The sequence below is a fragment of the Gymnodraco acuticeps genome, unplaced genomic scaffold, assembly GCF_902827175.1.
Source record: "Gymnodraco acuticeps unplaced genomic scaffold, fGymAcu1.1, whole genome shotgun sequence".
Lineage (NCBI taxonomy): Eukaryota > Metazoa > Chordata > Actinopteri > Perciformes > Bathydraconidae > Gymnodraco > Gymnodraco acuticeps.
Genome location: NW_022989982.1, coordinates 889071 through 1010966, shown reverse-complemented (window position 1 = coordinate 1010966; position 121896 = coordinate 889071). Strand labels below are relative to the sequence as shown.

The 121896-nt window shown below is 41.8% G+C and overlaps 1 protein-coding gene and 1 long non-coding RNA gene across 2 annotated transcripts; one reads left to right on the top strand and one right to left on the bottom strand.

Annotated features, from left to right (window-relative positions):
- Window positions 1-12812: 12812 nt before the first annotated feature.
- Window positions 12813-21415, bottom strand: slc35b3 (solute carrier family 35 member B3). Its single transcript, XM_034211930.1, has 10 exons — window positions 21156-21415; window positions 20159-20395; window positions 19826-19947; window positions 18075-18229; window positions 16656-16763; window positions 16401-16498; window positions 15893-15985; window positions 14377-14488; window positions 14126-14195; window positions 12813-13650 (listed from the first exon to the last, which is right to left on the bottom strand). The coding sequence occupies exons 2-10, from the start codon at window positions 20372-20374 to the stop codon at window positions 13500-13502; spliced, it is 1125 nt and encodes a 374-aa protein (XP_034067821.1). The 5' UTR covers window positions 20375-20395; window positions 21156-21415; the 3' UTR covers window positions 12813-13499.
- On the top strand, window positions 21246-87981 carry LOC117543580. Its single transcript, XR_004568579.1, has 4 exons — window positions 21246-21645; window positions 21775-21859; window positions 31187-31292; window positions 87846-87981. It is a non-coding gene; the product is annotated as an uncharacterized LOC117543580 (long non-coding RNA).
- Window positions 87982-121896: the final 33915 nt, after the last annotated feature.

Below are 121896 nucleotides of genomic sequence, written 5' to 3'. Positions count from 1 at the left end.
TGATTGAACCTATACTGTAGCATAAAAAAACATAATAAAAAATAACTTGAAAATGAAATTCTTCATTGTGTGGACTACAAGCATCAGGGCCTACAATTGTCCTTGCTGCGCCAGAATGCTTTGTCTGCTGAATGTGCCCTCTAGCAGTCACACACACACAGACACACACAGACACACACACCCACACACACTTGCTCTCCATCTCCATTCTGTTCTTCCTTCTATTCATCTCTGCCTCCCTCTCTCTCCCCCTCTTCCTCTCGCTGCCATCTTTCACTTTTTGCTGCTCAGCACAGCAATTATCGCTCCACCTCGCATTGCGGTGACCTCTGAGATGATTAAGTGAGATTACCTGTACAGTACTTGTGGCAAGAAGCATGCTGTGAGACATTTTGTCTATGTTTGTGTGTGTGTGTGTGTGTGTGTGTGTGTGTGTGTGTGTGTGTGTGTGTCTGTGTGTGTGTGTGTGTGTGTGTGTGTGTGTGTGTGTGTGTGTGTGTGTGTGTGTGTGTGTGTGTGTGTGTGTGTGTGTGTGTGTGTGTGTGTGTGTGTGTGTGTGTGTGTGTGTGTGTGCAGGATACAGTAGCTACAGTCGTCTTTAGCCACAGGGCAGGTGAGCCCCTACAGTGTCTGTATGGCTGGCTGCTTACTGTACGTTCGAGGGATGTGTAGCCTAGCATACAAATGCAGTTTATCATCTGAGGCCTCAATGAATATGGTGCAGTAAAAGAGAAAACAAAAAGTAGAATTCTCACTTAGTTCAAAAAGCACATTACATAACATGATATGGATGCACCAATGAGGCCCAAATGTGTTCAATGTATTAAGAACTGAGGACATTTTGTATGTGCTTCTAAAAAACATTACAGATAATCTACCCTACGGAACAAGAAATCTATACATTGGGCAAGATGTATTAAAAGTCTTTCCTCACACCCCAATTTCAGAGCCCATGCCTGTGTTGGGGCCGTTATTTCATTACAATATGCGTCTCATTAGGTGTTCGTTGCTCAGCACCACCTCCGGGTGGAACTTACACTAATGAGGACACTACATCTAACGAACATCCTCCTCCCTCTGTCCTTAATTACAGCGCTGTGCCTCTCCCCGAGCCAACGCGGCACCCAGAGTTGCAGCAAAAAATCTGAAACACAAGAACCACGCACAGACCTCCTCACCCCCGAGAGCCGAAACAGAAGACACATGTCCGCGTTGTCGCTGCACCCTGTGTAGCACGAGGTTGTGTGTGTCTTTGTGTAGGCAAGAGGGTGTTTGTTCTTTACACGGTGAGCTGTGCTATTATTTGATATTAGTGGAAACAAGCTGTAGGCTCCTGGGTAGATTGGTGATTAAACATGCAGTTACAAGTCCATGCGTGTCGCGCAGTGCGTCAGTGGATAATAACTTAACAAGGAATATAATGACTGATACACTTGCTATTTACATACTGATGCAACCACCGCAGCAGGGCCTGTTTTAATTGTACTGTAAACAAAGTTTTATTTATTTTTTAAGGGAAGAGACATTGTTTTCCCCACAGTTGGCCTTAAGAAAGTACAAAACATGGAGCTGTATGACATAAAGAAACATGTTTTTCTATGATGTTAACATGATGACAATAAATCACGTGATGTTTATCTGCTTGAAGCCTTTTGTTGCAGAATGGTATGACTTTAGATAGGACCTCATCATCCAGAGCTTCTTGTTTCAGTTGAGGATAAAAACTCTGTGATACAAATGCACACTGAGTCTTATATGACAGTTAAGGAGGTAGACTAAAAACAATATATCACATTGCTTAAAAATACTTCAGTAGATGCATGACGACTCTGTCAGTTTTCCATTTTAACTTGATTTCCAGGCTCAAGTTTTGTTTTATTAAAATCACAGTAGAAAAGATGCCTGGTGACCTAAATATGTGTTATACTTTTTCTATCTATCTACAATTCCTGACAAATTGATGCACTAATTATAATTCCTTGTGATTCAATAAATCATTTAACTGTGTGTAGCTGCTAAGCCCTTTAAAGGATGAGTGCAGCTAATCCTCAGTAATAGGCATGAATTATGAACAGAAGCTGTTGACCGATTCTCGGCCACAATAACACAGCTCTAATTGGTCATTTTCAGCTTCTGAAGACCTCTACCACGCGGACATGCTTCCGGGCCTACATTTCCCATGAGCACCCGGGGTTATTATGTGCAGATTCATAACAATTTCTCAAAGATTGACCCATGGTCGAGGCCGCTGGCTTCTCCTCCCTCTCAGGCTTGGCGAGGATGTGAGGCCACTAATTAGGGCAAAGGGGAGATATTGTAGTATGCCTAAAACTTTTGTTCATTTTCATTTTTCTTTCTCTCTCTTCTTCCTCCCCGGGGATGTTCTCTAATAGCTGAATTAAGCTGGGCCTAGTTAAGCTGATGTACAGTACAGTTAAGGGGAGACTAACCCTAACCCTAGGTGGATAGGGATGAAAATATTAACAAATAGTTCCCAACATGACATATTATGTTTTCGGGAATGTTAAGATAGACAAATAAGGCATTATCTAGTTGTACATTTAGTAGAAATCTACAGAGGCATATCAAAATAAAAGTGTAATAAAAGATAAATGTCTTAAACTGAATTGGAGATGGTTTTATTTTTGGTAATCAAAAAGAGAACAAGATGATATCAAAATCTTAAATTTGACTAGTTAACATATTTTGGTCTTGGATCTCACTTTGAATCCAGCCATGTCTTTGAATGCACCACTGTATATTTATGTGGGTTGTGTACAAAGACCCTCCTAGGTTAAAGCGTCCTCTTATTCCTCCTTCCCTCCTCCACTCTCCTCTCCCTGCTCTCTCAGCCTTTATTTCCTCTTCCTTGCTGCGTCTCTGCTACCAAGGGCGCCCACAGCTCGTAATAAAAGGCGTAGGATTTTAAATTAGAAATTAATTTGGATAATTTTTCTCCAACGAGCACTCTCCTCCTGCCGTTCCTGCCAGAAATACTGTATGTTAATATATCATATTAAGTAATTTCTGGGCCCAGATACACATGGACTGAGAGAAAGTGAGTGTGTGTTTTTTATGTGTGTGTGTGTGTGTGTGTGTGTGTGTGTGTGTGTGTGTGTGTGTGTGTGTGTGTGTGTGTGTGTGTGTGTGTGTGTGTGTGTGTGTGTGTGTGTGTGACAGACTCATCAAGGTTGGATCTTTAATTAGCAAGGTTGGCTCTTTGGGCATGCTCAGTGCAGTAGCACCTTAGCACTGCCGTCACTTAGAGCACCTTGGAACCAGAGATGACAAGCTTAATATAGAAGAGGGGGGTCGGGGTGGGGGGTCGGTGAAGTAAGAGGCGAGCACCTTTGAGAGATGGAGGATGGGTAGAAAGGAGAGACCAAGAACTAGAAAAGAAAACGGATCAGGATTAGGGAGTGTATCTTCCTATATGTTCCAACTGTTTTCGCTACTTTGTGGTAATGGAAATAAACATAACACTGATATTTGATCACCTTTTATGCTGATATAGCAACTTGCTATAGTTTTTTTTACCCATCCAACATATAGCCATACATGTGATATAAGGCCATCATTCACTCCTTTGGCTCTATTTCTGGAGGAAACACTCTTTAGCTGTTTAATGCTCTACCAGCTGTAGTCGTCCTGTTGTATTACCAAATATACCTATGCTGTTCAAGCTTGTGTGCGTTTCATCCAATGGTGTACGAGCGTATTTCCCTGCTCTGATGAACTGAATCATTCCCCCACTATGCAGAGAGAAAGATGGACATAATACGCTTTGCTACTGCTGCACACGCTGGGAATTGAATGGGGAGAGAAATGTCATGGCAGCACTGGGGGTGGAGTGAGCTGAGTGGAACCGGTGTGTGCGCGAGTGTGTGTGTGCACGTGTAAGCGACTACAACCTGAGATCAACTTCACATTAAGAAGTGCCCCGTGGGTAGTTTAACAACGAGAGGCTGGGAAGAAATATGCATGGCAATGAGACAGAGAGCGGCGAGGTGATGGACGCACATATCACGCTGTGTGTTTTGACCAAACACTGTTTAATCTGTTATGGATTTTTCTCACCTTCTCTATGATCCTCTCTATCTCCCGCCCCGCATGCTTGACACTTTTTATGTGGCTCTCCTCAGGTCTAGCGACTTTCCATGCCTCGTGGCCGGTGATTAAACAGTGTGTCATGATTCAAAGTCAAATCTGCTCCGCCGTGCAGCGGGGAGCTGTCATCTTGCATGTTTTAGGAATCAAATTAGTTTTCAGAGTCTCCTGAATAGTGCCCCCCCCCCTTCCGTCCCGACTGGCCACCAAATCTTCACAGTTTATCAAATGTTTTCAAGAGGCACCCAGAGGACTCTAGTTGAAGGGAGAGAAACAGAGCATTCCCAATTACAAAATGCCCTTTGAATCCTCAATTGTGGAAAGACAAACTGCAGTTAAAAGGGACTCCAAAGCATCTTTTGCATTATTAACAACCATGATGTAACAACAAAACAACTTTTAGGAGAGGGGGGACAAGCTTACAATGTGCCAACTGCGCCTCTTCATTGAAAAAACACGTACAAAATCAGTGGCGATAATGCATTTCACAAATGTTTAATTAGCCTGTATTAATCAAAGGCTTTCCTCTCCCCTTTCTCTTCTATCTCTTCCTCTCCCCCTTTCTTTCTCTCTTCCTTTCCCTTTTTCTTTTTGTGATAGATCTGCAGCATGACCCCCAGTTAATTGAAACCCAGGAGACTCTTCTTGCATAAAATCAGATTTATCTATCCATAAAAGGATTTCGTTAAAAATAGTCCAAATCCAGTGGCTCACAACTAAAAGCCTGCAGCTACCGAGGCGAGTCTGGCTCCAACCCCTTTCGCCCTCTCTCAGTCGCCACGGTGAAACAAGTGCTGCCTACTGCTAACTAGCTAGGGACCCATTAATTAATTGCAGGAAAACACAGACATTATGTCTGTGGGGCACATTTTTTTTTCTCCCCAAAAAGAAAGAAACGACTGTGTGTGTGTGTGTGTGTGTGTGTGTGTGTGTGTGTGTGTGTGTGTGTGTGTGTGTGTGTGTGTGTGTGTGTGTGTGTTGTCCCTCATCCACAGCTCTTCTGAACTGTCTCGAATGTCCCCCAGACTATAATAAGAGGAAACTAATGATGGGCCGTAGTGATAATGAAAAACCATGCATCAAACAAAACACTGATTGTACGAGACAGGTCAAATGAATAGCTGGCAGAGTGGCAGTGAGACTGTCCACTGTTGCTGTTTTCTACCAAGAAGCAGGAAGTGGTCCATTACTGGTAAACAGAAATGAGTTGTACGCAAATATTTAAAAGTTGAGTCAAAGATCATTCACTCTGCCGCTGCACCTAAAGTTAATCTTGCAGGATGGGAACACACATTGAAATTGAAGACACTCAAGAAGAACTTCAGATATGAAGTAATTGGCCCTGCATGTTTATCACCACAGTAGTCGTTTGGGACTGATAGTGGCTCGTGTCCAAATACCTCTGGATTTATAGCACCCCTTTTACTCCCCCATGGTGAAAAAGAGGTGTTTGGATCAGCTCCAGCGATATTGGTGCTGCCACGCCTTCTTTAGTTATTTGGGAAGCAGGGGAGGGTTCAGGAGCTGGGCATACTAATGAAAGCGGACTGGGAGAGAATGCATAGGAAGAGCAGGGAAGTCCAGCCTGGGGGGGGGGGGGGGGGGGGGCTATTATGGATGCAACACCCTGAGGACAAAGTCACATATGGGCCTCTCTATCTGTAGGCTCCCCTTTTTAATTCACTATCATTAAGTATAACCTCGCTGCCATGCAACCACTGACATTGTGGGAAACAACAGCACGATTACACTGTGACGTGCATGTGCCTGCTTGTGTGGATTCATGTGGGTGCGTGTGCATATTTCTGCATTTATTTGCGTGTGTGCGCCTTGTTTGGCTCTGAAGTGATACATGATGCGGCTGTGTTGTCTCTCCAATCAGTGCTCCCAGCCTCCCCCCTTCTTTGCTTCTGCAGGAAATTAATAGGCGGTTGCCACTGATGCGTTAAATTGCTTTGCGTTGGGCACCGCAGACAACTGGATTATTTATTCTTTGTATTCTCCATTTTGGAACAACTGCCTTCTGCTTTGCTATTGTTTTTAAATGAGATCTTGTTTCCCAGTGTAGCGGTAAGAGATACTGTATGTAATTGTTCCAAAGCGTCACATGCTTGGAGGTTTGCTATTCTGTCTTCTGATGTTTGATCAAAGATTTATTTAGCCTTTTTATGAATACCTTAGAAAATGATGCCCAAAATATTAATTAAAAAACAAAAAGAGCCACATTTGCTACCAGTTAAACATCTACATGCTGCATTGTCAAAGGTTTATGGTTTCATAAAAGGATAGAAAGGATCATATCTAATAACTATTAAACTTACTGCTTGGATTTAATAGCTTTATATTTATGTTGGCATTATTAAAATAAATCTATTCTCAATGCCATTCAGTAGGCCAACTGTCTGGAGTACCAACCGGTCAAAGTCCGTCTGCACTAAGACAACTTGTAGACTGAAAAATAAGAATTCTATAAAGGGCATCACGATTCTTCTCCAAATGGACAACAACGATGATTTAGGATTTTTTTGAAGACTTATGTCATGGAAAATCCACCGTTTTATACTGCCCTTAAATCACACATGTTCAAGCACACTGACTGCCCTCTCACACTTATTGAGAGACTAATTATGAGAAATTCCCAATAGAAACCCTACAGCTATCTGCAAAAGGTGTACTTTTATTGTCAATCAACTTTAATAATAATGAATTCATTTAAGTAGTTTTCAAACAGGGGCAACATTGCAATTGATTTGATGCAAATACTAATACTACTGCTAATTCAAACTATTGCCAAAAAATAATAACAAGGCTGATATTTTATTTCCTATCACGGAGAAAAATGATAATTCTTGTTTACCTCGCAGCATGCCGGCTCCTTACACACCAGCTGACATAAGCAGTCATTTATTTTGTGTTTTATTTTTTATTTTCAGTGGCTCTGCTTCTGTATGTACCATAGTGAAAGAAAGACTGCTGTTTGCCTCTGCATGGAGGTCTGCTCTCCCCCCACCGGACCACTGTCACCGGGAATCTCCTTCAAGCCCCTGCTGCTGCCTGGCCTGGCATCGCCTCACGCTGCCTCCGCACATATGCATGTCATGTGGTGTCAGCGCCAAGGTGTACTCTGACGTTATGGGGCCTGATGGTAGCATATTCCCTGCTGATAGCGATGATTGCCAGGTATATCGCTGAGTGTGTGTGTGTGTGCCCTCTGAGCCCCCCCTTCACATTATGGGTCTTTGCCCGAGCTGACTGCTTTGCCCCCTGCTCCTACGTGAGTCCGCAGTGAGGATTCAACATGGCAGCTGCAGGTTTATGAGGCCGCCGACTCTACACCCGTGTCCTCTATGCTCTATTTCACCTGGCTCTCCATCCTCTTGCCCCCGTTTCTTGCCCTTCTTCCACTAATCCTCCCATTTTTCCATGTGGCTGAGCTTGGAGTATAAGGGGGTGACTCAAACACTGTGGCTACTAGTGTACAGACTAGGATCATGGCTCTGCGGGTATTTCGCAACCCCCAGTTCAATTTAAAGAGAGTGCAAAATGGGATCCAATAGGGCTGCAAGATTAGGAAAAAAATACTCTAGAACTGCCACGAGTCACGATATTGGAGGGATTAATGAATGCCTCATTATTCTCATCATCATTGAAAGATATATTTCAAATGATCATGGTGCCATTTTTTAAAGAGGATCTGCAGCAAACAAAGATATGTTATTAAGACCGTAGAATAAGATTTGCAGGCGGGAACATCTATACAACAACAAAATCCTTCATTCAGAATGAACCATACTATGTAGATACATGGCATCCACGAAAGTTATTCAGATAAGGCCTTGGATGAGTTTTTTCCACTTGTATTAAAACAGCACAGAGTAATATTCAACTTAGCTGTGATTTAATATGACATTTAGTAGATTTTCCTGTCGCCCACAGCGCAGGCCAGGCAGCACCCATGGGAATCTCCTCTCCTGGTACACAGTTAACATTCTGCATTTGTCCGGCACTCTGTAATTTATTGGATCTCATCTGTCCAGGCTTTGATTTATATATTGATTTGAAAAATAAATAAAAGTGATAGGAACCTGCATTGGGGTGTAATGATGGACTGTGTCGACATGCAGGAGTAGGGATATGAAACATTGGGAGGAAATTAGATATTATGCCCCCAAGACAACTGCAGCCAGCAGCACATTCATTATTGGCTGGATATTTATTATTAAGAATTTCTCTTCATGAGTGACTGCAGTGGAATATTTCGGCCCTGCTCGAGCTACCCAAAACGGTGTGTGTGTGTGTGTGAAGGTGTGTGTGTCTGTACAGTATCTGTATGCGTTTGCATGCACGTGCACAAATGTTTTCTGCCATGTTGTCAGAGGATGCTGACAAGCTGAATCCAAGAAGATATGGGTTGTCATGTGTTACTCTTTACATGACACACACACACCCACACACATACGCTGCTGTACAAGCTCCTCAGGTAAAACAAAAAAAGACATGCAGTAGCACATGTTTAAAACGCCTTGATCTTGGTTAAACATCAAAAATACGTATACGATCAAATCAAATCCTCCATATTTCCACCTGACAGGACCACATTCATGGAAACAGTGTGGTAGAAAACACTAGACAGCTGTTAAAAACCAAAGCTCCTTGCCAGGACTTCCTCCAGTTTTAATCACAGCACAGTGAATTTTAAACAGCAGTATAGAAGGGCCGCTGTCCAAGCCCCCAGAAATGTTATTTCATTTTTTCCCTCCCACCTCTCCGCTCTAATCCACTTCAATTATGTTTCCTCCCATTTCTCCTGATCACTTTACAGCTCAGCAGCACCTGTGCTAATTGTGGCGGCGATGATCGCTGATATGTTTTGCATCCTTAAAGGAGTTTGAGAGGGGGACGACAGATAAACATCTCGCCCCCGGGCTTTTGGAAAGCGTGGCTCAGTCTAGCAGATGGCCATCATATTATATGAGGAGAGCTTCTCGCTGAGGCTGGGGTACGGGTGGGTGGGGTGTAATGAGTCCGAGGTAGCAGGAGGAGGAGGAAGAGGTGGGGAGGGGGCTGATGTGGACAGGGAAGGATTAAAGGAAAGGAGGAGGGATGGGATGAAGGAGGGAAACTAAGGAAATAATAGAATGGATGTTATAGAGAAATACAGAAGAAATAAAGGATGAAAACATGAGGATAAGGAAGAAAAGGAAGGTGTAATATGTTTTGTAACCTACATGTAGCAATATATATATATATATATATCTTTTATTTTTGCATATTTCCTCCCTTGTTGAAAATAAGATAAGAATATTAAAACCACACACAGTACATTTGAAGCTACCATAGTATTCGGTTAGGTTAGCTTCGTTTAGCATAGCACAAAGACTGAAAACAGTAACATAGCTAGCCTGGCTCAGTCCAAAACAAAGAAAATCCACCTACCAGCATTTCTAAAGCTTACTTGTTAATGTGTTTTCACTTAAAACCTCAAACTGTTAAAATACCGTTAAACTACACATGCTTGCCTAGGGACCTCAAAGACTATAGGAAGTTACTGCGCCTAGCAAATTAACGGTAGCAACTTCACATAAAACCAAAACAAACTGTCTAAAGGTTTCTTAAAAACATGACAAGTTCACACATTAAAGAAAATGTGTTAGTATTGAGTCTCAACTCAATGCACTGCCCTTAACCAAACAACTGACTGTATATGTAGCCTACAGTCTTACTATTTGTTTATGTGTAGCTCCTATTTAGCAACTAGGACGACAGGGATTGTGTGTGAATGTGTTAGTGTGTGTGAAAGAGAGAGCAGATCTGTGTGTGTGTGTGTGTGTGTGTGTGTGTGTACCTGGTGTGTACATGTCTTTGTGAGAGCGGCCGCGTATCCCTCACCTAGCCACCTCGCTGCCCCCACTGAACCGATTGCCCCCGTAATGAATGTGCTGCCAACCCTCCCTGCTGTGGCTATCCGAGGCCGGGCCACATATTATATAGCAGGCCATCTGAAGTGGACCACATATTATATAGCAGGCCATTTGCTGGGATGATGAGCTCCGGACACCTCCCATTATTTATTAGGAAGGGCCACAGCAGAGGTTGGATGGCCTAGGTTAGCAGGTGTGTGTGTGTGTGTGTGTGTGTGTGTGTGTGTGTGTGTGTGTGTGTGTGTGTGTGTGGTTGGTTGGTTGGTTGGGAGTGGGGGGGTTGCACAATGAGTTGGCAGTTGGAGAATGAAATATAGAAAAGGTAAAGACAAAATAGTTCAGATGCTGGCCTATCTATATTTTTAACATTATTTTGTTTCATTTTTCTGAATCATACACACAGTCATCGCCTTCTAAACACTTAAAGTCATTTCTGCTTAAAAAATAAAACATTTTTGTTTAAAACAATATAAAACAGCTGACTTCAGTGAGAGGCAAATTCCTATGTGGCTTTGAAAAATGGCTGAAATCCTCAGCGTTCTAACAGGGGTCAGCCTGCTTTGTTACGTGTGTTCTCCTGGTGCTAAAAGACAAATGATGTACTTTGCCTTGGGTCAACTGGGCTTTCCCATCCCATAATGACCTTTCAGGGAGCTGGAAGAGAACAGCAGTTCCCATGGCGATGAAGCAGGACTGTACGGCACATGTCAAACCTATATATAATGGCAAACTAATGTTGTAACACTGCGACCTCTCGACCTATAATGGACTGCTTTACTGTTCATCAATCATATAAAAACATATGCTTAACACGGAGTCATAAATAAAGCCTTTTGAAAACTAAAATGTTTTCCCCAATAAGAATCTGCAGCCAAACAAGAAAGTCATTTCCTGTTTTCAATCGAGTTACACGCTCCCCATATGTTCGACACAGGAAAACTTCTGTGTGTTTGTGTGTGTGTGTGTGTGTGTGTGTGTATGTGTGTGTATACTGCTTCACTGCCAAAGGTTCCCTGGAGGAGCGAGGATCTCTGTCAGTTTGTCATCAGACACAAGCTGCCAAATCCTATGAAATACCAAATTACTAATTGGCTCAGCGTTGGGTTTCCCGCCTGGAAGTGAGACTGTAATATCAGGGCCTCTATTAAGATCACAGGGAGAGCCACACTCAGCGGGCCCCTGCTGAGCTGGCAAGTCTTTTTCATTTCACACCATGATATGGCAGCGACACTCACACACATAAAGAGAGCATCAAGGACAAAAGACTCCTCACATGAATTCCTCAAATATCTCCTTGATTGGGCGGTTTAGGTTTGCAACCATTTCAACAAAGTGAGATTTTCAGTTTATTGTAATATAGCATTTCATTGACCTCTCTCAGGACATTCTCTTCTCACCTGTGTGTCCATCCAGAGGTCAGAATAAATGGTCAGCTAACAGAACTGCTGCAGGGCATCTGACAGGGACGACTCTGGGTCCAAGGGTGAAGGACGGTGTCTCTAATCACTCTGCAGCCCTGCAGCTTACAACTCATTAATCTGGGGACAAGATTCTAGTCATATTTTGTGGATTTTTACTCATAGCAAAACCGTATCACAATGGATTTTACAATTTCAATGAGGTGTCTCCTGTGCAGAAACTGGAAAAAGTCATTGTTTTTTTGTGCAGCTTCAGCATGTTGCTGTAAGACTTAACTCTGGGTGATCGATCTCATCAGATGGGGAGGTTGTGGCTCAGTAAGCTGATCTTCGTTTCAGGGGAGCGCTGGTTCAATCCCCACTGCAGTCAGCATGTCGTTGTGTCCTTGGGCAAGGCATTTTACCGGAAGTTGCTCCTGTGGGGATTGTCCACAGTATTGAGTATATGTAAGTCGCTTTGGATAAAAGTGTCTAACAAGTGCATGACATGTAATGTAAAAATGCATTGAAAATAAAAAATATGAAGCACATTCCTTTAAATGTCACTATTTATTTTTATTTGACCTGGTTACGAAACAGACTTTTAAAAACACTTTTGAAATGTCAAGTTCCTTTTCTTGATTATTGGTTCCTTTAATATTATTTCTCTTTTTCTTCTTCTTGCTGGTGTCTGCCTTGGCCAGGTCTCCCTTTTTCATCATTAAGGTCAAGCTACTGGTTATTAAAAGGGACATCAATCTATATATATTGGATAAGTATTTTATACGTAGATTGCAACACGATAAACAGTTAGGCAATCGCAGGTCCCAATTATTATCTGGATTAAATGTTGTCCATTAAAACACAATGCACAGTAATATCTATAGTAATGCAGGGATTCAGTGCAGGTGAGCTCTGCAGGAAATACAGTAACCCCCCCCCCCAAAAAAAAGAATCAGATGCAATCCCCTACTATTACACATTAATGTAGATTTGTGATTGGTAGAATATCTCCAAAAAAGTCTCAACTAAATATCCTCACAAGCGCCAAAAGGGAACTGAAGTGTACTGTGGTAGAAGCAGGTGTGAGCTTCACTACATAATCATTTAAAGTGAATGGAGTGTATGAATGACACACACACAGGATGGATCCACATGAATTGGACAGCCTCGGCACAGTAAAGAAGTCTGCCGTTTGTTTTCTGTCGAGCATTGCTATCTTTTTTTCAGGACTCCTAATCAAACATGCCTAGGGCCACTGGATGGATAAACACACACACAGTTTGGCAACATTTCAACTCTTCTCTCAAGCGGTGCAAAGGGGAGAGAATAAGGGTGGGCTGACGAGAAACACACACACATACACAAACACACACAGAAAACGCCGGACTTGAAGAGAAACGTCTCAGTTTGTTTTAATGTAAAAAGAGTGGGACCCTTTCAGCCGAACACATGGTTAAGAAATTATGGCAGTTGACATGTTTGATGAATTGATGTAAATGGGAGCAAATGTCTCCGTATCCTGCCAAATGTCACCACATTTTTCATGAATCAGCACAGTCTGATATAAATTACAAATAAGCTATGAAAAAAGCCACTTTAATCGAGACAATGATCATGTAAAACTAAGTCCTTTCTGGCACATGCGGAGGCAAACATGCCTTTTTATGTTGTGGGGGACAAACATTAATTTCTGACATGATAGATAAGTCACCCTGTTTTCTTCCTTCCTATATTACACTTTTTCCAACCATTATACTTGTAAAAGTCATTTCCAGTGCAAAACTGTGCGATTTGGTTAGCGAAGGCGCTGGCTTCCCTTTAGAGAGTCCTCAGTGTCGTCCTCCGTGATGGGAATGTTTCCGTAGGTCTTCAAATGACCCTCTTAGCATTGATCCCCTTGTAAAAAACTGTTAGAGTTCCTTCAGGTTGCTGCAGTTTGAGGCAGTTCTACGCCAGTGGTGTACTGGTAGATAGAGAGGGGATACAGCAGCTCTATCACCCGTCATAGTTTCATTGTGTCATGTAGCTGGTGGGCCAACTCTACAACAGACTGCCAACCCTTGGGTTCCTCCTATACGTTTTGTGAAAGAAATCTGACTTTCTTTCCCGTCAGCACCCAGCTCTTAAGGTCCTTGATGGAGGGAAGCTTCATTTTATCGCTGTTTTTACTGTAAACATTCAAGAAGATGCCGAAGAGCACCAAAAGGCCAGCCCAGATGTACCTGACAAAGAAGAGACAGGATATTTTATTATGGCAGAAATGATATGCAAATAAACAAGGTGCTAATGTAATAACTGGTATAAAGAAGGGCAGGGTTCAACTTGATGGTCATGGAAACACTGTGCATATGCTGATAAGGAAATATTTGAGTTTGAAAAGTGGAAGCAGCAGCCATGACACACCAGCTGGAGGGTAGAGGAAGTTGGCAAAAGACACACAAAGTTTTGAGTATCTTGTGAGTATGCATGTAAAAAGTAAAGACGGAGCAGGAGAGATAGAGCAGATAACGACCCTTTGACAGCAGAAGGAGGGAGAGTGAGAGTGAAGGACAATGTGAAAGAGCAGGGTCTGAAAATAGACTGAGGACATGAAAACTCAGGGCAGTGGGAGCCAGATCAAGTTTTATTATTCAAAGGAGAGGCCAGAGTAGACTCATTTTAAACTAGGAGGAAAGTGACCAAAGTCCATGTACTTACTGAAAAGTGAAAGGTTTCGCAAAGAACATGAATGAAAGTACGACAGTCATGGCCTTTCTCCCTGTGGTCACTGCAAAGGATGAGAAACATTTGTGGTTTTAGGTCCTCATTAAAAAGAAATAAAAAGCTCAAGATATGATATGTTACTCTAACATGTTTATACAGACATTACTAGTATTGTAACTCTTTTTATTATAAGTTAAGACACAAGTCTAAATCAGTCTAAACTATAATCTCAATTAATTACTGACCTGTCACAGCAACCAGGGCACCGAAGAGCTTGATCAAGGCGAGAACGAAGGAGATGCCAAAGTAACCCGTAAGAGAGAACAGGAACGCGTAACCGTACGTCTTCACAGGGTGCTGCAGGGAGGAGAGGGTGAAAAATAATTGGACAGAGAAACATTCCTTTAAACTATTGCCCGCTAGATGCTGCAACAACATCAGCACACACTAAGGGTGCATTCACACCTAATAGTCCGCTCTCTGGTGCGCACCAGACCACAGTTTGTTACATCGTTTCATTTTTCAGAAGGTTCGGTTTGCGTTCACACGGGCAAAACTCAAACGGACTATAAACTTTAAACACAAGTCATGTGCACGGAAATGCTGTTCAACCATTGGTCAGACATTAAGGGGGTAAAAACGCAAATCCCGGCAATTTCTACTGGAGGCTCCGCCATGGAGCATCGGCACTTTCGGCAGGTTATTCTCATGCTGCTGTTAATCTGGAGATCAACAGACACTAGCGGCCCGCGCATATGATTATATAATCAGACAACGTCCGTTAAAAAACATTATAGCACATACACAACGAGAGACGTTCTGCAGTAAGGAGGGGCGTTTCACCGACGACAGGTGTTCTTACTGACACATGCATTTCCAAACATTTGGACTACCTATGTTGCAAATGTATTATCTTTTCAATTTACACACGGCATCTATTGCACGTCTGTCCGTCCTGGGAGAGGGATCCCTCCTCTGTTGCTCTCCCTGAGGTTTCTCCCATGTTCCCTTTAAACTGTGGGTTTTCTCCGGAAGTGTTTCCTTGTACGATGTGAGGGTCTAAGGACAGAGGGTGTCGTATTGTCATACTGATATTCTGTACAAACTGTGAAGTCCACTGAGACAAGTGTAACATTTGTGATATTGGGCTATATAAATAAACATTCATTCATTACTTTTATGTAGGCCTAGTTGACGGAGAATTTTTACTTAACTAAACAACCGCGGATGTCTTGAAAGAGTCTTTCGCTAAAGATTTTGAAGATATCCGCGTTCTTGTGACACGTAAATACTACGCTTCCTATGTTTTGGTGCGGATTGCGTTCACACCAGCAATGAACCGCTCCAGAGTTCACTAGCAAGCGCTCCGAGACCACCTATTTTAGCGGACCAGAGTCCGGTTGTTTAGTTCACTTAAGAGGTCTCGGATTGTGTTCACACCGACCCAAATGAACCGCACCAAGCGGCTAAACGCACCAGGGTTCGATTCAACCGGACTATACAAGGCAGGTGTGAACGCACCCTAAAAGTAGGCAAATAAAGGGCATCTTATGAGAATATAAAATCTAAATTATTTCAGGACTTTATAAATAAGGTTGAGTTGAGGTTACACAGGAGACACAGGGTTTGATACAATTAATCTGCACATCTTAAGGGAAGAATTGACTTGTAACATGTCTGCAAATGCTGACCTTATCAGATAACAGCTGTATGTAGCAGCAAATCGTGCATCATGTGAATGCAGCATTATGGGACACTCACCTCTGAGCAGAAAGCCACTGCTGGCCCCAGACCCCCCATACAGAGCAGGCCTGTCAGTATGTAGACAAAACCGATGGAGTATGAGTACAGCACCTGTCAACACAACCACAGTGGATCAGTCAGTAGTCACACACAGAAAATGACAAAAATCACAATTCATTTGATGCAAGCAGATGTACATATTCTGCAGCGGCGCCATCAGTGTGAACAAATCTACTTTAGACAAACTTGGGAAGACCTATTCCACATGTACATGGGTATTTTTGAGTTTTCCCTCCTTTGAAATGTGGGTGGTTGGGTCTGTGTCGTGGAATTGTATCAGTGAGTGACCTTCCTAGTGCATTCTGACGCCCCTGTTGGGCTGGTATAGTAGAACAGTACCTCTATGTGTAAACATGTGGACGTCATGTTTGCAATGTTAAAAACATCAGTATTTGTGTGTACCTAACCTGCGTACATTTGGACTAGGCCTTGTATCATGTACTAATGTATACTTGTGACAGTGTACCATTTCAGAGTTGGAGCCGTTGTGGAGCTTCATGGCCTTCTCCTGCACGTTTCCGATGGCGGCGTCGGCACACAGTGCCAGGGAGATGAGGAGAACACCTGTAAGTAAAACACACACACACACACTCAAACTAAGACCACAGATATCTGAATAGAAAGTATGTGTTTTAGCTGAAGCTGTACAGAGATATGTTGGTGAGTTTGCACAGAGCACAATATGTTTGCCATACTTATTTTGTAAGGATAAATAAAATACCTGTGACGTTGAAGTTGGGGGCCACTTTGCTGTCAGCTAGAGTAAACCAGATGAGACCCAGACTCATGCAGAGAGCAGCCGACACATCAGCCACATTATAGCGTTTACCTGGGACACAAAGAAACAGCATTAAAAAGATGAAACTAACTAATCAGAAATTAAAACGTCTAAAATCTCCTTATCCCATTTTGAATAACTTTGGCAAAACAGGATTTCTTTCAGGAATTAACTTATACAACTTTTGATAAAGCCACCATCAACAAAGACAGAGCAAAGGCAGAGTATTTTTCATCACATAGAGAAATCTTCAAAAAGATAACCCTACTCTTTTTAACTCAAATTAATTGACATTGCACTCAGGTAAACCATTGAACTAAAAGTGTCTCTCACTCTTGGCTTCTGAAGGTTGTGCATGTAACAAAGCACCAAAACAGCTTTGTGAAGAGGCAAAAGTTGGGAACAACAGAGTGAAGGAGTCTTCCAGAAGCAGTCTGACGGACAGATGCCTAGAGGTTGACAGGGGGACGCAGCATCAGGTCGACCGTGGCCGGCTTTGATTCCCTGACTGGCCTTTGAAGGGCCTCACATCAGATGCAGCCCCCCCCTGCATCCAGCCCCCTCTCCCCACTTTCTTTGCATTCTAAGTGAATAAAATCTGTTTTCTACTCGACCCCTTCAGGGACCCTGGTGCTCACATCTATCCATCCAGAGTGAGATGCAAAACATTACACACAACCTGTCTGACGCCCAGGACAGAGAACTTTGAGTGGGCCGTGAGGATGAAAGGAGAGACAGAACCAGAACAACGGACTCAGATAAAAAGGAGGTACCTGAGGATGAAAAGTGGTCAATGCTTTAGAGGAATTGTGAGATGACTGGAATAAGTTTTAAAAAAGTGAAACTCTCTTGCCTGATGACTTCGGTTAAATTATTTTAAGTTCAAAGAAAACATATTAACCTTTAGGTAATGATGCAAACAGAATTCCGGTTTCCTCTGAATTAACACGTCAAGGCCTAACCTTAGTATACAATTAGATGATACAAAATCCATATCTATTATTTTTTCTTAAAGGATGAAAAGTTCGGATTTTTTGTCAACTGATCACAATTACGGCTCTGGGGGTTTTCAAGAAAGCAGGTTATTTGAAATTCATGATTTCAGTTTATCCTAACCGTTGAATTATGTTAAAGCTTTTCCACGAAGCCAACCCAGAGATCACACTCCACCTCGTTCAAACAACACATATAATGGATCACATTAAACTTCAGTGGTGAGGTGTCAAGTGCAGATCAAATAATGTGGATTGAAGAGACAGCTGCCATATTTAACCCAACAGAACAGCACATACTGAATGACATAGCATGAAGGTTCAAATGATTGTCAAACAGCATTAGTTGTTTATTGTAAATTCAGCTCACCTTGTATGAACACTCCTCCGATCATGACTGGGATGAGTTTACAGCACTTGAAGATGACCTGTGTGGGGTAGTTTAGGTATCCCAGGGAGGTGTTGGACAGGCCCATAGTACCCACTGTTAGAACGGCTATCATCATATAGGTCTTCCCTGGTATCCTGGAACACAGGAACATATACAAGAAATTAGAACACATTTTGTTTTTGTACTTTATTTGCATATTTAGAAAACAATTCCCTCTTTCATGTGATTTACTGTATTGTAAGTGTATAGCAGGCCTATTCAACTAGCGGCCCACGGGCCGAATCAGGCCCTTCAGAACTTTTTTCTGGCCCACAAGGTTGCCTGCAAATCGAAATGGCATATGTGTAATAGCATAAATAAAACTAATGTCTGATCACCCTAAATCCGACAAAAACGCTGGTTTTTCCATTCATTTGAATCCATTATTTTGCCTGCCGCGCCCTGCTCATTAAAAAAAAAAAAAGCACTGTGTCCGCACTTGTCATTGGCTCAGTCAAACTCACGTTACATACTAGGTTCGCGGGTCACAGAGAAAGTACTTTAGTTAACAACAGCTTCAAGATGTCTCTCTCCAAGCCCAAGAAACTTAAAGTTGATTCGGAAAATCGATAATTCCAGAATGAATGGACGGACAAATATGTATTTACTTTGCCAGCCGCAACAAGTAATAAACCGGTGTGTTTATTGTGCAACGAAAGTATATCCGTGATGAAAGAATACAACGTAAAGCGACACTACAACTCAAATCACGGCTTGTTTCTGCCAGTTTTCCCGTGGGCTCAGAGGAACGGAGAAGGAAAGTACAGGGACTGCTAGCATCATTTGAACGGAGTCAAGTGGCCAACAATGAGGAAGGTGGCCTTGCTTATACTGACAATGTTTGGATCTACCTATACTTGTGAGTCTAGCTTTTCTCATATGAATGCCATCAAAACAAGGGCACGTTGCTCCATGACCATCAGAAGTTGCATGAGTGTCTCAGGATTGCTCTTACCACTTCAGCCAAACTATGCTGAAATAGCTAAATCAAGGCAGTGTAATTTCTCTCACTGACTCAAACAGGCTAAACATGACAGAAGTCTGATTCATGGTATGTATGCAGATCTGTTTTTATGGTCATTCATTTTATGGTCATTCAAACACGCCTACTTACTGTTTCGAAAATTGTAAAAATGTTTCCAAGATATGAATGTTATTGTGAGTCTGATGGCTATTGTTTTACTATGTTCTATTTGCATTTAGTATTACATTTTATGGACTTGTGTTGTCTTCAAAGCACCTTATGTATGCTTGGAAGTGTTGAGGATATTATACACAGGGCTACTTACTGTTAAATGTGATGAATACTGTTTTATTATATTCATCTTGTTTTGTACATTAGTGGACATGGAACTGTTGGGGGAAAAAACCTCATGTCTCCTTAGTTTTAAAGATGCAACATTTTGCACTTTTGTGTCAAGCCTTGTAACCGAAGCTTTCCTACTTTTTTATGGACTGGTTGCTTTCTGTAATTAAAGTTAAAAAAAAGGGATGCACTTGACTAGTTCATTTAATGTATTAGTAGGCTATCTATTAACACTACTGTAAGCAAGAGTTATTTGTAGTGATTCCTTGACAAAGTATTGTGTGGCCCACAAACCCCCAGTGATTTTCCTATTTGGCCCACTTGCTAATGAAGTTGAATAGCCCTGGTGTATAGTGTGTCATCCAGGAGCAGGATAATAATGTACCTTCTGCGTTTGTCCTGCGTTAGCTGAAGCTCCACCAGACCAAACGTGGAGTAGAATCCAAACTGGATCAGAGTGAGGTACCATCCGAAAGGCTTGAATCCTTCCACGGAAAATATCAACTCCTGGATGGAGGGAAAAGGAAATCATCAGAAACAAGCAGGTAAGGACACCTTGTGAAATAAAAGCTTTGTTTACATGTTAATCTTTAACAGCATTACTACTGCAACTAGATCAGAACAGCACATGCAAACTAACTTTGGAGGGACTACATTTGCATGTATCTGCATATCCACAAACAAAGCCTTAACAACACAGTCTTTCTTTGTGTGTTACCTGCAGGTATCCATAGATGAGGTAAAAGAGGAAGACTCCGGCCACGCAGATCATGAACTGTGTGGGCGAGCTGTAGATGCTCAGGTTGATCCCCAGGACCCTCAGCTCCTCCACAGACTTGATGTGGGGCGACATCACCTCCGTGGACGACGGGATGGAGATGGAAATGTGCTTCCGTGAACTGTTGTAGCTCACCAGGCCATATTTGGCACTCATTGTGTCTTCGGCTGCTGGGAGCTGTAGGGAAATAACAATGTATTAAAGCAACAATTACATAGGACATTCCTGATGAAGTGTCCTCTTGATTAGGAGAGGCATTGCAGCAGTATGTTGATAGATAGAGTTTAAATGGAGTATTTAGGTAAAGTAAGGTTTTGAACTGGTTGCATCAAGGGAATTACGTCAACAAAAGATGATCGGATAATGCCACTCCCTGAATTATTTTAATGGCTATTGTTTGAGTATGTTATGCAAATAAGTGACATTTACTATGCAATACGTCTCTACAATACAACATTTGAAGCACACACACTTGCATGTTTTCTCAGACTGCTATTGCATCACTAGTCTACAGTTATTGCATAATGTCATATATTCCTCTTTTTGAAGCATTCATAATCAGCTTTGTTGTCATGCAAAAATGTGACTGTTTTGATGTTTTCTGTAATCACTTACCTCGTTTCAATGATCTGTCACTACTGCAAACCGCAGCATCATCATAAACTAAACTTCAACCTTATAATAGATGTATAGTTCCTGATATTAAATGTGCTACATGTAGCATGTGTTTAAAGTAAGTATGACGTTAGCTCGGCTACATGGAGCAGCCGGTTGCTAACGATGTAAACTAAAGCTGTCATTGGATTAGCTGGCATAGGTTAAGCATTTAAACACGAGTGATAATCCTAACAATCAAGGTTATTTTATGAGCAGAGTGTCATTTTAATCCCTGCCTTTGATTTGTCAGCAAAACAACCAAGCTACAGCAGCTCTTTACCTCCAACAGCACTTCCGGGATTCTTTACGTCAGTTTATTCTCTTCTTCATAGGCGAAAATCATTTCCGTGGACGTGTCGGTGTCTTCTGTCGCACATTACGACCGTTTTTATATTTCTCTTTAACAATGACAAACAGCTAACACACACAAGCCTGTTAGCTTGCTAAATGCTACCTGCACTTTCAGCAGGAGCAGCCAACAACTTCCGGTCCACCGCGGACCGCGACCTCTGAACTGCGATGCTATTGGTCAACGCAGCCACGAGTCACTGCTCATTATTAGCTAAGGTAATAGCATACATATGCGTCTAAAATATGTACATACAATGACATTTGTCAGCCCCATGAGTTGTGGAATAGGACGTTTAGAAAATGAGTGAAAGCTGTTAGTTAGAGTAAACCAAGGCTGCTTTTCTTACCTGTTTTGAAGTATCCATCTTACAGATGAGTTTGCTGTCTCCACCGGCCATGCACTTGACCCACAAACTCAGGTGATGCTAGTTTTTACAGTTTAGCCAGTTACTTCCCTCCTGTGATAGGCTTCTTCACACATGTCTTATCAGTACAAACCTGATTGGAGAATATTAATGTTACATTCATAACCTCTCTGTTTGTATTAGGGAACAGCCAATGGACCGTCAGCCAACAATGTGACCTGCCAGAGCCTTTACAGAAGCCTGAGGACAGTCTACTCAGTGAGCAAAAGTAAGTAAGTACACTGATTCAAACACCATAAGCCTATTTTTAAAACTACAACGAAGCATTCATTTAATTTACTTAAGTATTTTTACTTTATGTCACCCTAACTAATATGGTATACAATTAAAAAAGTATTTAAAGTGGCAATAGACAAGTCTTTGTGATTTTACCTTTATATATACAGTCTATGGATTTTACTTATCATTATGAAGTAAATCTTGATTGCACAATGTAGTTGTGTTGAAGTAATTTGCAAATGGAAATGTTTTCATAGTAAAACAATACTTGAGGTGCCTTAACATGCATCAATCCCCATCGGTAACACTGACCATCAATCACACATATTTAAGTACAGTAAATAAGTACATTCTGCTGCTAATTTATGTGTACTTTTACTACTTTTTGAAAGCAATGTTGAAGGCATGACTTGATGGACTTGTTTTATATTGTGGCAATACAACTCAATCAACACTTACAACAACTTAACATGTCTTCACGTGAAGCCACTTCCATATTCACCTGTTGATGATATGACATGGTGCGTATCATGTTCATATATCATCCTAATATTGTGGTTAGGTATACACTGGAGAGCAGCTTAGTAGCACATAATGCTTTTATATTGTCCAAATTGAATCTCTCCCTATAACTTCTCCCACCTCTCCTATCTCCTCCTCCAATTATTTCCCTCTGTCTTTCCCATCCTCTCTCCTCCTTTGAAGTGATGTCCATATAGGCTGCCCCCCCCTACATTTCTTTCCCTCTAAATCCATTATTCCCAACTCAACCCTTCCTCTATTCTGACCATCTCATATCCCTGTCTCTCCCTCTTTGGCTCCCCCTGCATAAGGCAAACAACTCTCTCCCCCCCCCCCCCCTCATTCCTCTCCTCCCTCTTCCAGCTTTCCTTTCTCCCTGCTGTCCAATCTCAAATCCCTCCCTGTGCCTGCCTTGTTTCTCTTCCCTCTTTCTCCCCCTGTCCTCTTTCCCCAGCCAGAGGTTAATACACTCCAGGATGGCATTATTTCCTCCCCGGCCCTCTGACAATATAAAAATTCAGAATGGACAGCTCAATCCCTCTTCCATCTCAGATTTGATTGTAATGGTATTGCCTCCTGTCCCTGGGAGGCCCCTGCCGCCTCGCCAACCTGGGCTTTATGACACTAAATGGCCAGGCTACAATTTTTCCATCTATTCAAAAAAATTCTGTTAATAACTCATTTGGAATGAGACGTCTACGGCCAGGTCTCTCACCCCTCTGCTCATAGGGGTCACAATATACACAGGGAAAAGATGCAGGGCGTGAATTGCAAATGTAAAAGGTTAATTAATCTCTGTGAATTTACAATCCCCTTCCCCCGGTTCCCCTTGCACTTCCATTGACAGTCCCAAAGAGACAAAAATGTCATATTTACAACCAAGTGCTCAGCCAGGCAGTGCAGGACGTCCAAAACACTCTCCCCTTCTCCCCCGTCCAACTTTACAAGTGTACCCATTCATCAAGCGTGATGGATTTATGTAATGAAACCCATTTCCTTTCCCCCCATACGATCCTATTAAATAATAAAATAATTATTTATTGATTATTCAAAAAGGTACATATGCGCGGGTAATGGCTTTGTACCACACCACTGGACCTGCAATAAATAAAGCAGGCAGAGAGAGACAGAGAGAAATAAAGCAGAGTGGGAAGGAGAGAGAGAAAGAGGGGGAGAAATGAAATGACTTTTGAACCAGTGAAATCTGGATCCAATATGGCCTCTCGCAGCGCGGATCAGGAAGGACATTATTCAATCTTCAGGAGGCTCATATGGGAGCGCGACCTATGAATGGTTTTGATATACTATATGGACCAAAGAAATGAAAATAGACAACCGGGTGAGTGTCCTGCACAGAGTTTAGCATTTGTTGAATACTCATCCTTAAACCACAATATGTAGGATGTATTTTATGTTTTCTCACAGACAGGGTTAAATACCGATCAATAAATCACATAATAAAAATATGAGCAATCCCTCTTCATTAAAGCCCATTTCAATTCCAGTTATTGTAGAGATGAGACTCAGAAGATTCTACCTTTTTTTTTTAATCATCAACAGGCATCAAAGTGTTTGTTTTGGAGCTGTTAGTTACAGAACAGGCCTTCTCTGGGTTTAGTTAAGTCCCCGCTGATAAAATAACAGTGTTTTTCTTCTTCAATATAAACATCCACTCCCTTATAATGATCCTTCATACTATTTATTCAATATTAGTATCATCAAAAATCCCCCTAACCCTGGCAGAGGATCATTTAGAAAAAGGAGACACTTTAATGTCAGCCAGATATTACATTGAGGGCTTCTTAATAACCCATTTGTGTTTGGTCTTATCCGCGGCTAAAGTGCACCCGCTCTGCGTTGTCTTCTTCCTGGGCTCGTCTCAAGCCTCCTGCATGCTACGGAAAACAGATGCTATCTCGCCTATATTACTTCTCAAAGCACTCATATCCTCTCCCATGTTATTTTCTTTGATCTGCTAGGCTTGCTGCTCCTTACATTTTTCTTTCCCCCCTCGTCTCACGCCCTCCACTCCTCCACCACCCCCCTCCCTCCATCCCCTATCCTCCCTGCCTGCAGTGACCAGCGAGCAGACACAGACCGGCTCACGGTGGCTGTGGATGTTTGAAATTCAGATCATCTGTTCCCTGTCATCAGAGGGCAAGAGGTGCACGCTGGGTCGGACCTCTTTAGATTCAGCCATTTAATATGCCTTCCCCATCAGAGGGGGGCTTCATATCAGCGTGAGGGTCAATTTACATTCAGTAAACAGGCTGCTAAATTCAAAACAGGAACTCAAACCGCAGTTGTACTAATACTAGCAGCCCTATAGGATTATTATAACGCTTTTTTATTTTAAGAAATCCTTTTTTAATGTATTTGCTGACTTGATAGTGAATAAATCCAATCTTGGTTCCTATGTTTTTTTTACAACAGCTGAAAAGTGGAGTAATCGATTACAATTGACAATGTGGCAACAATTTAAATAATGGAATAATTATTAAAACCCATGTTTAAAAACAAAATATTAATATTTAGCACCTCAAAATGTTGGGCTTTTTAATTAAAATGTATAGGCCAAAAGCTCATGTAATTAATGCAAATTTGTCGGATTAAAACAATTCCTTTCAGGCTTTTTAGCATTTTCCCACCAATATGTTATTCTATAAGTAAGAAGAAGTAATAACAAAAACATTTTTAGTTCATGAGAATCAGTTTGACTGAAACCTATTCTTTCAACCAACTTCTTGCTTTAAGTGAGTACTTAAAAACACTTTTAAAAGAAAAGCAACACAAATAACAGGTCATACATTAACTGCACTTAAGCAACTGCATCTTCCTTAACAACTATTATAATATACTTTATTATTTCTGTATTAGATATTTGCCATCAGCTGACAGCTTGTGTTGGCACAAGGGGAAGGAAGCAGTGCAGCTCATGTCATGAATTTCCACTTTTTTCTATTTTAGCAGCATAGAGCTTTAGCCCTATTAATGACACCTTTTTTCAAATGTATACGAATACATTCGTTTAGTGTATATTAATGCAGGAGTCAACCAAGGATTCACAGAAGTGTTGGTTCACACACAAAGTGACTGCACTGCTAATGTGGTTGCTTGCATTCACACACAGATACACACCTGTGTGAAACGAGTGTGTCCACACACAGGAGTGCAGAGGTGGCACCGAGGGCAGGAAGGAGACCGGGGACTCTTTGGCTTTCTTATGAGCAGCCAGGAGGGGGAAGCATCTCTCTTTGCAAGTGTGCCCACAAGAAAAGGAAAATAAAAAGTAATTAAACAAACAATTTAACAGGAATTGTACGTCTGCTTATCCAATCTACCATACTCGCTTTTGCACTAATACTTATAGACAGAAAATGGGGGGGGTTGTTGTCTCCTCAGAGTGACGGTAAATGACACACATGTTTCATTGCCCATTCATTTAACCTGCGCTCTGCTTATGAAGAGAAAGGGATTGAGAAACAAATTATTAGTCTCATTTAATTACGAGTTTTGCTGTGAGCAATAATCCTGTTTTTCCCTCATAACCTTTAACTACTTAATGGATTTGAGAAGCTATTACCTTTCAAGATTTGTGTTTTTAATTATTTGGAGTATTGTCACAGATATGAAATGTCAATCACACACCAGGATTAGTGCTGTGTTTACGTCTGAATATTATTTACTCATGGATTGACGCTGGGGGAGGTCTCTTTGTTGACAGGTTTTTGCAAAAACACTGAAATTGTGCAAATATGCAAAAATGTGCTCTGTGGCCCAGTTAGCTTTTCACATCCTTTTGCGATTACTATAGGCTCATCTTAAATCCATGAGGCAGTTATTTACATAGATATTAACATTATATTTATGATAATGGCAAGCAATGGTAAATCTCAGAGTGATATTAGAAATGCGCTTATGTGAATCTTGGATCAGATTTATAATAATGACTCAGTTTTAATATGTACAAACTCAATTTTTACTCTTCCTCCTTTGGCGTTTATACTGTAGGTGTGGAAATAATACCTAGGAAGTGTGTGTGTGCCACAGCAGAGGACTTACCTCTTACCCTGATCACGTTTAGACCACACTTCGACCGAGTTTGTTTACTTCCCCTGGAGGACATCGCAGTCCTCTGCCAACAGACCCTCGTGCTGTGACATCAGGCCTGCATATGCCTACATGAATATAGCCTTAAAAACACGAGCCATGTGAGGTATGCTTGATTTATTTTGCCACACACTCACAGGACCGTGTCGGCTTGTGTCCTGATCTCAATTCAGTGCTCGTACTGTATGGCGGCGTTCTGCATAAGTGGGGAGTAAGTGGCTCAAAAATATATATTAAAAGTTGATTACTCGAAGAGTCTAGGGAGGATAAATGACGCACACCTGGAGCACTTCAAATATTCAAAACCTTATTCAAATAGAGGTTTTCACCCAGGTTTGACACGGCTCTCAGGCTGGCTCCTTTAGACCCCCCATGGCACGGGGGGCATGTAATCATCCTGAGAGTCTCTCTGGGTGTCTGCGCTCTCATAAAGCAGGAAAATGGATCGTGTGGCCCAGGAAGGGGAAAATGAAAGAAAAGGAGAATGAAATTACAGACCTGGCTGACTGCACAAATCATGCATATCATGTTTTATGGCTTGCCAGAAGAATTCAACACCTGTGGATCACCGTAGCTATAATTGTACATGAACGCACCGGGCTGGGGGTGCGGGGGGGAGCGCTGCGGTTTGTGTGTCACTGAGTGAGAGTAAGTGCCCCCTCGTAGGTGTCTGTGTGTACGCTAGTGTGTTTTTCTTGGCATGTCCGCGCCTCAGAAACAGGGGGAAGATGATAAAAGAAAGTTACAGGAACGCCTGGTGTTCACTTCTTTAGTACATCCTGGGTGAGCCGCCCACAGCCCACAGGGCTCGCTCACACAGGCTTCATTTACCATTGTAATTACCCTGTTTATTTACCCTACCTGCTTTTGGTGGTAAAACGGGGTCCAATTCATCAGATCAGGACAATTTGGCCTCGCTCCGGCTTTGCCATTTACTTTAATTAAATGAGGCAATCAGTGAATCATAAATCACTTTTCCCTGGGACCACTGGCTCCGTTTGAACCTCTTCTTTTAAAGTGACACGCCTTGTGCCAAGACTTACAGTAGACACACCCAGTTAGCCAGCATTAACTTTGCATGTGGGATTTTCTTTCTCCATCTCATGCAAATGCCTTATTTATACAAGTTGTTTGACACTTCAAAAGTAAAGCTGTTTGAATCAAGGCTTAAACATAAATAAGAGGACAAGATAGCAGATCGAAGAGCCTCCCCCAGTCTCCTCCCTCCCTCCCCCCTCCTGGATGCTGATGCTTGAGTCAAATTGATTACACCACTCCATCTGCATCATGACCGGCCTCCTCCTGTGTTTGCCGCCTCTGCCTACAGCACAGAGTTAGTGTACAATTACATATAGTTTAATATATCTGCCTGAGCACCTTTAAATAAGCATCACAAGTCCACAAGGTGATTTGTCTTCCAGCCCCATTACTCCATTGTACATCTTGATAGCCAGGGATCGCTCCTAGCTATGTTTAAGCATTAAATAGTGTATTATTATTTCACATAAATCAAGCTGAGATGTGAGGGGGGTATTCATACATTTTGCATTTCTCACAGACAGTATTTTAAAGCCTCTCTCCGCCGCTCTCTGAATTCTGAGACTAAAGCAATTCTGCTGCCTGCACTTGATAGTAGATTAAAGACGGGCATATCAGCGAGGTATATTCAAAACAACATGTAATGCAGTTTAGATTAAGTTTGAGTTGCTCTAACACATTCATCACGGCACCGTTTCCATAATAAGTACCCTCGCCTTTGCCAGTGATGCATCCACACATGCGCCATTACCATCGGAGGACAGTGTATTGTTATTGTCATGAATAATGGGGGAAAATACTAATAAAAGTCAATTTATCATAATATCTTCCCAGTTAACCGTGGCTACTGAGTGGCTTATCTGCGCGGGGTGGAATTACATTTAAAGGTGAATGTTTGCCGTCAGCCCGTTCCTTCAAGTGCCCCTGAACCCCCCCCCCCCCCCCCTTTTTGGATATTAGTCCTGTGTTTGTGCAAAACGTCTACTGAGGAAATGACTTCACTCAGGAAACTGGATGTCAGCCTCACACACGGGGCAGGAGAGCTGCCAGTGTTTCAGGCAGGCCGACAACACGTTCTTTTCTCAGCTCTCCAGTTGAGTGTAAAGCTATGAAAAGTGACAAAGGAGGAAATTGGACTCACGTTTGTTTTGGTTACTCCAAGGACACTTCGCACGTTCGTTTCTATTTCCCGTCTTTGGCCTTGTTTTCCGATCGGCGTTGATGTAGAAGTCAGGGAGTATAAGGTGTGAGGAGAGCTTTGTCAGGGGCTAATGGAACGGAGGTTATCTTCACGTGTCAGGGACGCGTTCAAAATGTGTTTCTGTATGCAAGTTGGAGCCTTGTTTGTTTTTATTAGACCAAAATACCTGACTTAAGAAATCAAAGCAGAGCATGTGCTTCTCATTGTCTGACACATGTCAAAATCTAATAAATATACATAATGCTCAAAAAAAGTAAGTGAGGAAAAAAAAAAGTAAGTGAGAAAATCCACAATATAAACTTTAATTATCCAATAATATTTAAAACAAAATCGTAAACTTACTATACAGTACTTGTTTAAATAATGCAAAAGTCTCATAAGTTTGTCATTTGTGATTTACATTTGAACCCTACACCGCAATTAAACCTAATTTTCACTTTTAAAACATGCTTTTCATTTCCTGCACATATCAGTTATATGACCCTCTGGCCCGGGGGGGCTTCAGTGCTGCTACAAAGTCAGTAAAAGAACAAATCTTGTAAAAAAAAGTCATCGCAAATTGGAAATTGTCTAGATGCCAGGACAGTAAGTTGAGGGTTGGGGGGGGGAAGTGAGGAAAAAATGCCTTTGAACTAGTTTTTGCTTGCAGGAAATATCGCTCCTGGGTTGATATTCTTTCTGAAGTGCTTCATGGCGATGAGAATTAAGAAATAAAGCGCAGCGCCAAGTGATTCAGTGAGAACATGGTGCACACCCACAGGTATTCTGTTCACATGACATCACCCTGTGTATAATTGACAACTTGTGTTTTTTTTAGGTAGGTTCGCTAAGTTTATAAAAACGTCTTTTTGAAGGAGAGAGCATGGCTGAAAAGCAATTGGATGGAATCAACCGGCAAAAGCAGTCATAATGCAAGAAATGAAGGTTATACTATATAAAATGCTTTGATTGATCGACGTTTGGTGAGTCATTCTCTTCGAATCAGAGCCACATCAAGGCCCGTGAGAACGAGATCATATCTGTTCTTCATTCCTTGGAAGAGCGTGTGTTCTGACCTTGACATGTTTCCCACTCTTCAGCTCAAGAACTGGAAACTTTTCTCCTGTCATCTCTCCGTCATGATCACTCTCCTTCCCTAGCTCACACGCACGCACGCACACACACACACACACACACACACACACACACACACACACACACACACACACACAAACACACACAAATACCTGGGAGGATAAATGCCCAGTTAAATAAAACAAACAGCATCCAGACGTACTCCATTCCAGCTCCGTCCGTCCGTCGTGATCGCTGATTCCATCGGTGGAGAAGGAGCACAAACAACAAGCAGAGATTAGACGTCAGCTGAGAGGCCAGCGTAAGATAAAGGATTATTCACAGCTCTGGTGATGAAGAGGATTTTAATCATACATCAGATAAAAACACCTTCATTGCTGCCTTTGTTATCTTTGATGAGCGACTCTCACGTGTTCCCTCCTTTTTCTTTACACAGTCTCGGTTGTTTGCTTGTTTCAGAGGGGGGTTCGTTTATGCAATTATTCAAAAGCTTTATTGTCATATGCAAAAAAGTAGTTAAGGCATTACAAAATATATATGTATAAAAACGACCCAAGCTTCCCAAAAAGTGCAACATACCATATACTTAAGTCATACAAAGAATAGAAATAAAATAGGGCAGGATGTAAGATAACATACCGTAGAGTGGAACAAAATACTGCATATTATATAAATAAGTATGTAAACCAAACAGATGTATGTGTACTATACATAAGTAAGTTTTCACATGGTCACAGTTTAGGAATGCTGTGTTTTAAACAATCTTATACTGTACTGTTTGAGTCAAATCCCCCCCCCCCCCCGTTCTTCTCGGTGCTGCCTTCTCTCCGATGTCCTCTCATGTTAAAACAAAGCATCTGCCCGTCGATCATCTCACCCTGGGCTCTGGGTGGGGCCGGGCTTCCAGTCTTTGAAGTGAACTTGGCGTAGGAAATCTGCATCAACGCGGCTCAGCACAACCACAGGATGATTGTTTGTGGTGCACCACTTCAAACACACTGCATTATGGGATGAACTTTTGTGCATGGGGCCCCTCGTCACCTGTAAACACACCTGCACATGCACACACAATACATGTTCTTGTAAGGTTAAACTCAGATGCGTCATCAAATACTTGAGAAGTATCATGTATTTACTTAAAGAGATGCAGTTGCACACAGATGTACGAAATGACGGTTTAAATGTGTATTGACAAGTAACACCCCCTCTGAAAACACACACACTCACACAACTCCAAACAGACTGCAGTAACACAACATTAAGCGCTTTTCTCTTCTCTGTTATCTCCAGCTTCCTTTTTGCCCTTTGGTTAAACATTCTCTTGGCATGCATGATCTCATTTAACTTTGATTTCCTCTTTTTCTTTTCCAGGACGGCATCCTCGGTGGTTCCAATTTCCAGCCCATTCCCCAATTTTCAACCCCAATGACAGACAACACACGCTTGAATGGCTGTTTAGCTAAAGAAGGGGGAATTGGTAAGTGACGATTTTAAATGCAGTTTAAGATAAAAAGAAGAGTTTGCAGCTGATAAGGATTTGCCCGGACAGCGAGCAGGAAGCGCGGGGAGATATTGGTTCACTTTGCTGCTGCAGAAGCTGCATACCACGTGTGTGTGTGTGTGTGATTTATGTTATTGCGCTTTAGGAAACACTGCTGCAGATTAGCTAGTTTGTCAGAAATGACAAACTGTTTTTACGTCAGCTCATTATATTAACACAATTATTTAGTTTGATCTTAATGTTTTTAATAAATGATTTATGTTGGTAATCCAGCCCAAAAAAACAACCGATTTTTAAAAATATTTACTGCTTAAAAAAAACTTTATCAAAAACTAAAAAATGTTTTACAAGATTGTGAATTAAAAACAATATTGCTATTTAATGATCATGGTTTGTAAACTTTGTAAAATATAATTTTAGTATAGTAAATTGTTGAAGTTTGAAAGAACAGTTTAGGCTAAATCTCATTCAAACTGACATTAAAGTTATAGGGCTGTCAAAAAATACAGAAATGACTAAAGTTGACTTAAGTCACTTAGCAACGTTTCCGTAAATATATAAAGGTTTTGCACGTTACAATTTTAACTGCCTCACATTGCCCGGATTTTGTATTTTTCGATGTATTTATTATAGTCTAATTCTCTAAATCACTATTGAACCTACTCCTCTGTGCAATTAAACAAATACAGAAATATTTTTTCAAGAAAGTTTCCTCCTGCTTTAATTCTAAAAAATCAAATGTCATTCTATATAATACGTGTATCGATGGTGGACGGCACAATCACAATATTTGCTTGATTTGTTCCTGATTGACCTCTGGGGTGTGGAGAATGTGTCCAGCATGAAGCACTTCTTGCAGCTTGAAAAGAGAAGCTCATTGTGGAGCTCTAAGTAGTTTGTGTAATCCCCTATAACCAATACCATGAAGCCAGAGCGTTCTGAAAATCTGTTTTCAGCACATTTTGAGTAGGAGCGAACCTGGGAATGCTCTCCCTCTCTCCCCCTCTCCCCAACTCTGTCATGAAACACAGCACCCCATTTCCATATCAATCGGATTAGTTCCAAGACCAGGGAAGTAGGAGTAATGTAAGTAACCGTACAAATTTAAATATAGGACATCAAAAACATTGTTAGGCATTCATTTATTTTTGAAGCAGCCCTGGCTCTCCACGTCTCTCTGTGAAGATGAGATGAAAATGCATCGGTATGATTTTATTTTTCATTTTATTTTGAAAGGTGCTGAACGCCGCAGTATTTCAGCGTTGCATGTGCACAGTGGCGTCCTGCTGCGCTTGTGTGCTTAACCTCATTTGTTGAAATGAATATGTCAGATCAAGCGAGTACACTTGTTCGAAATGCAACATCAAAACAATTTCAGGTGGGCAGCGTTCACACCAGATTGTTTTTGAACGTTTTCTGCACACCGTACAAATGGTCCACTCCTGGTCTCCTGTGGTGTTGATGCCAGCTGGCAACACACAGATATGGTTTTACATACAATTCACAATGTATTGGCACATATATTTTTTCACATTTACATGCTTCTGGAGGAGAATAAAATATGCCAAGTTTAACATTGAAATTACTGGTCTCCTTGTTCTTCATTGTTTGACTTCTTAGAATAGCATCTTTTAAGCTAATAAATAAATACAGATAAAAAGAAAATATTCAATAACATTTCTAAAGTGGAGGATTTTGAGCACGAATGTACCTTTTTAGAGTCAACTCTGAATGTTAACACTCCTACTGATGTTTGTACTTTTCTTACATAACAAATCATGCCTTTTGGAAAATGTCTTCATTTTGAAGACACTATTATTATATAAATATACAAATATTGTTTGTTTTATACTTAAACGTTGGTGAATCTTAGAATTATTTTGTGACTTAAAAATTGTTGAAAAATTACAGTAATTATCCCGACTACAACATTTGTTTTGAGTTAATTCTACACAGCCTTTGACAGAGTGTGTGTGTGTGTGTGGCCCATAGAGATTATTCAGCAGTCTGAGCCTTGCTGAGTGATCTGACCGTCCGGATGAACAGGAGGTTAGACGGATGCCTGTCTGTGCTTCCTCAGCCCTTTATGAGCCCGTCTGTGTGTAATTGAAAAACTAGCTCGGCTGTGTTGTCTTGGGATTTGTCCCTTTTTATAATGCAGCTTCAAAACAGGAAAACCAATAGTGGGAATAGACCCAGAATGTAATTAATTTCGTAGGGGGGGCGGGGGGTGAAGCTGGGGGGACTATTATTGCAGGAGGAAGAATTCTAATCAGTTGCAGATTCCTTCCTGTTTGGTTAGCGTGACCGTGGCCAATTACCAGTGAACTCTGTGTTACAGTTTCACTTCCTGTGCTACCCAAAGAATGGACTGAGGCCGGCGCTGCAGAGCTGGCAGGGTGGAGGGAGACCGAGAGGGAAAGAGAGCAATAGAGGGAGAGACACAAAACAAGACACTTGAAGATGAGACTGTAGGAGAGTAAACAAAGCAAAGGGGACGGAAATAATGGAAGGGGGGAAATCTCCAGCCACATCTAAGGTGCACAGGCATGAAGGCACATACGTCCCTTATCCAGCTAATATATAACATGACATGTGGTTTACAAAGGAAATGAAAAGGATTTCAGTGCTGACTTCTCTCTCAGTTAAAGCCGGAAACTGCTGAGCAACAGACCGAACTCCAGTCACAAACGCATAACTCAATCATTGCAGCGATGGTATCGAACGACACAATTTGGCATTGCTGTTTTCCCTCAAATCGAATTAAACCACCGGACTAAACAACTGAATGACAATTGCTACGGTGCACCTGAATTTGCATAAAGTCTCCTTTTTTTTCCTTCAGCGCGCAGAAGTAACTCAATATGCCATGGTACTTCCTGGGAAATTCTCCATGCTTATTAAGCCTGATAATGCTTTCGCTAAAGGCTCTCCAAGCCAGTAGTTTACATTATATTACAACAACATGCCAGCAACGTCAATCATGCTTCTCAGGACGTTTTCTAATTTCTACATCAGAACAGGAGATATGAGAGAGAAACACCATAGATTTCCACAGACAATCAATTACGACCTGACCCGCCAACATGGTTCCCTTTGGCTTGATCCCGCTCCACAATTCTGTCTTTTCTTTTTTGTTGCTCCTCCAGAGGGGGTCTATTCCCATAGTTTCCCCCTGTAATAGTTTTTTGGCACATTACTCTCCACGATCCACCCCAGAGGTCTCCCATAATTCACTTTTGATATCATTGTTTAGTTGTAGAATTAGGGGAGGGGTGCACACTGGGAACAGGATTGGCAGTGGGACATTCATTCATTCATGTGATAGGCATTGCAGACATGAATGATGGTAAGTTGCAGTCTTTATACATTCTTTCACCATTGGTATTTTATTGTTTTATGAATAAAATTGATATTTTTTGGGTTGAATTGAGTGTTTTATGTAATTCTTAGCTTAAACATATGTGCTTTTTTCGATACATTGTCAACGCTATAATGTTTATTACTTCAAGTGTTGATAGATTAAATAGATACTTGGAGTGATTTAAAAACATATACATATTGGAAGTGATAAGAACAAATTCCTTTCCGGTAAAATGTACACAATCTGTTTCTCCTTACCGAACAAATGACATTACATTTATTACCATTTTCCAGCAAAGTTGAAAACATCTCAAGGGTACCAAATACTGTAGCTGTTACAAGTGGAATAAACAGTTTAGAAGATGTTTCAGGGATGATTCCCATAACTGGCAATATGAATGTGAATTCCCTTGGAAGCCTATTTTACACACACACACACACACACACACACACACACACACACACGGGGAAAAACATGAGAAATGGGCGAAGCGCCACACTATTCAGTGTGAACTGGAGGGTCCAAGTCACTAAACTAATCCTAGTAGCACACAATCCCACTTCCAGCCTTCGTCTTCTGCTGCAGCTGCCTGGAATCATTTCACAAACACAAGGTATTCCTGGAAGAATTGATTCTGTTAGATAGTGCATTGATCACACACATCGCCTGCGGACAGAAGATGGCTTTACAAGCAATAAGACGGGAGACAATTATATTATTTTAGTGAAATAAGACAGAGTACAAGCAGCGAGTGCCAATGGGAGGAGGGGCGGGGGGGGGGTACACATGCGGGCCTCTATGTGTGTTTGTGCTCCATCCTCAAGTGGCACGGTAATCCACTAAAGTTTCCTCCACCCGCTTCTCTCAATGCAATCAGGATGCGAAGGCTCACCAGTGATTGCGTTCATTTGTAAAAGCATCCAAGCCAAAATTGAACCCCAAGGCTGATAAACTATAAAGATGCTGATCAGATCGCGGCTAAGGAGTCCACACTTGAGGGCACAAGGTGTCAGGGCTGGAGCCAAAAGAGCAATGACTCTGTATACCTCACTCGGAGCCAGGCGGCGGCCCCGGAATACAAACAAGAGGAGAGCAAAACACATAAAAACGACAACAAACTGCAGTTGGATATTTCATCCTCCAGCATCTTTCAGATGGGTATTATCTGTTCCGCAGATTAGCCGTTTTTCAGATTCTTTTTCTCTTTATCGACTCCATTGGTAAATTGGGTGCATTTATTGTCTGAGCTTTAGCATGGCGTTATATTGATGAGCACGGTGTGGATTTCATAATGCATCTCCAGGAAGCCCAACAGAGATACTGTTCAGGGACGTCATGTTTCCAACCTTGCAAAATAACATAAGCGTTTTATAAGAATGAAAACGATGCATAACCGCAATGTGCAATCCATTTTGTTTTTACGGCACAATCCTTATTGCCACAACACTTTAAAGAAGTACTTTTTGTCTGCTTTGAAGTTATTTCTCACAGCTATTGCGCTGTCTGGCACTAAATGAACAGCGTCATTACTTTAAACACACATACCTGCTCTGCTAAAGCACAGAGATTGAGGACAGACAGACGGAGAGAGAGAGAGAAAGAAAGAAAGACAGGGAGGATCTGAGGATGTTTTTTTTCCTCTCCATCCTCGTGGCCCCAGTGCGTTAAATGTCAAAGAGCAGTCAGCGGGAGAGACTGATTCCAGGAGGCGATGTGAATGGGACGATTGAAGACCCACTTTGATTGACAGCTCTTCCTCTCTTGCTCTGCCCCGAGGGTGATTGACAATGTGGTTCATCTCACATTTTGTGACTGAGCTAATCCAGTAAATTCCTACCAGACGCAGCACAACTCAGCAGAGACCCGCCGCTCCTTTCCCAGGTGGAGTTTTTATTTTATCTCTTCCACCCCAAAATAAATATGTTTTTCCATCTGTGGCAATGAAAACAAACCAAGGAAGGGGGGGCTATAATTAAGTTTAAGTACATAATTAAGCGAGTTTAGAAAAGTGCTAGTTTTCGATGAATTAAAACGTAGACTAATTACATGTGGGAATTAGCCTGCTGTTGTGTTTAATATTGTCATAGGTTACTGTTTCAATATGCTGCCAGTTGGAGATGGGATCACCTGACTGGAACGATTGATCTCATGCCAAGTTCAATAATTAATTGACTCAACAATCACTGACACACAACTATCTCACACTTCGTCTCGCACGCCCACGAGGTGCACCGCTCGTCCTCTCGACCTTGCACCTGTATTTTGACGTGTGCACGTTTCCCAGAAATCTCGTCCGCTGAACTGCAGCTGGCTTTTCAAAGAAGACAAAAGAGGGAAACCAAATAAAAATAATACGAGAAGGAATCACTTCGAGACGGAATTCTTCTACAACCGTGACCCACATTACCACAGTCGTCCAATAAGAAGAGGAATGACGCTTTTCATTAATCATCATTCCTAAATGATCACTCTGTGAGGGGATGCATTTAAGCGTGATTAATTGCAGAGTGAGCCTAATCAAGCAATGAATTACCTGCCTAACCTTTCACAGGAGGTTGTTGTTAACCTCGAGTCGAAGCAGAGCAACGCAGTGTGGTTAACTGTGTCAAGGAAAATTAGGAATAGACAATAATGGGAATCAGTTAAAGAGCCCATGTTTAAAAAAAGGACACCCGTTGTAATTAGGTTATCAGAGACCTCGAAACAAGTTGAGAGAAATACAGGCTTTCCACTAGTAGATATGGTGAAGAAGACATTACATACATCCTATTGCTCGCAACTAACCTCAATATTTGTCAAAGTTTCCAGATACAACATGTTTTGAATATATAAAAACACAAACCAGACTTCTTGAATGCACATGCTGCTTTTATCAGAAATCCATCTCAAACGCACTGCAGACAAGCTGAGAAAACACTTTCTGTTCTATCTACAAACTTTCTCTCCTGAATCACATTGTCATTTGTAATTCCTCATGCAGTCGGCCGCTTTTTTCCGTCCACTCCGAGCCAAGAAGACAGTACCCCAGTGTGTGCAGATCATGTGTTTACCTTACGAGCATGATGAAAGCCCCGCCAACCAATTGTGACAATGGCAGTGAGATAATAACCCGGCGAGATGATTTGAGAATGACTACTTGTACACGCATCAAGCTCGCATGGGGCATTGCACACTCTAAATGGTATGCGTTTGAAGTGGGAGAAACGGAGGGGCGTGCTAGACGTCGTCTGGTCCACCTCATTGTGTTGGGCTACTGTTTACACTCAGAATAATCTAAATTCATCCATTGTGTGGACACTTTGTATTCATTACATTCAAAAACAAAATAAAAGTGAGACCGGATCCTCGAGAAGCGAATAAATATGCATTTAAATATACTCAGCATTTGACTTCAGAGCCAATACTCATTAGAGGCGAATATGTGTTCACATACACAAACGAGGCCTCATAATTGCACGATTTTATTCACAATTCAAATCATTCCTTCAGCCAATACATCTGTCACGAGGCTTTTTTTGTTGAATAATTAAAAAAAGAAATAGAGAAACATACTAATGAGAGAACCTTACTTGAGGGCTTTGCCGCTCTACTGAGTATCATATTAATGTATTCCTGTGTGAATTAAACGCATCATCAAACACCTAAGTTCCCCTCCGTCTTTTCCTCTGAAGACGAGGGCTGGACACCGGTGTCTAGTACCTTGCCCTCTGCGAGAATGAAGGGCATTCTTCATTATCGCACCTCTTGTGATTACTTGTTAATAGCCATGTGCTAAAGGTCCCCCCATTTGAAATTGACAAAAACAATGGGAATTAAGATTTGTATGAGAATGACATTGTTTCGGTCAGTGATTAAGTCATTAAGATATGTTAAATTGGATTTAAAGTAATATGACTTTTGGTGTCTCGCTGGCTTTGTCATGTCTGGTTTTAGCTTTGTAAATATTGAATATTAGTTAAAAATATCTGGTTTTTGATCTTCAAATGATAGCTTTACATTTTCTTTCTTCATGTTATAAAAAAGAAAAAATATCTACACCATTTTTAGGTAGATTTTCTTTTGAACAACGGCCGTCACTAGTAGAATTTCACCTTTTCTCTGCTCCTCTGCCTGAAGCTCCAGTGTAATCTGTGCCTGACCTTTCTCCACCTCCCTAAACCCCTCTCTGTTCCTCCCTCCTTCTCGCCATGCACTCACCCCCGTCTCCCACCGCTCACCGCAGACTGACAGTCATCACAGCTCCTTTCTCTCAGTGGCTGACAGCTTGAACTGGCTCATTAAGGCAAATTGGGAAAGGGAGACTAAACTGAGCATGCAGAGTTATTTCAGAGGCCGCTTTGAGTCAGAGCAAACATGCCAGCTCATGCTCCATATAATGGCTTGTCCGGGGGTTGAAGAAATATGTTCGATTTAATTATCATAATAGACCATTAGTGCTTCGGTGCTAAATGGATGACACGGTGTGCCACAACAGTTTAGAAGTTTTTACAATTTGGAATAATAACTTCTTGCACTACAAAGGTGCTGAAAGTACAAAGCAGGTAGGAATAAAGTTAGAATATTTCTGAATGATTCGCCCATAGCTGTTGGAGCAAAGCAGGCAATGTGTGATTGATCACGTCCCACAGGGGCGACAGCCAGCACGCCATTTATACACAACAAACGGTGTTGGCGACACTAAACTAAGCTCACACAACCTATGCAGATTGCACAGTCTTTCATTTTCACATGTGCATGCTAAACCTGGCTGATAAACGATTTGCCTAGCAGCACTTCCATCCATATTTTATCACGGCAGACAATGCTCGGTGGCGTTGCCAGACTTGGTGTATATCCAGTATTCAGGCGAAAAAGCTTCTCCTCAACAGCTTGGCTCCCATAATTAACTTCCACAGGACTGATGGGGCCTTAGTCACAGGCTACAGGAATAGAAAAGTATGAAAATGAAGAAGACATGTTAAAAAGCAAAAGAACACACACTACTGTACAGACAGAGATTATGTTTGACAGCGGGAGGTCTCGGGTCAGTCAGGCTTGAAACGTATTCATTGTTGAGCAGATAACCTCCGTCGTACGGCGACTCCTGTTGAGGGCAGAAATGGCTGAAAGGATTAATGAATGTTTACTCTTAAAGCGCTGCAGTTGCTAAACACGTTGGAAACGTTTAAGCCGTGGCACGCCGGCAACATCTTAAGCCAATATTCTGAATATGCCAATTTTGCCCAAAAAGATGAGCAGGGTAGGATGTTTTATCCAGAGGCGATGGTGGCTGGGAAATCTGCTGCACCATTTATTTTTTCTTTTTGGAAGAGTGTTTTTGAAACTATCCGATGAAATAAACACACACAACAATTACTTAATACATATTTATTTTCATTATTTTACAAGTTGCTTTATTAGCTTTAAAACCAACTTTAAAATGTATTGTTTTACTTTAGTTCGCATGCATGTTGCCATGTTTTTAAGGAACAATGCAACAAATTGCAGGTCATTTAAATGTTTCTATTGTCATGAAACGCAATGTAAATATATACAATATACAAAAATGTTCATGTACACATTGATTGGGGAAGATCACTGACCTGGTTGTTCTTTGACACACACACACACACACACACACACACACACACACACACACACACACACACACACACACACACACACACACACACACACACACACACACACACACACACACACACACACACACACACACACACACACACACCAGAGCCGCCTCTGCTCTTCCTCAGTCTAACCTTAACCAGACAGATCTTCCTCTGGAGGCCCCGGGTGACTCCTGCGCTCCCTCTGATTGGACGGATCCTGTGCGTGCTTTTCGTTAAAAAGGGATCATTAATAGGCCGCGTACGACCTCTGACCATCCCTTTAAATCATTAGCCGGCCAACTGATGGTTCCTATTTACCGTCCCCATAGGAGATCTTAAAGAGGAAGACTTATTATTATGAGGATGTGGTGACACTGCAGTTGTAATATTTAGTTAGTACCTGGACCCTTTTAAGTGAAACAGGGAAAATGAAAGCATGGCATTTTAACTATGGCCCTCCACTTCCATGATAACACTTAATCAGTCAAAGAAATACATTTATAAAAATGCACTTAATGCATCTTCATCATAAAGCGATCCCAGGATAATAGCCTTTAATGGCTAGTTATTGTTATTTATTTGGCAAAAAGATATGTGCAATGCCGGATAGCATTTTAATCCAACTTATATAAATGAATAAAAGTGTTGGATCCATTTAGTTTGACTTGAATTTTAGGAAAATGTATATTACACACAAAAAGAGTATTGGTATTTTAGTCTAGCAAACAGATACAATAATGAAATAAAAGTGTTAAATCTATTAAGTTAGATTTTCTGGAAGCAACAATACCAAATTATGATTAAGTACAACATAGGTCAAATACATTTTCTAATGGATGGTCATGCTATAATATATCAAGTAACACAAAAATGTTTAATGTTTAACATGGTAAACGTTTGTGCTTTCATACAAGTGTCAGTGTGTCCATCCACACGCGTGTACCCATGTTAGTGGACGTGTGTGTATATAAATGAGATATGAGGGTGGGTAGCTCCATTCACTAACTTATATCACTTAAATCTGGCTGCGGGGCACAAAGTCCATTTGTCACGTCACGCTTTTGTTATCGCACTGCTCTTCAGAGAAAACAAACAACAAAGCGCACAAAAGACCTCGACAGAGAAAACGCCGCCTCATCCAATGAGAGCTTTGCATGAGATATGATGGGCAGAGCAGGAGAGCTGAGCCGCTGCACAGAAAGAGGAGGAGGAGGAGGAGGAGGGAGATGTGTGATTAAATGCTCCAGTGTCACTGTGTGCACGCCACGTGTTTGTGTGCATAAGTGCATTTGGCTGTGTGTGGAGGTGTGTTAGGAATAGACCCCGAGCAGTGCCGCACCGTCCCGTGCCTAAATCATGTGTACAAGCTGTTTCCAATAAACTGTTAAATTTGATAAAGAGGTCTGGTATTATATTACCAAGCCCACAGGGCACTCGGACCGCTGCTATCATGAATACATTTTGCCTGATAATAATGCTGTGACTTCAATCGTTGCCACAGGAAAAACTGCTGCCCTTCTGGAAATCAAGTTGCGAGGCAGGGTGACACCTGTATAAATGGACAGGTGATGAGATTATAATATATTTATGCTTTCTGGGTCAGCGTTAAGGGACTTCTACAAGTGAGCGTGAGTAACATGAGGGACTGGAGGGCCGAGATGGAGTGCCACGGGGGGCAAATCCTCACCTCGCAGAGGAGCCTTTTATTCATGAGGGGGAGCTGCAGAGATATACAGTCGCATTTGGTTAGAAGTCATTGTAGGTACAGTGGAGCATGCATGACACCAAAGATCATTCCCACTATTTTACAGCTTGGGGAATCCTATTGTTTTCAAGATAAATGAAATGGAGCATTAAATGAAAACTAATTAATACTGTTTCTACTGAGGATATATGAAAAACACAAAAACTGCTGCTAAACAAATATTTAATATGGGTCAATATCACTCTGAGATTAACTTTAGCTCTAACCCATGAGTAGTTTTGAACAAGTAGGGTTATGGTTAATGAAACTTTGAATATTTTTAATATTTCTGTCTATTAATATGGTGTAGTTGTGCTCTTTCCAAGATCACCAATTTTCTGTTTTTTGTTTTTATCATTTTGTAAAAGTAACAATAGATCAGATAATAACACTGGGTCAAAATGATCTTACTTTAGTGCAATATAAATAGAGGTAAAAAACCCAACAGTCATATGAAAACATAACACTAAAATTGGGTCAAAATATCCCATTTATTCCTGTAAAAATGTACCTAATGTTTGCAAACTGGCACCCAAAGTAGATTATTTTCAGATTTCATATATATTATCAACTTTTTTTAAAATATCCACAAATACACAAGATCAAACCTCTCAAAACCTACACAGATTTGTAAAAACATACACACACAGACACCAAAACATGAAAAAATAAAATCTAATCCTGCTTTCCCAGGGTTTAGGAAATCATTACTGTGTTAGCAGCGTGTGTTACTTGGTATTCCCGACTGCACCGGTCTGTCCCATATCTCTGGTCTCCATACTGTATCTAGGTAGCTAAGAAGGTAGGCAGGTGATGAATGTTCAGTAATTGTAAGAGTTCAGTGGTAAAAAGATTCAAATCCATGACAGTGAGAAATGGAGGAGAGCCCCGGGGGAAATTTCAGGCTGTGAGGAAGTGCATCCAACCTGTCTAAATAACAGATCACACCTCAACTTGGTCACTTGCTCAGAACGTGCTCTCTGATATTAGAAATGTGCCTTTATAGCAAATGAGTTTCGCTGAGCGGTTCGGTGCAGCGGCTTGATTGTGTTATACGAGAATAAAGTAGTAACCTAGTGCACACAACAAATAATTCAAGACCTTTAGTAGGATTTAAATTAGAATAAAGAAGAGACTTCAAACATGGCGAGAGTTCTCAGTTTCTCCTGCTGCTGCTTTGAAGCGTCTGAGGTTTGCTCACTGTACTCAATTTGCATAATGACGAGATGTTAGAAGGGCTGTTGTGTGTTTGCGTGGGTGCATCCAGTCTCTGCATGCACCCAGTGTAGGAGAGGGGAGTTAGTGTGTGTCATTGTTTTTACAAGTGCCTCTCAGGTCTTCAGACTCAAGTCCACAGTTAAGACAAGTCCTTTGTAATATAATGACATTTTTCAATGCACATGTTTGGGATACTGTCGCTCTTTTTGCTTTTGCTCGTAAACAAAATAAATCGGTGGTATTTTTTCTAACTGCAGCACAGTACTGTACAATTATATTCCTCAGATTTCACTTGTGCAACTTCATTGTTTTGCTCAGAATTAATAGCGTTAAAGGGGCCCTTATTATGCTTTTTGGGGTTTTCCTTATATAGGTTTTAGTGTATGTAAATGGTCTGCAAAGGCTAAAATCCCAAAGTTCCCTCCCTATGGCTGCTCCAGACTTACACAATGTTATTCCTCATCCATGATACAGTACAGCACAACCGAAACAAAGCAGTGGTTAAATAAATCTCCAATCACATTCATATTTATCTTAACCAATAATCTGCACCTTATTTAGACATGCAGCTTCAAACCACGTCCCGCTAGGCTCAAGACAAACACCCCACCTATTACAGCGAATGTCAGATTTGGCTAGCATGCCTCGGATTCTGACTGGAGACTGTAAAAAGTCAAAATTAAACGCAACAAAGAATGGATTTTGTTTGGCAAGTAGCTCAATGAATAACAGTCTGGTAATTATACTGAGCTGTGATTATTTTCAGCATTGTTATCAAGGATTTTGTAAGATCAGTGTGGGATCCACGTGTGCATTTTTCCCCCGGAATACTTCCCCCTGTGCATGTCTTATAATCTTTCTGTCAGTATTTCATTCACCCTCTGTTTGACATCGCACCACTTAAGCAGTCAAACATGCCGTATCCCATCCAACGTGGAATGTCAGGTAGAGTTTTTGAAGCTAAGCAATCTTGCAGGAAATTAATTGAAGTATTTTCTTCACCCAATAAAAAGTGATTGAGCAGAAAGTCTGAATGCTATAATAGCAGTCAAGCTACACTGAACAAAAATATAAATGCAACACTTTTGTTTTTGCTCCCATTTTTCATGAGATGAACTCAAAGATCTAAAACATTTTCTATATACACAAAATAACCATTTCTCTCAAATATTGTTCACAAATCTGCAAAAATCTGTGATAGTGAGCACTTCTCCTTTGCCGAGATAATCCATCCCACCTCACAGGTGTGGCATATCAAGATGCTGATTAGACAGCATGATTATTGCACAGGTGTGCCTTAGGCTGGCCACAATAAAAGGCCACTCTGAAACGTGCATTTTTGCTTTATTGGGGGGGTCCGGGGGGGGTCCGAAAACCAGTCAGTATCTGGTGTGACCACCATTTGCCTCACGCAGTGCAACACATCTCCTTCGCATAGAGTTGATCAGGTTGTTGATTGTGGCCTGTGGGGTGTTGGTCCACTCCTCTTCAATGGCTGTGCCAAGTTGCTGGATATTGGCAGGAACTGGAACACGCTGTCGTATACGCCGATCCAGAGCATCGCAAACATGCTCAATGGGTGACATGTCCGGTGAGTATGCTGGCCATGCAAGAACTGGGATGTTTTCAGCCTCCAGGAATTGTGTACAGATCCTTGCAACATGGGGCCGTGCATTATCATGCTGCAACATGAGGTGATGGTCGTGGATGAATGGCACAACAATGGGCCTCAGGATCTCGTCACGGTATCTCTGTGCATTCACAATGCCATCAATAAAATGCACCTGTGTTTGTCGTCCATAACATACGCCTGCCCATACCATAACCCCACCACCACCATGGGCCACTCGATTCACAACATTGACATCAGAAAACCGCTCACCCACACGACGCCACACACGCTGTCTGCCATCTGCCCTGAACAGTGAAAATCGGGATTAATCCGTGAAGAGAACACCTCTCCAACGTGCCAGACGCCATCGAATGTGAGCATTTGCCCACTCAAGTCGGTTACGACGACGAACCGGAGTCAGGTCGAGGCCCCGATGAGGACGACGAGCATGCAGATGAGCTTCCCTGAGACGGTTTCTGACAGTTTGTGCAGAAATTCTTTGGTTATGCAAAGCGATTGTTGCAGCAGCTGTCCGAGTGGCTGGTCTCAGACGATCTTGGAGGTGAACATGCTGGATGTGGAGGTCCTGGGCTGGTGTGGTTACACGTGGTCTGCGGTTGTGAGGCCGGTTGGATGTACTGCCAAATTCTCTGAAACGCCTTTGGAGACGGCTTATGGTAGAGAAATGAACATTCAATTCACGGGCAACAGCTCTGGTGGACATTCCTGCTGTCAGCATGCCAATTGCACGCTCCCTCAAAACCTGCGACATCTGTGGCATTGTGCTGTGTGATAAAACTGAACATTTTAGAGTGGCCTTTTATTGTGGCCAGCCTAAGGCACACCTGTGCAATAATCATGCTGTCTAATCAGCATCTTGATATGCCACACCTGTGAGGTGGGATGGATTATCTCGGCAAAGGAGAAGTGCTCACTATCACAGATTTTTTCAGATTTGTGAACAATATTTGAGAGAAATGGTTATTTTGTGTAAATAGAAAATGTTTTAGATCTTTGAGTTCATCTCATGAAAAATGGGAGCAAAAACAAAAGTGTTGCATTTATATTTTTGTTCAGTGTATTTATATAAAGCTGACATTATTTTCTATTTTCAACGCAGTTATTATCTTAATTAGACATCAACATTAGACAAAACAGCCCTATTTCTTTTATAACAAGTGGCTGTCACTAACTTTTACACCCTTTCAGTGTCTTACTTAATGAGTTTTCACAGATGATAAATACCTTCTGTGGGTATGGTACTCCCAACAAAGTTTTATAACTTCATCATCAAAAATGCCGCCTTGGTTGCATAAATCATCAAGGATGCTTACACTGAGCGGTGCCTGAGGCTATTTCCCAAAGCGTAGGGATACAACTTTTTGCTAATAATACAGGCAGCTTCATCACTTAGTCACAGCAAAACTGACATCAAATGTGCACTCCTGACAACATCCCCCTTCAGAAAGGACGCATATCTGCAAACAGGATGGAATTGGAGAGACAGTGCAAAGACAAAAACCTACTGAACTACTGTGTGTTGCCTCAAGCAACAACTTTGCAATAAACTAAGTTTAACTCAGCGGTCAGACAGACAAAATATAGCAAGAGGGAACATGAGGGGTCGCCTGCTTTACTGGAAGCAGGGCTCATAAAGAGCTGACCTTACCAAACAACAATAAATGAGCACCCTGTGTCCACTTCCTCCTAAGATAAGCTGTAGAAATACAGACCGGACGACTGGTATTAGCGGGACAATCATCGGGCCCTTGCAATATTAATGACATAATTACTGCATGGAGACAGAATGAGGGAGAGAAAGGGGAAAACAGTGAGTTTAGAAAGCTACAAATGAGGCAGATAGAAGTGTTTTGGAAAGAAAAGATGGATTGACATCCCCTTTAGGGGCTTGTATAGAGAACATTTCCCTCTTTTTTTTGGGGTGGTTGGACCCTCCCTCATTCTTAATTGGAGTCCTCGCTTGTATCCCACCGTCCCATACTCTGTTGGCGCCCCCCAAGGTGCAGGGAATTACCGTGTCTGCCTCCCCTCCTCTATATTTAGGCCATTTAAGGTTGCGCGGCTTTAAAAGGGAAAGTCAAAAGATGCCATTCTTCATGAATGTCTGAGGATATGAATAGGGTCGCCGCTCCTCTCCCTCCGTCCCCTCAGGAGTTCACCTTTTCAAATATAACAAATGCCTCAATTAAAATCCCTTTCAAACACCATGCTTATTTTTCGATAACAATCGTCTGCCGCTCCCCTTTAGTTCCTCTGGAAGGGAGGGTGTGGAGGGCAGAGGATGCTCCTGTGTAAAGAAGAAAGGAAATGAGGAAGAGGAGACAAAGATAAACTTGGTAATGCAGAGAAACAGAGAAGAGATGGCAAGGTAGAGGTGTGTGTGAGAGAGAGAGGGGTGTTTGACGGAGGGATGGATGCAGGGCCTAGAATGATGTGAGCCAGCAGATGGCAGGGTAAGAACAGTAATATGGCCAGTTCCACTCTGTCTGTCTGTAGCCAAACTGCAGGTCAGTGGGGAGTCCACACACACACACACACACACACACACACACACACACACACACACACACACACACACACACACACACACACACACACACACACACACACACACACACACACACACACACACACACACACACACACACACACACACACACACACACACACACATACACACAGGCAGGGATGCTTAAAATGTAAGCAATGGACAGGTATATGAAAAAAGAACGAACACTACGATGCATTAAACACACTCTTACTGTACTTTTCTTTATGCATTCACTTATAAGACACACACACATGATTATTTATTAGCAAATACACCTATTTATGCAAGATTACATTTACACAAATGTTCTATTTCATCTCTCTCCTCATGGGACTGACTTTGAACATTTATTTAATGTATTTTTCTTCACACATAACGTTAATTTGTTCCCTTCCTGATAAGTTAGTTGAAGTACTTCCACCCTCGTCGTTGAAAGGGGTTGCGGGTGGCGTGCCTGATGCAAGTTAAAGCTCTAATGGCTACAAGACAGTTTGTCGCCATTTGAGGCTCAAAGGGAAATGAAACTAATGCCGAGTAATGCGTTCTTAGGCCGTCATTAGCATCGGAATAGGGAAACGCATGAGGGCTCCATGGAAGATGGCTGGCTTTAATAAAAGACTACTTAAAGACGGCAAACAACAGCAAACAAGTAAATCTAAAAAACGTGGGGCCCCCGCTCACTCGCTTAAGACCCGTGGACATTATCAGCATCTCGACTGTACGGTGGTGAACTGCCTGGTGTTGTTTAGCTTAGCTTCATCTTGGCTCAGTTCGATTAAGCTCTGAGGAGGAAACCAAAGACAGACTTTTTCCATTCAGTAATATCGACTAATTAATAATTCTGTCAATTCCTGCTTCCAAGCTTTTGGTTACATGCTGGTTTGCGGCCACGATCGCGACCGTGTTTCTTTGGCGAAAGCATTCAGTTTACTGTGTCTTAAAACATGCCTCTCTGCATGCAAATACACAAGACTAAATTAGAGTGACTGATGGTTTACTGTACATGTTGAGGATATAAAACTGGATCTATCCCTGTTAGCAGCTCACAAGCCGCCTTGTTGTGGAGAGCAGTGTGGTTTTCATACAGAGCTCCAGCTGTTTCACATAGAAGGACATCAAGAGGCTCAAAGCTATCTGTGCCGTCGCTAAGAGGCAATATATTTGAACATTCTCCCTCTCCGTCTATATGTGTCTGCCTCCCGCCCCTGCTATCTGTTTATACTGGTCTCTCCCTCACTCTTTCTTCGCCAGTCCAAACCAATAATGTATGATATCTTTATCTTGAGAGTCACGGTAATATCATATAGCACAGACATCCCCACTTGCCTTTTGGGCTTTTCTGCCTTCACTCTGAGCGGATACTCGTCGTCAGGAGCGTCTCCTGACAATTTCCAAAATGCGATGTAATGGTTTGTTTATGATTATTTTCTGTAGAATTTGTCCCATTTCTTCTGACTGATGTTTATAGAAGAGCACACTGGCAAATTGGATGGTGAAATCCCCGGTGATTGTGTCCCTTACATATCCACCACAACGCCAGTAAATAAATCTCTCAGACTCCAATAAAATATGTTATTTCTTCACTATGAATCATACAACATGGCCTGGTCTTCATTTCTGACCATACTGTGAGGCTGGAGGCTCTGGAATTTTTCAGAGAGAATTATAAGATATATAGAGTAGGACACTGGTTGTTAAACACTGTCAGGGAATACACACGCTAGAACAGTGTCTCAAAAATGATATGGCAAACTCATCTGGAAGCGTATATGTTAAATGATGCTGCCTATATTGCTCCACGTTGTATTTATTACCTTCTAGGTTGCAGCAGTAGCGATTTTTGTTCACTATACACCTTTTCTTTACAATTGCCCTTTTAAACGTAAAATATGATGTATTTAAAGGGTTGATAAAAGGAATAAGCCTGTTAACAAAGAAGCAGATAATTATCCACACCTGTGTTGGCTGCCGGTGTATTGTTAAAATACCGTCTCTTCTTTTTACCCACTCCAGCATCACTCTGACTGCCTCATATTATCCTCCTAAACCCAAACAGCAGTTTACTGCGCTGCTTTTCACCTTGTCAGGTCACAATGCAGCAGGCATGTCGAGGCAGACCTCTATTTAAAGATGGTGTAAATGTTTGGGTGGCTCAACCCTTTCAAATTAAATGGATGGCATCCCAGGGAGGCCTATCAAAAATGATTAAAAAGGGTGGAAGACAGCATGTGTGTGAAGTGTCAAGACGAGTCGGCACAGGCTAACCGACCTGCACCGAGAGCCAGGAAGCTTATTAGCATTTCAGCGCATAGCAACCTGCCTAGCCCCGAGCACTGATCTTAACACGGTCTGTCCAAAACCGCACCGCACCTCTCTCTCTCTCTCTTTCTCTCTCTCTCTCTCTCTCTCTCTCTCTCTCTCTCTCTCTCTCTCTCTCTCTCTCTCTCTCATTCCTCTTTCTCCTCCTGCATGTGCAAAAACATTCATGTCAAGTTGGTGGTTCACTCGAGTCAGGAATGTTTCTGTGCCTGACAGTGAGTGTTTGTACACTCACAACACTCTGAGAAGTTTAACGCCGTCCAAATACCGTGTGGGAAATAAGTGAAGGTGATCCCAGGTTCTCGGTTATCAGATCGTGGCACCACATTAAAGATGTGGTTTTAAAAGTCTGAGGTGGAAATTGAACGTGATGGAAGCTCATTAAAACTGTAAAATTCCTGTCATGTTTGGACCCAGCAGAAACGTCCGTTTTTTATAGAGGCACTTCTATGCAAATATATTCCCAGGCAAATTCAAAGTGCCAACTTTTCCCTACATTCATTTGGAAGACCTTTTAACTTATGGCCATGTGTCAGACGCATAAAGTATGTTTAAGTTTCAGTTTGATCAAGTGCTGCAAGAGTATTTCAGTTAGAAAAGACCAGTCAGCCGCTGCAGGCTGAAACCACTATCTGGACAAAAAGTGGCACTCTCTTTCATTTTTAATCTCTGTCATTCCCTTTTCTCATCTCACCGTCTTTGTCTGAGTCGGTATTGACTTCACGACTGGAAAAAAAATAAACTGGGCTGTAACCTCTACCGCCAGACATTTATCACACAAAGGAAGTAAAGCGGAAGTAATTGGTATGTTTTAACCATGGCGAGAGGGTATGGGAAATGTATTTCATCTTTTCTACTTGGTGATAATAGCATCCATATTTGACTACACAGATTACTGTAATCAAGCTAAAGCAAAACATTATAATGTTCCTGTCAAATATCAGATGTCATACTGAACATATATGGCTTAAAGACGTTATTAACATCTCTACTGAGTCACCTTTTGAGAATAAAGCAATGAAACGTGACACAATAACAACCATTATGTCTCGGAAACACAAGCAAGAGCAAAACCCTGCACAGTATTCTTTTCCCCTCCTCTCTCCCTCCATCCCCTTTTTTCCTCCTCCGAGATGCTAGATCATCATCACAACTGGACCTGGACCCTTAATCAGTCACCGGGGCGCGGCATGTTTCGATATCAGGCCTTTCATATGACTTTATTGACTCTGAGTTGTTATGCTCTTCTTCATCCTGACAGTATAAAGAATGGGCTGACGGCGCTCTTCCGAGATTGGAGGCCATTTTGTGGCTGAGCTCGGTGCTCAACAATGTGACTAATGGGAAGCCCTGGAGGACTTTCGAGGGTATCACTCAAAAACAAAGTTTGGAACAGTGAGAAAGAGTCTCCTGTTTGCAGATGCACTTTGGCATCAAGTAATTGAACATTTAAAATGTCCGATGCAAACAAGACTCAACTTTTTGTTGAAAGGGGTTGCTTCTAAAATTGATAATTAAACTGTCATAATGTGCGCTCACACACAGCGGGTATCCTTTGTCCCCAGACTCGTCTCACTAAGGCGACCTTGGGAGGGGGAGCCCGCCTGCCTACCTTATAGCTCCCAGCCCTCCACAAGCCCCCACAGAGCATCTCATTGTCTCAAATTAAAGATAAGGTCTGCCTACTCTGTGTACGGTAGATACCCTACCTTTGGCATGTGGTCGTTGCTAATTACTTTGAGCTGTTAAGGGAGACATATCTGGGGAGACAGGCAGGAGGGAGAGACCTACAAACCCAGTTTAAAAGAAGAATCTGATTTTCCCAATGCTCCCAATGGCTTTGTCTGACCTGTTGGATGTGCATTGTTCTCTAACGGTTGATTTCAGTTTGGGTTGTACCTAGGGATGTAACGATATATCGCGTGAGACTGACAAAATCTACTGCGAATTAAAAAAAAATCTTTTAAATAAATCTTTTTTTTTTTTTGAAATAATTTTTTTTTTTAAACCTTTATTTAACCAGATGGTCCCATTGAGATCATCGATCTCTTTTTCAAGGGAGACCTGTCCAACATGGCAGCAAGTAGGTTACAACATGAACATAAAACAACAGATAACACAAAAGGACATCGTATTTACAGGGCTACATGTACACACCTAGAGACATTGACAAGTACCAACAGTATATTTATATCTCGCCCTGTCAATAAGCCTCACCTTCTTGGAAACAACTGTATTGTTTTTGAAGTGGAGAGACAATGCACAGTTTGACCCACTGCTGTCACCCATGGCCAAAGCATATCTCTCTGTCCCAGCAACATCAGTACCAAGCAAGAGAGTTTTTTCCACAGCAGGGGATATTGTAAACGCCCAAACATCCCAGCTTCTACCTGGAAATGTGGACATGCTCATATTCCTAAAGGATAACCTTGATGATGCTGAGTGAGTGAGTTAGAGGTGAGTTACTTGAAAAACTAAAGTGAAACTAGATTTATTCTATTGCAGGGTCTAATTATTATATTGTTGACATTTTCAAATACTACTATCCTACTAAAATGCTGCACAAATCAGATTTATTATTTAATAAAGAAAAAAAAATGTAAGTAAAAAAAAAAAAAAAAATGCACATTTTTTTTCTCCTTTATTTTTCAATATCTCGATAAATATCGTACCGTGGGCTTTTTATCGCGATATTATCGTACCGTGAGTTTTTGGTATCGTTACATCCCTAGTTGTACCTGTTGTTTTGCTATGCTGAGTGTGAATGGAGTGATTTTTTCTTTGCAATCATGTCAGAAAATTGCACACAATTAATGAAAAATGTAAGATGTGGTGATGGTATTCATCATCTGTTGTATTTGTCAATATGTGTGTTTGTATTCGCCCTCAGGAAGCTGCAGTAGTCTGTCTCTCCTGTGAGCTGGCCTCAGTGTTAGTTAGCGGCCTGGGAGCAGGTTTAAAACTGTAAAACAATATCCGTGGCTAAACCTGTGACCTAAGATTTTCATCGTCATAACTACACTGTAGTTATGTTCGTATGACAACATCAAAAAAACCTTGAAACCTTGAAAAACCTGCTCTGGGTTGTGATTGATAAAAAAAACAAAAAAAGGAAATAAAATAACATGGCAAAGCAATCATTAGTGAAAACAAAACAAAAGTGGCGTTAATCAATTTGAAACAGTAAATTAGCTGGCATAAATCATGGCCGTGGTGGTGTTGCTGGTGTCAGTGATCTGGTTTAGCGTGCTCGCTGCCTGGTAAACTGCTCCATTTAACTCCCCTCCGACTCCCACTGGCTCATTGCTAAATAAGGATATCAATTAGGCTAAAGCACTCAGCAAAGGCTCCCAAGTTAACCATCAGCCGAGGCATGAATGGATCTTTGGGGATATTGACTGCTGCGGCAATAGGTTTGTAAGTGGGCTGACCAAGGGGTAATTAAAGCAGCATTATCATGTTACGCCGTTTATGGTACTTCTGCGGCTCTATGCTGTCCATGCAAGCAGGGATGCAAGCGAGGGACCATTTGTTTTTTTATTCTTGTAACTTATTGATTTGAATGTGTGGAAAGGTTAGTTCTGGGTGTGTTTGACTACGTGTCTTAAGGAATAGTTGGTGTTTTCTATCCTCATCCAAAATTCTGCATCTTACCTGAGCCGTTCTTAAAACTGAAAAGGTAATTTATGATTTCCCCATTCAGTTTCTATGAGGAATGTCTACATGATGTGAGGGAATCACACTGATAAGCTAAGCCTCCCCACTTTAAGAGGTGGCCTTGATGTATGTGCAATTACAGCATAATTGCAGAGATAATTACTGTATGTGCAAGATTAATAACTTTATTAGCTACAAATGGTTCACTTTTAAAAGAGGGAAATCTATACGTCGGTCTTGCAGATCTACATTTGCTAAGAGTCAATTAACGGCTTGATTTTGTGTCTCATTACTCACGTGCTTCACCTTGGAAAGGCACCTTGAGAAGCTAAATTTAAAATGTAAAAAAGGTCAGGAAGTCCCAAGTACAATTAAGTCAGGAGTTTCTAAAGAATCCCATCATTAATTGAGGAAATGATAAGTGTCTATTTTCTAACGAGAATCCTACTTTTAAAATGAAAAATCTTGTTAACTGTCGGGCCAGCCTCTTCAACATCTCAATTACCAGAGGAGCGAGATTTAAATACAGGCTGCAATTTCCTCCCCGACCTCTTTTATATTGGTTTTTACTTTGTTTTAGACAGAGGAGGGAGGGGGGGGGGGGGCACAATCCAAATGCCTGTGTTTTATACTGAGTAAGAATCAGCCCTTAAGCTCCTTTGAAACAATAATAACTTCTCCTCTTTCATTTAGCCAACCCAGGCATGTTGCACCATTTGACAGGGCTAGATTTGTCTTATCAAGACCTATTAACCATTTCCATTTTCTTATTAAATGCATGCTGCATAATTTGTGATTTTTCCAACGTGATGTAATTATGATGTATCATTTCCCTCAAATAAAGGCCCTGTCCTCTCTTGGTGTTAATTTGAGCGTGTGAACTTTATACTTTGAACTAATTGGTTGCTGTCGAAATCCCCTGAATGTGAGTAATTCGATCAGGTATTCCATAACCATTGTACAATTTAATTTGAGTAATTTAATTGGATTTGACTGCTCATTTCTGGGCCACTCTCCACTCAGTATTCAAGAACTGCAAAGCTGCAGAGGTATCCTGAGGCAAACACACACACATGCCGCCACCAGACTCTCACACCAACAGAGCTGAACTTCCCACCATAGCGCTGCTGGATCAGACAGTGGACTTTAAGAGGACACAGTGTGCTCATTTTCAGGTTCATATTTGTATGTAGTGCTTTTGTTTTGTGGGAGAAACTTCCTTTGAAGGGAACTTTGGGATCTAACCCTTTGCAGGCCATTTACACACAAATCTATAGATCACACTACAGCAGGGGTGTCAAACTCAATTTCATCGCGGGCCACATTCGCATAAAGGTTGCACTCAAAGGGCCGGTTGTAACTATATAAATATATAATATATATATAAAAGAATTATATTACATTATTGCCTCTGAATTGGATTATTATCGGATAGGATAATAACTTAGTAATTAACTACGTCTGAAAGCAGAAGTCCAGGGCAAATAATTGCAAGTCTCTTCAGTGCGCATGTCACAAAACAAGATGCATTGTGGGACATGTAGTTTATGGGCAACCTGCTTCTGTAAAGTGGCATGTAACCGTTTAATAAACGTATTATATTCTTTGCAAGCTCTTGCGGGGCCCCATAACATGAAGTCGCGGGCCGGATTTGGCCCCCGGGCCTTGAGTTTGACACCCCTGCACTACAGGAAAGGGAAACCCCCAAAAGCAGAATAGGGCCCCTTTAAGATGCTTTCCATGGGGGGTGACATTAAAGGATAAAGTGAAACAACATGAAAGGTTAAGATCTGTATTACTTGGTGGTCAGCCCACACTATTATCCATCATGGATCCGAGGTAATAAAAACATCATATGTTTACACATCTTTCTGTGTTTTACGCTAAATCAGAGGGATTGCTGTTCATTACTTACATTACCGCAGCCAATGCCATCCCCTTTCATTGCCTTTTTTAACCAATTGAGCTCGTACCCTGCGCGTAATGTCATTCACGCTGCACCACAGAGGACTTTATCTGTCCTCAGAGGGTCAGCCATCTTGCCTTAGTGATAGCCGAGGCCCGGAGACTTTGAGGCAGCAGAGAGCAAAAGCAGCAGAGACAGGCTCCCCTGACACCCTGATGTGCTGGGAAAACAGAGCAAGGGCCACGCTGAGAGACAGAAAGGGAGCGGATGAAGAGGAGGGGAAGAAAGGGAAAGAGAGAATCGCAGATTAGAGAGAGAGAGGGAGAGGGAGAGAGATGCCCATGGGCGAGACTGTCTTGCCTGGCCCTCCTCCCAGTGCCAGAGACAGGGATGACGCTGCCACTCTGTATTAGTCTTATGTAGTATTCATAGCAGCAGGTCCTCCTAACACAATTTGTGACCTCCACCCCAGCCGAGGAATATTGGAGTTTAACAATGGCCGGATCTGTAGGGAGCGAGCGCGCCGAGACCCCAGCGAGCAACTTCCCCGACTATTATTTCTCTTTTTATATATTGTGTAGAATGTGTCTTTTCTGGGAATTCTACAATAAAATGACTGTTATTTATCATTACCAACCTCTTTATCATTTAGTCAATAAAAGGCCTCTCACTTTCTCTCTCTCCTTCCCTCCATCGCAGTCTGGGAGTCAGATATCTGTATTAGTCCCCCCCCTGCCTCGGGGCGAGCTGTGTCAAAAGCTAAATCATGATCAGCTATGGCTTTCTGGCTAAATTGTGTATGAAGGCCCCGGGCGGGAAAAGGTGCACATGCTCATTATTGGAGACCAAGAGAGAAAGAGAGTGAAGTTTGCACACACACGCACTCGAGCATGTGCACGCAGACACACAAACACACAAACACACAAATAGAGGATAAACTGCAACAGCAAACATATGCTAAGAGTACGTGGGTCAGGAGGATGTCCGCTAATGGCTCGGGTAATGACGTGAATCGTGTGACTTTAATGCAGATCACCGCATTAAACTGTTACTACTCATTTAAATACTTTCTTATAGTTTGAAACACAGCCACATCTAATGCTAATGGCAACTTTCAGTGAGTGCAAGTTTTTCATTAAGACTCCTAAATGACAGGCTTGTTTACCATACCATGACATCACACATGCATTTACTGGAAGCAACCCGATTCATTTGAAGCCGTTTTTTCTGTTTTTGCTGAAGAAACATTGGAGAAACCAGCAAGAAAAAAAATAGCTAGCACATTTTTTTCTTTTAGAATTTGAATTAACAATTGTTATCTCGACTTCAAGAGTATTTCAACAATTATGCCCAAAATATATACCTTCTAAAATAAATGGCCCATCATGATGCTTTTTCTCATATCATCAAATGTTTCAGATGCCTAACGCTAACTTTACTTTATTCCAGCTCTGTGTCCTGGAAACTATATTTACACTATAAATCATATATTTAATATATTAATTAACAGCGGCAAATAAAAACGAGCTGACAATTTACATGTTTGCTGTCAAGGCATTTCAATTGTTTTCAGCTCGTATGAAGTAAAGCAGGATTCAGTTCAGCACTTAGCCTAAGCCTAACAATGTGGGACATCAAGCATCTGCCTCAAGCACCTTCCTACTGTATCTTGTATGCCCTTTGTAGATGCAAACATTTCCCTTTCTTGGTTAACAGGGACTCTAGTCAGCATTAAGCAATTAGGTTTACTTTCAAAACATAACTTGGAAAAGTTAGTTTCAATTTCTAATAGACATGGCTGCTTAGACGCAGCTTATTGCAATAAGCCCTTGTTTTAATCATCGATACTCAGATTTTGTACAGTTTTTATTGAGCGATTTTCTGAACAATCCAACCCAATATCTGTGAGACACACAAGCATAATAAAGTTTCTCGGTTGGTTGAGGCTAGATGTGTGCAATGGGAAACATCCACTATGATTCGTACTGTAACTTCAGAGCCATTAAGCATTAGCAAGCTACAGTACAGGACTTAGTCTCCCCTTTAGGACATTATCACCTTGTCCAGTCCTCTGAGGACCCTCCTCTCCCTGTGGGCCAGCGCTTCCTGCTAGCGCTAATTAATTAAGAGGGCAGGTTGGCCACAGTGGAGAGCGGGCCCACAGCCTTTTCATCTACCAGCAGACAGGATGCCTAGAGACTTATCGCCTCCTCTCCCAATAATGCCACTGCACAGCCTAAAGAAGTCAGTAGAGATTTAGGAACCGGTATGAAAACTTTACTGTAATGGGAATAAGCGTTTGTAAGAAGACATCTATTTTTCAACTCCTGCAAGCTTGCTATTACTGCCTGTCTGCATTGTGCGTCTTGTTAATAACATGATAAGGACACCCACCTCTAGACCTTACTGTATGTAGTGATACTTATAACCTAGACCTTTATATTACAATACACCACTTAACAGCGCTACATCATAGCATTTGCACGTGGTTCTCAAACACAATATATAAAAAGTGTCGGAGGGAAATAGAGCTGGGAAGCAAGTGAGGGAAATAATACGACCACATTTAATGAAAGGTTAAATTTTCATTTACTCACTATTGACTGAGCTGAAAGGGCCATTATTTATTGTATTGGCATGATGTGGCCCATTAGTGCTGTATTGGAATTGGTTTGGCTTCTTTCTCCCTGACTCTCTTGTTCAGCGTTGTGAGATCGCTCCAAGCTAAAGTGTGAGGAAAGACCTGTTTGTGTGTGTATGTCCTATGTGTGTGTATGCGTTTTCACGTGTGTGAGAATTCGTATGCCGAACTCCTCAAACTTTCCCCCAATGAATTCCTTTTGTTCATTAATGCATCTTCACATATCGCGCAGTGATTCTGTCATCGATCTGTTGTTCCCACGATCCCACTGACACATCAATGACAATCTAATTCCGTTCAACGGATTTTATCGGCCGCTGTCTCCGCAAAGTGACAAGACACATTGCGGCCGTGCGTAACCTAATAAAAGGGTGCTCGGCTCAATCCAGATTAAGTCACGAGACACTGTGGCTCCAGCAGCGCACGGCACATTCATTTAGAGAGGCCTTCTAATTGGGGTCGGTGGAAGGGAGGCAAGAGGTGTGAACGTTGCTTTGTTTGAATTCATACAAACCCCAAAGACCATTTATAAGCATCCCGGTGTACACAAGACATTATTGCAATAATGAGGCAGCATCTACATAATTCCACGCTTAAGAAGAGGACCCTGAGGCCAAACTTTGCCAAATATTTAAACTCAAGATCAGGTCAATAGCTCTCAGGGTAATAAGGCTGTTTAGACCTCTTGTCTTCTTGTCTTGCTTAGAAACTGTACATTGAAGCAGAATTGAAACCCCTGATCTGCAAGTCGGGAGAGGTTTGACCTTGCTGTACCAAAGTCTTGCTTTTAACAACATTCGTAAAGTGCTCAATTAATCATATTGAAAAATTAAAATGAATGCACAATGGAAATCAGTAGAAATTGATATCTACAATGACTTATTAATAGGTATCACAAATATCTGAAAGAAGCTGGTTTCCCCTAATGTAAGCATACAGTATGTGTGCCTTTTTTTTGCTTCCTTGTTTAGGGCCCATTACCTTGGGAATACTAGCTTGCTGAAAAAAAGTCTGAATTGTTACCGTGTTCAATGGCCCCTGGAAACTTTGGTGAATATAAAGACACAACTTTTTGAGGTTCGGGAATGTATAATACGAATTGAGAGTAGGTTGCTTATTTGAAAAACTCCATGTATACCCAAAATAAAGGGTGCTATCTCAAGGGTGGACATGCTAGAGCCTTTCACTGGTTTCACCAACTGGCAGAACATGGAACCTTAAGCATATTTTCCACTGCCGTTGTTGGGTGCCATTTAACAATTTATTTGAGCTATAAAGCAATATGGAATACCTGTATTGGCTTACAATCTAAATGCAGTGTAAATGCAAATGGCAGCTTCTCAAAATGAACATTTATTTGAGCTAGAATGCTATAACAACATTCACTTCACGTAGGAATCTGTACTGCTGTTACCTGATTTTAAGAGCAAAGTAAGTCAGGCCTTCTGCATGCACTATTTGTGAGATTTGATGTAGGAAAGTCAAATGAAAGCACTCTGACAGAGGGCACCAGATGGCCTGGGCTTTAGACAGACTGGCATGGCTAGAACTACTCCTCAGTGTCACATTCACATGGACATGCGTTCACAGAAGAGCTCATTTAAACAGGTACACAAACACACATTCTCAGCAGTGTCACAGAGGTCAATGTGCTAAGAAGGGCAATGCCACTGTGAGTGCCATCTGGCAAAGTGGGGTCAAGGTTACTCCAAAATGAGCCAACTGAGCTCACTCCGAGAACATTGGTCAATGTTAGTGAAGATTTGCTCTAGATTTAGCAGATTGCATTGTAGTGGAATGTTAATTGCTTTGCATTCTGGTCTTAAACGCATTAAAATGCATCCCAGTTCCGCATGTTCACCTCCACAGAACACACATACCTGAATGCTCTTCAAATCTTACGACACTGTCATTTCCCCTTGACACGCTTTCTTTCCCCCCCGTTTCCTAAACTCTACATAAACAGCGTGTGGCTTTACAGCCTTGTTTTGTGTCTGTCGGCGCGCTGTGCCAGCATCCGACAGAAGCTCCCTGCCACTTTCACAGGCTGTAAACATCTGGGCACGGCCTTTCATCTGGTCAATGTGGCAAGGGGACCCAGGGGCTCTGGATTAGCGCCGCGATAAAAACAGGCTCCTGCTCTTGGTTTAGCAAGCTCCGAGCCCGGCGCTGTGACAAGCTTGTGTTTAAAAAAAGCAACAACAAAAAAAAAAAGAAACCGCTTTACAGGCCAGCGTCACAAATTAATAGTTTCCTCCAGAAGGCAAACTTGTTCCAGAGTAAGCTCATTAATTTAGCATTACAAATGGCCAGAACTAAGAGCTATTGTGTTCCTATTTATTTTCCTTTTTAAGTTGTAGTACATATTTGGTTGTAGTATTGGAAGAAAAAACATGATTTTCTTTAGGTTATTGATGATTCAGGAGATTTTTTTATATAAAAGGCACATTCCTCAAGTAAATATGAACTCAAAAGTGCAGAGTTAATATAATTATACATTCTTTCATGGCGCCTCTGCTTTATTGGATTGTGTAGGAGCGATAAAAGCAAAAGTCATGAGTTAAACACTGCGATCCCATAGCACCCGACAGACCCCCCCCCCCTGCCCCAGGTTTTTTACTTCTAAACTTCACAGTAAATCTTCAGAAGCAAGGTGTCAGTCAGCACCAGTCATCACAAGAGATGATGTCATTCATCTATCCATATATAGAGTCATATGGATGCGGATATGTCTACAGTGTGTTTTATCTCACTGAAAGGGCAAGTGATTTTCTTTCACCGCCGTGTCAGGGTTGAGATGGACTGCGGTTCAACAACATTAATATTTAAGGAACCCTGGCAACCGGTCTCACCCTCATTTATTATTTGGGAGCTACCTGACACTCACGGATTGTTGTCCCTGGCTCACACAGCATCGAAATCTTACCCCCATATTGTGAAATAGCAGAGATGCTCATAGTTGATATAATGCATCTATTTCTGATAGCTCTGATTCCTTGCTTGATGAGCCTTTGCCCAGGTGGGGACCTGCAAATATGACCTCATCATTTGCTATGCATTTGTATTTGCAAATATGGACCAAATGAAATAACATGCAGAGTCTGTTGAGGTAATTGTCCCTCTACATGGCTTGCATGATGATCGGATGATTTCCCACTTGACGATTGCCACACGGGAACATTTTGATTTTTTTTCAGTCGTAGTTTAAAATGATGTTCCCATATACAGCACGTGTGCACGGATCTCCACAGCGGTGCACCTCAATCTCACACAAGCAGACTCGCATACCTGGAAATGATTTTAAGGACTCAGGGGAATGTGGCCCAGCCGACACCCCAGTTCTGATGAAGGTGCCTGCCCCTCCCTGCCCCTACCCTTTCCTTCAGCCCCAACCCACCACCTCTGTGTCCTGTTTTCTGGGGCCCCCTAATGCATCCCCAGACCCCTACCCAGAGCAGAGGCTCTACAACATGCTGGAGCAAATCAAGGATTGACCTGAAGCAGTTATGTGCTGTAGAACATTATATTCTCATCCGGGTGGCGTGGCGACTGTAAAGAACACTCTGTTTGCCGTGAAACATGGCTTTGCTTATGCGCTCTGCTGCACGCCCAGGCGCCACCACGCTCGTACATCAAGCGCCGGCCTTGTCGCTCGCTTTATTGAGAGGGAAAACAAAGGGTTGAGCCGGTTGGAATCATTTTTTCTCGGGACGATTTTTCAAAACCGCACCAAAAGCTTTCCTTTTGGGGTTTCGTGGTGGCCAAGGAGGAGAGCACAGAGCGATAAAATTGATGAATGGCAGATTGATGGATTTCATTCCCTCACTGAGGAGGAAAACAAAAGCGATGCACATAAGGTTTTTTATGTTTCCAGAGTTGGAGAAAGTTACTTATGACAGATGGAGGTGCTTGCTTGCACATTTCCATGCACAAGTGATAATAGCAAGTAGTTTTAGGGATAGTACCTGCAGAGATCTTTATTTATTGAGCCAGTTGGACAAATGTAAGGGACAGGAGGACAGGGAAATGATGTCTTTGGGAAATCATCTGGATAGCCTAAATGTGGACATCTGTCTTTATGTGCAGAGATCTCACAAATGCAGGATGCAGGATGACATTTGTATTCTAAACCTTGTAGAAATTGTGGATTTATATATATACGTTTTTGTTATCATTCACGGTGTTGCTGCCTGGATAAAACTAAAATGTGCCTAATTACCGCACTTAGATTGCACACCTTATTCACGAGTTGCAGCTGTGTAGTAACCTACAGCTGATCTGATTCTTACAATTATTGTCAGCCCATTAAATCACTTACAATCAGCAACGCTAGCTTCACTTCACAAACAAATAGTTAAATAAGTTTGGACGATTCCCTATTTGCGACCAATCTTCATGGTCCAACCCAGCAACTCCATGGAATTGAAATGATGGACAATAGCCAAAACTAAAAAATTAAGAGTGGGAATGTTGGAGTGATCAGTCCATGCATGCACCAGCAGATTTAAACATTCACCGTTACCTGCAGCTAGACAAAGGATGTTTAGCTTCTACCAAAATCCCAACAACCAGAAATGGAATAAACATAAGCGCCAAACCAAAGTAGCGTCAAAACGATTCCTCCAAAACAAAAAGCTTACAAACTAACCAAGTTATCCCAAGACTCACAGCACAATGAGGCAAGCATACCGTAGAACCAAGCTCGCCCAGCAGCCACAACTTAAATAGACCATACACAGCCAAGCAACTGCAGCCATGTCCCTCTAATTACCTCCCCTGAAACGTACTAAACACCTCCCTAGTCATCCCATTTGTTAAAGCCCGCCTCATTGGCTGAAAAAAAGATTCAAGACCAGATGAGTTTAAATGTAACAAGCATATTAATCTATATTTAAAAAATATCACTTTGTTTGCATTACGTTTCCTTCAAAATGTATACTGTTGAAAATCAGCACATGAACATAATTTCTACGAGACGTCATGAAGTTTATTATACAGTATGACTGAGAAAATGTATTACACCCCCTCAGTGTGGATAATATTATGATGTAACGGCCTGACAAACACCAAACAACAGGTTGGTAATAAATGCAAAAATATTTCATTTTGAATTAATTACCTTTGAATAAAAAATATCATATTTAATCAGACACCCTCAATTTTTCACCCTTGCGTTCTGTCTCCCAGTCGATACGAGGCCTTAGACTTTAATAATGAGCCATTAAACAATGTGTTTAGTAAATTGATCTCTGAAGAAACACACAATCACCAACAGCCACTAATGAGTTCCCATTCGTCTCAGAGAGCGAGGAAGAGACACGGCCCTTCATCCCTCTCTTTTCATTTATTCCGCTCTCTTTCACTTCCTCTTTCCATCCTTAGAGTCCTTTTCCCCATCTCATCCAATACTAACTGTATCTGTCCATAGCTCACCATCGCCTGCTCCATTTCTCCCCCCCCCCTCCTAAAGGACACAGGTGACTGAACCCATGACTGTCCTGGCGTCGGAGGATGATACATAACAGCTCAGCCTCGAATGACAAATCCAGCCGACACTGGGCCGAGAAGAGACATATTGATTTTTCAATGATTAATAAGTGGAAAATAATTGTGTTTCATTAAGATGGATGGAGTTTCATTTAGTCCTGTCGACTCTTCTTCACTTCAGCGCCAGGGAGGCAATCAAATCTACCGCAACCTGTTAGCCTGCTATGGCAACAAGGCCGGCCACATGTGTTTCTCCGTGTGTGTGTTTGTGTGTGTGTGTGTGTGTGTGCGCTGGGAGAAGGAGAGCAATGTGACGGGGAGATGAGTCTATCTCTCAAAGGCTGCACATTTGCTGGCAGCCACAGCAGACCCCATAGAGAGATCACATGTCGACCACAAGAACTCGACGTGAATATTTCGACAACACTGATTGTGTTTACATGCATTCAGATTTCCCCCTTTGAACAACAATTTTCATCCTGGTTTTATGTCAGCATTTTGGAAATATCAACACTTGGTCAGAGTAACCCTGCTTAGCTCATGCACTTATTATGGGAAACTAGAAACCATCGGTGGGGATGATCTTTGGGAATCAAAGAGCTTCTTTCTGGACTCACTCACCATTTTGCGGTTATGCAGAAGAGGAAGAGAATCCAATTTCCTCACTGATAGGAGTTTTAACGTACACTTAGCTGTACTGCAGCTACGGAAAGTGGAACAACCTCTCCACTCTGTCATCCTTACTCTAACCTTCACATAGTGATTGTTGCAAGACCAGGCATGTTGCTTAATTATGGGAAATGTGAGACTTCTCTAACTAAAGGAGATAGCAAAGATTGATTGAAAGCAGGTAACCTTTAAAAGTACTCAGATAAACAAATGTGTAGGCTGTACGTGCAGTGCATTGTGGGTACATTTTGATACGCTGTTGTGCAGTACTTAGCAGGCGGTAAATGAACACTGGCCACCGGCCAAGCGCTCGCAAATTTTGTTAGTGGCCAGTGAATCTGTCTAACCTTGTTATGAGCTGTGTTGTTGGAAAATCATATGCAGACACTGGGCGCAGTGAAAGGGATAGTGTTTCACAGTTTTGCAGCTTTGTATATTTCCAATTAAAGATGATTACACATGAAACGCAATCTGACATATTTAAAAAATGTTTATTATTTACCCTTAAAGACATCTAGATTTTTCCACCCTCGTACTAAGATAAATATGTTTTTACAGGGCATACACAAAATAGTCATTTACATTTGAAGACAGTGTTGTTAACTGGTTATATAGTATTAAGATATTTAGTTGATCAAATTATTTTTCATGCAAACTCAACAAAGACCTTTACGGGAATATAACTAATATCTAGGAAACCCATGTTATGGAATGTAACAAGTGATGCAAAATAAATGTAGTATTTAAACAAATTGACTGGGAGATTATACTGAAGAGATTATTTTAATAATTTCATGAACCAAAAACAGGCCTCACCTTTTGTTTTAATGGAGGAATCACTGCGCATGTAGACATGTATTATCAGACAGATCAATGCAAATGCCCAAAATACTCTACATCAACCACTACTTGATCAAGTGCTACATTTTGTCCATTGAATAAGACGTAATAACATTATCCTGAGGGATAAAGCCATACAAGATAGGGCCTTGTTTGAAATGAAGGCATCGGAGGAGCGGGGGGAGGGTTGGGGCACCCTGGCCCTGCATCCCTGTGTATCACTTTAATGTTCATATAATGACATCCCCTCCAAGTTTGTGTCATGGGCCATCAACAATCATAATTGTAAAGTGATTCATTGACTGATGTTGTCAACAGTGCTACTGTCAAGAGAAACTGATACCAGAGAAAGAGAATAGGGCCCTCTAATGAATATATCAATAACCAGTGACAGGTGAAGGAGTACTCCTGACGAAATTTCAAATAAGCGCTAACACCTCTCGTTGATGCCTTCATTTGTTTTGCCTCTGCACGTTCTGTCGAGACGAGAGAGGAGAAAAAACTCAATTTACTGCAAAATGTCTTGTTATAAATACATTTTTATTAAGATTTTCAATTATTTGTATTGTAACTGAAAAAAGAAGTTTGATTTTAAATTCTAAATGGCACATTTTTTAAATTGGATTCTCGACTTTGTTCTTGGTGACTGTTTATTTAACTTGTGTCGGACCTCTCCATTCTGAATATTCATATACTCAATTTGGATGCCATGTGGCAGAACAATATGTGATACCACCAGACTCTCAGAAACGGTAGCTCACTTCAACATTCGTCCATATCAAGGACACCATAAGTGCGAACCTCAGATTGCTAGGGGACCGATTTGTCGTCTTTTGCCCTGTGTGAGTGTTTGTGTTTGTCTTTGTGTCTGTGTATAATCACCTGCACACTTCACGGGGGAACGCTAGTGATACATCACCCAAATGAGGTCCAGTCGGGGCCATGATCCATCAGCTAGTGTCTAGTCTAACAGCCAAGGTAATGAGAAAGGAACCTATGCAACATTGATGGGGCGGGGGCGCAGACAACTCATGGACAATGCTATTGATGGCTGACCATCACTATTAATGGCTGTTTTAGGGTTATGACACAGAGAAAAGAATGGACTTGGATGCCCATTTTTATTTTATTTTTTTTAAATGTAAGTGTCCAATGTCCACACACACTCATCTCCTGCGTACACCCGTCACCCTCACCCAGACTGAGGAATACAAACCTGGCCGAAATGCAATTAAAGGGGCACTGTAGAGCACCATTGTGGCATCACGCCGGGGCTACCTCTCTCCGCCTGCTGCATTAATAGGGTTTCAATTGCCAGCGCCCGCTTCTTAATGGCTGATTTATTTCATTTTAATACCCTTGTCATGAGGTACGGCCTCGACTGTGGGTCGCATAATAGGGGGCCATTTTCTTCTCTTTCTCTTTCTCCAGCGGGAATGCTTGGCTCTAAAGATCTCCATTTGATATGTGGGCCACAACCCTTTTGACTAAGGCAGTGGGGGTTGATGAGGTTGGGGGGATGGGATATTTTTGAATATAAGAAGTATTAAACATACATATTCACAATTACTTACTTCTTAAAGATAACTTACATGCAATCCAACTGTTTTTATTTTTAGTACGTTGCTCAAAGTTGTTTTTTGACGTAAAGGGGACATTATGATTAACCATATTACTATATAATCAGTTAAAGAGGCCATATTATGCTATTTCCTTTCCTTCAGTGTGTTATATAGATTTTTGTGCATGTCAATGGTCTGCAAAGGCTAACATCCCAAAGTTACTCTCCCACACATCCCCCCCCTTCCTGAAATGCCTCAATTGGACTTCATTGTTTACTTCTGTAACATAATGACATCACTACTGTATGTAATACTCCTTGCGTTTCAACACAGCCGGCCAGCTAACCAATCGGAGCAGACTGGGCTCTGGTTTCAGACAGAGGGTGAAAAGAGGTGCTGCAGCACAGACAGTATGAGCAAAATAAAGAGCTTTAGGATGTAAACATGTCACAGTAGAGGCACACAATACAATGATGAACCTGGATATGAGCATAATATGTCCTCTTTAAAACAAGGAAACTAACTATCTGGAACATTACTTCCTTCACATGTTTGCAGTTAAATGTAGCAAAGGGTTTCCCAGAATAACTGCCTTTGTCTTTTCTCTGTTTTTGAATTGTAGAACAATGGCAGGCTTCTTCCCAAGAGAAACTCAATTGACTGGAACCTCTGTCATTTAACACACTATTAATTGACTAATGTGCGTCACATTGCTATGCAGCATAGGTAGATGAGGACCATGGGGCCCTATCAGAGTGGATTATGGGAAATTAGCTGAAGCGGCGACAAAACAGGCGCGTTCCTGTCTTTTCTCAGCATCACAGAGCGCACAATCAGCTGTGGCAGAGCGGATGTTGCTGTTCGAGATTATTTTCACAAAGGCGATTATTCTAATCACTTAATTCCGGTATTATGAGGCATCTGCTCTGTTAAGCTTTATATTTCCATTTCCCCAGACAACTGCGTGCAGACGAGACTTCATCAATATCATTACTCACTACATTGTTTTACTCAAACAACGCATGTATGATTAATGAATAGGCAAAGACAGTATACAGCCATAATTCTCACAAATCAATTACTCATGCTAAGGAGGCCCGTGTTGCAGATCAGCCGTAATATAGTTAATCATACACTTTCAATGGAGTCAGTCATTCAGTGTGTGGGTGTGATAATCAACACTAATGTATTAAGTGTTTACTGTATGCATGCGAGAGGAATGGTACAGTCCATACGTACGAGCATGCTCTGCAGAACACGCAGCTTTTTGGTTTTTGAATACGTCCATGTAATTGCATTATGTACATTACACGTCGCTTTCCTTGGATATAACGCAATAAATGAAGAAGACAAATGCCTGTTCACTCACATCATCCTCCCCAGCACATGCTGTTTACAGCACCCGGCTGTGTGCTCCAATCATGAATGTTTCTATTAGCATAAGAAGCTTTGAATTTGAATGTCTTTGTTGGCATCAAAGGACAAGTGTGGCGATGAAGAAATCCCAACAAAGTTCTGTTAATTACAAACCAGTTGTGAATACATGATGCACAGATATATCACACACACACTGTCATTGACACACATCTTCTTACAAATAAACGGCCGCCCCAAAACATCAATAAAAATCATTATTTCAATTATGCTCCTCGAGGTGTCAAATGAAGTATATCCTGATTACGGAGCTGGGATCCATCCATCTGGACTCACTCTTTATTCTGGCCTAACGGCTCTAATTAGCTTTCTGTCCATAGACCAATCTTTCATTCATCAATCGATTGATTTTCCTGTCTTCATTACTACCGCGCTGACATCGTGGCGCTGAGTTGAAGCAAAGATGGCCAATCCTGTGCGAAAGGTTAAATATGTTAAGCTTGGCAACTAGCGGCAGACAAGCCATTGTTTGGGACAGGTTTATAAATTAATATGTCATGGCCAGCTGTTTATTTTTTCTATCAGGGGATTGCCATTAATAATAACTGATAGTGGCAATAAAGAGTCAATATGACTGTCACAAATATAACAAAAATCCATTAAATTAGATAAAAACATGGCAATTATTTCCATGTTTAGGTAAGGTTTCCATTTACTAGACTATATAATATCACTCACTTATGATGTAAGTCAACCAATGGCCTCATACAAACCCTTAAAGCCCCGGGAGGCATGTGCACCTCTGAGGATTAAACCAGTGTTTTCTGGGCGGTGGAGTGTTTATCCATGTTTCCGCAATTTCTCCGCTATATCCGACAATCGTACTTTTTTTAATAGCCGTTTTGTCCTTATGCAATCCCTTCTTTGTCTCCTCGCCATGCTCCACCCTCTGATGCGGTATCGTGCGACGTCAGTCACGGTTCAAAGCGGAGATTACCTTGGTTTTATTTAGAAGAAGCGGTAAACTTTAGTACAGTATCGACTTTTACACAGAGCCTGCCTCGCCTGTCAAGGGGAAAATAAACAGATGTACATTTTTTGTTTATAACTGCTCCGAATGATGGATTACAGCGCACAGATAGCGGTAATTATCGGAAAACCATTAACATTCCGACACTATTCAAACCCTTAACACACAGTCTGCATCGTACTTTGGACATGGGATTTAGGATCTACAGTATGCGGGGAACATGTGCTGAGCGGAATAAACGCTCGCTTAAATCCACTCGCCTTGCCCTTAGGTTATCTTTATCCTATATTTATTTTGATCCTCTCTTTCCCTGATTCCCTGTCTCTCTCTTTTCTCCAAACCAAGGTGTATGGGTTTACAGTAATGCAGAGTGTATGGGAACGGCAGTGGCATGCATTGTCCCGGTTTGACAGCGCCTCAATAGATAATCTCCGAGTGTCTTGGATTTCGTTCAATCTATTAACCATAATGGCATATATTTAGTGCTTTCTAACTTCGCCTTGGGCTTCTGTCACCCAAACACAGCATTGAAAGTGGCAGCATGTTAAAAGCAAAGGAAAAGCACCCTATCTGGTTGCTTATGAGACCTGAAAAGCATTTTGTTTATATTGGAGGAGAGACAATTTATTTGTAATTCGCAGCAATGGAAGCACTAAAGCTTCCAGTCTTTTGAATGTAGGCGTTTTTCCGAGACACACTGATAAACCCTAATAAACCTAGTTGACAGGAGCAGTTAGAATGCATGGTGCTATTGTATAACTGCAATGAACGATAACAAAAGCAGCTAGCATCAAATGGTAGGATGAAAAGCTGCAGTCTGCTTGCACACTTGAGGATTTCCAGAATACAGAATCACAAAATTCAACTAAGCTTCGCTCCTTTCCTTATCCCACTCCATCTGCAGAAATGAAAACACACAGTAGGCGCTCAAGATCTCAATACAGTTTACATGGTAGTATCAAACTGTAAAAGTAGATGATTCTTAATATTTATCCTACATTTTTCAAATCTTGTGAATCATTTAAGGGCTATCTGATCAACTATTACACTGTTATACATTATTGGCCAGTCATACTTGCACTGCCAGGTCCACAACTACATGTACAAGCCTATTCAACTTAAAAGAAAATATTTATGTTGCGTTATTGTTGTGCTTTTTAGTAATTCACATTTAACATATATCCTTCTTACTGGCTATTACATTTAAAAGAGACCTGCAGAGAGTGGGTTTATATGCTTTTTTAAAGCTGGCAAAAATCAAACACAGATGAAAACTGAATCTTGAAATGGCGGTCACAGATATTGGCATCACATATTAAACATCTGGCAGCTTCAGGTCATACATTCAATTAGTGTTAATCCAATACCTACACTATTTGTATCACCTACACACGTTGTTATTTGAGTTTGATAAAAGAAACGGAATGGTCCCAAGGTCGGATTAAATGGACAATAAAATATAAAATACTGTCTTAAAAAAAGCATTTTACAAAAAATTATGTTTTAAGTGAAATATATTTGATCTTTCATTTAATGTCACAGTTTAGTCATGTAGTTAATGTTGTAGATGGTATGGGAACTTAATTTTAGGATAAGGGATTTTAAATGTGGAAGTCAGTTAAACACATCAATAAGAGATGACTGTCCCTTTAATGCTTCAGTGGTCTTTGTTTAAATTAACAAAAAGGAAATGATCCATTTAGTCTCATCTGTCCTTTCCAAACTACATGTTTGACTGTATGAAACCATCTTGCACTGTGTGAATCATCTTACACCCACTGTCACTGTATATACTGTAGCATGAACAAAATAAACATAAAAACAGGACCATTTCTTACTTGTGCACATTTCCCCCCCCCCATGTATGCTAATAGTCGTGGTGTTGCATGATTAGTGGCAACTATTTACAGTAGAGACGTTCGCTAATCAACCCAAAGAGTTATGCTGCAGATCTGGGAGCAATTATGTCCACACACCAAGCTCATATTTACAACACACACACGCACGCGCACACGCACGCATGCACGTGCATGCACACACACCTATACAGACCCTAGCATACTTCCACACACACACATACACACAGTTTGGAACACATCAATTACCAGGGCCAGCGTTTTACATTTAATCTTCTTATTGGATCCTTGTTAATGTTAACCACTTCCTTCCCCTGCAATTTATTTTGCTTTTGTGCATGTGGCCTCTGCACCCAGCAGAGTGTTCATGGACCAGACCATCCATAACCTGCAGAGACAGACGGACGGACGGACGGACGGACGGACGGACGGACGGACGGACGGACGGACGGACGGACGGACGGACGGACGGACGGACGGATAGACAGACAGAGAGATTCGTTTTTTAAAGCATTGTTTATAGTAATTTAAAGATATTTTTAGCAGTTAATTTTCATTATTTAACCCTAACCCTAACCACAACCTGTTTGTTTCTGTTACTAAACCTGAACATAATCACAATTACCTAAATGTGTTCACTGCTTGAGTTATCTTTATTAATCTAAAGGTGATGAAGTTATTTCCGAGAAGTACCTTGCCAAGATCGTCTCTTTACTTGTGAATAAGGAAAGGAAACCGTATCTTTAAGACAAACATTTGTGTGAAAGGTTGCCCTGAATTTCAGTATATTGTTGGTTGACCTCAGAATACTGATAGGCTCTCAATGATACGAAGTTGGGTTCCAAAGAAACTACCCTACCTAGTTAAAAAGAAGTCCCTCAGACTCACTTCCTGAACTGCCCTCCCTGTCGTGGTTCCATTCATTGCACAAAAGTTCCCACCACAAAACCGAGCGCTTAACCTCTCCTCATGGTGCAAAATTGTTCCTTTCTAATTACGTAATCAATGGCCTTTTAAAGGTACAACCAAATCACTGTGATGGCGAGCCGCTGACCCTCTCTGCGAACCTTTGAGGCTTAGAAAAACGAGATTTGTACCAATCAGGCAGAGCTGACGCTTGACTTGGAGCCACGGACAGAGAGTCAGGACCCCTAATTAGGAGTTCTAACCCCTTACTGACAGACAGATTTGTTTTTGCCTCGCCTTGTGTTTGGCCAAGATCTGCTGGGACCCCCAGATCGGCAGATATGCGTCGGGAACTACCAGCATCCCGTGAATGGCGTTCATTAACTGACTTGTTCAAACAAAACATAATCAAACCCTCGGTGTGCTATCCAAATAATAGAAATAATGGGTCTTTTCCTCCCCTTTTTACCCCACGAAAACCAAGGAATATGGCTCATATTGCAGGGATTCTAGCTAAAGTCAAAAATAAATAGGACGTAGAGAAAAGGGAGGAATAATCAATTTCACTTTAATGTCAACTAGATTTAAAGGCTTTTTTGTTAACATAATGTCAATTGTACAAGGACAATACGAGTCTACATAATTGATTCTGTGCATTTGGTTTCAGACATGGGAGGCTTGTTGGGTAAAGAGTGAATCCAGGCCGTCAGTACTTCTTATTAGGCATCTCTGGTATTTTCCAAACAGCTGCCTTTGATTATTCGCAGCAGGGGCTGCCACAATACTGCCATGAGATAGCATCAGCTGCCTCCAATGATGCAGCCAGGGACAGGCAACAAGGACAGGATGCAGATGCAAACACACACACACACACACACACACACACACACACCACACACACACACACACACACACACACACACACACACACACACACACACACACACACACTCAGGCAGAGGGTTATACGCACACACCCATGTCAAGCAAAGACAAAGGCCAAGTGGCGTGGAGGAGGAGGAGGAGGGGGAGGGGGAGGGGGAGGGGGGGATGGCCTGCAGTGACTCTTCAGGGCTTCCTGTCTTTTTTTTCCTGTCCCTTGGGGCCAAAGATACTTCCCATGGCTGGTCACGCTCTTCCAGACCATTTCACATAGACTCCAAACCTTATTTGATGTCGCACATAACCCCAAAAACCAGACTCACTTCCCCTCCCTGGCAACTGTTTTTATTAAGCATCTGAGTGAGGTTTTTTACGGAAAGTGCTCCTTTGATTTGAACAATCAACCCCCCATTTCGACATGAAAACCCAATCATTTCATATTTCAGCATCAATTACTGCATTTTTAATACATTAAGCCATGATAGTGTTTTAAGAAGGCGCAGATGTCTCCATGGGTTGCCTTTCATAGCATCTGATTAGACATAAATTAAGGTGAGTTAGAAAATAACGATAATTGTGACTCATTGCTTTTGCTTCAACGTTAATGTCGAGATAAACAACAATATTTAGTAACCCGATAATCAATCGCAGCGTTAGATTATGGCATACAATCTCCATTAGAAGTCAATTGTGGTTTCAGTCTGATTAAAATGCCAAGGTGAGGTATTCTACCACCATCTGTTGAATGGGGCTAAATTGAAAATAGACTTGAGTGAGTGGGGGGGGGGGCTGCTGTTGATGTCTGCGTGGCGCTCGTAGCCTTTTCCATTTGGGATCAAACTGCGATGGAAGTTCCCCCCGCTGCTCGCCTCTACAGCAGGTGCTTCATGGTGTGTGCCGCTCTCAACTCAACCCCTTTTACCCGCTGACATTTAGCAGACACACACATTCTGATCCCCCGCTGCCACGCTGCCAAATATTGAAAGGCAACGAGGAACATAAAGAGCACGTATTTACTTAGCGCTCGGCAATGACACCGCACGGGGGGTAAAGAGGGAGGAGAGAGGTTAGGGGAGAGAAAAGTCAGCGGGGATGTATCTGTATCCATAGAAACCTCAATCAGAGCCGATTTGTGACCTCACCATGTAGAAGAGTTCAGGGGGAAAAGCACTCAACTTCAGCCTCTCCGTTCGCACGAGCCATTTGGCGAATAATCAGTTTGTTATTGGTCTTAAATAGTGCCTAATTAAAACCGTGACCTCGACCAGGCACCCTCTTCCTACACCTAAACTAAACAGGAACAATCTGTTTGATTGCAGCTGAAAAAAGAGCAGGTCTTTCTATGAAGGGGGGGTTAAGGTGGTGAGAGGTAAGTGACCCTGTGTGAAACAAATGAATCCTCAGGGGGAATCTGGCTCAGATGGATATTTAAACGCAAACAGTAGTCAGTCCTCTCGCAGCGGAGGGCCAGAACCACGCGGCCCCCTTCGGTCCCTGCTGAAATCCTATAAAATCAAATCAAAGAATCTGACATTTTCACTAACCAGAGGCCCTGGCGCCGGTTCCGCTACAATAACATATGGACTAACGGGACAAATTGAAATGAAAGTTGTAAATGAAGCTCACGTTTTAAAATGCCTGGGATCAGAGAGGGAGGCGGGGAGCTGAGGCGAGGACAAAAAGAGAGGGAGAGAAGATTAGTGGTTAGGTGAAAATGTTTATTTTCACACTTCAAAGTTCCCAGCTCAGTGTGTGTGTGTGTTTAAGATCAACAGACCTTGTGATGAACAACCTGTTCCATGCTGGAAATACATTCTGCGAAACACAACAGTCCTCTGTAGAAACCCTGCAAAGCACTGACTGGGGAGTATTGAATTACAAGTCGACTGCACTGTGAAGCAGCCAGAGAAACACACTCTCACTCTCCTTTCAGAAGATGTGACTTTTATCTGCATGTCCCAGCCTCAGACACAAATCCAGCCTTTTTATCTCGGCTGGGAAACCTGCTGATTCAGTTCTGCAACAGCTGAACCGCATCGAGACGGTTACCACAGTTTGCTGTGTGTGCAACAACTGTACGGCAACCACTTAAGAAATGATGTGTGTCACTTTTTCAGAGAGATGCACGTGTTTACTTTTACCTGAGTTTTGACTGTCAGGTAGTTTTAAAATCAAATGGCAACTATTTAGTGTTATATTTTCAGGCTGCTTTAACTGGAACCATCATTTTTTACAGTCATGCATTTCATAGATTTTTAGCAATGAGGTTATCACTTTTTTGAGTAGTTTGAGATTTATAGATCAACCATAATGTAGTAATTATCTTAGCCGGCTCAAGGCTTTATAGTCCATTGAATGAAAAATGAACTTTTCTCAAAAATGAAGTTGAAACATTTTCAGTAAAAATGGAGAGGAGTGTATTAAACACTTAAAATTATGAAATGCCATTCAACATTTTCTCACATTTATTATTTAAGAACATGTGTTGTACATTGAACATAAACAAAATGGAAAGGTATAAAGATAGGTTGTATTTTTAGCTTTAAATGAAGTCATATTGGGGAATACATTTTGCGACATAATTCTGGTTTGCTTGCCTTTTTAATTAACTTAAATTCTGAGCTAAACCATACTCTTTTAATATTTAAATAGCACGGCTTCTCAGTTAATGGTGCAAACATATTGTCAGTTGAGGAAATAATTAGCAAAGATGACAGGGGTTAGGCATTACAAAAGATCATGATAAATGTGTATTGTCACACTCTGCTCTTCCTCCATGACTCTTATAATCAGAATCAAATTTTCCAAATCTACTGATCTCTTCTGAGACTTGGCCTCGAGTGGCCTTTGACATGTGATTGAAGTCTCAGCCGTCTGAGGCTCCACAGTCTGTCTGTAAAACCCTCGTCTGAACAACCAAGAGATGGCAGTATTTCACAGAATATGTGCAGCGAGCAGAGAGGGAAGGGGGGGAGGGGGGGGTTTATCAGCAGCCCTGCTTTACAGCGTCTTCTGTTTGAATTGGAAAAAAGAAGGTCTTATGAGAACTTGTAAAGGAATATCTAAGGAGCATATTGTCATTCCATACTTGTTACATCTCTATATGTCGCTCTTTAATATTTACATCTCCCTGCTGGATTGAACAACGCTACTGGCCCTCGGTTCCAGTGTGTGTTTAAAAAGATAAAAAGAGTGAGACGTAATGTTGACGAAGTAATATGATTTATATCTGAGTGGATTTATTTGTAACAACAGACGGAGTCATTTCCTGTGTGCTTGTCAAGGATTGAAGCAAATAATGACAAGACATGTAATCAGCCATTAGGATAAATCAGAATCAGATTTATTTCTTAAAATAAAAAATTAAATCACTAATAATATTAACATTATTACACTTTGAAAAATAAAGATAAATATTTACACAAAATATAATTAAATACAAAAAAGTACATTAAAAATGACAAAATCTAATATAAAAATTAAAATATTATTTAATATAAATATAATTGTTTTTAATAACACAGAAAAACGTACTTAATTTTGAAATGTAATATTAATAAAATAGCGCTTTCCTGTCGCACTGCCCCCGTCACATTAACAGTGATATTAGATTTACGCTCTCTGCTTACAAGTCAATATCGCAGGCTGGCGACACACTTATTTGTGCCCTTGAATGAGATGCTGGTGAAGCGTGTATGGAGAGGCAGCTGCTCAAATGTTAGGGAAGAAATGGAATCTAAATAAACAAGTTGCACCAAATGTTTCGTCAGCTGTCGGGACGCGAGAGGAGGGTCACACAATGAGACGAGAGACTTCCTCTGCGTCTCCCCGCGCCTCCCCAGAGCCTGCCAAAGTTTGCGCGAGTGTAACATATTCACTGAGTCAATAAATGACGTAAAAAGGGGAATCTGATAGCAGCTCCTGGCTAGTTCTGCTAGTATCGCCTGCTCCTGCTATTCATTCTTTGCATATTCAACATACAACTTGATATTTTATAGAACTCTATTATTGTTGATGGCATGAATGTAGGACATCAATTGTACTATATTTGTATCTGCCCACATCAAAGCGTCCGTGAAATGCATACGTTGTGATGTGCGTGAGGTCCTCTTTTTGTTTCCTGAGCACCTTCCGTGTGTGTGAGTGTGTGAGAGAGTGTGTTACAGTGTGCAGGGTAGAAGTCAGGCTCGGGCCTTTGTAATGAGCAGCCTGGGCTCTTTCTGGTTCAGCTGCTCCTCTCCCTTATTTCACGCTGCGCTGCTCTCCAACTCCAGTGGCCCAGTCACTAGAGTCCCGCGTCTCCCTTCTCTCTTTTTCCTTCACTCTTTCCTTCCCCTTCTTTTATCCATCTTATTATTTTCTCTTTTCCCTTCTTTCTGGTTTCCCTTCCCCTGTGTTGTTGCACAGATCTCAAATCTGACCAGCATTTGAGGGGGGGGGGGGGGGGAAGAGGTGAAGGAGCATGCATGAATGGTCACTACTGCTCCATACCATTCATTCCAGTCAGCGAAGGACTCCAAACGCTCCCCTCCACCTCCTCCACCACCTCTGCAGGCCTCTGTGGGGCAGAGGGGCCTGAGCAGCTTTAGTGTAGAGTGGTTTTAACAAGCACACACACAGAAACTGTCCCCCCTCCCCTTTCTCCCCTGCATCTCCTTTTAAAATCCCTTATTTCCGGTAATCTCAGACAGATATCTTTCTCTTTTACATGCTGTTTCGCCTCGCTCTTTTCCTTGATATGACCCCGTACAGATAAAGTCACTCAGACGAAGGCATATGGGATGGGGGGGGGGGGATTCCTCTCTTCATCCGGTGCATTTGCCCACTGAGGCTTGGAGTACAGTCAGTAAAGTGGCGCTGCCTCACTATAGTCACACATTGAATGAGCGCATTGAAAAGATGTAGGCACGAACAAATATGGAGTATTATTAGAATAGTAATAAAAGAGGAGGGAAATGCGACTACGCCTTGACTTATTTTCCTTCTTTTGATGAGGGGGAAGAAAGGATGTTCCACAAAGGGTCCAATAAAGGCAGGCTTCCCCGAGTGGAGGCAGAGCGACGTGTTTTTGAACTCGGGGGAAGAAGCTTCCAGGCCACTCTTTGCAATGGGTGGGAATGTGTCAGTCACGGAAGTAAAGGTGTGCTGTGGAATTTAAAAGCTTTGTGAGTTACATTTCAAGGCCAACTTCTAACAACTGTAAAGGTGTCCTTCTTTTTAAGTTTTGATTAGCCTGAAGCTGACGAATGTGTTCAGGTTTGTATTAGTTGCTGTTGACAGATATCTCGTCAAATGTGTTCACATGACCGTCGTTGGCGGTTAGTTCAAGAGAGAAAATGTGTGAAAGGAATTTCTTTCATTCAATTTTACTTTCATAGATTTTTATACTTACATTTTTGTTTAAAAAAATGGTGGGTAATCTTGATTTTAGAAAGAGAAAGCACAATGACATCCCATTTATACTACAACACGAGTTTTATCTTTAAAGACACACATTTAAAGAGATACACTTTTGGTATTTACCACAAATATTGTTTAGAATATATTTGCAGATGAATAGCACATAGTTCTTTATTACTAACATGTGCTGAATTTGACCTGCAGGCAGTGAAGTGAAAATGTAATCTGCGTCATTAACATATTGAATTACTGCAAATGTCCTAAAACAAGTATGAAAGTGTGTTAGTGCAAATGTATCTCAAACTTTAATGAATAAAGACACTTTTGGCTGAGTTGCTAAATCAACATTTTGACAGTATTAGTGTAATATTACATTCCTACAAGTTTAGTAAGTGCTCATTTTGCAGTGTTGCGCATCAGAAGTGTTATTTGGGTGCAGAGCTCTTCACACCTTGCTCCCTGTGACAGCGCTCCTTGGAGAATGAATCAATTTACACCACACTATGGATATTAAAGCAGGTGATAAATATAATCGTCTCTGGCGATCACCTTCCAAAGTAGCCGTGTAACTGTTTTCAGCGGCGTGAAATCCTTTATCAAGCCGTCGCTGGTTGACAGAAACAATTATCCAGAGAGGGAGGTAAATGAATAAAATTAGCACTCGGAGCCCCCTTGCACATTTGTGCCCGTGGCTATCACCATGCGTTGACTTCCCAAACTCTTATCATGAGCTTCGGCACCAGAACGGCTTTGTATCGCACAGTAACCCCCTCCCATTTCACAATAGCACTCCAAACACACACACATTTCACCTCACACTCCATGCTTGCTTTAATCATGTGGCAGTGGCAGTTCATAAAGGACTATTTTTTTCTGTGGAGGACCAAAGTTGCAGAATACATGTGAGTGTGTGTGTGCTGAACAGGCTCACAGAGGAACTTCGGTTCACATACTTGACATACATCTTTATTGCAACAGGAAACACTTAGGCCAAATGCTCCCATGTTCAGAGGTGACTTGCGGTTTCCAAACTGGGCATTCCTTTCCGAGAGAGACTATTAAATGAGGTCATAATTGTTTCCCCCCACCCTCCTTACCCCCTCCATCCTCACCCCCACCTCGTTCACCGGTCCCCTGCACAGCATTTCCTGTTAGGACGGCAACCAGACAGCCTTTATTTACCCCTGTGCTCATTTCCCTAAATGAATACCCATCGCCCACATCTATGGCATGGGCTCTTGTTTTGTGTACCTAATAAATGTTTGGTAAATGCGCCACAGTTGGTACCAGCTGAGCGAATAAAACACTTCCTCCAAGGACCATGACACCCTTTTCAGATTGGTCAAGTCCCACCCAACTTATCATCAGCGCACAGTGTCTCAGAGAACATTTTGGTAGATTTAAAACCGTTATACATTAAGGAAACAGATACATCAGACGGCAAACTCTTGATGAGATTTAGATATTTAAGGATTTCTGTCGAAATTGCGGCTAAATCCAATATGTTTTCCATGCAATAAAGTTGATTTAATACACCCATAACCATACATGTATGCATACTCATACTCTAAAATGGATAACCCTAGAGGTTCTGGTGATCTTAGGTCTCCACCAAGACTTTTGGGGGTCCCTGGACTGCAATCTGAAACCCACTGACATTCTCGTTATAAAAATACAAAAGCACAATTAATGTCTATTGGCAAAGACTGAAAAATGATTTGTTACATTTAATAATAGGAACAATGTGCATCAAGATCGTGATTTACATGAAACTGCATAGTGCGAAGGACAATCGCATGATACTTTTGTCAGTATTTTCATTCATGGAAGTGCATTTGATCGTAACAAAATAGTTCAAATAAATAAATGACGTAGAAGATTTGTTCAGGATCTTAAACTGCGGCTTCAACACATTTCAAATGAAACGAATGAGACATACATCTTTCGTAATCATTGTAATATCTGTGTCCTTGGTTAGATGTAGTGTCCTCTAAATCTTTGTCTGCAGTTGCTAATAATAGGCTGTATTTAGGGACACATCATCATCTCATTTGAAATCGTTTAAAAACACCCTAACCCTACGCTTCCTAATATTACCAGCTACGATTCACAGCCACTCAGTGAGTGTGTTGTCTCAGACTCACTCGGATGTGTTGAAAGTGCTTCATCCTCTTTAAGAGTGTGCCACTGGTTATCTTCTTAACTCCTCAGAAAATCTAATTCCTCTCTGGGCAAGCATTTAAATGCCTAATGACTGATAAGTGCAGCTTGGACTGTGTGTGTGTGGTTCCTCCTTCAGCTGGATTGAGATAAGAAACTTTGCAGAGCAGTTTTTTTACCCTCTCTCTCTTGCGTTGGGGGGCAGTGATAACTCCCCAGCTCTTTATTCGCTGCTTATTCGGCATCATTATGTGTAATCGGCCTAATAGAATATGTCAGGTTTAATGCGCTGAGGTTTTGGCATGATGAAACCGCTTTCTGCCTTTTGTAGAGGTAGCTGACGCAGAATGACATCCATCATAGATGAATCTTTTGAGTAAATAGAGGGTTTCATGTTGCAAAAATGAGAGTATTGATGCCATCCTACATGCCCTGTAGCCAGAGCTGAGAGAAGAGGGAATGGTGAGAGAAAGCGCGACAGAGAGAAAGGAATCAGGATAAGCGGTGTAGGATATCCAGGAAAAATACTATTGCTTTGGCTAAGCCAGGAATAATGACTTTATTGAATTTGACTGTGGTGCATTACGGTCTTGCATTCTTGAATGATTGACTTCTCTCTTTTATTGTTTTCTTTCCCCCTTCTTATTTTCCCTTCCCCTCCAAGACATTCATCTTTGGACACAGAGACATGAGAATAATGTTTCTCAGAGGCGATCAGCAATTGACCTTGGGCTCTCTCCGCCATGCTTCAGTTCCAACAGAAATTGTACTCCACTAATTGTGTATAGAAATGTACTTTGAACTCGGTGGGGAACTTTAACTTGATTTTTGCCCACAACCGATGCCCCGGCACTAATGATTTATGTGTCACTGTTTTGAATATATACACTTTTTATTCAAGCCCTGACACAAGTACAGTAGCTCATCAGAAATCCGGCTCTGCTGCCATCTCCAAAGGCGACGCCTCTGTTGGAATAGTTTAAAGAGAAAGTGCACTATAGTCAATTGACTTCGTGTTGGTGATTGAAATGGTATATGCACACATAAACACAACTGTCCACGCTCAATCGCTAACACACTTACCACACAATGCACACATCTCACACACTGTCTCAGTCCCCTTGACACATTCGCTCGAGTCCCTAAACCGTGACATCCAGGACCGTGCTATAATTACAAGGCAGATGAACACATGGCGACAAAGCGCTCTCAGGAGGGGGAGCGAGCGACGGAGGTAATGATCTCTAGAACAAAGAGGCAGACCTGGGAGAACAGGTTCCAGAGCGAGCCACAGGGCTGCCGACACCACAGGCATGACCTTGGAGAACTTTCTGGAACACTCGAGACTCTCTCCGCGAGCTCGCCTTTACAACGTGTTTATGTGCAAGGCGGTTCCACTGGTGTGTGTGTGTGTGTGTGTGTGTGTGTGCGTGTATGTGTGTGTGTGAGCGTTCAAAGGCAGACGTGTCCTCGGGGGAGGAAAACCCTAGAAATTGGTTATTGTATCACTGAGGCTATTTACCTATTTTGGGGATTAACATATTTAATTCCCCTTCTTAATCCCGTTGGAGTTAATGCCCTCGCATTTCCAATTATCTGACTAAGTGTAACGCAGAGGGAGTCAGGGCTTCCTCTCTTGCCTGTAACTGGGTTTAGCATGCAGGTCGCAGAGCTGGAGCTACAGTGTGTGGTGTCTTCAAAGACAACTTGTTTACATGATGGTTTAATTGACTTACCAAACTGAGTCACTTTTAAAAAATTAGAACTTCATTTAATCTAGCAAGAATGAGGTGAAGTCAAAGAGTACATTCTTATTTTTTTGTTTCTTTATGGCTGCTGCAATACATGATAACTCCAGTGTGTATGGAAAAGCCCAGCATAGTGACCGTCTTCAACAGTTTATTGTGGATGTATATTAAAAGAAACAGCAGTTTTAATACTCTTATTTGACCATTCATAACTTTGTTGAAAGAGGTCAGTATCAAAGGCATTTGTGTGATGTAACATAGTGGTTATATCAGAGATCAATTACTTCAAGTTGCCCTATTCCGCTCATTTTCAGGTTCATATTTGCATTTCGTGCCTCTCCTGTGACATGTCTCCATGCTTTAATGTTCTAAAAGCTCTTTATTTTTCTCCTACGCCTGTGCTGCAGGACTTGTTTTCACCCTCTGTCTGAAACCAGAGTCCAGTCTGCTCTGATTGGTTAGCTGGCTGGCTCTGTAGTGATTGGTCAACAGTTTATACCCACCCCATAACCATCACGTACAATGTGTTGGAGCGCTAGCAAATAGAGGCAAGAGTGTTACATAGTGATTCAGAAGTAAACAAAGGAGACCAATGGAGGCGTTTCCTTGCACAACAATCAAAGAGAAACTATGGAACATTTTTAAAGTTCTTCCTTGAGAATATCATTTTTAACTTTGAGTAATGAATATGACTTTTTTCCCCTTAACAATATGCCAAATCTTTAAATACGATCCTACAAGTGTCAACACAGTTCTTCATCATCATCTTCATCATCACTTCATCTTGGTCACCCAGCAGTGTTTTCAATCAGTTCCACCTGGTTCCCAAAGCTGGGCTGAGTCACACACAAACACAGTCTTTCCACAACACACATGAAATGCATTGTGAGTGTACAGCACACATGCAGACAGTACATCTGCACACACACACACACACACACACACACACACACACACACACACACACACACACACACACACACACACACACACACACACACTCTCTCTCTCTCTCTCTCTCTCTCTCTCTCTCTCTCTCTCTCTCTGCGGATGTAATCACTTGGGTCGGTCTGCTCAGTGTCAGTTCCCAGACTGGTGAGGAAACGTGGCTTTTAGCTGCCTCTGCTTTTAAAGCCTGTGTCTGTCTGTATTTCTGTCTCACTTAGTAGACATAACTTTGCAAAAAATCCTCACAAATCACAGCTTGAGGATACATATGCTTAGGATAAAAACAACATAAACACATAGTACGTGTTCTATGCATGTCCTAAAATGTTCAGTGTGTGCCTCTTTTTATGCGTCATAGCCTCGGATGATGACTGCATTCTTCATTAATCCCATAATGACTCAAAGGCTGCACAGAGCAGTGTTGTGAACCTTAATAAGATGTTTTTGTATGTTCTCTCACCTTCAGCATAATTACGGCGTACCAGTTCCTGCATGCCGAGCGAACACGGACAGCATGTGCATGTGTCATATCCCATTAAAGTCCCGAAGTGTTGCATCATTTAGGATCCTTTCTGTTTAAAATATCCCAAGCGAAAAAATGAAATGTCAAGCTTGAGCTAAAACATGCTCATGCTCTCATCAAGGGGATTTTTTTTACATCTCCAAATCTTGAAAGCAAGGAAAATTAAGAGATGATTTGTCTCAGCCAATATCAAAAGGCCATTCAGTGTCGTAGCTATTACCCATAAGCCCTCTATTGTGGACGAAGACGCTCCCTGTCACAAGACTCCAGTCCACTGGCACCATCCTCAGAACCACCATCCTGCTACCAAGCCATTAATGAATGCATCAGATTCATAGATGTAACATAAAACGCCATGACATACCAACTCGTGGCATGTTGGAGAGATTCTCTGAATGTGTGTGTGTGTGTGTGTGTGTGTGTGTGCTCTGATAAAAAGTGAGTTGCAGTATACTTTCACAAAACTACAGGAAGTCTTGTTGACAAAACAACTCAACATTTCTCTGCCTTTGGCGATAAAACTGTATATATCAGACCTACAACTAACACTACAGCATCCAACAAGTGCAAAATATATTCTGCTGTTGCCACTGCTATTGTTTAATTCATTTAAAACTACACGGGGTCATGTAAGGTGTAAAAACAGGAATGCAGATCCGCCGTCAATCGATCATCGGGGATCTACCTTTCCAGATCTTTGGAGAGGTCAGGACCATGATGCATTGCAAATTGTGAAGTTATGTAAGAGAACAGTTGGAGGCAAATGGTTCAGCGACTAGTAAGCTATCGCATACAAATAATCGAACTTTTGGAAACCTGTTAAGTTGAAAGAATAATGATTTTTTTTTACTTTTGCTCGTCCTCGTACTCCTAAGTTTACGTGTTTTTTTTGTTACAATACATTTCATTTTTTTTATTTACTTGTTGAATAATATACAAAAACATTCCTACAGATCTCCAATTTTGTGATATCTCTTAATTAGATTTTTATTTTTTGAAAGGAGAGAACAAACAACATTTTGGACAATGAGACATGCAGCCCAATCACCCTGGACAAATTCTCCTGCCTCCCCCCCTCATAAAGGTCCCTTTCTCTGCCCTCTGGAGTGACAAGGCCACTCCAGCATCTCTCTCCTCCATCAGCACTTGTTGGACTCCTTCAACCCATTCCTGAAAAAGAAAAGCCCCAGTCTTTCATTCGAACAAGTTTAGTTCTTCCTCCTCCCCCTCCTCCTCTGCTCCCCACTTCCCATACTCCATTTGGCAGTGACAATCCGGTCATTATACAATCTTCACCCCGTCTGCAACCCCCCCCACCTCACCCCACACTTCTGCGCTGCCCTCTCCTCTCACCCCTCCCCTTTCGCCCAGCCACTATGAGCTATATTACTTTGACCCCGGCCCATCAATCTGCTTCAATTGGATAATGATCTGTAATCACGTTCTTTCAGGGGAGTCTATAAAACGAGCCGGGGCCTCAGCACCCCCCCTGAGAGGGCTCCTTCTGTTCCCCAGCCCCCCCCACACATTTGATCCAAGCGCTTCTCCTTTCAGCTTTCAGGCCCCCACTAAATACCCTCGCACATGGGCAGCCGCTGCAGCCTTGTAAAGGGAGCGGAGGAGAGTGGGGGCTCCGCTGTTGATTTTTCATGGCTCCCCGCTCCAATGGAAAGGGGGCTAAGAGGGACAAGGTGGAGCCCAGCAGGAGGGAGCAGGGGGACACAGGAGGAGGAGAAGGAAGGAGAAGGGGTGTGCTAAGACCCCCCCGCCCCTCACATTAAAGCTGACCCTCCATTAGGTCGTTTTGTACGACAGGCTTGTAATCGATAGAGCCTTATAACTTAACAGGAGGAGCGGCAAGGGGTGGGGTAGGACGGCGTCGGGGTGAGTGTGGGGGCAGCGGGGGCGCGTCAAGGGTGTCAAGGAAAGAGTAAGAGGAGAGGGATAAAGAGAGAGATTAGGATAAGGTTGATGGACAGGGAGAAAGAGGCAATGAATGAATAAGTAAATGAATGGAAGGAGAATTAAGCCGTGAGTTTCACCTCTTCCCACCCTGTCTTAGGCTCGGCTAAATTAGGTCTCAAAACAAATATAATCCGAACATGGGAACAAAAATCTAAAATCATAATCCTGCTTGCAGATAAAAATCAAGAGTAAAAACGAATAACAATCCAGTACTGTGTTTCACTCTCAATTTCTCCGCCGTCTTTCCTGCTCGGTTTGTATGGAGAGGGAAATGACTTAATGTGTGTAACTGTATGAGATCTTAAGTGGTGTTATCACATGTGGAGATAAGATCTGAGAGGGGGGAGAGGCAGCACAAGGGGCCTGTTTTCACAGCATATTGCACATTTCCAAGTTAAAACTGACCCGGCGCGCCACCTCGGCTAACAGTTATCAATTGTTCATTGGGGCTTCCATTGTGACGGTCGGCGGGGCAAGCTGCGTCTCCCTTCGTGTAAAACACACGTGCATCACAGTTCAGGAGGCGAGTGGAGCAGCTTGACCGCAATTTAAAACACCATCACTTCAGTGGGGGCTTTTGTGTAATCTCTTCTGCGCTCTTGAATATACATAAAAAGGCTGGAGAGTTTTTAAGGGCCATACAATAAATTGATGAATGGTTTATTTTCTCTCTCAATCTCTCTCTGGCTCTATGAAGTGAGGGGCCCGTCTTGTATATCATTATTCCCCCCTCCACCCTTTCTCTAGCAAGTTTAGGGCTCTTACATGTGGAGCATATGCCTTTTGAAAGGGTGGCACCACGCAAGGCAGGCACAGATGGAGTCACCCTCCCTGTCAATGGGCGGACAATGGGAAATGGAAATGAAAGTTAAAGGGGTGCATCCATCCCCATTTAGCCCACACAAAAGGTGCTTGTAGGAGGCAGGGCATGAGGGACCGAGGGAGGGGAGGGGTGGAGGAACATGTCCCGGGCCAGTAGAGTCCATCCTCAGCTGGCCTCTCCATCACCGAGGTGATAGAGACGTGCTGCCACGGCGCTAGACACCCCAGCATCGTTACTTTTAAAGTCCCTGTCGCAGCGCCTGATGAACGGGGCCCGGTGATAATTGAATTCTTGTATTTGTTTTTAACGTCTGGCCACAAAGCGCAGTTTGTCACCTAAAATTGCGTCTAACACTTTACAGCATTAAATAAAAATGTAGCAAAGTGCGCCTCAGCTGGTCTTTCTCCATTTCCTGAAGGAGAGGGGAAATGCTGACACGGCGACTTGAGACTGAACACAAGTTGAATGCATATAAACCTTAACATTTACAGCAAATGGTTACTTTGGTGGATTTATAAGATACCTCAGGAGAAGGTGGAGCTGATTCATTGACCATTTTTATTCTGGGATTGTCATTGTCGCACTTATCAAATGACCCGTTTTGATACTAATAAATAATGATTTTCCTGCCTAACAAAAATGACTTTGTCATTGTTGTTGATGCTGTACTAAACTACTACAGTGTTGACACAGACGCACCCGTTTGTTTATCATACATGATATCCATGACGACCAATTAGTAAATAAGGCAGGGTTAATAGAGGAAGTAAAATAAAGCAGAGGAGGAAGTGGTGAGCCGTCCATCCTGTTGTTGTGGTGGATGCTTGCTTTGAACGCAGCTCTGATGGGACCTATAAAACAGTGTGTGTTGTTTTAAGAGACAGTGATTTCACTCTCATTAAAGATAACTACACTCTACTGTACGCAAGTGCACCACACCTCCGCTGTTAATGGTAAAGTTCTCCACATGGAGGCTCATTTTTCCATATAAGGAGTAAATAAACCTCACTAACGTTATTAAATGTTTTAATTAAAAATAAGTCAATATTCGTTATTTGTTGTTGATCAGAATTACACTATATGTAGACCATCATTCATAATGAGAATATTTCATTTATCCCTGGGGAAATGGGGTTTTCTGAAGGTTGCTCTATTTAATATAAAATACATAAATAAATAAAAATATATAGAATAGAATGTATCCAAAAATATGTCGTTAAAGTAAGTGCAATAAAGAGATACAATAAATAAATATATTTCTACAAGTAATTTGTCCAATAAAGAAATACAATAAAATCCAATATTTATAAAAACATTAGAAGTCAATTGTGCACTTTGTACTACAATATGAAACTATTATATAACAAAACATACAGTGGAGTATTATTATTAATAAGATATGAATGCTAGATGCACAGTTTAAAACATATTGTCTATGTATAAATTACTCAGTACAATGTTAATAGCAAATGGTTTACTGAATACTGCATGAAAAAAAAATACCAAAAATGACCTCATAGTCAATAATCAAGTTTTTCCACTGCATAATGAAATGTATCCGTATTTGAAGTGCTACAGTAAAACCCTTTGTTACCATCCTGTCAGCAAATATTTTTGGTTTAATGTTCCCCTCTTCCAATTGTGTGAAGGCAACTCTCCATGTGATGTGTCTAAATGACAATAATCCTTCATTTGATCTGTGTGTGTCTTGCAGGGCTGCTGACAGTGGGGTGTTGGCGTCTGGGAATCCTGAAAGATGGCAGGCCATAATGAACCTCGGCCCGACCTTTGACCTCCCACCCCCGACACCATCACCAGCTGAGGGCTTCCACAGAGGGCCTGCTTGTGTGGTAGGACACACACACACACACACACACACACACACACACACACACACACACACACACACACACACACACACACACACACACACACACACACACACACACACACACACACACACACACACACGCACACATTCACACTTCCCTCCCACGATCACTAACAAAGGCATTATAGATTTAATTATATATAATTACAAACACAATACTGTTGCAAGGGATGCCACTTTTCACTTTAATCACAAATTAACATCTCCTAACTGTCTTTGAGTGTCTCCAAATACTGAAACATTTGACTGCGGGTTTTATCTGTGTGCTGGTTTTAGAATGCAGAGTTCTTCCAGAGATGGTTCACCTCAGACAGCCTTCTGTACTGTGGCGTAGGTAGGGGCTCCACACAGCTGCTGAAGCGTAATACCCTCTGACATATCTGTGCTGTCAGTCTACCATATCTCCAATGCATGAATAACTCATGATTGCAAGTGTGGTATCCGCTGTCTATGCCTCAAATACGATATTTGTTTCCACGTTATGTCTCTCTTTTTTAAATCTCATTTGCAACTGGATATATTCATAATATAAACACAACTCTGGTCAAGTAATATTTCATTCTGCTATGAAAACAACTCCAAAAATGTACATGCCGAACGAGGAAGTTTTGGAATCATTTCCTGGTAAATACTATTCATTTATTTAAATTAAGTAAATATTTGTACATTGAAATTAAATGATAGCAAAAGCAAAGGGCTTTTGTGTATACAAGTCAATATTTCCATGCAGTTGGTAATTATTTATTTAGCAGTATTTTAGATGATTATGGCAATTTTGTGTAAATATTCCCAGAAATGTCACATATCTATCTACGAAATACATAGAATACATGCATACGATATTTCAGTTTTGATCTATATGAGCCTGCTACTGTAGCTGTCTTGCATCACCACAAGCCTGGACAACAAAAGGATGCAGTATTCCTCTCTCATTATTCTTCAGCTTTTCTCATACTGACCACATTCTCTCTGTTGGAAACATCTGCAGCTACACAGGGCTTATTTACAATGCACAATGTACAAATGAGGCCCCGTGTTCACCGTACAGCCAGCCCCCCCTTAACCTCACTCCAGCTGCCCTTGACTCTCCTACAGAATACGCACCCGATTCTAATAAGGCAGTTCTGTGAAGCAGACTGACCACGGCGTATCCAGAAAGACCTTATTATTGTATGTTGTGTTTACACGTGCATCTGTGTGAGTGCACTTGTGTCTTCCACCTCATTGATCCCCGCAGACATTTCCGGAGCACGAGTAAACATCCAGCGTAAGCCGCTAGACTTCACCCCGTATGGACAGCGTGAAGGATCAGCCTTGGCTGTTAAACGGTCAGCATGTGATTAGTTTAATAGCCTGACAATGATTGCTCCGGTGCCTGGATATAAATTACAAAACATAACGAGACTTTGGTGCTTATTGTAATGGGCCTCCTTAGTAAGAGCAACAGATGTAGCCACCAATACTGGACGCCAACGTTTTCACTTGCTTTTTGCATTCGTTATTGTCCAAAAATGTGATATTGCTCCTCAAATATTCAAATATGTTATTTTAGGGACACCATTTACACATCCAAAAAGGACTATCTTCTTTTTTGTGTGTGTATCTTCCTTAGAATCAATATTTTCTGCACAATCTGGCATTTCTCTGAATATGACTGGGACAAAAAGTGGTCTTTTTCAACAATCTGGCTTGTTTTGTTTGTATCAAGGGAATAACACTGAAACACTGAGAACACAAAGACAATAATTGACTAATTGATCCAACTTGTCAAGGATCCAGCCCGCCTCTTCTCCATGACTATCCAATCAATCCAGGCTCTCGTCCGAAATGGCATGTCCCATAACAAATTACAGCTAATGAAATAACCATCAGAATGTCATTACATTGGCAGGCCCTCAGCATTATTACCCAGCATGGCGTGTGTGTGAGAGAGAGGTTATGAGAGTGTTCATAAACAGGCCTGGTCATGCTGTTATTATCCCGCATGCTATTTAACACCTGAGTCGCTCTGTGTAATTGACAGGCCTGATGAAGGCTCTCTCTGGTCGATCGGGATATGAAAATGGTGATTGTGATTGTGATGTATTATTGGTTTAAAATGCTGTACATATTTCACATTTTCAAGGCAGAATTTGTTGTTAAAACTTGGATCCTTGTCTCCTGGAACTTACACTCACTTAGCTCGTTCCCATTTGTTTGCACCGCAAATCTCATTTAGCTCCGTCGTGTTTCATGTACTGCCGATGTCCCTCCGACAAGAGACCGCCGTGGCAGCCCGCGCTCTCCACGTGAGTCCAGTCATTCTTCTTCCGTTCCGAAGCCAAATCCATTGCTTTTTCTCCCATTGCCTTCCTCTTCCATCTCCTCCTCCACCATCTCTCCTACCATTCCAGAGCTGACGGCAGATGGTGTTTTAATAAAGTCCAGTAGGAATAGGACTGTGAGTAAACAATGCAGCACATGCCAACTCAGTAATTGCTGGGCACTATTACAACCCCTGTGTCTGGCAAGGGAGGGAAGGATGAGAGGATGCAAAAAGAGGATGAGGACAAATCAGGAATGAGAAAATAAGAGGACGAGGGAAAACCAGAAAAGGAAAAAAGCAAGAGATGGAGGGGAAAGAAGGGGCTATGGAAGGGGCGGGCAGCATACACACCTAGCAGCTGGAGCCAGAAAAGCACAGCTGGTGAAGGTGCAGGGAGGCCACAGGGAGGGGGGGCTGGTGGAGGCTGTGCTGGGCTGGTGGAGGCCAGCGGCTGCAGTCCTGGGCCTTCAGCCTCCAGGCTGTGGGCTCCCAGCCCAGTCTCTGAATCCCAGGCCCTGCTCTGCGGTCTCCACTGCTGACACAGGGCCAATGCAGTCCCCTGTCCAACCCCCAGTCAATGGTCAGACACATTCTGGAGGAGTGAACTCAAGCGAGACCAAAGTTAAAGCTCCCGTTCCATGCAGCTCTAATGTCTGTCCTTGCTGTAGACCAGAATTTAATATGAAAATGATGACTGCAATAATACCTTAAATGGTACGCTCAGACTTCATCAGCTAGATGGCTTTACACTGATATATTATAGTCTTTTTATTCATTTAATTTACCCTAAACCTTCAAAAGCAACCTACTAACAGCTGTAGATCCAATGCACTCCTATATCCTCAACCTAAATAAAAGGTAGTATGTTGCATAAACACAAAATCCTTCCACATGCCCGACTTGCTATTTGATCCCTCTTCATCGAGCCTTCATCACATACGAAAAAGGTCCTTACAAGTCTGCAGAGAGTTTTCCCATGATGCTCTATTATGCTTATCGCCTCCAGCGGTGTCAATCAGAAACCATCTCTCCACAAGTCTGACAACTCGGCTACCTTACGTCACACACCTGTTTGGCTCAGGTATTCCAAAAGAAAAGTATGTGAAGCGATAGATTACCAAGAAGCAAACGCATGGCACCTCAAACAAAACCCTTAAATTAATCTTAAAGTTGGCATGTTTCACTTATACCCAAGGGACTTTAACAAGAGTCAGCCTCCCCCGAACAGAAAAGGTAGAACAAGGTAATAAAACAATAATATTTCACTTTTGCATGCGTAAAACTTGATGAAACACCTCCCACAGCTATATAGTTAGTGGTCTCATCAAAGACAATTAAGGGAAATTACTTTTTTTTTTTAAAGCTGAGGTTAAATGACCAGTCTCCTTAACCTTGAAGTTCACCGTCCGCATGAATATTGAATGATTCTTAACCTTCTGTTCTAATGCTAATTGAAGCGGAGGGGGGATATTACATATTTGTAATTAGGGGCTGTTGGATAGGGCTTAAGCTCTGAGCCTCATTAGCTTAATCATGAGGACTCTATCAATTATGCAGGTGGAGGTATGGTGGTGATTTCAGAAACATTCTGCTCTGTTAGAAAACTTTTCCCCCCCTGGAATCATTACATTGACGAATACCTCTTGGACCTTGTCATTAATTCGAATCCCATTGAGGGCACATTTGATCCTGCGCATACGAATATATATATAATAAGAGATTGTGTTTGCAGCATCTTCCAATAAATCGTCCGCGTTATATGAAGCTAATCCATATGGAAGCTAACACAAACACAATGCCCGAGGACATCACCCAAATACAACTTCAAACGGCTTCTTGACAGGTAACTGATGAGCACAAACAAGACTTCGTGTCGAAACACAACTTCTCCCTTACGACATCTTGAACTTATGTCCAACCAAGTCTTCTCACATACTTTCAGGCCTTGAACAATTTGCCTTTTACCCCTGAAGGCAGAGACACAGAAAGAGTGAAAGACAGAACTCGGCAGCTCAGAGAGAGTGAAATATGAGCTAACGCTCGCTAGCTCCTGCAACAAGATGTCTTCAACGTAAGGACTCTCCCAACGGACCTGCCATATTTGTTTGAGTGATACAGCACTCCTATCCTGCACTCCAAACTTCTGTCAAGCTTTACCTCCGACATCTTCCTTACCTCCAGTTTGCCAGCAGGTTTGGGTTCAGACCATTAATCTTGAGCAAGAAAGCGGGAGAGGAGATGGAGGAAGGGAATTCGCGGGAGGTTGGAGAGGTTGGAAATTGGGTCAGAGGACTCGGACCGAAGCGAAGGCAGCTGCCCCTTCAGCACCTCGTGTTTCTCCAGAACCCTCCACATCGCCCTCGCCTCCTCTATGAGGGGTGGAGGTGACAGTTGGTGAGGGACCTTGGAGAGATCTGCAGTTTGGCTCTGGCTTTACTGTACCAGCCAGGGCCTGCATGCAAAAATGTTTCCAAGAATAGGAACGCTGCTTCGGAGAGCTTTCTTTCGGCAAGAGACGTGAACTCAAGAGGTTGAAATGGTCTCAGTTGTACACTGCTATTCTAAGATACTGTATGTCATGCTTACTTACTGACATTCTTGGGCCTTCTTATTCCCAAATGACACAGAGGAAAAAATGCTGTATTTCCACTTGCTTGGACCTGCTTACATTTAAATGGCATACTGTATAGTCTTCATTTGAACATTAGTATTCAGATAGTCCGGATACCTTTTAATATAATGTACCCAACTTGTGGAAAAAGTGGAAAATCTATAATTTAAGTTTATAGCTTTGTAGTAATTTTTAGAACAAACATAACACGATACATTTGAACTCTTTATTGCCATTTTATTGAGCAAATTGCTTACATTAGTGAAGAGTGACTTTACTCTGATAATACACTTCCTCTTATTCTCTAAATGAACTCTATCTTTATCTATCTTTATCTATCACTCTATCTTTCACCACAGAGAAGCAGTGTTTCCACGTCAAAGGGGATGGAAAATATATAGCCATAAATGTGTTTAAAATATTGCTTTTACAGCCCATCTATCACAGCGCAATTTCATGGGTCGCCTTTTTAAAAATTAATTTCATTCTTTGACCTGTTACGAGTGGAAGCGCCAACATGGGTAGGCTTTGAGTTAAATTGCAATTGTGACTTCATGGATCACATTTTCAATTACCTCCGAAACACTGCGTGGTGCGTGAGAAAGAGGGAGATAATAAATCATGAAGGCAGCAACAACAACTTTATTTACTGGGACAAGTGGTATGGAAAAGTGAGATTTAATGAGCTATGTTCAACGGCAAGAAGGTAATGGAGTACAAGCAGGAGTCTCCAACAGACAATGACTGGCTGTCGATTGACTGCACACTGTCATGTTGTGGCTTCAGTTCAATAATGCCACGGCAGAAAAACACTTTCACCCATTTAATGCTGGGTTTTGATCCTGTTAGATTTTGGATGAAGCTGCGTCTATTGTAGAAACAAAAGAAAATAGCTATACAGTGTCTGGATAAACAAATATAGCATATCATCTTTAATTTTGCCGTAAAAGTGAGCTGTAGGAATATCCCACGTCCCTTCATCTTCATCATAACATTTTGTTTTTGTATGGACAGACTTGTTTATGTCTTCCTAATATGTGTCTAAGCAAGACAATTGTATTTTTATTAAATCCAGATGGACACAGACCTTTTTATTTCCTGACTTGGTCAACAGAACATACCTTGATTTATTGTGGATTAGAGTCAGTGGGGGGCATCATGTCCCGGTTCTAAGATTAATAGTAAATATTAGCAATAGTAGAGACAAATATTGTTTTCTCAAGGATTAGGAGGATGTATAGTTACCCTGCATTGTCATGAGGTAAAGCCACTTACATTTCAATTATAGAGGCTTTAGTTTGGAAAATGGCCCCATTAAGGCTATGAGTTTTATGCTTTTCATATCTGAGATTACCCTCAAGGCATTTCTGTGTAATTAAATGCGAAACAGTGAGAATTATTTGGTATATATAAGCTGAAGTAACAAAAACACAACGTTGAAAGCAGACAGAGACAGTAGTACTGTGTTTTATTACCTATCTGACCCAATACCAAATCAGCAGTTAGATACAAGTTACTTCAGAGGTTTATTTTGTCGAAGTTAAAGGATAAAGAAAGACAAGGATTCCACCAATACGAGATCAGAGTTGCGTCGTATAATTACAGGGCCCAATCACTGAGGTAAGCCGTAAAGTCGATGTTGACTTACCGCATAACCTTTCTACTGGTTAATTCCCGCTTTGCTTTCGGAAGAGGTGAAAACGTAGCCGCCTTTCTCCTCAGGGTGAACTGTCTTCACAGGAATTAGAGAAGCAAAAGGAAGAAAAGTCGCTCAGTGATAGATATGAGAGCGCATCTAGATCCCTTCATGGCATGTCAACTACATCCTGGGGTGAAGAGGACACAATGAATAATAAAGTGGGAGGGAGAGAAACTTTGCAATGACCAAAATAGATATAGATATTCAAAAACAACTTTATTCATATATGTTTTTCATCAATTAAAATAAAACATTTTGTATTTGACATGCAAGGCCTTGAGGGGTTATTTGATTCCATCACTCAAGTGCCATTTAAAATGTCCACACTTTCTAATTTTGCTTTTAACTGCCTCCCTTAACACCTGTGACAAACCATTTGAACTATTAGCGCATTAGTAAATCAAACATTGCTCTTCCAAAATGTCTCTATATTTTAAGCATAATGAGTAATGGCATTCATTTAAATAATTATTACCTAAAATAGAAGCTCAGTGTTTTGGAAACAACTCCTCAGTTGTCCCTCACCATGTTTTGTCATTGGCTGTTGTCAATGCCAACCAAGCTACATACGAGCTCAGAGCCTCTGCCATATGGATGTAATTTCACCGGGATGATTTTTTTTCTACCGCAAATCAAATAAAAGATTCTGCTTTGAGGGTAGAAAATAAACCCAGAACTGATCTGCATTACACCGAAACAAACAAGAGTGAAGTAAGAAAACGAGGGAGACAACATCTGAATGTAATGGTTGTGGAGCTATACACATTTCCTTTGATTACAAGGTATTAGTGTCATCCATGGGCCCATTGGCAGGAAATGCTGGGCTGTTCACCACATTGGAACAAACACAAACGTCAATGTCTATTAATTCAGTTATAATCATATATGAATGGATCTTCACTGCTCTGCCATATCTGTCTTCTACCTGCAGACTGAGAGCTCTCAGGGAATCATCGGGGAACCACACAACTGGATTGTGTTTGTTGAACATATGTGAGGAAGTTGTTTACATTAACAGAATCCGGAATCAATAGGGCTGATAATGACGAGGGATCATAAAATAGAAGATAGCATTTTAAAACACTGGGAGCAATTTGACGTTAAAGTGTATGTAATCATCTCAGCCAAAACCAAGTAGCATTTGACTAAATCTCTTTAATGATTATATATGGAGGTGTTGCTTGGGGTCTACATATCATCTTCTTGGCTGTATATGTTTGTGTCTTTTTCATCAATCATGGTATGTCTTTGAAGCTATTCAATACAGAGCATACCCTATGCTGGAAAGCATAAAGAGACGTAATGTAAAGATCTGTTCTGAATTTTTAACTGTTGGTATGTCTCCTTTTTTTAAATGTAATACACAAACATTCACAGGGAAAAAAAAATAATAATAATAGATTTAGAACATTTATTTAAGAAGAAAAGCAAGTTAAACATTAGTCTTGAATGAACTTGACCAATGGCAATGTTGGCTCCCCAAGCCATCCACACTCAAAATTACAATATTGCTCAATTAAACTTCAGAAATCTATTTTTTCCATTTGGTTTGGAAAAAAAAAAAAAAAAAAAAGAAGCTTATCTCAGTTCTACATTTAGCCTGAAATGCTATTTTTGTGAAATGATCTTGCTAACCCTAACCTTATGCTTTCTGTGAACATTTTACAATTAATACAGCGCATCAACTTTACCAATGTAAATGTTTTCTGTTCAAACATGTTTTGAACTTGTGGCTCAGTGTAACCCCTTACATAACTCTAGCCGTCTGTAACTGGTCTGATTGAGACTCACCAGGTTGTCTGAGGTCTCTTTGGATTTTGGCATTAATGTCCACTTCTATCACAGGATCCTGTGGAGACAGACGAATAGTAGGGCAGAGGACTCATTTGAGACATTGTTTCCATGTATTATGAGGAAAAGGCACATGTGTCTTTCGTTATAAAGACAGTCTTGCATTGACCTTTTGCAGCCTGATGCTCTGAACCATCATACTCTTCTCTTACGTTACACCAGGGACAGCATAAGGAAAAGAAAAAAACGCTTCAGAGCTGAGTGTCAGAGTTGATTCAGGAGGGCCATTTTTCAGTTATGACAAAATACCGCTTTGCAAAATGGAGACCATGGGTGCAGTCAATAAATGTCCTTCAGCAGTGTTGACAAATCATTTGAGTGGTGGCACGCGATGCCACAGAGGCATTTCTGAAGCACTGCAGCGTAGCCTCTGTGTAGCCTCCCACTGCCATCTATCCTCCCAATTAATCAGACTTATCTTCACCTCCATCACTGCTGTCAGTCACACTGCTTTCACTGGAGTGTGTGTGTGTGTGCGTGTGTGTGTGTGTGTGTGTGTGTGTGTGTGTGTGTGTGTGTGTGTGTGTGTGTGTGTGGTGTGTGTGTGTGTGTGTGTGTGTGTGTGTGTGTGTGTGTGTGTGTGTGTGTGTGTGTGTGGTGTGTGTGTGTGTGTGTGTGTGTGTGTGTGTGTGTGTGTGTGTGTGTGTGTGTGTGTGTGTGTGTGTGTGTGTGTGTGTGTGTGTGTGTGTGTGTGTGTGTGTGTATAGACCATGGAATGTGAGTTATAGAGCATGCTTCTATGAGCTCATGCACATTTGTGTGCAAGGCCAATGTGGCGTGTGTGTGTGTGTGTGTGTGTGTGTGTGTGTGTGCAGGGCCAGTGTTGTGTGTGTGTGTGTGTGTGTGTGCAGGCAAGCGAAGCGTTAAACATCTGTCTCAGCTCCATCCACACAGACAGACTGAGAAGTGAAGTTTGTTCTGCTCTTACTAAGACAAAATGTTTATAACGGTGTCACTCAGTGTCCTTACAGTCATGCAAAAGGCCCAACATTTGTGTTATTTTCTGACAAACACCAACAACTAAAGTTATGTAACATTTAGAATTCAATTCTGTGTCAGTAAATGTAAGAATCGTACAACATTTGTATGATTTAAAAGTAGAAGCCGGGTTAAACACAGTGTGTATTGAGTTAGAAAAACATCTCTCAGTTAATTGAGGAAATTGAGAATTGTAAAACAGAAAAACAAATTAATTTGAGGTTATTTTAAATTCTAATAGGCTAAATTGTTTGGTTGCATTTTGTTCCTATGATGAACATAACTAACGGATAATAAAAAGCAATACAAATAGGACATTCTCTCCTTTTAAATTAAAATGAAACATAAGTTTTCTTTGGTAGTCAACCTACTTTTATAAAGGTTCAAATAAAACTGTGGATTCAAACTTTTTCACATGCACACCAAAACAAACCCAGTCCATGATGCATATCTGGATGTGAAAAGAAGTCATTTTGACATTAAAACCGAGTAAAATAAAGCACAAAGCAACTGTCTGATCAGTACATTTGACATTTATTCTGCAGAAACCGCCATGGGACACTTCGCTCATTCTGACAGTGTTCTGGAATCTTTTATTTTAATAATCCTTGTATTGGTGATACCTGTCAGAGCGCACTGTATAGGAACCACGGAGCCCCCTCAATCGCTCAGCTAAATCTCCCTGTCTACACAACATTGGCCCTGTGATAAGAAGGTGACACTGTCACTCCAGCCCACACACACACACACACACACACACACACACACACACACACACACACACACACACACACACACACACACACACACACACACACACACACACACACACACACACACACACACACACACACACACACACACACACACACACAGCCTGATCACATAAATACACACGCAAACAGCCTCGGAGGCGTGCAGTGTGCATAGGCGTTCAGCATCATGCTAATTTTCATTGTTGTGATAAAAATAAGCAGGTCTGGGGAGCCGAATCTGAAGGCCCGAGGGTCACGGCATGCTCGACTGACAACGGGGGGGGGAGGGTGTGGAGGTTGGGGGGGGGGGAGTGGGGTGCGGCGGGGGCTCAGACTGAATTACGTTGATCCAGCACGACAGCCTCACATCACTGTCACCAGCCTGTTTGACTTGATGGGGCTGCGGTGCTAAGTTAGAGTAAGCCGACTGCGATGGATGTGTGTTGACAGTGTACTGTATTCAAGGGCACATTGAAATGAGCGGGGAAATAGGGGGGAAAGTTTGCTAAGCCATGTGTGCCATAATTATCCCGGGCTGTCCTCCTGCCTCTTATCTGCTGGCTGGTGGTGATTGTCAGATGAGTGAGGAATCGACTGTGACATTATCTCCATCTCACAAAAGCCTCTAAATCTCAGAGAAGGTGCTATGTCGGAGCAATTTCTGTAAACCTCCTCTGCATGGGCCTTAATACACTTTCTCTAGCATTATAATGACATTAAATCATTGTTTTCTAACATTGTAAAAACTAATTTCTCAATTAAATATTGGTACTTACTTGTGTTATCTGTTCAGTTGCATCATTATGCTGACAGGTGTACTTTACATTTGGAGACATTATTCATATAACTATTAATATTCCTTTATTTCAATGTAATAATCAAAGTATACATTTTTGTGCACATTTCTTATTAAATAGGACCAACATATTAAACATATACATACTTATACATAAAACAAATATCACGTTTGAAGCTCTTACTCCTGACTCGAGGTGTTTTACTTCACAGGTGAGGTGCCACGCTCGAGCACTAGGTGGTGCTTGAACACAGCACTCACACACACAACTACACACATACACACCTTTTTGCCTTCCCTTATACACTATCATCAACTCCCATTCTATTCACTCCAAGAGAACAACAAAACACCCCCACCCCCTGCCCTTACACACAAGCGCACGCACACACATACAGACACACACAAAGCAGGCGAAAACATGCACGGCTCCACTTACAGACCTCTTCTCTGTTCATTTGATATTCATCAGCTTCCCTTTCACCCCTCCTCTCCTTCACACACACACAATCACACACACATATATCCGTCTCTGTACCTTACTCATCAAGTCTCAGCTACACGTGTCTAAAGCTATGATATCCCTCTAATCATCTGCCCCCTTTCTCCGCTTTCTCCTTTCACAACCACTAGCCAGGGGTTGGTAGCATGCTTAGTGTTTCAGGGGCAGGCGACCAGTTGCAACACAATACCTGTGAAAGCAGACACACACAAATACGGACACACACAGGGTTTATTCCCAAAAATGCCTAAATTGTATTTGGGTCAAATGCCTGGACAACCTATTAGATATGTGTATTTTGCCGTTTGTGTGTGAATAGATACAAAATGTGCTGATTTCTTAGCATTAAAGTAGAATCCTCATCTTGTACTGTTTTAGTGAAGTGGGACATTTTCAGTAAAACAATCTTATAATACTAATAAAGATTAAAGTGCAAGGGATATCTTGATTAACCATCGTTATTATGTATTATAATATAATAACTTAATTTGTACAGAACCTTTCCTGCATGGATAAAGTCAATAAATTAAATAAATATGTATGTAATTGTATTTAAAAAAGGTAGAAAGGTCTAAATTCCATACAATGTGTGCATGTATGTTTGGTGTTTGTAGCAGCAGTGTGATTGTACCAAGAGGACTGCAGTCCCTGTGTGGCCTCTTTCTCATGCTAACCAGCCAGTGTTTAGTGCCGTGTGTTGTCTGAACCAGGGGCTACATGGGGTCTGTGCATGTGTGCATTTAGTATGTTTTCAGCGCACACATCTGCACGTGTGTGTTTGCTCCACATGGCCGTGTCCTGTGTGTGCATGTCGGTGGGGCAGCTGCGTGAGCATTCCTGTTGACGTTAAGCAGCTAAACAGTACCAGCTTGCTGGGCTCTTAACCTCCCCTCTCAGAGAGAAGACCTAATGAAGTCCTGAAAGGCTTCCTGACTCCCTCATCTGGCTTTGTTTAGGCCCTGCTCTCCCTCCCTCTGCTTGAGGAAAGCCATTAGCCCATTGAGAAGACAGTCACACAGGCCCTGGAAGAGAGACCTGCACTGTTGGAAACTAATAGGTTGCTTCAAGGACCTTCTAGGGACTAGAAGAGTGCTTATAAGGTGCCTGTGAGGACCTTAGGACCCTTTAAATATATTCTTAAAGGTTTTAAACTGTACATTTATTTATATTATAGTCACATTTCTATTTAGTCATTATGCATGTGTTCCTCATCTTTTAATCATGTTGGAAATATACAAATGCCTACATGATAGTTTACACATATATTTATTGATACAATGAATCATAGAGTTTATTCTATTTGGGCAAACAAGACCACAAAGCAAATTATCTTTTGAGACACAAGGATTTATGCCAACTATGAAAAGCCAGTTAAAAATGTGAAGATGTCAACTTTATTGATCATAATTATTAATAGTTATTAATAAGAATTATTATAAGGTTCCATTTGAGTCAGATAACTTGCTCTGTGTTTTGCAATATAATAAAATGCAAGACTTTCAGTATCATCATGAAGTGAATCTTGAGAACTGTATTTGTTACACTGTGTTAAAGGTGAGTATGTATTACAAATGGCCGCTCCACCAGAAACAGGGATTACCAACATTTACCACCACGGTTGGCAGGAAGAGGAGGAGGGGGGGGGGGGAAGAAGAGAGCTATGGGCAGATAGATGGAGAGAATAAAACAAACTAGAGGGATCATTCTATCTTGCTGAGGAGACTTCCAGTCCCCCCTCTCCTCTTTGCACACATGTAATAGCACTTCATTTTAATTTTATAGCTTGTGTATACTCAATAGACGAAAATTGTTTCTACGTGGTTATTCCAGTCTATTGAGAGCAAGGCAAGTGAAAAAATGAAAACGGTGGGGGCACGGATGGCAAATAAAAAACTGCGGCAGTTAAAATTGAATTTGTATTCACCAGGAAGTGGGTTAACCCAGTTAAAAGTCAGGGAATCCAATAGCACGAGCTGATATGTGGTGTCGAGACAATCTCCTTTGGGGAGCTAAGGCGCTTGGCTCATATGCTGCCTACCCGGGCTCATAGCATGTTTTCAGGTAATAATAATACATCAGATTGCTTAACGGCATATTTATGTAAGAACTCAGCGAGAGGAGGCATCTGGAGTGCCTTGGTGTTGTTCTTTGAAATCACCTCCTTCAGATATGTGCCACTCGCTGTTGTTATGTTTTCTCTTCCTTATCAGTTTTGCAGAGACGGAAAATTCTATTACAGAGCGTATTTGGTTTGTCACAGTCAGATGCCTTCTCTTCAGGTTGCGGGAGTTTTTTTCCCTAGATTTCTCTTTTTTTTAAGAGACTGTATTCCCATCACCCCCCATCCTTCTCCTGCTAAAGACATGTTTTCATCAGAAAAAGGCAGAGAGTGGGAAAATGACAAATCTCTCGGTCTTTGTTATTGGAATATATTGACTGCCCTTGGTTCATTGACTTTTTATTACAGGAGGTAGCACAACCGTCAGCAAATAGGGAGACATTTGTTTCAGCCATTTGCTTTGGAACATTTGAAGCTGATAATTTTTTGTACTTCATGAACGCATGGTTTTTTATGTGTGTCAGCAGCAGGCGTATTTTTGCTGTGTGTGTGTGTGGATTTGTGTGTAGGAGGTGCAGCTGTAAGCAGTGATGGTGGCTGCTACAATGAAAAGGAGGAAGAAGTGGAGACAGAGAAAAGATAGACAGAGGGAGGAGGAGGAGGAGGAGGAGGAGGAGGAGGAGGAGGAGGAGGGCGACTCACAGAGACTAAGGCAGGGAGAGACAGCCAGACAGAGAGGTGGTTTCGGTCTACCAGGAACACACAGCTCTACCCGCCAGCAGTCTGTCAGTGGTGGTCCCCTCATCCAGTCTGCTGCAGCATCTGCCAGCGAGGCACCAGGCTGAGCGAGACCCAGATCCTTCCACGGCCCCATTGCAAGTCCGGAGCCCCATCAACTGACTCTTCCTCCAGGCCTCGCTGTCTTCTTCTGCGCTTCCCGCCCCATACCTCGCTGTCTTCACACCAAGCCGTGTTAGCAACCCTGACCCAGGGCCCTGAGGCCTGTATCTATTCCCTGCACACAGCCTCAGCCTCCGCTCCCTCCAGCCCCATCTTCTCCTATTCCTCTGTGTCAGGCCCAGTGTTAGCCTCTTCAGACCCCCCAAACACAAATCTGTCCTCCGGCCTTTTCCCGTTCCATCATAGAAGTAATGAAGTCTATAAAGTCTATGGACCTAACCATAGAAGTGTTTTTTTGGCCTCGTCTAAATTTGACATTCTCATACAACACAGTTTTACATTTTAAGACGTTCTTTTGAGATATTTTCCAAATTCAATGCATTTTAGTTTGGTTTATGGTTGGAGTTAGGGTAAAAAACCAAAATATCTATTTTCAGTTTGAACTTCTTGGTGTCCCATCAGATACAAGCTTTAGTTATTCAGAGCTACTTTATCTGTTATTGATAGACCATAAAATAGTGAGAATGGTTCATTTGGAAGTTAAAAAGTTACATCACCTTGCAGGCACTCTGATGTGTGTTTTTGACGTATAAACCCAGCTTCATTTCAATTTCCCAACAACAAATCATTTCCTTACAGTAACAAAACGACAATAAACTGTAACTGTAGATGTCTAAAAACAGCAACAAAACAAATACATCTCCTAGTATTTTCTTCCTCTTTCTCTACTTTGCATACTTTTCCATGCCCACCTTAAGAACTAATACCCTTTAACCTCTGACTAGACCTGTTCCTTTACCCCCTGCACGGCTCTCCGCCATTCCTGCCTGCTACCCCATTCCATCCGCTCCCCATTACCCAGCCGTAGTCATTCTCCTCCAGCCCTATCCCCATTTAAAGCCCTTTCTCTTTCCCTGCTGGGGCTGGAGAGGGGCCGAAGCCACAGCATCTCCCCATCCGTTAGCCAGGAGCCAGAGATCCCAGCCAGAGATGCCATCTGATACAAGTCTATCATAATGAAGGTCCAGCATGGGGCTAAATGAGTTTCCACCTCAGCCGCGCGAGGGGCTAATGACAAAACAGCCTCCCTGTGCTCCTTGGCCTGCCGCTAGCTTTAATCAGGGCATATGGCACTTGCCTAAAATGCTTGGCTATGAGGAACAGAGGAGAGGATTTGGGAGGAAGTGTAGAGGAGACACAGAAAGGTCTCAGAAGAACATAAAGACAAAATGAGGGGAAATGGAGACAAAGGGAATTTGGGAGTTTTAAAAGTTACAGTATGTCAGAATAACGCTGTAAAACAGGCAGCATAGTGCGTTTACATTTAAGAGTTAATGAGAGGGATTTACGTATGTGCGGTTATTATTTAGGAACTACTCAAAGCTTCATAGGCAGGTATGTGTGGGCGCCGGAAACCACTAATAGCTTTTATAGATTTATATTAATTTGCGGGATTTAATGTGCCTTAAATGGCAGATGATCAACAAGGGAAAACAAAAGTGCATTAGTGCCCCAGTGGCATAAAAAAGAGTGTGGAAGGGGGTGGGAGCTTAACAAATAGGCTACTCCATTTTCATAGCCCACTTTATGGCTTCCCCAACTTATCCAAATTAGCTTAAAGGATTGATAATTCTTCACTAATATAAAACTGTCACTGAGCCCCTAAACTGTGACTTGCCCCTTTTTTTAAGGTTTTGTCAAACACTAAATAGAGGGCTTGGAAATGAAATCGCATAACAAGGCTTTCTTTTAATTTGATTAATTCTTTGTTGTTGTTTTAGATCCCCAGCGAAGACACCCATGACGTTTCGAGGTTATTTGTTCCACTGTCTAATGACAATTTTCTTGCACAATAACACCAGTTAAAGAGACGCCTCAGAGCAAATTTATTTTTCCTGCCTTGAAATCACAGACAAGGCTAAGCCAAAGGGGGACTAATAAACCTCACCCTTAATTCCACAGTGAGGCTACTGCTGCGACTGCTCACACTAAAACTTCCTTACAGTCCTAATTGTATAGAGAGGGATGATCAAAACTTCATTTAGCCTCTTTGGCTCGGAGGTTGCAGGCGTTTGAGGCAGCAGTCATTTCTTAAAACTAAAGAGGTATAAGGGACTTTATTGAACCGAGTGACTGATGACCTCTCACTTTCCAATCTCAAGGCCATTAAAGCTGCCCAACATGTATTAGACGTAGCCGGAGATGTTTTCACACCTCAATGAGAAATACTTCATCATTTCAAATAATCGTTCTCTGTGTACACAAAGCAAATCATTCCACCCCAGTACCGAGAAAACTAGTTTGCTCTGAAAATGCATCAGGACACTTTGGTTTCACTGTAAGCTTGTGTACTGGAGGATGCTTTTGGCAGCGAAAAAACAGTCAGGCTGCACCAGGCTGTACTCAGCATGGAGAAAATGAACCTCTGAAACCCATGCTGACAGTTTTGGTCCCTACTGTTCCTGATTTCCACAACACCATAACCAGTCTTGGCAACCAACAAGCCCTCAGTACAAATTAGCCAGCCGTCAGCAGGGTGCAAGGATTGCTTTTCCATGACAGGAAAAAGATAGAGCACAGTTTATCCAGGTGGAGGCCTTCACAGACAGTTTCTTGGACTTCACATCCAAGCTCCCAGTTGTTTCTTCCGCTTTCCTGTTCCTGCTCATATCTCTTCCTCAATCTGGTGCAATCCTTCCTTACTCCAAACATCGTCGCCCAGGTTTCCCCTCAGAGCGGGGTGATTGCTTGCAGCTGGGGTGCATTGAGAACATTTTAATATTATGCAGAAGATTAGAGCAAACTAACTACATTATTCTCCAATTACACTCATTTCATCCAACTGATGTCTTTATATCCTTCCCCTCGCCTCGATTAGCCTAATGTGAAAATGGAAGGGGGGAATGCGCTTAGGACTGTACCGATTGTTCCTTGGCTGCCTATTATTTCACTGCGCCATTAAAAGGGAGGCGTCTTTTATAGTGACTGTAAATAAAACGATTAGGGGCACATCCAGCCGGGTGCTGGGGAAGATTTCATTTCAGGGATCTGCTTATCAACGTTCTTGGAAGGTTTGGAAGGATTGCGAGGGCCCTCCACATACGAGAAGCTACCTTCCCCCTCCTCCGTCGCACAATAGCTCCCTGTCTCTCTCTCCAGAGCTGCATTACAGTAGCAAATCTCACACTTGCTTTGCATCCTTGTCATAAAATAAATAAATCAATTACATTGCAACACGAGTTAAAATCGTTTCGTCTCATATGCCCGTAAGCCTGCTTAATATCCCGCCGAGCCTGCCCAAATTATTAGAAAGTACATGAGTGACAATTGTTAGCCAATGTTGCAGATCCACACAGGTATGTTAATGCTACGTGGCTAAATGAGGAATAGAAAAACCTCCCATCCCTTGCTGAGAAGGAAGCTTTTTTGAATTACACAAAGCAAACATCATGGAAGAAGATCTCAAACCAGAGAGATCCAACAGTTTTATTATCGTAGGTCTTTGTTTTCTATATATGCAACAAGTCCAGAAGCCATATTTAGAAGAATGGGGCAACTCCCGCAACAATTATTGTATTGCTTTAGCCTAAAAGACTAGAAACGTGATATATACTAACCATCCGTCAGGAATGATTTTGCCTGCAAATATTGCATGTTATAATAGACCTTAAGGAATACATAGAGTATATAGAAGATGTTTATGATAGGTCGTTGGAAATTGGCCAACCTTGTGAAACTCAAACTGCTGTTCTTGAAATCGGCTTTTCCAAGGATAACATAATAACCCATTTACTGGATTCATTTTTTGATTAGCAGATAGTTTTATCCAAACCACTTGTAAAACTTGTAAATGCCGTATATTTATACAGTATTTGCTCATACATAAAGAACATTGTGAGGATGGACTTCATTGATTTTCTCACACACAACACTTCATTTCTGTAAGTGGAGCTTATGGATTGTTCAACACAACTTTGCATGCCCTCTAGACGTTTCTATTGTATACTATACAAATACATGTAATTTAAATTAGCTTAGGTGTCAGAGACGGGTAAGCAAATGTCAGTGTCCCTTAACATTTTGCATCTTTACCACCATGTGGAAAAAATATTCCTGAAGTTCCTATAGTAGTGATATGGTCTTGACTACACATGTGTCTTGTCAGTGTAGATCTTGTTAAACAAAATCAAAAATCAAACAGAAATGCATGTGTTTTTATTATTATATCAACTCATTACATGCTGCGCTCCATATTAAGCATTGCTGTGACATTACATTGAAACTCCTTTGGGCAATACAGAGGCACCCTTGTAATGTTTGTTTTTCTTTTCTTTCCCTCTCTTTCCCCCTCCTTTAGTTTCTTGGATTGACTTCCCTTTTGTGTTGGATAGCAGGGACGCACAGTGTTGATTTCAGTTGTACGGCGGTTGTTTCATAGCTCGCAGCGTGTTTGTCTATGGTGGCATTCCTCAATTCCATTCAGCACACAAGAGGATGCCCTCGGGCCGGGCATATTCCGGCGTCCTCTGCTTCTCCGCCGTCCCAGAGATGGACCAAGCAAACATCTGATCTCTTACACACTTGTGTGTCTGCAGATGCACACATACACTCATGCAAACGTATGGGCCTGTATACATGAAGACACACACATAGCACAAGCCACCATCTCCACACTGCTCCTGTATCACATTGCAGTAAATCCAGTTAAGGAGCTCTGTGGGGAGAGAAAATAAGAGATAGAGTTACCAGGTCTGGAATGGTTTGACCTAAGCTGTGTCATCATGTACCGATGCCATTGTCTGATGAAATGTTTGAATATGACGGATCTACAGAGGCTTTTAGCGTGTCAGCATTGGTTATTTATTACGGTGCAATGTTCCACTTGCGAGATCTGATAATGGCTTCAGGTTAGTGTCTTCTCTTGAACATTTTTCTTCAAGCATGACAGACACATTTATGGAACAACATGAAAAAACATCAAGTCATCTTCACAAATCAAAATAAGAACAATAACTAAAAGATACATTCTTAAAAAGCTTGGAAGATTACGTTGTTTACTCAAAGTAAAACTACCCTGATCACAATTCCCTTTGGAGCTGGAGAACACTGATGCTTTGACCTTTAGCGAACGAATCTGATCGAACTAGAGCACTTCAGGTAATTACGCAGCAAACCTGCTTTGACAGGAGCTATCTGGACTGAATTACTAACCGTGTGTCAGAGCAAAACAATGCGTTTCAGACTCTGTCGCAGCGCTTGGATGCTATGGCCCTCTGCAAGGGGAGAATGCAGTACGATTTAGAAATTCCTATGTCACACTGCCATAAAAGTCGTCTGTAAACTGGGATGGATGAGGCCTGTAGGGGTGAGGAGTTGTCCGTTCCTCTTTTCCAACGAGGTAAAAAAAGGTTTTGAAAAAGAAGAAAACGGACAAAGCTAGTAGGTAGACCACAAGAAAGTAAAAAAAAACAAATGATAGCAATGTTAAAATGGACATTAGTCCTTCCTCCGTTGGAGCTGTGAGTGTTAGGGGCCCTCACAGCCGGACCCCTGATTCAGATCTTTACATCCATGTGGTTTCCTACAGAGCCCATGCAGTGGAACCAAGATCACTGTATGGAGCTAGAAGCGCTTCAGTGGATAAACCTTAAAAAAGGAGCCATGGGGACATTAGGACTGACCAGAGACAACATTTATCCTCACACTATCATGAGCTTTATAGAAAAGTAAATGTATTTCAGGCGGTATAGGTAAACCCCCCCCTTGAAGTCTGGCTTCCATTGTATAGCCTTGGCTATTTTGACACCAGTATTGTACAGAACTTAACCAAAAAAGAGTTATGCAGTATCACTATGTACCATCTATCGAGATGAATTCATACAGTAAATGATGACAAAGTTGCTTATACTCAGCCCATCAAACTGTTAAATTGTGTGGATGTGAAATGTACTTGAGATAACGTGTTATAACAATTAAGAGTCCAGATAATACCCAATACCCAAGTTTTACGTGACCAATCATATTTTTGGTCATTCCTTTGTAAGTACCCTGGCTTTACAGCAGTATAATATTACCTTGTATAATATTAACAGCCAACTAACTTTAACAGTATTGGGGAAATCATTGCATTTCTCCATGTAAAATATGAGCCCAAGATCCAAAATGCTGCTTTACCTGGCATTTCCAGGTATATACCATGGTTTCAGGACACTAGAGAGTGGTGTAAATAACCTGAATATTAGTGTCAAGAAACACTTGAGCTCTGTTTACTGTCAGCATTTACAAATTGTGTCAATATTTGAAGATTTCCAACAGTTTCTAGAACGTTACAAACCAGAGCACTTAGGTCATGTTTGACATATTCAGGTTTTGAGATACGCATCAAACCTAACCTAAACAGAAGGCACAGTTACTACCTATCAATCAAACTGTAATGGTATGTTGTTTGGGGAATGCATGCTGGTTGGCATACCGTAAAGTGGCTCTGTAATGTTATTTCCTGAAGGATAAGTGTGCGGTTGGATGTATTTATGGTGGAAACTTAAGTGAAATTGACTACTGCAGCTCACCCCTCTCTCTCAGATGAGTTAAAAACAGATCATATTTCCACAGGTGGCTGTTAGACGAACTCACGCTGGAATGTTGGGCGACATAAATCTCTGTAATTGCATGGTATCGATCAGATAACTAAAGCTACAAATGGCAAGGGAGACGCCCTTTTTTCTTCACTCCATACCATTTTTCATGCCTTTATCTGACACCAAGAAAGGAGAGTTAATCACACACACACACACACACACACACACACACACACACACACACACACACACACACACACACACACACACACACACACACGCACAAATGTTGATGCACCCATGTCTAGCAGAACTCCTGACAGTTCTCCGGAAAAAGTGAGGGCGTCAAAGATGTGCTTGGAATATCTTTTGACTGCTCTGACTGCATATATTGAAAGTATTCGACGAGACTCAGATAGGCCGATAACATCAGTGCCCTGTAATTGATGGGACAATGTCAAGACTTTCAAAATCCGTAAACTTCTGCACAGCACAGTGTGACGACTTGACTGAGGAAAGAGAGACAAGTCCTTTCATCCAGACTGACTTCCATGACATGTGCTCTGCTGTTTGCTCTTGCGTGTCTTCCCTCGACTCTACAGAACACAAGGATTAAATCCTTCAAAACGAATCCAGCCACATGAAGCACTGTCATGTCTGTGTTTACATTTAGGGAGGATATACATGTAAACTACATAAGTTATGTCTTTAGGACACTCGGGGAGGGTGTACACTTTGAGATATCTTGAACCGATTAACTACAGTATCAGCATTGCTTGCTTTCCAAGTTCTGCCAGAATATATATAAAGATTTATTGATTTTCTGCCTTGTTCTTATCGTCAAATAACCCCTGATTTTGTATTCTTAGTCCCTGCTTCATTCCTATTATGGCTCTCATTGAGAAAAAAAGATTTTCATTTAAAGGGGCCCTATAATGCTATGCTTTATTGTGTTTTCCCTTTCCTGTAGTGTGTTATGTGTGCATGTAAATGGTCTGCAAAGACTAAAATCCCTGTGTTCCCTACAGAGGCAGTTTCTCTCTCCCCCCTTCCTAAAATGCCTCCATTGGTTTCAGACAGAGGGTGAAAAGAGATGCTGCAGCACATGCAGTATAAGAAAAATAAAGACCTTTTTGAACATTAAAGCATGTAGACATGTCACAGCAGAGGCACTAAATACAACTATGAACCTGAAAATAGGGCCCCTTGAATCCCCTCATGTTTTGAATTACGTTTTGTTTGCGTGTATTTTTTCCTCTATTATCCTACCAACATCCCGACTGTTTTAGTAAGGCGTGACATGCAAGCTTTTTCTGCAAGAGGGAGAACAATTTCTTGAAATGACATACATTTGAAGACAAAGCAAATTATAAAATCACTTTACCACAATCTGTATACAATACCTGACCTGTAAACAAAAGCTGTTTCGTCTTTCAGCGGCGTACACCAGGGTCTGCGTGCTCTGTAAACAAAGTGAGATAGTCTCTCCAGTTCACTCCTCTGAACTCTCAAACTCCAGGTTGCCAAAAGTGACATCAGCAGCCGCAGACACTGATCCATCTCTCCCCTCGGGGGCTCGGGAGGGGAAAAAGGTGGGATGGAGGGCGGGGAAAGAGGAGGTGGGGAAGAGAGACAGAGGGGGGGGGGGTTGAGGTCGGTTTGTGGAGGGGTGAGGGTTATAGGTCTCCTTCTCTGCCAGGTGTGCTTTTCACACAGACACACACATCCTCTCCTCTTGCATGGCGGTGTCGGCGGTGGGGTGAAAAATGACAAGATCGGACACTGGAGCCGGCATGACAGAGAGCTGCTGCACGGTTCCCACACATCACAGAGTGGGGGTGAACGTACACTCACACATATCACACGCTGAACTATCTCATTACTAGAGTTGTTACCTTTGTATTGATATAAATCAACTAATCCACTACCAAAACCAAGTCACTCATATTTTCAGAACTCTACTTCAATGCTATATGCATATTTTGACTTGTGCCTGTACATGTACTACATTGGTACACAGATATAGGCATATCACTGTATTTAAGACTTATAAAGTCAGATTAAGTGAAACATTTCAAGATTTTAAAAGTGAAAGGCAATGCTCTAAGTGAGTATTGCCTTCTAATATATGTCTTGCAACATTTTATCAACCTATAATCAGAAGCAGAAACTGTGACGGTCTCCATCTTGTGCTAATGGACAGCCTTTACAGTGATAGGACAAATATCCCTGGGTTACCATGGAATAACTTCCCTGCCATTAATTACAGCTCAGCCGGGGCATATAAACTACTAAAGATTATCTAAGGATACAGCAGATTATCTCCGGATGTAAACTCTATGGGAAACATAAATATGCTACTTCTTCTTCTTCTTTTCCTTTTTTTCATTCAGCCCGAGCTTTGTCGGTAGGATCAGGGGTTTCTCACATGGTGTCCATTATCGTTAACTAAGTAAATGATGACCAGTTGAGACCACCAGGGCAGCTTTTATACCGCCAGCGGAATTCTTTTTTTTTAAATAATTTTTTGCAGACAGTACATTTACATTTCCGTGCTTGTAAACAATCTGATGCTTCTTTGTTTGGAGAAAATTGAACAAAAATGTCTTCATGACAGTAGGTGGAATGCCAATACGGTTTATTTTCTTGGTTCACAGACATTCCCTTATTGTGGAAACTTTCTGTACTTATATCATTGTTAAATTGGAACACTGATGTTTTATTTATTTATTTTGGCATGATAATATTTTCTCTCCTGAGCAATTGGTGGAATATTTGATGTACTTTAAGGTACTTTATTTTGGGTTTTTCTATATTTCTCTTTATATTACGGTGGACTAAACTGCAGGTTACAGAAAGGACTACTTGGCACTGACTGAAAAGGCACATTTGTCTTTGTTATATCGTGAATTATGTGGATTGTTTGTAGAAAATCCGTTTTTTTCCACAATAAATACGAAACAATCTATGATTAATACATCTTTAAATGTTTTTAAATGTCATTACAAGGGTTGATTTCTAAACAATGCGACGTTTTTTGATTTAGTTCTCTAAATATCTTCGAAGTAAACACAAATGCTAATGACAAAACAACAAAGCAACCAAAAAAAGACCTCTGGAAGCAGAAAGTACACAACTCCTGGCCGTCCATGTGCTTTAGATTGTATAATTATTAAGACTGGATAGTAGCACATGTCCCTTGAAGCTGAATGCCTCTGTTTTCAAAAGGATTACAAAAGACATGTTTTTCAAACATCACAGTTTATACGCAGAAACTTTCTAATACATGAATTGATTTCCAAATACCACCAGTTAGTTGATTGTGGATTTTAATGCTTAATAAGTGAGACTAAAGGGGAAGCAAAAATGCAGTGCTTACAATAAAAAATGTTGGCAAATGAGAATAAATTAGCAGTTATCAATGCTAATAATTTCCCTTTGTACCCACATTGCTTGCTGTGCATATATATTTAATTTAGTACCCATGTATTTTCACTTATTGCTGAGTTAGAATTACCACACCGCCATTTACATAGAAAAGTGTATCTCGGCATGAGCTCATCAGCTAAACATCCCCTCTAAACAAATGGGGAGACAACCGGCTTTATCCTGAACAAAAGGCGTCTATGGTTACATCTTCTTGGTTACAGAAACATGACACAGTGTTTTTCCTGCAACACTTTCTACTGATTCCTGCCGTTCCCCAGGGGCTGCGGTGTAATTTGGTAATTTGTCCACGGCTACCTTTTAGCATTTTTACAACTTTCTGAAGGAATGCTGTCGTACAAAAGGCCGGAGTAGCACTATACAGTACAAAACTTCTCTAGAGGGTTATTCATACCCATGCTGCATCAGTGTGGAGTTACAGTAATACTGAGGAGGTTGTGTTACAGGGATAATGACAGCCAACGCTCTTTTTACTTACCCTCATGTTCAAGGAATTCCCCCATTCTGGGGCTTATTGTTGAAGTGTACTGGTGTCACCTTTTAGATATTGAAACCATATACTGTATTATAATGCCTAAAAACGACCTAGAAAATAATAGATTATGTAATTTAGAACCCAGCGGTGTAATGTAATGAAGTACATTTACTCAAGTACTTTACTTAAATACAATTTAGGGGTTCTTCTACTTACCATTTTATTCTACTTTACTCCAATACATTTATCTGGAAAAATTATTGACTAGGTACTATACAGATTCAGATTATTAGCTAATACAAAATATATGTCAACTAATACATACACTATGATATATAATTATAGGTTAATATATCCAGTATAAGTTAATAAAGTAATACATTTAGCTCCACCTTTTACCAGCTGTGATGAATACATTAATGCATGAATGATAACTCTCCAGTAAATTAGTATATATGATTCTGAAATGGGACATTCAGTACTTTTAACTAAAGATTAAGTATATGTTAATGCCAAACTTTTGTGCTCCTACTCAAGTAAGATTTTGTATGAGTACTTCTTCCACCTCTGTTAGAACCTCATTTAAGAATCCCGTAAATCTATTTTTCGGATAATTTTTTTACTCTTTATGTAACTTCTCGTACTTAAACCCTGGAGGAGGAATCAAATCAGAACAATGCAACACATCTGGTCTCATCTCAGTCCGTCTGCGACAGTCTGGGCTGAAGGGTCCTGGGTGGAGGGGAGGACCACGGGACAAAAAGACAAGCTACTGCTGTGGCCATTACCCCTGATACCCCACTCGGCTGATCCGTCCTGTCACCCTTCTATACAAATCCCTCTGATATCTGCTACGCGCACGCTCACACTCGGAGGCAGGCGGCGCTCTGAACTTGCTCTGTCACTCCGCTGTACCCGGATTCCTACAGAGGAGACCCCCACGGGAACCCTAATCGCCAAAGCAAAGGGTCATCCATCAAGTCAGGCTCTGTGGGGACATTAGGGGAGAAGGCAGGGGAGGGATGAACAACATAGGGGAGGGAGAAGTAACAGGGAGAGACAGTGGGAGGGGGGGGGGACTGAGAAGGAAACAGATTGGAATATAATGAAGAGAGAGAAGGAGGCAGAGCCTGTTTGTTTAGGGTCTGTCATTGTGTCGCCGCGGTAAAGGGGTTACGGGGGTGTCTCTCGGACACTGGGGGCCGCCCTGCTCGCTGATGGCCCTGCGACTGAGCATATGTCACCAGTCTAGCGCGAACGAGGGAGCTGCCTCCGCCGGGGCACACGTCATTAGCACCATCTGTGACAGTACCCATGAGGCCCTGGTGCGCTCAAATACACTGGTTTTGTTTTTTCGTGAAGGGGGTGGAAAATGAGGCAGGAAGGGGCACAACTTCTGTGTACTATGCCAGGGTCACTGCTGCTCAACTAGACCTAGAACTGCTCACCTCCACAGCTGCAGTAAACCACCAGTACAATGTGTGTGTGAGGGTGTGAAAATGTGTGTGATGTGTATTTCCGTGTGTTTGTGAATCAACACAGTGTCATGCATATGTACCAGTGAGTCCAGGACACCAGTATGGGAATGATTACAGCCCTTTGGGAGGGGGGGGCATGACGGGCCCCGGGTCCGCTTGCTGCAGTCGTGTTGAGTCCAGATAGAGGAAATGCTGGAATAATAAGAACAGGAAGGGTAAATGGCCTATCAAACACACCCCTCTCTGACCTCCCCTGAGCCCGGCCGACCAGGATGAAAGATCCAGCCACTTTCTTCTCCTTAATGGTTTCCTCGGTAATCAGCGCAACGGAAGTGCTCCAGTCCGGGGTGATTAGCCAGGGCTAGGATTCCTTAATCGCCCCGGCCCCGTTCTCAGGCTTTGAAAAATAAAGGAGGGAGAGGGAAAGAGGGAAGAGGAAGCGAGGGTGATAACAGGGCCCGTGTTTAAAGAGAAAGCGAAGGGGGGAGAGATGTTTGGATACAGGAAGATCTGGGAGGGCCACGAGCTAAGAAGTCGGCGTTGATGCTACTTGGGATGCTCCTATATATTTGGCCGTGCAGCTGCTCAAAAGAGATAAAAAAATAGCTGTAATGGTGTCAGTTTATCAAGAGAGATCATGTAGGTTTCATACAGTCAAATACTTTATTACTGGGAAAACAGACAATCATGAGGTGACTGCTAATCTGTCGGAAACATGACCTCCCAGACAGCGATGACTCATGGCAGGGGTTAGCATTAGCATGTTGGAAATTGGCATGTATTTACCATTTTATTCCAGGATGTGTTTTTTCGTCACTTCTTTTCTCCATCTGTTACCTGAGACTTCGTAAAACAACACCAATTTAAATGTTTGGCTGTGTAGGAATTTGTTTTCATCACCCCTAATTTAGCTGTGGCTTCCAGTTTAAACAATAATGAAATACTCCACTAACACTGTATATTGTGCTTAGAACAACATGCATATAAGCCTTCAATGATAACAGATGAATGTTTTTCATCAACAGCTCACGTAACTTTTAACGTAGATGACTCGGGATTAGTGTTGAATTGTATTACGGTAGTATTTTCTTACAGCGTTGAATACATTTGAGGTAAATTCCTCAGACGGTAAAATGAGAGGCTGTCTGTGGGCTGATGGTGACTGATGCTGGGGTCAGAGCAGTTAGCCTAACCACAGACATGGCAGACTGCATGAGTCACAGTTACAGGCAACACTCTTTGTGTTCCCACAGTTGCTCCTTTCACCAAACTCTTTGGCCCCAGCGTTTCCTCTTGATTTTTACATTACAAACATCTCCAACCAGTTTAACCAACACTACTATTTGAAGATTGCTATAAAAGCCACACATTGTAAGTAATCAAAGTAGAAAAATTAGCTTAGAAATGTGCATTTTTATCAGCAAATCAGAGGGGACTAGAGCCCTCAAGCCAATAATAAATATATTGTCTTACTGAAGGTGCTGATTTTTGGTTTGGTTGACTTTACAGAAAAATAGTGAAGCATTTTTATTCCCCCCATACTTATATTTTTGCATTTGAACAATATGACCCCGTTTGTGATCCGTCCAGTTAGTAGCTGATGGCGGGACCTAATAATGCGGCAGTAAATACCTTCACCAAAACAATAAGTAAATAAATAATCTATATAATGCGAATAAAACAATGATTTTAAAGACTATTGGTATTTATTATTAAGAAGATATCCCCCAATGAGACTGACTGATTCGCAAAGTTAACTAATTCCGTAATGGAAGAATTGGAAAGTTAATTTGTTCACTTCCACTTGTAGGCCTCAGGGAGCATGCAAACCACCTGACACATCTTCCCATGCTGCCTTGGTGTTGTTGTGTCATAAATTAAAGGTCTGCGGAGAAACAGAACCATCTCAAGGTTCTCTTGTGGTTTTCTTTCAGGAGCCACATTCCTATAGATACTCCTTTCTGTTTTCGTTTGTTAATATTCCCTTACTGTTTAAAGCAGCGTTCAGTTTCCCCCGTCAACAATGACAATGTACAGTGGCAACATTCTTCAAACATACCTAAATACACAAACACCCAAGCCTGTTTGACAGTGTAGAGATTTCTTTCAGGAATTCCCCTACCGAGCACTGATCCTACTTTAGTTCCCACCCAGTCAAACCTGCTTGTGTCTCATATTGTGTTCCCTACTATTTTTCAGTGATCGCGTTACAGCAGTTAGTATCCAAAATGTCTCCGGTAATGTGAAAGAGCTTACATGCAGGTATCATATATGTCCACTTATGTGCATCACAATGGCGGACCCCACCTGGGCTTTTGTCTTAGCTGCTACAAAGATTTGGCGTCTCACAGTGCGACTTCTCATGTGACGCCCTTTAAAATTCCCCTGTCCATGTTTTTACCGCAAGTACACACACCTCAGGCTGCATTGTAGTGTGTATTTTCTGTAAAATATGATCACATGTATTCCAAGTAATTGCGAACCAGGAAGTTGTAAGAGCAATAAAGTGAGGACTTTACAGTGTATCGATGGGTCCAAATACACCTTCCTGGAAGCCATTGTTCGTTTATCATCAACCTGTACTTGCGTTAGGGTTAGGTTTAGGATTGTGCCCCTTCGTAGTATTTTTAATCAAAGCTATGATTTTTCTTAAACGTGTACAATTGTTTCCTGTAAAGACAGGAAGTTCATGTTGAGTTTATTTGTTGAGCAACTACCATTCATTGACACTTTTGGCTAGATATTGTAGTAGAACGAACAGCAAATATAAAATAACTTGCCATTGTATGTGGATTTGTTGCACGGCTACACTTACACAATCTGATAATTACATAGCATTTAAACTGCTCTTAAAGGATTGCTTTCACTCTTGTCTCCACTACCTGAGTCCCGGGGGCTAAGCAGGTGTGTGTCTCTAAACACATTATTCTCATACCTGCGCACACCTCCAGGTCCTGACCTCAACCTACACCCCACCCCACCCCTCATTTCAGCTATTACTTGGCTCATTTTGCTAACAATACCCAAATTGCTTATATGAACATGTCACATTCAATCAGCTTAATGCCAGGCTTATGCATTACAACATTTACAAAAATGCCCTGTAGCTGACAGCAGGTGATGTGAAAGGATATCACTATTAGGCTGCTGACATTTTTTCAGAACTGAAGAGCTATAACTTCTTTGGTGACCAAAAGTATAAGTTCCCACCACAGTGAGTGTGTCTTTTGGAAATTGATGGGTGCTGAGGAGTGTTTGTAAAAGTCCCACGGTGCTACGACCCTTTTTCACCACAACGGATGGAAGAAAGGTGCACAGAAAGTAGGAGAGCAAGATGAGAGTTGTGCAGAAGATTGTACGAAACAGATGAGACAGAACAAAAGATAAGGAGGCAGAGCTCCACAGACAGACACACCAGGCGTTTCTGTCTCACCATCCCGCAGTCAGTGAGCTGTCAGCGATCCCCCCGCCTGCTCTATGGGTACAGCCCCGCGAGCGATGGCATTTCAAATAGCCTTATAAATCAAGAGTTATGTTATGTCACCCTGCCACTGCCATTGCCATTAACACACAGAAGAGAAAACCACCACAGAGTGCAGCACATGAGGTTGTATATTACTCTGTGCCTCCCCTACTGAACCATTAAAACTCTACATCAGGCTCGCTCTCAGGCCGTAACGGAAATTTGAGAAATGTATCCTCATCGTATGTCCGAGTCTCAAGAAAACTTACTAGCACTCAGAAAGTGGCCATTGAACCATTTTACTTCCCAACTTGTAGTTTAAGAAATACACTCCCCTCCCTCAACAATTACTGAAGAGATACCCTTGAGCAAGGCACTTGACCTCCAATAGCTACAGTGGACCTGCTCATTGGTCAATGGTGTAAGACTGTTTTGTATCCCCTCTGTAAATAAACCTGCATTATTAACAGCATCCTTACTAATGTGTTAATATAGATCCAGGCTCTTGTACATCTATATTCAAAGCCTCGTCTTTTGTCTGATACCTTTGTTTGACTAAATGACTTATTCACTGTGCCAGAGCGACGCTGTTTCCAAACAACTTACCTTAATGATAGACAGATGGCAAAGGAATTCATTGCTACACCACTGTGCCTCGTGTCACCTTGGAAAACTTTTTCTGCGTGCTCCGTACGACCCTCCGCACCTGCTGCAAAAACTATTTCCCCCCGCGAAGCAAGTCATCCGTAATACACGTAAGTCACGGTTGCCGGGGTTAAATATAGGAATCATGCATAGAGGGGTAATCAGGAGTTTTCATCGCAGGATCCCCGGAGACTGATCCCCGGTGTGTGACATGGCTGTCAAAAACACTGACAGATTGTTTTACCAACACACACACACGCACACGCACACGCACACGCACACACACACACGATCACATTGACAGATTGTTTTACCAACTCCATAGGCTTGACTGACACCTATTCTCCTGGGTATCCTCCCAGCTCCCCTCTTTACGAGGTAAATACAATCTCACAATTTTGAACTGTTTTGTTATTTGATAAAGTACAGACTTTTTCTTCAGGTGGCACTTTGAGTTGCTGCTAAATCCAGGCAGTGACAGTAGTTAAAATCTTATTTGCTTTTTTCCCTAAGTGATGTAAAGGCTGCTAAATACAGATTTAGCTGCCATTTTATTTCACTATTTGGAAACATGTGACTTTGTTGCATCAAATTAAATTCATGTTTCTTAGCATTAATGAAAAACAGACCAGGTGCCCTGTTGGATTGTGCTGTCATTCCATTAGCCAAACCGTAAGCTTTTGAGCATGTCCAAAATGTATAACCTTATTAAACCACGGTGACATATGACAGTTAATTCTGTTGCCGTATGCCACCATGGAGAATGTATTGGTTAAATGCTTCCTGAGACAGATGCTACTTTGAGGCTAATCAGTAGTAATTGATGGTCCAATTGGGTTAGAGTGGCCTTGCTCTGGCCAGTGTCTTTGGCCTAAAGCTGTAAGGAGAACGGGCACAGGAAGGGACACACTGAGACACACACTTGTGTTAGCCATGCCAACCGTTTCTGGATCACAGCAGGAAGACACAGAACACCTTGAACCTCGCATGATGGAAATGAAGACACTGTCCCACACTGTCAATGGTAATGCTCTCTAAATGGCTCTGTGATAGTATAGTTACTAGAATAACCCTAACCATTCCAGTGCTCTCGCCAATAGACAGGCTTCAATCTGGATACCCTAACCCTAAATGGTTACTTTTAAAGAGCCTGTTATGGTAATGTTCAGGTTTCATATTTGTATTTTATGCCTCAACTGTGACCTGTTTCTCTGCTTTAATGTTCAAAAAGCTCTTCTTTTTTCTCTCATACTGCCTGTGATGCAGCAAATGTGTTCACCCTCTGTCTGCAACAGTATCCATAGAGCCTGGTTCAAACATACATATTACTGTATCTTTCTGTTTTGATTGCTTTTCCCCTTCGTGATGAGGTTTCAAAGTGAGGTTTATCTTAATGGGTTATAGTTTGTGATTTTGAATGAAGTTTTCTTACAGAGATAAACACTGCAGTGCACAATGCACTGACATGAGGCATATTGAACCATGTTTACCAGCAGCTCTGATTCAAAGCAACCAGAAAAGTCCCTCAAGACTTTTCTAAATGAATAATCTGTGAATTAGGACATGGAAAAACACTCTAATGATGCCCAGCAAAACATTTGACATCCAAGCCTGTCATGTTTTCGAATGGCCTTCAGACTTCTCTTTGTTGCATTATACATCAACCCTTAGCCTACATTTTACATTTGCAATCCAGGGGCAAATATTTTCAATTGTGGGTGGGGGAGGGGGGGTTTATGTGTGTGTGGGTATGCTTCGGCAATTTGATACCACAGCACTTGAGAGTTATCACCGGAGTGGCCGTAAGCTCCGCAGCAATTCATAATTGTGTTCTCTCATCTCATATTGCAGCAGCTGAAGTTTTTACTTTATTTATTTTCTCTGCAGCACACACATTACACATACACACACACACACACACACACACACACACACACACACACACACACACACACACACACACACACACACACACACACACACACACACACACACACACACACACACACACACACACACACACACACACACACACACACACACACACACACACACACACACATATAGACGTCTCATCCCAGCACTTTTTTGATGATACAATAAGTGGTGTAAAGTTGCATCTGTGTGCACATGTATGCATGTGTGTTTGAAGCAGGGTCCCTCCACCTGTGCTGGTTGGAGTTAATCCGGTTAGGTCCCAGTCTCGTCTCCACGGCTGAGCGGTGTGGCGGGGGCCCGAGGCGCCTCTCCAGCCCAACGCCTTGGCTTAAGCGTGGCGCGGTAAGGAGATGAGGCCCCGCTCGGCCCTCGTTACAGAAATTAGATGGATCAGGGAGTAAACATAACCAGCTTTTTATATGATCCTCGGCTCAGAGCAGACAGAGAGCGGAGAAGATGGAGGGGAGGGAGAAAGAGAAGGCGAGATTCCTCCTCTAATTACTTCATGGGTCACTGCTCCTGCAGGCAGATGTCAAAATCCAACACTTTCTGATGTGAGGAGAGCGCTGCAGAATGGGAGGGGATGGAGTAGGGAGAGAGAGGAGGAATAGCAAGAGCATGAGGAAACGGGGAGAGTCATGAGAACAGGAAGAGGGATGAGATACTGGAAAAAAAGAGGAAGAGGAGGTTTTGGGAGGGGATAAAATAGTGAATTGGGAGGAGTGGGTTACAAAAATAAAGGAGGGCGATGAGGAGGATAAAGGAATGGATGAAAGGAGAAAGTGAGTGGGGATTAAAGGGGAAAGGGGGGTAGGAAGCTGGATTGGGGTGAGGGGGTGTAACACGTTGTCAGGAGAGTGGGAGAATGTGGCGGTGATGACACAGATTGGTTGTGGAGTGTTGTGACCTGGGATGGCCTGTGTCTGGCAGAGCGGGCCAACACAAGGCCCTTCACATTGGCCACATGCCCCCTGGCTCACTGAAGAAAAAAACCCAACTGAAACGAAAAACTGCCAATGCCTCGTCAGAGTTATGCTACGGCCATTTACTATCAGAGTGATAAATACCTACATGTCAACATTTCAAAAGTTCTGTGCTTTTCAAAGTCCCACAGCAAGCATGTTGACTCAGAACAGCATCTTTCCTGACTGTACTCAGATGGCGAAGAAGTACTCAGATTATTTACCTAAGGGAAAGTAGCAATACCTCAGTCAGTGTAAACATACTCATTAAAATGGGTACTTAAGTAAAAGTACAAAAGTATTGGCATCAGAATATACTTGAAAGTACTCATTTTGCAGAATGGCCCGACCGATTCAAGCATCATATATTTTAATAATAGTATTGTTATTATTGATACATCACGTGTTGCACTTGCTACATTTGGGGTTTAT

Bases quoted from the DNA above. Each gene is read 5' to 3' on its own strand.
- slc35b3 (XM_034211930.1), bottom strand. From the start codon at position 20,374: ATGAGTGCCAAATATGGCCTGGTGAGCTACAACAGTTCACGGAAGCAC. The intron at 14,489-15,892 runs GTGAGTGTCCCA...TCCTCCCTGCAG, and splicing joins CAGTGGCTTTCTGCTCAGAG to CACCCTGTGAAGACGTACGG. The intron at 14,196-14,376 runs GTCAGTAATTAA...CATCCTTTGCAG, and splicing joins TGCCCTGGTTGCTGTGACAG to TGACCACAGGGAGAAAGGCC.